Source organism: Cyclopterus lumpus, chromosome 3 (assembly GCF_009769545.1).
Source record: "Cyclopterus lumpus isolate fCycLum1 chromosome 3, fCycLum1.pri, whole genome shotgun sequence".
NCBI lineage: Eukaryota > Metazoa > Chordata > Actinopteri > Perciformes > Cyclopteridae > Cyclopterus > Cyclopterus lumpus.
Window position 1 is genome coordinate 29,491,335 of NC_046968.1, and position 144,179 is coordinate 29,635,513.

Genomic DNA, 144,179 nt, shown 5'->3' on the forward strand with positions numbered 1-144,179 from the left:
ATTGAGAGGCGGTACGATATCACCACGATACTTAAGTCGCGGTACGATATCATCACGATAATTGAGAGGCGGTACGATATCACCACGATACTTAAGTCGCGGTACAATATCACCACGATACTTAAGTGGCGGTACGATATCATCACGATACTTAAGTCACGGTACGATATCACCACGATACTTAAGTGGCGGTACGATATCATCACGATACTTAAGTCGCGGTACGATATGACGATACGTTCATCTCATCAGTCCATTTCTAATAGCCCTGCAGCTAATGAACTAAAACATTTTTCATTATTAACCAATTTCTTTTTCCTTTGTTTCATTCTAATTAATTTAAAAACACAATTAAAATAATTAGGACATAACATAATTGTTTTGATGCATTATAAGCTGCTTAGAGTTAGTGTGAGGGAGTTAAACAGGTCATAATCTAACAACTTTATAAGAGTTTCTCGCGGAACATTTTACAAGATTAGATTGGAGCACATTGTGATAATGTTCTAATTTACTTTGGTCCAATCGTCATTTTTACTAATTGGAGCTTGAACGCGTCACAATGTAACCTCCGTACTTTACAACAGCATCTGTTGATGTCAGCGTTACTACGGTTACTAGCTCTCCTCCTGACGACTCGAACGCATGTTGTTCACAGAGGATCAAAATCAGACTGCAAAGCAGCAACGCAGATTTTTAGGTCCTTTTCTATGAAACCATGACTTATATAACCGCAATATATATATAAATAAATAAATAATCTATATATAATAAAAGATACAATATCGCCACGCCCGTATCGACCCCCCCCACCCTCATATTCTGCAGTGAAGCAACAGCAATACTGTGTGTGCTTTGAGTGAGCTTCTATAGTTGGTGCTTACCGTTGTGTTAACAAGAGTAGGTCCTGACTGTGGCCGTGTCCAGCCTCTGTATAGACTGACTTCCTGTGTCCATGTTGGCAGAATCACATGCAAAGACATGCCGTTAGTCACAGCACCGAGAACACAAACACAGCAGCATCAAGCCAGTCAGGAGGAATCAAGAAGTTCTACTAGTAAAACACACACAGCTTACCTTCCATCGGGCTCCTCTTTGGCTGAGGGGAGGGAGACCCCGCGCCGCTGCCGGTCACCCGGAAGTTGGCGGGCAGGGTGTCGGACATCTCCCTCATGTCTTTGGGCCTGAACTTCTTTCTCCATGAGGGAGCTCGACGGAAGTTCTTATCGTCATCCTTGGAGGGGGAGAGAGAGAGGGAGAGAGAGAGAGAGAGAGAGAGAGGGAGAGAGTTTAAAACCAGACGTGACTCATCGCTCCGTTTGTGTTGGCGTGTTTATTCGTGTTCTTCACCTCCTCCGTTCTCCGGTCGGTGCCGATAGCCAGAAGGCCGTTGTATTCACGCTCCAGAGCCGCTCTGGCCTACAAGAGAAAGACGAGTTACTGAGTCCACCCATTGAACTCTCATTCATCTTTTACAGTAGTATAGCAGGTATGCTACCGTATTAGCGTTAGCTCCACATGTTTCTAAGTAGAAACCTACATCTCCTCCCACCCTCTCCGGGTACCGAGCGTCACCGTTACACAACGTTCACACCAGTGATGAGTCACATGATCAGAGCGCTGTGCGTACCTGGGTGTTCTGCGTGGGGATCTGCAGCAGCAGAGCCAACGCGTTGTGATCGAAGGTCTCGTCCAAGGCCAGCAGCGCCCCGTGGACGCCGCTCTCAGAGAGGTTGCCGCTGTACTCCTTCAGCCCGATGGCCTGAATCCAGCTGATGACGCGCTCGTTACTCCACACCAGAACCTCTGAAGGGACAAACGCAGTGAGAGGAAGTCCCAGAAGAAGAACAACGTCCTGTCTTATCGTCGTCTAAAGGGAAAGACCTTCAGTCCAACGTTAACCTTCACAGTAGATAGTGTTCTCCTCCAGTATCCAGTAGATCATGTGACCATTAGATCAGTAGAACATGTGATCAGTAGATCACGTGACCATTAGATCACGTGATCAGTAGAACATGTGATCAGTAGATCACGTGACCAGTAGATCACGTGACCAGTAGATCATGTGACCATTAGATCAGTAGAACATGTGATCAGTAGATCACGTGACCAGTAGATCATGTGACCATTAGATCAGTAGAACATGTGATCAGTAGAACATGTGATCAGTAGAACATGTGATCAGTAGATCACGTGACCAGTAGATCATGTGACCATTAGATCAGTAGATCACGTGATCAGTAGAACATGTGATCAGTAGATCACGTGATCAGTAGAACATGTGATCAGTAGATCATGGCATCATGATGTTTCTCTGGTCTCTGATCATGTGACTTTGTAAACAACCAATCAGTGTTTAGACCGACAGGGAGGAGAGCTAGTAACGTTAGCTAGTAACGTTAGCAGCACCGCTAACGGAGAACCAGGAGGTTCACTTCAGGTACATGATGATGCGTTCAGGCTCCGCTCAGTGAACATGAGTACTGGCTGAAGGTAACTGATGCGTTCACATGAAATAGTAACATGTAGTGTTGGTGATTAACCAGAATAAATCCAGGCGTTTTCACATGAATATAAAATAGATATTAGAGATGAATTACGAGCCGTTGGACTTCCTGTGGACCTGAAGTGAGTCTTATGATCCGTTGTAAAGAAGTCACCTTGAAGGTCCAGCAGAGACGCCTCCCTTCTCCTCTCCAGCTCCTTCCTGTCGTAGTTGAGTCGTCTCAGAGACATCACTGCGCACTGGAAACTGTTCCTGTTGCACAAACAAACACAGTTGTTGTTTATTTACATCCTAGTTGCTCTGGTTTCATCATAAATGTTTGCAAATGTAAAGAAATATGCAAATGAGACATTAAATGTTTGCCATATCCCCAGAAGATAAATGTGATATTTATTGTATTACAAGTGTTATGAAATGTTATGTTTGAATATGCAAATTAGGTATTATCTAATGGTGACTTCAGGAGAAATCTTCAGAGAAAATAGTAAAATACAGAAAACGGAATGGAAGCAGTCTACTGTGGGGGTCTACCTGTGGAAGCTGTCCACCATCTTGAGCTGCCCCCGGAGGTCCTTCTTGGTGAGGTGGTCCAGCATGCGGGCGTCCACCAGGGACTCCATGAAGTAGGAGCGGTACTGAGGTAGACCCAGGCTGGGCAGCCACTCGTTGCCGATCCACTCGTGGTTCATGTCTCCGTACGCCAGCGTCTACGGCCAGAGAACACGGGGGTTAACCAACAGTCTACGGCCAGAGAACACGGGGGTTAACCAACAGTCTACGGCCAGAGAACACGGGGGTTAACCAACAGTCTACGGCCAGAGAACACGGGGGTTAACCAACGGTCTACGGCCAGAGAACACAGGGGTTAACCAACAGTCTACGGCCAGAGAACACGGGGGTTAACCAACGGTCTACGGCCAGAGAACACGGGGGTTAACCAACGGTCTACGGCCAGAGAACACGGGGGTTAACCAACGGTCTACGGCCAGAGAACACGGGGGTTAACCAACGGTCTACGGCCAGAGAACACAGGGGTTAACCAACAGTCTACGGCCAGAGAACACAGGGGTTAACCTACGGCAAGAGAACACGGGGGTTAACCAACAGTCTACGGCCAGAGAACACGGGGGTTAACCAACGGTCTACGGCCAGAGAACACGGGGGTTAACCAACAGTCTACGGCCAGAGAACACGGGGGTTAACCAACAGTCTACGGCCAGAGAACACGGGGGTTAACCAACAGTCTACGGCCAGAGAACACGGGGGTTAACCTACGGCAAGAGAACACGGGGGTTAACCAACAGTCTACGGCCAGAGAATACGGGGGTTAACCAACAGTCTACGGCCAGAGAACACGGGGGTTAACCAACAGTCTACGGCCAGAGAACACGGGGGTTAACCAACGGTCTACGGCCAGAGAACACAGGGGTTAACCAACGGTCTACGGCCAGAGAACACGGGGGTTAACCAACGGTCTACGGCCAGAGAACACGGGGGTTAACCAACGGTCTACGGCCAGAGAACACGGGGGTTAACCAACGGTCTACGGCCAGAGAACACGGGGGCTAACCAACGGTCTACGGCCAGAGAACACGGGGGTTAACCAACGGTCTACGGCCAGAGAACACAGGGGTTAACCAACAGTCTACGGCCAGAGAACACAGGGGTTAACCTACGGCAAGAGAACACGGGGGTTAACCAACAGTCTACGGCCAGAGAACACGGGGGTTAACCAACAGTCTACGGCCAGAGAACACGGGGGTTAACCAACAGTCTACGGCCAGAGAACACGGGGGTTAACCAACAGTCTACGGCCAGAGAACATGGGGGTTAACCTACGGCCAGAGAACACGGGGGTTAACCTACGGCAAGAGAACACGGGGGTTAACCAACAGTCTACGGCCAGAGAACACGGGGGTTAACCTACGGCCAGAGAACACGGGGGTTAACCTACGGCAAGAGAACACGGGGGTTAACCAACAGTCTACGGCCAGAGAACACGGGGGTTAACCAACAGCCTACGGCCAGAGAACACGGGGGTTAACCAACGGTCTACGGCCAGAGAACACGGGGGTTAACCAACGGTCTACGGCCAGAGAACACAGGGGTTAACCAACAGTCTACGGCCAGAGAACACGGGGGTTAACCAACGGTCTACGGCCAGAGAACACGGGGGTTAACCAACGGTCTACGGCCAGAGAACACGGGGGTTAACCAACGGTCTACGGCCAGAGAACACAGGGGTTAACCAACAGTCTACGGCCAGAGAACACAGGGGTTAACCTACGGCAAGAGAACACGGGGGTTAACCAACAGTCTACGGCCAGAGAACACAGGGGTTAACCAACGGTCTACGACCAGAGAACACGGGGGTTAACCAACAGTCTACGGCCAGAGAACACGGGGGTTAACCAACAGTCTACGGCCAGAGAACACGGGGGTTAACCTACGGCAAGAGAACACGGGGGTTAACCAACAGTCTACGGCCAGAGAATACGGGGGTTAACCAACAGTCTACGGCCAGAGAACACGGGGGTTAACCAACAGTCTACGGCCAGAGAACACGGGGGTTAACCAACGGTCTACGGCCAGAGAACACAGGGGTTAACCAACGGTCTACGGCCAGAGAACACGGGGGTTAACCAACGGTCTACGGCCAGAGAACACGGGGGTTAACCAACGGTCTACGGCCAGAGAACACAGGGGTTAACCAACGGTCTACGGCCAGAGAACACGGGGGTTAACCAACGGTCTACGGCCAGAGAACACGGGGGCTAACCAACGGTCTACGGCCAGAGAACACGGGGGTTAACCAACGGTCTACGGCCAGAGAACACGGGGGTTAACCAACGGTCTACGGCCAGAGAACACAGGGGTTAACCAACAGTCTACGGCCAGAGAACACAGGGGTTAACCTACGGCAAGAGAACACGGGGGTTAACCAACAGTCTACGGCCAGAGAACACGGGGGTTAACCAACAGTCTACGGCCAGAGAACACGGGGGTTAACCAACAGTCTACGGCCAGAGAACACGGGGGTTAACCAACAGTCTACGGCCAGAGAACACGGGGGTTAACCTACGGCCAGAGAACACGGGGGTTAACCTACGGCAAGAGAACACGGGGGTTAACCAACAGTCTACGGCCAGAGAACACGGGGGTTAACCAACAGTCTACGGCCAGAGAACACGGGGGTTAACCAACAGTCTACGGCCAGAGAACACGGGGGTTAACCAACAGTCTACGGCCAGAGAACACGGGGGTTAACCAACGGTCTACGGCCAGAGAACACGGGGGTTAACCAACAGTCTACGGCCAGAGAACACGGGGGTTAACCAACAGTCTACGGCCAGAGAACACGGGGGTTAACCTACGGCAAGAGAACACGGGGGTTAACCAACGGTCTACGGCCAGAGAACACGGGGGTTAACCAACGGTCTACGGCCAGAGAACACGGGGGTTAACCAACGGTCTACGGCCAGAGAACACGGGGGTTAACCAACAGTCTACGGCCAGAGAACACGGGGGTTAACCAACAGTCTACGGCCAGAGAACACGGGGGTTAACCAACAGTCTACGGCCAGAGGACACGGGGGTTAACCAACAGTCTACGGCCAGAGAACACGGGGGTTAACCAACAGTCTACGGCCAGAGAACATGGGGGTTAACCAACGGCAAGAGAACATGGGGGTTAACCAACAGTCTACGGCCAGAGAACACGCTGGAGAACACGTTGATTATTTTATGAAGTATAGCGGTAGACCGTTCTAGTAATGTGTTAGAACGATACAGTTCCAATTGTATCCTTTATTATCTTTAATATATAAATGTCACACACATTTCAAGCCATTCCTCATTTGTGTTTTGTGAATCTGTTGGCGCATCATGTTTATGAAGGTGGAGCCTACAACCTTCATTTTGAATGAGAGAATCTTTTTAAAGTATCCGTGTTTGTTTACTCTTCCAAAGCTTTGAGATTGTTGTCTTTACATTAGATTTGACACAGAAAACCCGACTTGTTGAAATACATTATGTTGAATAAAGATCAAGGAGAACAGAATGATTTACAAATAACAAAAGCTTAAAAACTTTAAGACGTTTCAGGAGTTAAGCTTCTTGTCATTTGTTGTTTTGTTGTTTTGTTGTTTTCTTGGTTAGTTTGTTAGTAACTTCTTTTTTAGATCTGGGTCAACTCTTTAAAATAAAATCAGGTACTTTTGCATAATGAGGATTATTAATTGTAACAACGATAGAGAGGCTCAACGTCTTCTGAAGGTCCCTGAAGGCATCATATGTTCTGCAGGTGAGTGGGAAGTTCAATCATAACAAGTGAAAAGTGAAATAAGGGTGTGGGGGAGGGGGGGGGGGGGGGGGGGGGGGGGGGGGGGGGTGCAAACCTGGGCCCAGCTGCCCTCGTCATCCTCCTGGTGTTAGCGTGGTTAGAGTGAGCGTGGTGAGAAGAACAGAGAGGTGAGGGGTTAGTGAGGCAGCGCTGGAGCAGCTTCATCAGAGGACAACAACAACAACAACAACAAGCAGCCGGAACAGCATCAAAACACATTATAGGAGTCATGGATAAAACACTCTATTGTGGCTAAATACCATTATATTAATCTATCTACATTTCCTGTAAATCGATTCAGAAACTATAAAACAAACTATTTAATTGATGTTTCATCACAGCGACTGAAGCAACATATTCAGTTGTTGTTCACAGATTCACTTTATTTATTTAAAGCCGTTTGCATGGCTGATGAAAATTAAATATTCCACTAATATTCACGTTTTCATGCAATAATGTTCCTATAAATCATTAATAATCATTAATAATCCCTCGGCATCGAGATGCGAGAGGAAACCGTTTCCATAACTTCAGAATAACGGTGGAAAATTAAAAGTGCACGTGAACATGGTCAGTGGTTCAGAAACAGAATGGAAGTAGAGCCGACCGGCAACACGGGTACTAATGATGATAATAAATAAAGCCACCTTGTTATAATAATAATAATAATAAATAAATAAAGCCACTTCGTTCTAATAATAATTAATAAATAAAATAAATAAAGCCACTTCGTTATAATAATAATAATAAATAAAGCCACTTCGTTCTAATAATAAAAATAAAGCCACTTCGTTATAATAATAATAAATAAAGCCACTTCGTTATAATAATAATAAATAAAGCCACTTCGTTATAATAATGAATAAAGCCACTTCGTTATAATAATAATAAATAAAGCCACCTTGTTATAATAATGAATAAATAAAGCCACTTCGTTATAATAATAATAATAAATAAAGCCACCTTGTTATAATAATGAATAAATAAAGCCACTTCGTTATAATAATAAATAAAGCCACTTCGTTATAATAATAATAAATAAAGCCACTTCGTTATAATAATGAATAAAGCCACTTCGTTATAATAATAATAAATAAAGCCACCTTGTTATAATAATGAATAAATAAAGCCACTTCGTTATAATAATAATAAATAAAGCCACCTTGTTATAATAATAATAAATAAAGCCACTTCGTTATAATAATAATAAATAAAGCCACTTCGTTACAATAATAAATAAATAAATAACCTCCATGACACCTCGTTCCCTCCGGTTCAAACATTTATTCACACGGAGAAATCGCAGTAAACCTGCAGCACACACACACACACATTAAATAACTACCTGAAACACACACACACACACACACACACACACACACACACACACACACACACACGAGGAAACTACCAACACCAACGAGGAGGAAAGATAATCACAAACGGACAAAAGGCTTCTAAAGGGTCTCGTTTCAAGTTGCCCAATGAGACTCCAGGAGGCCGGATCAATAAGTGTTGAACGTTAAGGTCTGAGAGAGGAGGTTCTGCTGCAGAGACGAGGTTCTGCTGCAGAGACGAGGTTCTGCTGCAGAGACGAGGTTCTGATCATCTTGAAGGAAACTTGAAACGAGACCCGCCGGCCGCCGCAGAAGCAAAACGCCACCGAGCGTCACAGCCAATCAGAGGAGACTAACCGTGGGAGGCGTGGCCGCCAAACTCTCCATCTCTTCATGAGTGAGCCAAACGTTTCCTGTGGTCTGATCATTAGACAACATGCCCCGCCCCCCCCACCCGCCCCCCAACCAATCACAAGTGAGAGTCGTGTGTGAAGAGAGTGATGAAGGAGGAGAAGAGAGCGGGAGAGAAGAGAAGAACAAAGGTTGGTTTGTTTCATCAGTTAGAGTTAAAGATCAGAAGCAGTTTGATTCCATGGTTAGTGTGTGTGTGTGTGTGTGTGTGTGTGTGTACCGTTCTGGAGGTGGGCGGGGCCGAGGGGCTGGTGAGTGACATGATCTCCTGGATGGCGAGGCGGAGCTTGAGGCGGTGCAGCGGGTTGCTGATCCCGATCTCACGCTGGATCTCCGTGTCCGACAGCGCCGACATGATGGCGCCGCTCTTCACGTTGGCGCGGCACGCCGCCACGTACCAGGCCGGCATGCCCACCCACAGCTGGGGGGGGGGGGGGGGGGGGGATTATTGATCAATGATCATCCATATTGACAGACATAGAGCCCTTTGTGGTTTTATAGCTGCTGGTCTACAAGGATCCAGGATCTGAAGTCAGTAAACCATCAAAGAGACTCAATGTTGTTCTTTTACTTTGTTCTAGTAGTTTATCAGCCAGTACTCGTGTTCACTGAGCGGAGCCTGAACGCATCATGAGAACGTTATCATTTACCTTCAGCCAGTACTCGTGTTCACTGAGCGGAGCCTGAACGCATCATGAGAACGTTATCATTTACTTTCAGCCAGTACTCATGTTCACTGAGCAGAGCCTGAACGCATCATGAGAACGTTATCATTTACCTTCAGCCAGTACTCGTGTTCACTGAGCGGAGCCTGAACGCATCATGAGAACGTTATCATTTACCTTCAGCCAGTACTCATGTTCACTGAGCAGAGCCTGAACGCATCATGAGAACGTTATCATGTACCTTCAGCCAGTACTCGTGTTCACTGAGCGGAGCCTGAACGCATCATGAGAACGTTATCATCTACCTTCAGCCAGTACTCGTGTTCACTGAGCGGAGCCTGAACGCATCACAATGTAAACTAGTCAACACATTGGTTGTTTAGTTGCAACTCTTTGTCTCTACGGTCGTACCTCCAGCCAGACCACCACAGTCGGGCCGTCCCACTGGGCGAATGGAAGGCCCTGCATGCGAGCTTCCTCCAGTAGTTCATGCCTGAGACGAAAAACAAACATTAAACACAAAATATGCAGAAAATACACACAAAGTCATCAAAAGCCCAATATGCACTGCATCACAAAGCACCTCTGGAACAGAGACACAAGCCCAGAGACAACCGACATGCATCCTCACGACAGAGCGGAGAGGTTGAGAGGAAACGAAGCAGTTGAACTCAGAAAGACTAAAACACACATCTGGAAAACCTCTGGACACAAAGGCACGACCACAGAAACCTCTCGGGGCCTCTACCCTCCAGGTTTCAGCAGATGTTCTTCTGGTGGGCCTCTGGCAGCGTCAAAGGTCTACGTGGAGGAGCAGGACCGTACGGCTGTAGGGGGCGTGGCATGCAGAGAGGGCGGGGCCACTTCTAAAGGCTGTACATCCACTTCATGCACAATAAGGAATATTTAGTAGAGGATCCTCAGATTCAGGGTCTGAGGAGTTTTGTGTAATTCAGGGTCAAAGAGCCGACGCTCTGAAGTGAAGCGTGTTGGACCACTAGAGGGCGCTGTGGGCCACGTAAACATCTGTTGGGCAGGTTGAGGCAATGTGTCTTCTCTTGGATTACGGTGAGTGTTGAACACCAGCTGAGGCTCTGGAGAGCATCACTGGTAATGATGACGGATGTTTTAATGAGCTTGGAAAAGACCGTTGTTCCTCTTTGTGGACCTGAAGCCACATGCAGAACAATGCTTTCCAGGTTTCTATTGTCCAGGACAATTAAATTCCCCATTTCACCTCCTTGTGGGTCTGGCTTTAGTTGATTCATTTGTCATTGCCTTAGGTGTGTGTGTAATTAATAAATAAATAAATAAAATAAATAATAGTATTGCCATATATTTAAGTTTGGCACCTGGGATTCTTTTTGTCTTGGTATTTCTACCCTATATATGAAATAAATATGTAAATAAGGTCTCTCAATGTGTAGTCAAGTTAAAATAAGTTTGAATAAATAAAAGGATTAAAAGATTTGTCCAAAAGCAACAAACGGAACCAGTCGAGTTGATTTCTTGTCCAGAAGTTTTAAAAGATAAATAATAATAATAATAATAATAATAATAAACTGGTTAGTTATCTTTCCCATAGTTGCAACTTCATGCTCAATAGGAAAACTGTGCCACACACACACACACACACACACACACACACTCTTGTTAGTTAAGCTCCTCTGTGGAGCGCAGGGTAAAGAGCAGCGTGGAAAAGCCTTCAGGCAGTCGGAGGGACGAGCGGTTTGGGGTCCTCTGAGTTACCGGAGAGAAGAAAAGGTAAAGCAGAAGCAATATGAACCAACTTACCCCGTCTTGGGACTATGGAATGAGAGGGGGATGATACAAAAAGAAGAAGAGGGGGTTCACAAAACAATAAAGAGAGAAAGAATTAACTAATCTACGAGCTGCGTGGAAGCAAAACATATTAATAAATACGTTTATCAAACAGAATAGGGGGAAAAATAAATAACCTCTGGAGTAAACTGCAGTGGGAAGAAGAGCTGATGGAGTGAGAGTGAGGAGAGTGAGAGTGAGGAGTGTGAGAGGGTGGAGAGTGAGGAGAGTGAGAGTGAGGAGTGTGAGAGGGTGGAGAGTGAGGAGAGTGAGAGTGAGGAGTGTGAGAGGGTGGAGAGTGAGGAGAGTGAGAGTGAGGAGTGTGAGAGGGTGGAGTGTGAGAGGGTGGAGAGTGAGAGGGTGGAGAGTGGAGTGTGAGAGTGAGGAGTGTGAGAGGGTGGAGAGTGAGGAGTGTGAGAGGGTGGAGAGTGGAGTGTGAGAGTGAGGAGTGTGAGAGGGTGGAGAGTGAGGAGTGTGAGAGGGTGGAGAGTGAGGAGTGTGAGAGGGTGGAGAGTGAGTGTTGGTCAACATGTTGCATCATCATGGATCAACGGACGTAAACAACAACGCTGAACTCCTGATCGCGTGTTTTATTTTTACCGCTAACGATCGGCAGGGAAACTTTATTTCACCTTTTGACGGTTAAACTGTGTGTGTGTGTGTGTGTGTGTGTGTGTGTGTGTGTGTGGCTGATAGGATGACACGTACTTCTTCTGCAGCTTCCTGTTCTTCTCCGCGGGGCCCCCCAGGGTGCCCATCCCTAAGCCGTCCTTAGGAGAGCTCTCTGCCTCAGGAGTGCCTGCTGGGAACACACACACACACACACACACACACACTTCGGTTCAGAGGCGTGGCGCTGTGGCGGCGGCGTTCACCTGAGCCGGTGCTCTGCGGCGCCTCACCTTGGCCGGGGGAGTCCTTGCCGGGCAGGCTGGGCCGGCCCTTCTCCTTCTTCCCAAAGAGGCGCCCGATGGAGGACTTGATGCTCTTCTTCTTGGCCGCCTTGTTGAGGGAGTCCTGGCTGCTGTTGCTGCTGCTCGGGTCGCTGCCCTGGCCGTCCTGCAGGCCCCCCAGGCTACGGGACCAGAACCGTGACACCAGAACCGTCACACCAGAACCGTGACACCAGAACCGTCACACCAGAACCGTGACACCAGAACCGTCACACCAGAACCGTCACACCAGAACCGTCACCGAACGGGACTCGTTTTCTTACCCTCGGATGTCCTCGTGGCTGGCGGCGTGCCCCGCCTCCCGGCTCAGGCGCATGGAGCGCGGCGTGGTGGGCGGCGACGTCTCGCATCGGATGGTGGCCTTGTCGTCCTGAGAGGACTGCGTTACAGAGACACACGTTAGGGGAGGGGCTTCATTCTGACCCGTTTCACCGCGGAGACAACAAATAACCACGACATCGTCATTCAACACACTGTGAGGGACTATATATATATATATATATATATATATCACAATGTCTAAGAACCGCATGTGATGATATGGAATGAATAAACACGTCGTTCTACACACACACACACACACAGCAGAAAAGGAAGTGAAGCTTGATGGGGTCAAGTTGGGACGCTCTAGTTTACCTTCCTGCGGTGCTTGCGCAGGTCGCTAGGCTGAAGCGGGCAAGGAAAGAGGAGAGAGGAGACAAAACAAGCCGTTAGTGAGACTCACAACAGACCGGTGGATCCGAGGCAACACACACACACACACACACACACACACACACAGGAAACCAGAGCCAGATAGAGAGTTCACACACAGTCTAAATTGTGCAGTTCTTTGAAAGTCTGCAGGAGACACGTCAAAACAACCACGCTGGAGGTCGGGTGCAGCCTGCATCTGAAGCTGAGGAAGAGGAAACTGACTTCAGCTCCACGTGTGAACAAAGAGGAGTTCACGCTCAACGTGCCGGTCGCTGCAGTATTCTCCTTCTCGCCACCAGAGGGCGCACAAACAGAATGAACGGAGGAATGACCACAAAGAGTAAGACCATAATACGTCCACGATGCAGAGGAGGGATTGTAATCATGGGGAATCCATTAACTACTTCATACACACACACTGTAGAGGAAGAAGTGGAGTATTAAAGGCTTATTAAAGGATTTGGCTGCTAAACAGGCAGAAAGTTCAGACTTCCAGTTCCTAAAACGCCTCAAAGCTCATCGTGCTCCTATAAATAGTGTTTGTATAAGTTTAACTGGTGATAATAAAACACAAATGAAGTGTGGCAGAGTTTATGAAGCAGATCGTCATATTTTCCACTGCATTCCTCACCGGCCTGGCATCATAAACCATCATGGGGCCACAGTTCTCTGGTAGAGTATTCTTCCCCATAGGAGATCCCTAATCGGTCGTTTCCTTTCCTCCTTTCCTCGTCGGACACAGAGGAAGAGATTAGGGAGCGAGGAACCACCCCAATGTTCCTCTCCTCCTTTCAGGAGGCTTTGAAGGCGGAGCTTCTTTTCTTTATCCACAACGTCAACAAATATGACACGCAGATGGAAAAAGGGGCGGGGCTCCTTCTGGGGACCGAGCAGACGCTCCGCTTGGACTCCAGATCACACGTTCCCCAAAAGGAACCGACGAGGAACGCCAGCTCAGAGTCTAACGGGGAGAACCAACGAGAACTAAACCTTCCACCTCAAAGCGAGGATCAGCTGTTCCACTAGGAACTCAAATAACTCAGGTACCTGAGTTCCTAGTGGAACAGCTGATCCTCGGGTGTCTGTGTGTGTGTGTGTGTGTCGGTGTGTGTCTCTGTGTGTGTGTGTGTGTGTGTGTGTGTCTCTGTGTGTGTGTGTGTCTCTGTGTGTGTGTGTGTGTGTCTCTGTGTGTGTGTGTGTGTGTCTGTGTCTGTGTGTGTGTGTGTCTGTGTGTGTGTCTGTGTGTGTGTGTCTGTGTGTGTCTCTGTGTCTGTGTGTGTCTCTGTGTCTGTGTGTGTGTGTGTCTCTGTGTGTGTGTCTGTGTGTGTCTGTGTCTGTGTGTGTCTCTGTGTGTGTGTCTGTGTGTGTCTCTGTGTGTGTGTCTGTGTGTGTCTGTGTCTGTGTGTGTCTGTGTCTGTGTGTGTCTCTGTGTCTGTGTGTGTGTGTGTGTGTCTGTGTCTGTGTGTGTGTCTCTGTGTGTGTCTGTGTGTGTGTGTGCTCGCTACAGTTTCTAAGCCAAATCAATGTTTTCTGTTCGTCATAAAAAGAAAAAGGAGCGTCACTTTGACTCAACATCCTGTGAAGAACTGAAGCTGAGCCGCCATCTTTAAAAAGATCCTTTCATGAACCCACTGGAGGAAAGAACCTCCGCGTGTTCATTGGAGGTTCTTACAGAAGAAGCCGGCTCTGATTGGTTGTTCCTCGTCACGTGACAGAAAAGCTGTGCACCGCTCGAGCTTTAAAACGATGGATTTGAGCCTCGTGATCGGCCATTAATTCTTCTCATAAGGAACAAAGAGGAGGAAGAGGAGGAAGAGGAGGCAGACTGCACCCACCGGGGGGGGGGGGGGGGGGGGGGGGTACCTGAAAGTAGGGAGCAAAGCTACAGGCGTGCGCTGCACCGTGCGGCAGGTAAGTGACTGTCTGCTGGGAGCTCTGGATGACGACGGGGTCATAGCAATACTGCTACAGGCGAGGGCAGTGACACACATGGTTACACACTCACGTCGACGACAACAACAACAACGTGGAGATAAACAAGCTTTTACCAAGGTCATGACCCCCATGCGGTCCAGTTCTCTGTTGGGGCTGCGGGGGACCCGTCTGGGGGTGGAGTGTCCGGAGCCCGGCGGGGAGCCGGCGCACAGTGACGGCGGGATGGAGCTCATGGAGCGGAAGTGGCCCCCCAGGCTTTCGCCGCTGCCCACCCGGTACTCGATCTCCTCGGCCCGGATGGCGGTGTTCTCCTTCTCCTCCTGGATCATTCTGCAACGACGAAGGAGTTCGGTTAACACCCTCCCGACCCAAAACCCCCCCTCAGCGGGGCTGGAAAGCACGTCTTCTTCAGACATTACACCAAAAACGACATTATTCATCAGCCGGGAGTCAGATGAGCATTGTTAGCAGACGCTCATCTGTCCGATGGTCCTTAAACGCGTCATGTGTGACGAGCGCTTCCTTCAGAAAAAAGCAATGGAAACAAAGCTTTAAATTGTGATAAATAAATAATTTTTTTAAGCATTTATTCTTTAGGTCTCATTTAAAATGTCGCCTAAAATAAACTGTGAATTGTAGATTCTGTAAACATCTGTAGCTCCTCAGTGAAACTTCTTTTCTCTACATTGGAAACACACCTTTGATATTTATGGTTGTACAACTTGCGTTCTTTTAAATGATTTATGTCACTAACCGTGTTCTTCTGCACTAAAGACGTTCTAGTTCTCCGTTTCCAGAGAGGGAGCAGGACTTTTATTTTGAAGGGGGAAAGACCACAGAGCTTGGGGGGGGGGGCACCTGATCTCGTTGTTGATGGCGTCCAGCTGCTCCTGCAGCATCAGGGCCAGCGTCTGGGCGTCCGCTTGGCCCCCGGGTGACAGCAGGTCCACGGAGCTGAACATGGTCTCCCGGTCGTCCTCCAGGTCCGAGGCGTCCATGTCGCTCTCGAAGGCCTGGGCCACGTTGGCCAGCACGTTGGCCTGCTGCATGCGCTCCCACTCCTGCTCGTTCAGGGTCTGCACCTGGAGTCGACCAATCAGGGGGGGGGGGCGGTACCGCAGAGGAGGAAGGACGTTGGACAGGAGAGAAGTGGGCGTTAGCCGAGTTGTGGACGTTAGCCGGTACACGAGAGTGATTCACCCAAAACATCAAAGACTTACATGTCGCTGCAGTCCAGAGGAAGCAGAGAAACAGAAGAAACAGTCATCACACAGAACCAGTCATCACACAGAACCAAACAGAACCAGTCATCACACAGAACCAGTCATCACACAGAACCAAACAGAACCAGTCATCACACAGAACCAGTCATCACACAGAACCAAACACACAGAACCAAACACCACACAGAATCAGTCATCACACAGAACCAAACACACAGAACCAAACACACAGAAACAGTCATCACACAGAACCAAACACACAGAAACAGTCATCACACAGAACCAAACACACAGAACCAAACACACAGAAACAGTCATCACACAGAACCAAACACACAGAAACAGTCATCACACAGAACCAAACACACAGAAACAGTCATCACACAGAACCAAACATCACACAGAAACAGTCATCACACAGAACCAAACATCACACAGAAACAGTCATCACACAGAACCAAACACACAGAAACAGTCATCACACAGAACCAAAACACAGAAACAGTCATCACACAGAACCAAACATCACACAGAAACAGGAGGAAGAAGTCAATAAAAGTATTAAAAAAGAAAAAACAACATTTTAAAGTGATAAAAACAAGCCGTAGTCTGTCTGGTTTATGCTCCTTACGTAGAAACAAGTAAACCAGAAGTAAATCTCAAGGTTAAATGAGTGATCTGGTGAATTCGGTGCAGCGTTAGATCGGCTAACTGCCTGCAGCGTTCTTTAAACTCGGAGGTAAACAAACAAACAGGACAACAGCTCACCTTGGACGGCTCGTCCCTCAGCGCCGCCATCCGGCCCTTCTGAGGCCGCCTCAGCACCAGAGCGCTGCCGTAGTGGTCCGAGTTGCTGTCCATCATCGAGGAAGCCGACACCGGGTACCGGAAGTCTGGAGTGCTGCCCAGCTGAGAGCGTCTGGGGGCGAAATAAACAACGAGTCACAACAGCCAATCAGAAGAGGCTGAAGGCCTGAACTCCAGGTGACAGCCGGCTCACCCGTGGAGCAGGGAGTTGCTCCTGCTCCTCCCCTGCTGCTCCTGCTCCGCCCTCATGGTCTCAATCTGGATCAGGAGCTGCTCCTGCAGGAGGGGGGCATCCACAGACACGGGGTCACAAAGTCTCCCAGTACCAAGCCGTAAGGTTCTCAATGATAACAACAATAAGGTTGTAAAGGTTCTGCCGTCGGTTCTCTATGGGTTCTAGAGCGAGACGTTCATGTGACGAGATGATGAAAACTCAAACGCAATAAAAGATTTAATTTAGTGTTCAAAGAGTTTACAACTTCTAACGAGTGTGTTTGTTTGTCTCCACCACAGAGAAGAGGAACCTCCCTCACCTTCTCATGGTGAGACTCCTCAATCAGCTTCTTGGTGTGCTCCAGTTCTCTGATCAGGGCGTTCTGAGGAGACACAGAAACCAGCTGAATCCTCCTCCTCCTCCTCCTCCTCCTCCCGTCGTCACCACCACCACCACCACCCTCCTCCCGTCACCACCCTCCTCCCCCTCCCGTCACCACCACCCTCCTCCTCCTCCCGTCACCACCCTCCTCATCCTCATCCTCCTCCTCCTCCTCCCCCTCCCCCTCCCCCTCCCCACCACCATCACCCTCCTCCTCCCGTCACCACCACCCTCCTCCTCCTCCTGTCACCACCCTCCTCATCCTCCCCCTCCCCACCACCACCACCCTCCTCCTCCCGTCACCACCACCACCACCACCCTCCTCCTCCTCCTGTCACCACCCTCCTCCTCCTCTTCCTCCTCCCGTCGTCGTCACCACCACCACCACCACCACCCTCCTCCTCCCGTCACCACCACCACCACCACCACCACCCTCCTCCTCCTCTTCTTCCTCCTCCCGTCACCACCCTCCTCCCGTCACCACCCTCCTCCTCCTCCCCCTCCCGTCACCACCCTCCTCCTCCTCCTCCCGTCACCACCCTCCTCCTCCCCCTCCCGTCACCACCCTCCTCCTCCCCCTCCTCCTCCCCTCACCACCCTCCTCCTCCTCCTCCTCCTCACCTTGTCCTCCAGAGCAGACATCCGTTCTTTGAGGTGAAGCTGCAGCCTCTCGTTGGACTCTGAGAGGAGCTTGTCGACCGTCTCCGAGAGGCGCTTGTTGTGCTCCTCGTTCATCTTCTCTCGCTGCCGCGCCTGAACACAAACACGCCGGTTCTTTAAAGTTACATTAAAAGGGTTCTCCTTATTCAGAGCGTCTGGAGGCTCCTCCTCTTCCTCACCCTGAGCAGCTCCTGGTTCTTCTCCTCCAGCTGGGCCTCCAGCTGCCTCAGTCTCTCCTCCACGTTGCCGTGGCGTTCCTCTGCCTGAGATATTAAGATAATACACATTATACATACAAATATCTTTGTGTCTTTATGTAATCCTCTCAGTGACTACGGCAACATGCACTCTAATATCACTTGTTATTCGGCACGTGGTGATTTTGTGAATATAAAATGTTTTGTTTGGATAGTGCGATTAGCTTTTATTTATTTTGTAGCACAACATTTTTTTTAAATATTATGAAAAAAACTGGAAACCAGCAAGTTTTTGGTTCACATGTAAATATCTACATCTGAGAGGTGGAGCCAAGAAAAACCTCAACACAACCGACGGATGCGTGTGCTTTGTGATTACTGCAAAATAAAACTAACAAGTTAAATGACGCATGTTGAGAACTAGAACTGGTAAACATGTATTTCTCTTTCTGAGACACAGCCGGCTCCGGCAGCTACTTCCTGTTTGTGTTCGACACCAAACAAGAAACAAGAAGAGTGTTCTGCGTTTCAGGGAAGAGGACCGTGAAGCTAACGGAGGAACGTGAAGCTAACGGAGGACCGTGAAGCTAACGGAGGAACGTGAACTTGAAGCTAACGGAGGAACGTGGCGCTAACGGAGGAACGTGAAGCTAACGGAGGACCGTGAAGCTAACGGAGGAACGTGACGCTAACGGAGGAACGTGAACTTGAAGCTAACGGAGGAACGTGGCGCTAACGGAGGAACGTGAAGCTAACGGAGGACCGTGAAGCTAACGGAGGACCGTGAAGCTAACGGAGGACCGTGAAGCTAACGGAGGAACTTGAACGTGAAGCTAACGGAGGGCCGTGAAGCTAGAATGAGTCATGACAGATGTCTGCTGGTCCACGACGTCATGGAGCTCACCGACCGACCCGAAGCCGTGACCCAACTCCTCCTCCTGGCTCAGCGAGCCGTCCGACAAGCGCTGTGGGAGATAACGGGCGTGCACACACACATAGGACTGAAGCTAACGGAGGAACGTGAAGCTAACGGAGGACCGTGATGCTAACGGAGGAACGTGAAGCTAACGGAGGAACGTGACGCTAACGGAGGAACGTGACGCTAACGGAGGAACGTGACGCTAACGGAGGAACGTGACGGGGAAGCTAACGGAGGAACATTTCTCAGCTTGACGACAAAGCAGGAGACAAACCTATGAGCAGCAATAAAACAACCAGGGGAGTTATGACACACCAGATGATGTTATGATGGATCAACGAGGAGAAAAGACGGTGAGTCATGACGGTGAGTTTAACTATAAAACAACTATGTGTCCTTATTGTGCGACTTTGGAGGATCTGAACCAAGGCTTTCAAACTCTAAAGTCACACTCCTGTCTCTTGAATAAGAGGATCATTAAGAATAATTCACTCTCATGGATGTCAGGGGAGAGTCCAACCAAAGGTTTGGGGAGTGTTGCTATGAATGAGGACAGGTGCTGGTACCTTTGTGAGGGCCGCCACCCTCTGAGCAAGCTCCGCCTCCACCTCCGGCAGAGTCTCCGCCTTGCGGATGGTCTGCTGCAGCTTCTGCTCTGCCAGCTCCAGCTTCTCCTGGAGCTGCCGGCTTCTGTCCTCCGTCTACAACAAACAAACAAACACAGCGAGTTAGCGAGCGCGTCAAAGACCGTGTGAGACCTCGAGGGAGGGAGGGAGGGAGGGAAGGAGACAGGAAGGGAGGAAGAGAGCATTCATAACGACACAAAGACGGATAAAAACCCAGAAGAAGAGAGACGTCTCCATCTCAGCCAGAACATGTAAAGAAACAAGCCAGTGTGTGTGTGTGTGTGTGTGAATGAATACAGCAGGAATTCATTAGCCGGGGTAGAAGAAGCTGCAGCCTCAATAAATAAATATATATAAATAAATATAGTGTGGTATACAGACAGACAGATTTAGATATATTGCTGTATTACAGGTTTTCCTCATTGAATAAAACAAAAATGTGAATATTCACACTATTGTGAAATACAGCATGTTAGCATGTTAGCATGTGTTCATCTTGAGGACCTTTCCTTCCTCCTCCGGTCCCAACAGACCCTCCGGATCTCTCTTAAAGGGCCCACCTGTCTGTAGAGGGAGTCCTTGTTGGCCACCTCGTTCTCCAGCTTGTCGTTGAGGTCGTGGACGGAGGTGGCCTCCCGCTGAGCGGCCAGGTAGCGCTTCTCCAGGGTGGTGATGCGCTCCTCCATGTCTTCCTTCTGAGCCATCGACTGAAACAAACGTGCATGTTCATGTTCATACCACTTCCTGCTGCGCTACGTTTCAGGGGGATATTCTACATGCAATACAATGTTTACAGTAAATTAAACCACCAAACGGTATACAAATATAGCTATATTATCATCTAAAATACATCTCACATGTTACTGTGTCAATAATAATAATAATAATAATAATAATAATAATAATATGATCATTTATAATGCAACAACTAAAGAGCCCATCTGGATGAAAGTACATCTTCCTGATCTCAGTAGTTCTTCCACCACTGGAATTAATCAATAACACAAACAATAAATGTGTGTAAAACTGTATAAATATCTTACAATCTGCTGCACGGTTACTTGTTTCGTCTGGATACAGATGTCCTTTGATCTCCTTACCTCCCTCAGGTCCCTCTGGAGCCGCGTGTTCACGTCTTCGGACTTGATGAGGTCCTTGCGGGCCGTGTCCAGGTCCTCCTCCAGCTCGTTGATGCGTGAAACCATAGCGGCCAAGCGCTCCTTCATCTGGCCCAGATCGGACGTCTGCCGGTCCACGACGTCCTGGAGCTCACCGACCGACCCGAAGCCGTGACCCAACTCCTCCTCCTGGCTCAGCGAGCCGTCCGACGAGCGCTGTGGGAGATAACGGGCGCTTTTCAGGACGTGCACACACACACACACACAGACGTAGGACTTCTTAGTAATCCAGTATGATAAAACAATCAATTCATCTCGTGTTCACAGCTTGTTCTGCAGTCTGTCTTCGCTCTGTGGACTAAAGTGGTAGTGTTGGTTCTGGTGCCCCCTGTGGACTAAAGTGGTGGTGTTGGTTCTGGTGCCCCCTGTGGACTAAAGTGGTAGTGTTGGTTCTGGTGCCCCCTGTGGACTAAAGTGGTAGTGTTGGTTCTGGTGCCCCCTGTGGACTAAAGTGGTAGTGTTGGTTCTGGTGCCCCCTGTGGACTAAAGTGGTAGTGTTGGTTCTGGTGCCCCTGTGGACTAAAGTGGTAGTGTTGGTTCGTAGTGTGGTTCTGGTGCCCCCCTGTGGACTAAAGTGGTAGTTTTGGTTCTGGTGCCCCCCTGTGGACTAAAGTGGTAGTGTTGGTTCTGGTGCCCCCTGTGGACTAAAGTGGTAGTGTTGGTTCTGGTGCCCCCTGTGGACTAAAGTGGTAGTGTTGGTTCTGGTGCCCCCTGTGGACTAAAGTGGTAGTGTTGGTTCTGGTGCCCCCTGTGGACTAAAGTGGTAGTGTTGGTTCTGGTGCCCCCTGTGGACTAAAGTGGTAGTGTTGGTTCTGGTGCCCCCTGTGGACTAAAGTGGTAGTGTCTCTGAGCACCAGGGTCTCTTTAGAAAACTTCATTTTACTGCAGCAGGGTCTGACAGTCTGCCCCTCTCAGTCCTGGTTCTGGTTCTCCCGGGCCCCCCTTCCCTCCAGCGGGTCCAGCAACAGGTCCGGGGAGACAGACTGCAGAACTGACTGTTTTACAGCCTCCTCCTCCAGTCTGTGCACGTGGAGCCGACGGAGCAGAGCTCATCACTGCCAGACAGGAACACTTCAACCTGTAGAGCTCAGAGTGTGTGTGTGTGTGTGTGTGTGTGTGTGTGTGTGATAAAGGTATGTTTATGTTTCCTTCTGAGACTAAAAAGACCTCACAACTGCACTTCATGAAAGTTCACACTGCTGCTTTATATTTAACGACACATTGAACTATTTTCATCCCGAGTTAGGATTTAATGTCATGAACAGACGTTAAACAGACACAAGGAACAGTGAGCTTGTCTAACACACACACACACACACTGAAGTCACCTCACCTTGCCATTAGTGCTGGGCGTGTTTTCAGAGGTGTGGTTGACCTCGCTGGTTCCATCCGCCAGGCCTCTCTTCTGGCTGCTCTGCTCCCTGAGGTAAGACAACTGGAGGAAACACCACCTCGTTAACCATCAACAATCATCTGGTTCAGCACTGAAGGACTCCTTTTATCACATTTCACTAGAGCAAGTAGAGTGTGTGTGTGTGTGTGTGTGTGTGTGTGTGTGTGTGTGTGTGTGAGAGTGTGTGTGGGGTCCTCGGCTGATTCCCAGGAACAAAAGATGACTGCAGCATGAAGCAGAGAGGAAATCTAGGACACTTCCAGAAGATCCTCCGGCCCTTTTGTCAATCTTAATCCCATTCAATACACAGTGGCCCGGAGACCTCTTAGCATTCGTGTGTGTGTGTGTGTGTGTGTGTGTGTGCATCTCTTCTCTGTAGAGTCAGAACAGGAGAGACCTCTTTAAAAAAGACGTCTTGTTTCTCTCCGTGTGCGTAAAAGTTTCTCGATCTTTGACGTTCAGGTTGATGGATGAGAGTCGGAACATAAACAATAAATAAAAAAGGACCTCCATCACGGTGCCTCTGCTCTTCAGGTCCATGAAGAAACCTTCATGGAAGTAGCACCAGTAGGACCAGTAGCACCAGTAGGACCAGTAGGACCAGTAGCACCAGTAGCACCAGTAGCACCAGTAGGACCAGTAGGACCAGTAGCACCAGTAGCACCAGTAGGACCAGTAGGACCAGCAGCACCAGTAGCACCAGTAGCACCAGTAGCACCAGTAGGACCAGTAGGACCAGCAGCACCAGTAGCACCAGTAGCACCAGTAGCACCAGTAGGACCAGTAGCACCAGTAGCACCAGTAGCACCAGTAGGACCAGTAGCACCAGTAGGACCAGTAGGACCAGTAGCACCAGTAGGACCAGTAGCACCAGTAGCACCAGTAGGACCAGTAGGACCAGTAGCACCAGTAGCACCAGTAGCACCAGTAGGACCAGTAGGACCAGTAGCACCAGTAGGACCAGTAGCACCAGTAGCACCAGTAGGACCAGTAGCACCAGTAGGACCAGTAGGACCAGTAGCACCAGTAGGACCAGTAGCACCAGTAGCACCAGTAGCACCAGTAGGACCAGTAGGACCAGTAGCACCAGTAGCACCAGTAGGACCAGTAGCACCAGTAGGACCAGTAGCACCAGTAGCACCAGTAGCACCAGTAGGACCAGTAGCACCAGTAGCACCAGTAGCACCAGTAGCACCAGTAGGACCAGTAGCACCAGTAGGACCAGTAGGACCAGTAGGACCAGTAGCACCAGTAGGACCAGTAGGACCAGTAGGACCAGTAGCACCAGTAGCACCAGTAGGACCAGTAGGACCAGTAGGACCAGTAGCACCAGTAGGACCAGTAGGACCAGTAGGACCAGTAGGACCAGTAGGACCAGTAGCACCAGTAGCACCAGTAGCACCAGTAGGACCAGTAGGACCAGTAGGACCAGTAGCACCAGTAGCACCAGTAGCACCAGTAGGACCAGTAGGACCAGTAGGACCAGTAGCACCAGTAGGACCAGTAGGACCAGTAGCACCAGTAGGACCAGTAGGACCAGTAGGACCAGTAGGACCAGTAGGACCAGTAGGACCAGTAGGACCAGGAGGATGAAGACGACCTTTACATTCCTGGTCAATGCACGGCATTATGGATGTTTATGTACCTAAAGGTTATTATTGGATGGAGTAAAGAGGTTCTCTCACTTCTTTGTGTGAGATGGTGAGCTGCTCCTCCAACGCGCTGCATCTTTCCAAGGCGACGCGTAGTCGCTCCCTCACCTGCAGAAACCAGGAGACACACACACACACACACGTCACACACACACCTGAGTCACACCCACACACACCTGAGTCACACACACACACCTGAGTCACACACACACCTGAGTCACACACACACACACCTGAGTCTCACACACACACACACACACACCTGAGTCACACACACCTGAGTCACACACACACACACACACACCTGAGTCACACACACACACACACCTGAGTCACACACACCTGAGTCATACACACACACACACACCTGAGTCACACACACCTGAGTCACACACACACACACCTGAGTCACACACACACACCTGAGTCACACACACACCTGAGTCACACACACACACACCTGAGTCTCACACACACACACACACACACCTGAGTCACACACACACCTGAGTCACACACACACACACACACACCTGAGTCACACACACACACACACCTGAGTCACACACACCTGAGTCACACACACACACACACCTGAGTCACACACACCTGAGTCATACACACACACACACACACACCTTCTCGTCGAGGGCCTTGTGGTGCTCGAAGAGGGACTTGAGGGCTTTGAGGACCTCCACTTCACTGGAGACCCCGGCCGGGGACTGGGCCTGCCTCTTCACCACAGTCATCCTCAGGCTGCGCTCGTGGCGAGACACCAGGCACTCCAGGTGCTCCAACAGGAGCTGCACGGGCGAGAAGGTCCGCAGGTTAGAAACCCCTCAGCGCCCACGTGCACACTCCCATGACGGAGCTCCTCTGTGTGTGAACCCTGATTAACACCCCTGAAGCTGAAGATGGTGTATTATGGGCACGTGTCAGAATGTATTCCAGGGATTGAGCCACGTGCACCGCCCACAACGTGTGACGAGGGTTACAGGATAGCGTCGTTATGACAACCAGCCAAAACAGACTGGAGGGCCTCAATGTGTGACCCTTGTTTGATGCAGTGTGTGTGTGTGTGCAGACTAACCCGTGTGTTGTTCCTCTCCGCCTTCAGCTCTGCGATCTCCTCCTCCTTCTCCAGGAGATGCTCCCGGCACACGTTCACCTCCTTCGTCAGCGCAGCAAACTCCTAGAATAGAAGCGTCCAGGAGGAGGAGCAGGTGTTCACAACTGTGAAGCTTTTACTGCACGAGACGCCAGGTGAGGAGAAACCTTACTGGTCGTTCCTTCACCTCCACAAACAAACCTTTGAGCTTTCTGCAAGCTATAAAGTTACAACATGAATACAGATTCATAAAAATGCATTCAATAAGCATTACAATATACATTTCATCGATATATATCAGTCGACCAGCCCGTCAATATATCACCAGCTCTAATCTCATCCTCTCGTAGAGGAGGTCTCGGCAATATATATCTATCAATAACGCCGTACTTACGTCTACGTATTTTGTGTGTTGATGGAGCTACTATGTTAGCGTAGCACCGTTCGAGCTGCTAACTACGTTAGCGTAGCGCCGATCGAGCCCCGACTCTCTTGAGAAGAGAACCGACAAAACATGAATTCAGACTTTAAGTTAAATTACAGATACATCATTTGTGTTGTGTTCATACAGCTGTAGGCAACCGATAACAACGAATACGACCTGATGCAACAATAAACGATCAGACCCCGTGAGTAACGAGCGGCTGGCGTACGACATCAACACCTCAAGACAGAGGAAACAGAGATGTGACGTGAAGGAGGAAGACGTGAGGAACGTGAGGACATCATCAACACCTCAAGACAGAGGAAACAGAGATGTGACGTGAAGAGAGGAAGACGTGAGGAACGTGAGGACATCATCAACACCTCAAGACAGAGGAAACAGAGATGTGACGTGAAGGAGGAAGACGTGAGGAACGTGAGGACATCATCAACACCTCAAGACAGAGGAAACAGAGATGTGACGTGAAGAGAGGAAGACGTGAGGAACGTGAGGACATCATCAACACCTCAAGACAGAGGAAACAGAGATGTGACGTGAAGGAGGAAGACGTGAGGAACGTGAGGACATCATCAACACCTCAAGACAGAGGAAACAGAGATGTGACGTGAAGAGAGGAAGACGTGAGGAACGTGAGGACATCATCAACACCTCAAGACAGAGGAAACAGAGATGTGACGTGAAGGAGGAGAAGACGTGAGGAACGTGAGGACATCATCAACACCTCAAGACAGAGGAAACAGAGATGTGACGTGAAGAGAGGAAGACGTGAGGAACGTGAGGACATCATCAACACCTCAAGACAGAGGAAACAGAGATGTGACGTGAAGAGAGGAAGACGTGAGGAACGTGAGGACATCATCAACACCTCAAGACAGAGGAAACAGAGATGTGACGTGAAGAGAGGAAGACGTGAGGAACGTGAGGACATCATCAACACCTCAAGACAGAGGAAACAGAGATGTGACGTGAAGGAGGAGAAGACGTGAGGAACGTGAGGACATCATCAACACCTCAAGACAGAGGAAACAGAGATGTGACGTGAAGAGAGGAAGACGTGAGGAACGTGAGGACATCATCAACACCTCAAGACAGAGGAAACAGAGATGTGACGTGAAGGAGAGGAAGACGTGAGGAACGTGAGGACATCATCAACACCTCAAGACAGAGGAAACAGAGATGTGACGTGAAGGAGGAGAAGACGTGAGGAACGTGAGGACATCATCAACACCTCAAGACAGAGATGTGACGTGAAGGAGAGGAAGACATGAGGAACGTGAGGACATCATCAACACCTCAAGACAGAGGAAACAGATGTGACGTGAAGAGAGGAAGACGTGAGGAACGTGAGGACATCATCAACACCTCAAGACAGAGATGTGACGTGAAGGAGGAGACGTGAGGAACGTGAGGACATCATCAACACCTCAAGACAGAGGAAACAGAGATGTGACGTGAAGGAGAGGAAGACGTGAGGAACGTGAGGACATCATCAACACCTCAAGACAGAGATGTGACGTGAAGGAGAGGAAGACATGAGGAACGTGAGGACATCATCAACACCTCAAGACAGAGGAAACAGAGATGTGACGTGAAGGAGGAGAAGACGTGAGGAACGTGAGGACATCATCAACACCTCAAGACAGAGGAAACAGAGATGTGACGGGAAGGAGGAGAAGACGGGAGGAACGTGAGGACATCATCAACACCTCAAGACAGAGGAAACAGAGATGTGACGTGAAGGAGGAGAAGACGTGAGGAACGTGAGGACATCATCAACACCTCAAGACAGAGGAAACAGAGATGTGACGTGAAGGAGGAGAAGACGTGAGGAACGTGAGGACATCATCAACACCTCAAGACAGAGGAAACAGAGATGTGACGTGAAGAGAGAAAGACGTGAGGAACGTGAGGACATCATCAACACCTCAAGACAGAGGAAACAGAGATGTGACGTGAAGGAGAGGAAGACGTGAGGAACGTGAGGACATCATCAACACCTCAAGACAGAGATGTGACGTGAAGGAGAGGAAGACATGAGGAACGTGAGGACATCATCAACACCTCAAGACAGAGATGTGACGTGAAGGAGGAGAAGACATGAGGAACGTGAGGACATCATCAACACCTCAAGACAGAGGAAACAGAGATGTGACGTGAAGGAGAGGAAGACGTGAGGAACGTGAGGACATCATCAACACCTCAAGACAGAGGAAACAGAGATGTGACGTGAAGAGAGGAAGACGTGAGGAACGTGAGGACATCATCAACACCTCAAGACAGAGATGTGACGTGAAGGAGGAGACGTGAGGAACGTGAGGACATCATCAACACCTCAAGACAGAGGAAACAGAGATGTGACGTGAAGAGAGGAAGACGTGAGGAACGTGAGGACATCATCAACACCTCAAGACAGAGGAAACAGAGATGTGACGTGAAGAGAGGAAGACGTGAGGAACGTGAGGACATCATCAACACCTCAAGACAGAGGAAACAGAGATGTGACGTGAAGAGAGGAAGACGTGAGGAACGTGAGGACATCATCAACACCTCAAGACAGAGGAAACAGAGATGTGACGTGAAGAGAGGAAGACGTGAGGAACGTGAGGACATCATCAACACCTCAAGACAGAGGAAACAGAGATGTGACGTGAAGAGAGGAAGACGTGAGGAACGTGAGGACATCATCAACACCTCAAGACAGAGGAAACAGAGATGTGACGTGAAGGAGGAGAAGACGTGAGGAACGTGAGGACATCATCAACACCTCAAGACAGAGGAAACAGAGATGTGACGTGAAGGAGGTGAAGACGTGAGGAACGTGAGGACATCATCAACACCTCAAGACAGAGGAAACAGAGATGTGACGTGAAGAGAGAAAGACGTGAGGAACGTGAGGACATCATCAACACCTCAAGACAGAGGAAACAGAGATGTGACGTGAAGGAGGAGAAGACGTGAGGAACGTGAGGACATCATCAACACCTCAAGACAGAGGAAACAGAGATGTGACGTGAAGGAGGAGAAGACGTGAGGAACGTGAGGACATCATCAACACCTCAAGACAGAGGAAACAGAGATGTGACGTGAAGAGAGAAAGACGTGAGGAACGTGAGGACATCATCAACACCTCAAGACAGAGGAAACAGAGATGTGACGTGAAGGAGGAGAAGACGTGAGGAACGTGAGGACATCATCAACACCTCAAGACAGAGGAAACAGAGATGTGACGTGAAGGAGAGGAAGACGTGAGGAACGTGAGGACATCATCAACACCTCAAGACAGAGATGTGACGTGAAGGAGAGGAAGACATGAGGAACGTGAGGACATCATCAACACCTCAAGACAGAGATGTGACGTGAAGGAGGAGAAGACATGAGGAACGTGAGGACATCATCAACACCTCAAGACAGAGGAAACAGAGATGTGACGTGAAGGAGAGGAAGACGCGAGGAACGTGAGGACATCATCAACACCTCAAGACAGAGGAAACAGAGATGTGACGTGAAGGAGAGGAAGACGTGAGGAACGTGAGGACATCATCAACACCTCAAGACAGAGATGTGACGTGAAGGAGGAGACGTGAGGAACGTGAGGACATCATCAACACCTCAAGACAGAGGAAACAGAGATGTGACGTGAAGAGAGGAAGACGTGAGGAACGTGAGGACATCATCAACACCTCAAGACAGAGGAAACAGAGATGTGACGTGAAGAGAGGAAGACGTGAGGAACGTGAGGACATCATCAACACCTCAAGACAGAGGAAACAGAGATGTGACGTGAAGAGAGGAAGACGTGAGGAACGTGAGGACATCATCAACACCTCAAGACAGAGGAAACAGAGATGTGACGTGAAGAGAGGAAGACGTGAGGAACGTGAGGACATCATCAACACCTCAAGACAGAGGAAACAGAGATGTGACGTGAAGGAGGAGAAGACGTGAGGAACGTGAGGACATCATCAACACCTCAAGACAGAGGAAACAGAGATGTGACGTGAAGGAGGAGAAGACGTGAGGAACGTGAGGACATCATCAACACCTCAAGACAGAGGAAACAGAGATGTGACGTGAAGAGAGAAAGACGTGAGGAACGTGAGGACATCATCAACACCTCAAGACAGAGGAAACAGAGATGTGACGTGAAGGAGAGGAAGACGTGAGGAACGTGAGGACATCATCAACACCTCAAGACAGAGGAAACAGAGATGTGACGTGAAGGAGAGGAAGACGTGAGGAACGTGAGGACATCATCAACACCTCAAGACAGAGATGTGACGTGAAGGAGGAGACGTGAGGAACGTGAGGACATCATCAACACCTCAAGACAGAGATGTGACGTGAAGGAGGAGACGTGAGGAACGTGAGGACATCATCAACACCTCAAGACAGATGTGACGTGAAGGAGAGGACATGAGGAACGTGAGGAAGCAACACTGACGAGAACCTGAGGAAGATCTCTCTCATTACATGCATGGTTGGACCTAAAGATTGTTTTGCTCTGCAAGAACTAGCGTAGGCACCCTGTGAGTGGCGAGGCCTTCTTGCTGCGTTTGAGTGTGTGTGTGTGTGTGTGTGTGTGTGTGTGTGTGTGGACGGGGGAGGGGGTTGCTGGAACCGATCGTTCTTTTCAGTCACTACCACAAGCATTCTCTCGCCTCGAAGCTTTTTCAGCGACTGGCACAGATTCCTGTTCACAAAAAAAAAAAAAAAAAAAGGGGGGGGGTGGGGGTAAGAGGGAGCTTGCCATTGGCTACGACCAAGGCCTCTACTCCGTTGCTAGCCAATGAGTGGCCAGGAGAGGCGGGCCCAGGGGGTAATTACAGAGTGGCTTACTTCCTACATTCCAGAGCAGACGCTGAGGTCGAGTTGTACAGCAAGCAGAAGATTTCTGCCTCTAAATCCATTTATGGATCTTTCCCCTGAACTCATCATCATATTGATTGATGAATCCAGCCTCAAGATTATACCTCTGCTTTTATTTGTTACGCTAGATAATCTTATTTATTATTAATATATATATATATATATATATATATATATATATATATATATATATATATATATATATATATATATATATATATATTTGTAATAACTTCACAGATTTGTTTTTACAAATCTGCTACTTTTGTAATTTATTTAAGTATTATATTATAAATAAGTAGAAAAAGAGAACACCTGGACCTTTGAGATAGATGGATAAAGATAGAGAGGAGAGGCTGGACAACACGTGGAGCCTCCATCTTTTTCCAACTTCTTTTTTATGATTGACGTCATCATAACTGAGTTCTCTACATCCAGAAAGGAGCAGAACTTTTATCTTACAGATCAAGTCAAATAAGACGGGAACATCAAGACGTCTGAAGTGTTAATTAGTTGTATGATAAATGTGTAGCAGGTAAATGTGCAGATGGACCAGTCATAAGCTTGTTGACATGTGAAGGACGAGCTGGTCCGGACTGAGCTGAGCTCAGACCAGGAGAGGGATTAGAGGTGTGGTGGTGGTGGTGGGGGGGGGGTTACACACCAATGTGTGCCAACCTATTAAAGGAACAGCGTACCAAAGCTTTCCAGGGATGTGACGGCGCTCTGCCCGCGGGTGAAGAATCAGAGTTGTTCATGTGTAATAATGAAAATAAGAGCGTTGGCGTAACGCTTCCTGAATGCAGCGTGCACACGTTATAACATGTTGAGAAGCAACGTTCATATGCCTTTAGATCTGCAGTGTGTGGTGAACCACGTGGCTGGTGAGCTGCTCAGGACCCAAAGGACGCCCGGTGTTCAAGAGGAGCCCGTTCAGGATTTGGGGTTCTTGGAGGATGTGCCATCGACCCGACACGGCCCCTCCTCCATAACCACTTAAGAGCTTATGGCGCGTGCTGCAATGTGACACCGGGCAGAGGCATCTGTTCTCCTGGAGGAGGGCTCAACAGCCAATTAGACTACAATGGCTGCTGTTCCCCCTTTAGTTAACGACATCACCACGGGGCTCCTGGAGAGTCTGGAGGGCCGTCTGGTTATAGGATCACCGTGAACCTCCACCGGTTGACCACTCACGTCACCACAGGTTCTCAAATGTTATGTTGAAATATGCAAATGAGGCGTCATCTCATCCACTATGAGCACATCTTTATACATGGACAGATATGTGAGAGTTGGACAAAGCCAGGTTCAAATGCTTGTTAAATTGATGAGTGCACGTTTGTGTATTTAACAGAAATAACTTCCTTCATGTACAGTCCAACACATTCATCAGCTCCCATGAATCTCTTGTTACGGGGAGGCAGGTTTCTCCTTGTTGCAGACCACCTGCAGAGCCCATCTCTACAGGCTGGACGCTCTCCTCTTGGGGAACAACAGACGCCTGATGTTCACGGGTCCCGATGAGAGCTCCGAAGACGGCGACCACGTCTTTCAAGTGTTCCCTCAAATGCAACCCAAAGAACCCAGTGCAGGTTCAAGGACGGCTCGTGGAGGATCCCGGCCTTCCCGTGAGTTTCCTTTGAGCTGCTCATTCAGATCACTTTGGCAACAGGCAGCACTCTGTCACTCTCACGTCACCGAGAACAAGTGGCTCTTTGTCTCAAGTCAAGCCGCTGTGCCAAGGACCAGGATGTAGACTTTGCTCAGCAATGCACGTTAACTGATGACATCACAGCAGGATTTCATTTGGGGGGCGGGGCACCAAACATAAACCTATTCTAGTCCTCAGTTTATGGTTCCAGACCCCCAACAAGCTGCTGGTCCAACGCCACACAGACAGACCACAGCAACAGGACACCCAGCAGGGTGACACGCAGACAGAAGGGGTCTATAAGGTGTGTTTGAAGGATATAAAGATTAGCTTCTCCCTTTTTTAAAAGTATAAAGTGTAAAAGGTGAACCACCTCATCGCCTGGAAAGACAGAAGACTTATATTAAAGAACACCGTTTAATAGAACAGGTTTATTACGTAGAAACGTGCATCTCCTTTTAAACTCCCACCGACGAGCTCCAAATCCACTAAACCACTAAACCAGCCTGAAGATGAAGAACGTCCGAGACTCCCGGGAGCAAAGACGGACAGCTGTCACCATGGCCAGAGCGGATCGGTGATTGGTGGCCGGCCTTAAATTGGGGGCGGGACTTTGCGAAGGTTCAATAGCACCCAAAGGCTTTAGCCCTCCTGAGACGCATGAGGAAAGGTCCTCAACAGGACGTCAATGAACCTCCTGCTCAGACGATTCTTCATCTCAATCACACCGAATTGATTATCCAACAAATAATGGACCTTTGGTTTGAGGTCACCTGCTTGCGGCCTCGAGCGTCTCCAAACGGAAGAAAAAGACAGAAGAACGTGTGAAACCACACAAACGAGGCAACGAGCATTTAGCCGCCGACTACGACTTCTCTCTTTTTACTGCCTCGGTCTTCACAGCAGTGGTTGAAAACAGCTGGAAAAACACACACATGCTTCAAAGCAAAACTATTAAAAGACAGAATTGGCCTAAAACATGTGGGTCCTAAAAACTTCTACCAGTGCACATTCAAACTGGTCCACGCTGTGGGAGCGTCCCACCAGTCTGAGCCCCACCAGTGGAAAACAAACCAGCACCACTGAAGGAGCCGTTGACGTGTGAGCAAGCGGTCCTGGAATGTTTGTGCATTCCAGGGAAGGGTTCTCTCCCCAGGAGGGAGGGAACCGGGAGAACATTGCACCTCATCTCTCACCTCCTCCCCTTCAGGTTAGGAAGCATCTCAACGCCGTCGTCAGGCTTCCTTTTGCTTTATACTTACGTGAGCGATTGATAAATAAATACCGCCACCATTCGGTCTACGACGCAAACAGACAGTTTAAAATGTGGACGCGTTCAATGACCAAAAACATGCAACACTTTACGGTTTTTAACGCAGCTTTTTGGTCCTGAATCGCTGCGTTTTGTTTTAAATAAATCAGACATGTGAAGTCACCATGTAATTAATCAATTAGGAGGAATTAAGTGATTGTAAGTTTACGAGCACGGCTGCAGTGAAAACCAACCACGTTGGCGTGTTGACGCCCGTCTTCTTTATTTCTTCTTTTTTTTTTTTTAACAGCTGGATTTTCGTGCCTTCCGGATACGGATCCCTGAGCAACGTGCACGAGCACGAAGATACAGACCAGAGTCGATTCATGGGAACTCATTACACTTTAATGCTGGCTGAAGGAGTGACATCTACAATCCTGATAAACAACAACAAAGAAAACTGGAATAACTTTAGGCATGTGGTCCAAAAACATTTTCAAACTGGTTCAAACTTTATCCAAAAGGTTAAATATTCAAAGGAGTACAGCCTTTATGTATTTAGCCTGAATACATCATTTATCAACTGTATATACAGTTATTGATTTGACAGGTCGGAGATCTGCTAACAAATACGTTTGTCGTTTTTTAAATGTCGATCCGTGAAATATTAAACAATAAGTGTTCTGCAGGAATGAGTCTTAAAACCTTAAAATGATCAGAGTCAATGTTTTAAATAAAGTCTGTTTAACAGCAGCTGAAGAGAGTTTTATGATGTATAAAACAGGTCAGTGAACGCCCCACAGGTGAATCTAAAAGAGCCGAGTAGACTAGAACTCAAAGGCAACACGAGCTTTACTTTGACGCGCCGAGCGTCTGGATGAACTTTTCCTGGCTGCACAGCTAAACACTGAAGATACCCAGCATGTCACCTTTACGCCCCGGACGCATGCACATACAGCACTTAACCCATCACCGGCCTCTTATGCATCATTAAAAACGGGAAACCTAATCCTTTTGTTTTACATATAAGACCTCGCAGGGTGGAAACACGAGTCCTGCAAGCAGACGGACAGCCGGGATCCGATCCACATTATGTGATGGTAGAAGCACGGCTATGACAATCTCATTACTGGAAGGGGCTTATTGCATATGAATTATATACAGAGAGGGGCATTAAGCTATCTGATAAGACACACACACACACACGTTCCACTTCAATAGGATTACAATGCACTCTTTACTTTGTGTCAAACGCATTATGAACGTTCACGACACAAACTTGAAAAGTATTTTTAGACATTGTTTTCGTTTATAAGCGTCTTTTGCAACGTTCACGCCGAGTGTCCGAGCTACCGCGCCGCTTCAGAGTCCCCTTAATGTCCCCGGTTAGCGAGCGACTACCGGTGGTTAAGTCGACGTGCGAACCGAATCTCCATCATCTCACTGTAAATGACACATAACCACGTCCCCTCACCTGTGGTAAAGCGGTGTTGAGTTGTCGCTGCAGCGAGTCCCTCTCGTGGCTGACTTCGTGCAGTTTGCCCTGAGTGGAGCCCAGGTTCTCCTGCGACTCCCTCAGAGTCTCCAGCAGACGATCCCTCTCCTCCAGCATGGACACCATCAGAGACTCGAAGTGACCCTCGGAGTCCGACTGCAGCGGGGAGCCAGAGCCCCGCCGCCCCGCCCCCTCGGCCTCACTGATGGTGGGCATCACCTCGCACATCATCTACAGGCGGAGACGTTGTGATCATTGAGCAACATGTCAGTGTGAAGGCAACACACATCTTCTTTGTGAACAACGTATGTTACGGAAATGTAGTTTCAGTGCATTGAGAACCACAAGCAACATGTTACAGCAACACGTTACACGTCACAGAGACACGTCACAGCAACACGTTACACGTCACAGAGACACGTCACAGAGACACGTCACAGCAACACGTTACAGAGACACGTCACAGAGACATGTTACACGTCACAGACACGTCACAGAGACACGTCACAGAGACACGTCACAGCAACACGTTACACGTCACTGAGACACGTTACACGTCACCGAGACACGTCACAGAGACATGTTACACGTCACAGAGACATGTTACACGTCACAGACACGTCACACGTCACTGAGACACGTTACACGTCACAGAGACATGTTACACGTCACAGAGACATGTCACTGAGACACGTTACACGTCACAGAGACACGTTACACGTCACGGAGACACGTCACAGAGACACGTTACAGGTCACAGAGACACGTCACAGAGACACGTCACACGTCACAGAGACACGTTACACGTCACTGAGACACGTCACGTTACACGTCACAGAGACACGTCACAGAGACACGTTACACGTCACAGAGACACGTCACAGAGACATGTTACACGTCACAGACACGTCACTGAGACACGTTACACGTCACAGAGACACGTTACGGAGACATGTCACAGAGACACGTTACGGAGACACGTCACACGTCACAGAGACACGTTACACGTCACAGAGACACGTCACAGAGACACGTCACAGAGACACGTCACTGAGACACGTCACATTACACGTTACAGCGACACATCACAGAGACACGTCACAGAGACACGTCACAGAGACACGTCACACGTCACAGAGACACGTCACTGAGACACGTTACACGTCACAGAGACACGTTACACGTCACAGAGACACGTCACAGAGACACGTTACACGTCACTGAGACACGTCACACGTCACAGAGACACGTTACACGTCACTGAGACACGTCACAGAGACACGTCACAGAGACACGTCACAGAGACACGTCAGAGACACGTTACAGCGACATGTTACACGTAACAGAGACACGTCACTGAGACATGTTACACGTAACAGAGACACGTCACTGAGACACGTTACACGTCACAGAGACACGTCACAGAGACATGTTACACGTCACAGACACGTCACAGAGACACGTCACTGAGACACGTCACAGAGACACGTTACACGTCACAGAGACACGTCACAGAGACACGTCACACGTCACAGAGACACGTTACACGTCACTGAGACACGTCACGTTACACGTCACAGAGACACGTCACAGAGACACGTCACAGAGACACGTTACACGTCACAGAGACACGTCACAGAGACATGTTACACGTCACAGACACGTCACAGAGACATGTCACAGAGACATGTCACAGAGACACGTTACGGAGACACGTCACACGTCACAGAGACACGTCACCGAGACACGTCACAGAGACACGTCACGTTACAGCGACACGTCACAGAGACACGTCACAGAGACACGTCACTGAGACACGTTACACGTCACAGAGACACGTTACACGTCACAGAGACACGTCACAGAGACACGTTACACGTCACTGAGACACGTCACAGAGACACGTTACACGTCACTGAGACACGTCACAGAGACACGTCACAGAGACATGTTACAGCGACACGTCACAGAGACACGTTACACGTCACAGAGACACGTTACACGTCACAGAGACACGTTACACGTCACAGAGACACGTCACAGAGACACGTCACAGAGACACGTTACACGTCACAGAGACACGTTACACGTCACAGAGACACGTCACAGAGACACGTCACAGAGACACGTTACAGAGACACGTTACACGTCACTGAGACACGTCACAGAGACACGTCACAGAGACACGTCACAGAGACACGTTACACGTCACTGAGACACGTCACAGAGACACGTCACACATCACAGAGACACGTTACACGTCACTGAGACACGTCACGTTACACGTCACAGAGACATGTTACAGCGACACGTCACAGAGACACGTCACAGAGACATGTTACACGTAACAGAGACACGTCACTGAGACACGTTACACGTCACGGAGACACGTCACAGAGACACGTTACACGTCACGGAGACACGTCACTGAGACACGTTACACGTCACAGAGACATGTTACACGTAACAGAGACACGTCACTGAGACACGTCACACGTCACAGACACGTCACAGAGACACGTCACAGCAACACGTTACACGTCACAGAGACACGTCACAGAGACACGTTACACGTCACAGCAACATGTTACAGCGACATGTCACAGCAACACATTACATGTTACAGCAACATGTCACAGCAACACGTCACAGCAACTCGGTCTAAAAAGACCGTGTGCCAGGTCATCTCCTAATTTATGCTCAGTATTCCATCACAGTGCACGTCTATTGGACTCACTACCCCCCTTATTACCCCCAACGGCTCCCATTGATTCTACGCCTCAAAAGAAAAAACATTGAACACAAGCAAGTGTTAAAAGACGGGACTAAATGATCTTGTGGGAAACAAAGTTAAACCGTTACTCAAAATGATAAATATATTTGAATATATGAAGCTCAACAGGCAGTCAGAAACACTGGAGCCCAACTGTAGGTGGTTTTAAATGTTACGGTCTAAAGTAGACCCCCCCCTCGTGACAGATTTGAGATAACTCAGAAGACAGAGGACACATTTTAAAAGCCCCGTGGTGAATCAATCAGCATCGACCACAATGACAGTTTGTGGATGAAGCAGAATCAGCTGATTGTTACTAACTGGTGGGGGGGTTGGTCACACAGCATCCATGGGAGTGACAGATTGTGGTGAACTAGAAATAATAATGATGGTAAAGATGACAGAAGCAGAAGGTTTTGACTTCACATGGCAAAGATAATTAATTAATGCACGTTACTAACTCTTTGTACTTTCTCTTCTCACAGGTTTACATGGATCTTAGTTTGATCTTAGCCCACACTGCCTGCTACCATCATCATAATTATTAGTATTGCCAATGCAATTACTGCTTTTATTATCGTTCTACTGTATCCATTTATCATCATCCTACTACTTGTACTGATTTCACTTTATATACACACATAAACCCCCCCCCCCATTGTCTTTATTATTTAATTTTAATTGTTACCATGCTTGCTGCTGCTAAACACTACTACTCTCAATATATTAAACATGTCAGTCCAATGCATTGAATGTGTTGTAACTTTGTTATGTGTCCATTCTGGTCACGTGACATCTAGATCACTTCTGTCCATCCTGATAGAGGGATCCTCCTCTGTTGCTCTCCTGGAGTTTTTTTTTTGGGGGGGGGGGTTCCTGTTCAGGGTCAGAGGTCAGAGGATGTGCATGTGTACAGATTGTAAAGCCCACTGAGGAGAGTTTGTGATTTGTGACTATGGGCCACACAAAATAAATTAAATTGAGCGGCATGTGAAATTATAATGAGCATTTTGCAAAAAGAAAAGTCGTCAAATCGACTTGTGCATAGTTTGGCCAATCGACACACAGCACAACAAGTAACTCTTAATGCATGAACTCACCTTTCAACCGTCCTCGTTGTAATCCACCTTGTTTTATGACGACATAAAACGTCCACAGGACGCCCTCGAAAACGTCAAAATACTCAGAATATGAACTCAATGAGATAGAAATGTATAAAATAATATAAAGTGTAGTTTCCTAAAGGCCTCAGAGAGGAGGGGGGTAAGGAGGTGGGGGGGGGGGGGTCGCGTTAAATAAGCTGCTGCTCTAGATTTTGGAAGAAAAGCGTCAAAAACAAACGTCCATCCTCTCCGATGGCAGCACGTGACGGCAGGTGAGCGTGGTGACGTAGCATCGCGTTCTTTGAGGTTTACGTGAGCGAGCTAGTTAGCTAACGGCAGCTACTAGCCAGCTAAGCTAGCGAGCTAGCAGCTAGCTTCGGACTAACTTAGTGTTCTATTCCGTTTAAACGTAGACATTTCTCATCAATATCTGGGTTAATCACGTTATCGAACCAACACTGACGCTATTAAATGTGACCTGTGGGTTGTTATAGAGTGATTGATCTGTTAATAAAAGTATTAAGTTAATAAAACTAACGTTAGCTTCTCTCCTCTCGGTAAACTTCAAGCTAGCGTCGAACGTTAGCGACGTTTACATCTTTCTTTTTTTTGAATAAAAAATAAAAAAACGTTATATTCCGTTTCGTTTCCGTCTCTCGGGGTTTCCTCCGGTTTTAAACAAACAAACAAAAAATGAAAAAAAAAAAAAAAAAAAAGAGGCTCCTGTTCGGTTCCGGTTCTTCCTCCGTCGCCTCTGAGATCCAGCTCGGCAGTCAGGAGTCCTGTGGAGCGGACCTTAGCCTGGTAGTCCGGGGGGAGGCGAGGGAAGAGCTAACGTTAGCCTGGTAGTCCGGGGGGAGGCGAGGGAACAGCGAGCGTGCAGTTCCTGTAGAGGCCCTCCCTTAAATATAAACGGATACCAATTATTAACTGAAAGCACAATTTTTCTAAAATATAAATCACTATTTTTTTTTGGAGTGACTTACATTCATTCAGCTGTTGCAGATGAAATTGCTGATAAAACAATCCGATCTGATGTTAGGCACACAATAAATATAATAGTTGCGCCACCTTGTGGTGTATCAACGGAATGAGACTTTATTGACTTTTCAGAATATACAGTATCGTAATGCTTTACCAGATTAATACAATTGCACTTATACTCAGTTAAGGTGTGACAACATTGTAATTATTTATTTTAATTTAATTATTATTTTTTTAATATCACTCAATTCCTTTTGCTAGTTTTTGTTCCAGAGATGTGAAGTAATGTAGTCCAAAGGTCATTTATTAGGGCTGGTTTCAGGTGAAAAATAATTAATTGATGTTCTTTATATTTAGTAATGAAAAAATGCATACAAAAATTAATTTAATTTATTGACAATGTGGAGAAGACTTTAAAACATGTATAACCCTGGATTGGAAAATAAAATCTATGAAGAATTATGTTTTTAAAAGTTTTTGGTTCAACTTTATTTTTTCAGTAAGCACGACACAAAGCCAGTTAATACTCGACACTAGAAAAGTTTACGACTTTATAGTGTCACATTTTTTAGGGCTATTCAAATACCCAAATCTATAATTAAATAAATATCTTTTTTATGATTCTTAAAATTACCACAGGTTGAACAGAACATTAATTAATCAACTATGTCGATGAGTGAAGTTTACAAAAAGCACGCAAAATGCTTCACTTCCAGTTTCTCAAATGTGGCATTTTTCTGTTTTTTTCTGTTTTGAATCAAAGTCAAGTAAACATCTTTGGATCTCGGGCCGCTGATCAGACGAAACATTGGATGTTAGATTCCTTTTTGAAAGCACTGACTTGATACATAACTATTGAAAAGTTGTATTTAGTAGTAAAACAGAAGTGTATTTGTTTTTAAGAGAGAGACATGTATTAAAGTGGACAAAAGCAAGATAATATATGTTTTTATTGATACATTAAGTGTCTCAAAAATGACAAGGTCTAGCCCTGCTATTGGCATAGCAATGATTATGTTTGGATAGCACAGCACGTATTAATTAAGATACTTTTACATTACATTACATGTCATTTAGCTGACGCTTTTATCCAAAGCGACTTACAATAAGTGCATTAACCATGAGTCCAAACAAGAATCAAGAAAGTAACGTTTCTTCAAGAAAGTCAAATACCATCAGTAATACCATAAGTAAGTGCCATTCAAGTGCCACTGAAGTGCTAATCTGTCTTTATTCAAGGTATAGTAGGAAAGGATGTGTTTTTAGTTTCCGGCGGAAGATGTAGAGACTTTCAGCTGTTTTGATGTCAGTGAGGAGCTCGTTCCACCACTGAGGTGCTCGTTCCACCACTGAGGTGCTCGTTCCACCACTGAGGTGCTTGTTCCACCATTGAGGTGCTTGTTCCACCATTGAGGTGCTCATTCCACCACTGAGGTGCTTGTTCCACCATTGAGGTGCTTGTTCCACCATTGGGGCCCTCGTTCCACCATTGAGGTGCTCGTTCCACCACTGAGGTGCTTGTTCCACCATTGGGGCCCTCGTTCCACCATTGAGGTGCTCGTTCCACCACTGAGGTGCTTGTTCCACCATTGGGGTGCTTGTTCCATCACTGAGGAGCCAGGACAGCAAACAGTCTTGATTTTGTAGAGTGAGTAGCTCGCAGTGACGCAGTGAGTCACAAGTCGATTGGGAGATGCAGAGCGGAGTGTACGTGTTGGGGTGTGAGGTTAGACCACGTCCTGGATGTATGGTTTGACCATGTCCTGGATGTAGACAGGACCCGATCTGTTCTCAGCACGGTACGCAAGCACTAATGTTTTGAAGCGGATGTGGACAGCCACCGGTAACCAGTGAAGGGAGCGGAGGAGCGGAGTAGTGTGGGTGAATTTAGGGAGGTTGAAGACTGTGGTGGCTGGGGCGTGGTTAGGCTCAGCTGCGGGGGGTTTTGGGGGGGGAGTGGCTCAGGGAACAGGTGCCGGGAAGAGGCTTAATTGGCCTCAGCTGTAGGGGATGCTGTAGGGGATGCTGTAGGGGATCAGCGGTATTGTGTCTCGCCTATATTAGGTGCGATGGAGATGGAGCATGGGACCGGCAGAGCAGAGATGCAAATAAAGTATCTTGCCAAACATTACACTAAGTTTGCTCATTCCTTGGTGCTGGGGGGGGAAACCCGTGGATTGTGACCGTAGTTGTTACACTGGAGCCCAACGTGGGGCCCCCCTGAAGTAAACAGAGCACATGGAGGGAGAGGAGTTTACGACTTTATAGTGTCACAGATTTATTTATATCACATTTTTTAGGGCTTTTCAAATACCCAAATGTATAATTAAATAAATATATTTTATGATTCTTAAAATTACCACAAGTTGAACAGAACATTAATTAATCAACAAAATTTCGATGAGCGAAGATCAGCAACTTTCCCCGGGATAATAACGGAACGTTAGAATGGTACAGAAGTACCTCGAATTCAGAGTCCATTTCCTTACACAGCTCTTTGAAGATGTGGTGCTTCATAGCGCTATTTCGCACGTAGTTCACACATTCAACTACCATTTTTAATACTTCTGCCAGTTTTGGAGGCAAGATTTGTGTTGCCAACGCATGCCTGTGCAGAACACAGTGTGTAACAACGATTTGTGGTGTATCGGTGCTCCAAAACCAGAGTGTCATCCCAGCATTGCTGGAGCTCCATCCGAACAAACTGCAGAAACCATATTCCACGAAAGATCGTTGTCTCTGAAGAAGTCATCCACAAGTTTCTTCACATCGACTGCCTTGGTTGTTGTTGTAAGAGGCTTACAAAATAAAAATTCTTCTTTTATCTCGTTGTCTTTCATATAGCGCACGAATACAACAAGCTGGCTTAGATTGGAAACATCGGTGGTCCCCTGGGGTTCGATCGAACCCAGCTTGAGAACCACTGGTATAAAGTGAGCCGTGATGCTCAGACAGGGCAGGAAAACACCCAGTTGCTGGTGCCGAAGAGCCGCAGAGGAGAATTAGCGGCCATGCTGGAGATGGGGGTAATAGAAGACTTCCACAGTGCCTGGTGTAGCCCCATTGTTCTTGTTGTCAAGAAGGATGGGTCTATACGGTTCTGCGTGGACTATCGCAGGGTGAATGATGTGTCACGGTTCGATGCTTACCCAATGCCCCGGTTCGACGATCTCCTGGACCGACTGGGCACTGCACGTTCCATTACGACCCTGAATTTAACCAAGGGCTACTGGCAGATTCCTCTGTCGCCAGAGTCCAAGGAAAAGACGGCGGCCTTCTCCACTCCATTTGGTTTATACCATTTTACCATACTTCCCTATGGGTTGTTCGGGGCCCCAGATACTTTTCAGCACCTCATGGACCAGGTGCTGCGTCCGCACGCTGCATATTCTGCTGCCTACTTGGGTGATGTGATCACCCGCTGCACATGCACCACCTTGGCGGAGCATGTGCAGCGGGTGGGCGCGGTGCTGGAGTCCCTGAGGCAGGCGGGGCTCACCGCCAACCCAGGGAAGTCTGCAGCTGGACGGAGGGAGGTACAGTATCTGGGGTACCACTTTGGCGGTGGGCAGGTGGCCCTCAGGTGGACAAGACTGTCGCTATTGCCTCCGGCCCGCGGCCCAAGACTAAAAAAGGGGTGAGGCAGTTTCTAGGGCTGGCAGGTTATTACAGACGATTCATCCCGAACTTTGCAGAGCTGACCAGCCCCTTGACTGACCTGACCCGGAAAGGTGCCTCAGATCCGGTCCAGTGGACGGAGCAGTGGCAGTAAGCTCTCTGTGGGTAACCAGTCCTACATACACCTAACTTTTATCTCCCTTTTACTCTGCAGACTGACGCATCGAACAGAGGGCCATTTTGTCCCAGCAGGTAGAGGGGTTTGACCGCACTGTGCTGGAAGCTGTCAGAGAGGGAGGCCAGGTACAGCACGGTGGAGAAGGAGTGCCTGGCCATCCAGTGGGCGGTTGACTCCCTGCGCTACTACCTCCTGGGACACTCATTCACCCGCTCCAATGGCTCCACCGCATGAAAGATACCAACGCCCGGATTACTCGGTGGTATCTGGCTTTGCAGCCTTTTAATTTCAAGGTGATCCATAGGCCGGGTATGCAGATGGTTGTGGCCGACTTCCTCTCCCGCTCGCGGGAAGGGGGTGGCTCAGGGAACAGGTGCCGGAAAGAGGCTTAATTGGCCTCAGCTGTAGGGGATCAGTGGTATTGTGTCTCACCTATATATTAGGTGCAATGGAGATGGAGCATGGGACCAGCACAGCAGAGATCCAAATAAAGTATCGTGCCAAACATTACACTAACTGTGCTCATTCCTTGGTGCTGGGGGAGGGAGGGTTCAAAGACCAGTCAAGCTGCTGCATTCTGGATGAACTGCAGAGGTCGGATGGCCTTAGCAGGTAGACCTGCCAGGAGGGAGTTACATTAATCTAGGCGGGAAATGACCGGAGCCTGGACCAGAACCTGTGCCGCCTTCTGAGTAAGAAGAGGACGTATTCTCCTGATGTTATGCAGCATGTACCTACAGGAGGGTGTTGTCGTAGTAATGTTGGAGCTGATTATCGAGTGTCACATCGAGGTTCCTCAGGGGCGGGGCTAACACAGAGTTGTTGAAGGTGATAGACAGGTCGTGGGTGGGAGAGCCTTTTCCTGGAAGGAGGAGAAGTTCAGTCTTGTCCGGGTTAATTTTCAGGTGGTGAGCGGACATCCACTGAGAGATGTCAGTCAGACATCCACTGAGAGATGTTAGTCAGACATCCACTGAGAGATGTCAGTCAGACATCCACTGAGAGATGTCGGTCAGACATCCACTAAGAGATGTCAGTCAGACATCCACTGAGAGATGTCAGTCAGACAGGCAGAGATTCGTGCTGCTACCCGTGTTTCAGATTGGGGAAACGAGAGGATCAGTTGGGTGTCGTCAGCATAGCTGTGGTAGGTGAAGCCATGAGAGAGAATGACAGAGCCGAGAGAGTTGGTGTACAGAGAGAAGAGAAGAGGACCAAGGACTGAACCCTGAGGGACCCCAGTAGTCAGAGGACAAGGCTCAGACACAGATCCTCTCCAGGTTACCCGGTATGTGCGGTCGTGAGGTAGGATGAGAAGAGTGAGAGCAGAGCCTGAGATACCAGGTCCTGGAGGGAGGACATGAGGATCTGGTGGTTCACTGTGTCAAATGCCGCAAAAAGGTATATTTTAACATGGACCATTAAAGCAGCACTATATGGCAGTCTTTCTCAATCAAGCTGCCATCTAATTAACTTATGTGTTATTGTCACTCTTTCTATGCAAACTGTGTTTTGTAATATACATTGTCACAGACTAATTGATAATTGTACATGCTTTCCTGTTTCCAGTGGTGGAATGTTTCTGAGTACATTTACTCACTACTGTATTTTACTTGATTCTTTTCTTCTATTTTCTGCTACTTTACACTTCTACTTCACTACAGAGAGAACAATAGTACTACATTTGTCTGACTTTACAGATCCCAAACTCCAAAATGATGAAATAATTCCAAGTTGGGCACCTTTTCTTTTCTTTTTGTGCTTATTAGGGGGCAGAAGGGCCAGCAAACACAACAATAGAGATAGTTTGTTTACAAAGTGACCAGATGTAACTTTGCCAATAGCTAATTCCACTAGTTAACAATTTGGTTTAAATTGAGGTAAAGCCTTTTAAATTCTGAATCACGTTATCTCTCTCTATTATTAAATATGAATAATTGTATTTCATTTCTTGATTATTTTACAGTGTGTATATGAGAAAGATTTAGACAAATAAAGAAGACAAAAATATTTGCAAATTTTTATTGATCGATGAGTTGAGACATATCGCGCTCATTTCCAGGTTCATACTAGTTTGTACTAGTTAATCTTTACATGCTTTAAAATAATAAAACATATGTTTTTATCATTTATTTGAACTCTACTGCATTCTGTCTGAATTAAACCTGCATTCACCCTCTGAAACATGCGTTGTAAATTGGGTCACACGCCAAAAGCTTGGTTCCATGTTCACTTCCTGTCAGCTGATGTTATTCACCTGGGCGTAAACTGGGGCACATTTAGAATATTAAAGTTTAAAAATGTGAAGTAGCCGCTAATTATTGTTCAGTTGTGATCCTGACGGCTCGTTTAAAGGCACAGTAACTGAAGTTATTGAGCATTTCAATACTTTTACACTATTTAAAAAAGAAATATGAAGATCTCCCTTTTTATAATATGGGACTTTGAAGCAAGAGTATCATAATTGAATTAAGTCTAGCCGTAAAAACCTTTTGACATCCGTTGATGCACCCTTTCAGTGTTGATTATGATAAAACTGCTTGCTGGTTAACTCTTTGCACCGGAACAGATTTGTCCTCATAAAGCTGCAGACATGTATAAAGATGAAAGTTCATAAGACACACAAACACTCAATATCAAATGGCAAACCCAATCAAAAAACGTGATTAACTCAGAATTGGTATTCTGTGTGCCGTCTTAGTTTTCAAATGTGGGCAAAGGTTGGTATTTGACCTTTGACACTTTGGCCTTGTACATGGCCACTGCACTGATCATGCCAACAGCTGCAAGAAGACATCCAGCGATGAAAACCAGGTTCAGATTCAGATGGAGCGCTGGAGGAAAGAGAAGCACAATTATACATTTGCTGTGGTCCAAAGTGGGGCTCAAACATTTGAAGTGTGCTGGTCGTAAATGAACCCTCTCTGTTTTCACACCTGAGCTTTCGTTGCTCTCCGCCGATCTCTTCAAGCGCAAAGGACCCTGGGAAACGAAGTGCCTTGAACTCTGAGCGACTACCTCCCTCCTTCTGCGGTGATGATTGGGCGTCCAAACGTTCGTCATTGTGGAGTTGATGCACCCCTGGGAGAACCTGGTGTTGGGGCTGCCTGCTTCACACATCAGGACCGTGCAGCTGATGTACACCTGAATGCAACAGAGCACGCTGGAGTTACATCAGCAGACGGACTCTTACAGAGCAGAGCTGTGGTCAGATCCAATGTGACACCCACAGTCAGGGGGGGTCTAGCGAGTCCTCAAGTCCATCCGTGTCAAGTGGTACAAGCTCTTTTTTTAAACTGGTCACCACTGAGTTTATTCTTTAGACATCTGATTCACAATGTGAAGCCACAGGTTGAAACAACCAATCAAATTCATAATAACCACATTCCTATTTGAAATTGAAGAATTACATTTGAAAACAAAAAAAGGAAATACAATTTATTTCTATAAAAGGTGAGATGGGAAACATAGAAAAGAAATGTGAAAGATTACATGTTTCTGTTGACAAATTAATAATCTTGAATTGCTCAACAAATCTTTCACTGAAAAAAGTACATTTTATTTGTTATTCTATTATTTCTGACATTATTTCGTTTAAGTATATTTAGTTTTGTATCAATAATTGATGGGACAAGTGTCTTCTGATTGGTTGTTACGCCCTGTGGTTTCAGTATGAAATGAGTTGCTTCACATTGTGTATTTGATGATTGATGAATATCCATCACCGAAACGTTGCAGAAATTCAACCTCTTTTCCACACGACTTTATATTCCTTTGCACCTGTCCACTACATCAAGTGCGCATTAATTATCACTTAGTAAAACCAGCCAGATAATAAAAGCACATTATGAAATGGACCTATTCATTGAAGCGTTTAGAGATTTAATTCAGAGTCTCCTGCTCAAGTCTTTACCTGATCATGCAAGCCGATGAACTTGAAGGCCTCCATGCTGAACCTGAACTGTCTCTGGTGGGCGGAGTCATGGGTCTGAACGGTCGAATCCACATTACACCTGGTCGGAGCAAAGCAAAACTAAAAGATGAGACACATTGCCTTTGTTTCTCTATGCCTTACAATGGATGCTGTTGAAGGGGCAGAGGTATTGTTCTATTGTAGTTATTTACATGAGGAGGAAATGTACTGTAGAGGTTATGCATAAGATGAAGGGAGTGAGGCATTGACTTCTCCATCCTGACATGGTCATATTACACTAAAGACCCTCTAGACTAAGAGGACATAATCACCTGCACAGTTAAACACAAGATAGAGAGACATTTCATTTACATCCATGAATCCACTGTCTACGAATCAATCAACTGTCATTCACACCGTTAGTTACAAACCTCTCACATAAAGACAATCACAACTCTTTACACATACTTTGTTATGTCCTCTAGCTCCACCAGGTGGTGTCGTCATGCCTACCCGTTCTCAATGATGGAGTAGGTTTGCTTGTAGTTTTTGTTGTCATATGGTGTAGCTCTGCAGGACTCCACAAACAGCACAGTGTTGTCGATGGAGGAGGTGGCCTCTATCTGCATGTAGATCCTGTTCCCTAATGTATACACCAGTGGGTATGAATTTGGATCCACCATGGTTTGGTACTGGTTGTTGGGATAGAACTCGAACTGGTAGGTGAACGTGCCGAAGCCCCGGTCCCACACTGTGACGTTCCTTCTGTGTGCTGTGAAGCCCAGCGTCACGTTTCCACGTTTGGGGTACTGGCAGTAGAACTGCACCTCCAGCAGGTGCTTCCTGGTGATCGTGTCGGCTACGTTGTCAAACGTGGTGATTTCATTTTTGAACCTGAGGTTATCATCGTCTTCCTGCAAAGGAAAAGGTTACGTCGTCAGTCCTCATACTGCTGGATAAAGGCAACACCAATAACCGAGAGAAGAGCACGGCCGGTACCAAAACCCTGCGTTACCTCGATCTCAGTGCCACAACCGCTGAGGGGGATGACAGCGAAGACGTGAGTCCTGTTGGACTGCAGCCTGCAGGCGATGTTGGTGGCGTCGTTGAGCCGCAAATGGTCCTCATGGAGTCCAGAGAATGAAGCTTTCTCAACCTCTACTGTCATTGTGGACTCGGTGCAGATCACATTGGAAATAACTAGAGGAAGAGGTGGTTGAAAATACACATTATACCAATGGTATTCCACTTATTTACAAGGGGCAGTAAGGCCAACCAGAAATTCAGCAAACACAGGGAAGAAGAAGACTTGGAGCTAGTAAACCATAATGTAAACAATTCAGGATATTAAATATTGATATCTATTATATATACACCACTACAGCTGTAGTTATACAAGAAAACATTAAAGTACACTCACTTTGCTTCTTCCGAACTTCTACAATAACACATCTCATCTCGGACTGATAGATGCCAGACCTGAGGAGCATTGATGAACACTGATTAAATTCAGTTTCAGGTAGGATGATATGATAGTTACAATTATTACTGGTGCTTTTGTCTCCTAGCTACAATTAAACTGATAAAGGTGAGTTTGTTAGGTAGGTCACTTTAACCAGTGTAAACAACGCTAACAGTGCTATAGAGATAACAGTGCAAACAATGCTAATAGTGCCAGCAGAGATAACAGCGCAAACAACGCTAACAGTGCTAGCAGAGATAAAAGCGCAAACAACCCTAACAGTGCTTGCAGAGATAACAGCGCCAAAAACGCTAACAGTGCTAGCAGAGATAACAGCGCAAACAACCCTAACAGTACTAGCAGAGATAACAGCGCAAACAACGCTAACAGTGCTAGCAGATATAACAGCGCAAACAATTCTAACAGTGCTAGCAGGGATAACAGCACAAACAACGCTAACAGTGCTAGCAGAGATTACAGCGCAAACAACCCTAACAGTACTAGCAGAGATAACAGCGCAAACAACTCTAACAGTGCTAGCAGAGATAACAGCGCAATCAACGCTAACAGTGCTAGCAGAGATAACAACGCAAACAACGCTAACAGTGCTAGCAGAGATAACAGCGCAAACAACTCTTACAGTGCTAGCAGAGATAACAACGCAAACAACGCTAACAGTGCTAGCAGGGATAAAAGCGCAAACAACTCTAACAGTGCTAGCAGAGATAATAGCGCAAACAACCCTAACAGTGCTAGCAGAGATAACAGCGCAAACAACCCTAATAGTGCTACCAGAGATAACAGCGCAAACAATTCTAACAGTGCTAGCAGAGATAACAGCGCAAACAACCCTAACAGTACTAGCAGAGATAACAGCGCAAACAACCCTAACAGTGCTAGCAGAGATAACAGCGCAAACAATTCTAACAGTGCTAGCAGAGATAATAGTGCAAACAACCCTAACAGTGCTAGCAGAGATAACAGCGCAAACAACCCTAACAGTGCTAGCAGAGATAACAGCGCAAACAACCCTAACAGTGCTAGCAGAGATAACAGCGCAAACAACCCTAACAGTGCTAGCAGAGATAACAGGGCAAACAACTCTAACAGTACTAGCAGAGATAACAGCGCAAACTGAGTGAAATCTATTTAAGAACACATGTTAAGTCATTTTAAGAACTAAGATTAAGTTTGAAAATGTCAATGCTATCAGGTATTGGGTTTTCTACCTTTTGATAGACATTCTTTCAGAAATATTGTGAATTATTAAAAAAATCTTTTTTATTGGTTTACAGCATTCTTATTTTTTCTTAATCTCTACCTTGTTGCAAAAGAGGAAAACACTAAACAGATAAATGTAACTTACTGTGAAGACGGGGTGCCGTGGTGATTATGATGTTGTGTGGTAGCGGCTGCAGCAGACCTGAAACAATGTGTTACAAAGTCAAATCATGACCCACACATACAAATGCTCTCATTAGGAACCCAAAGCTTACCCGGTCACCGATTCAACAGCAAAGCAAATCGGGAAGAAATCTCCCAGGTCATCTTCGAAAGGCGTCCACCTGATGACGAACTCACCATGTGTGTTCCTTTGCTTGGTGATATTCAGTGGGCCACTGATGATAATATCATGTATTCTGTGTGAAAACAAAACAAAGAAACCGGAGATTTATTGACTCCTTATTGCTGATATTATCTTATGCGCCTCAGGCCAACACTGATCATGTTGTTTCTCACTCACGTTGCGTATGACGCTTGTGCGTTGATTATGATCTCCACTTCTTTGTTGACCTCTGCTTGGATGCGGTCTCCATTTAAAGGTGTTGGGGACACAAACTTTGGCAAGTAGTGTCCTTCCTGACATGAGGGTGCAGGTGGGTCCACTGGAGTTAAAAATAGAAGATTCATTTACATTCAAAACAGCAGTAAGTAACTCATACTTAAAACTGTAACTTTGCTGCTGTTGGTGGATCAAAAAAGTGGCGCTAATTTTCATCAACGGCTAATTTTGACAGGCAATGGTTTCAGCAGCAACAGTGTTTAGTTTTTATGGATTGGCTCATTGAAAATGTTGTCACAGAATAAAAAGAACTCACCAAGAAAGGAGAATTGCAACGGTAGTTTACTGAGGGGAGGAGTGTTGGCATGTCGGTAGGAGCTGGTTGTTGTTGGGTATGGTGTGGTTGTTGGGTATGGTGTGGTTGTTGGGGCTGCTGTGGTTGTTGGGTATGGTGTGGTTGTTGGGTATGGTGTGGTTGTTGGGGCTGCTGTGGTTGTTGGGTATGGTGTGGTTGGTGGGTATGGTGTGGTTGTTGGAGCTGCTGTGGTTGTTGGAGCTGCTGTGGTTGTTGGGGCTGCTGTGGTTGTTGGAGCTGCTGTGGTTGTTGGGGCTGCTGTGGTTGTTGGGTATGGTGTGGTTGTTGGAGCTGCTGTGGTTGTTGGGGCTGCTGTGGTTGTTGGAGCTGCTGTGGTTGTTGGAGCTGCTGTGGTTGTTGGGGCTGCTGTGGTTGTTGGGTATGGTGTGGTTGTTGGGTATGGTGTGGTTGTTGGAGCTGCTGTGGTTGTTGGGGCTGCTGTGGTTGTTGGGTAAGGTGTGGTTGTTGGGTATGGTGTGGTTGTTGGAGCTGCTGTGGTTGTTGGGGCTGCTGTGGTTGTTGGGTAAGGTGTGGTTGTTGGGTATGGTGTGGTTGTTGGAGCTGCTGTGGTTGTTGGGGCTGCTGTGGTTGTTGGGTATGGTGTGGTTGTTGGGTATGGTGTGGTTGTTGGAGCTGCTGTGGTTGTTGGGGCTGCTGTGGTTGTTGGGTATGGTGTGGTTGTTGGGTATGGTGTGGTTGTTGGAGCTGCTGTGGTTGTTGGGGCTGCTGTGGTTGTTGGGTAAGGTGTGGTTGTTGGGTATGGTGTGGTTGTTGGAGCTGCTGTGGTTGTTGGGGCTGCTGTGGTTGTTGGAGCTGCTGTGGTTGTAGTATAATACCACCACCATGGGTATGGTGCGGTGGTTGTTTTTGCGGTGGTTGTTGTTGGGTATGGTGTGGTTTTAGTATAAGACCACCACCATGGGTATGGTGTGGTGGTTGTGTGTGGAGGTGTGGTTGTTGGGATGATGGTGCCCCAACTTGAGATACTTCTGGATTGTCTTTTATGCCTCACAACAAGTGGACTCTTTGTGGAATGGGATCCATCAGCGTAGGCCAGAGTGATGGGCCTTTGCGGGAAGTCTTCCACCATCAACTCAAATCCATAAACTCTGGGGTCGGCTGTAGAGCGTTGGTAGTGTAATGTGCAAGAGCCCTGACAATGTGAACATTTTAAGGTTAGGTGAGGCAAAGCATCAGTGAGGTATTACAATGTATTAGGAAATATATTTTTCAACTAACCTGATCCAAGGCAAAGCCTAAAGGTTGGTTACACGACTGACACTCTAGATTTGGGATATTTCCATATCTGCATCGAACTTTGTCGCCGTCAGGATCAAAGGACATCAGCTTGTATGTCCTTGGGCAGTTCTGGGGAACTCTTGAGTAGACACATAAACAGGAGTTAGTAATCTAATATGCAAAGAATCCTTTACACAAAAGAATCAAATCAGCAGACACAAACATGCACAATGCAAGAAGTAATATAAAACCAGGGACATGCTGGTAGAGGTGTAGTAACATACGGAAAACAAATGTAAGAATCATAATCATAATTTAAATACCTCAATACAATGTAAAATCAAAATGTGATGCTCACTGCAGGGAACTTACCTTAGCAAAGGTAGAATGGCAATTTCTGGCGATCTGTTTGGTTTTCCAGTGTCAGATCTTGATCCCAAATCCAGTGAAGAATGTAGTCTCCAATTAGCGTTCCCGTTACGCTTTGGGATCCAACAGCAGCTTGCAGCCCTGGTATGAGCATCAATCAAAAGATACTCTTGAAATACTGCAGCGAACACTGGCTACTTTTTATGACAAGCACAGCAAATCCAACATTTGACTCATACACATGGAGTGCAGCAGCATTGGTTTGATTTCAGAGAAGAAGAAAAGCTCACCTCATTTGAACAGGTTTGTCACTCGCGAGGTATCTTGTGCTGACGGTTTCGGTTTCACACCATTGCCGGTTGTATCGTGGTGCATTGGTGCTGTTGTCAATCACACCTTTCTGACTTCTGCGGACATATCCACAGTTGCTTTGGTAACAATTCCAATTGAGGGAGTATTGACACCCATCAAAGGTGTCCCTGTTGCGAATGTCCACCTGTGGAAAAAGATTATACAGTTAGAGACGGTTACTCTACTGAAGGATATTCTTATGAATTACATGTATGTGTATTTATCAGTTATTTTACTCTTTCATGAGCTATTTTAATAAGGCTGTTTATCTGTAATGATAATTTGATCAACAACCACAATAAATGGTCAAACCACTATTTTAGATTAAAACAAACAAAAGTGCATACGTTTTTATTAAAAATAATAAAAAACAATAATATTGAAATATGTCCTTGGATCTTAAATTGAGTAAAGAAAACGTGAACGGAAACCATAATGACAACAATAAGAAGGGTTTGTTCATGTTTATATTAAGTAAATGATGGTTCTCATCAAGCTTTTATGCTTTTTAGTTCTGTTTAATGAAATAATAATTAGTCAAAGCAAGGCTAAAGGGCATCTGTTTCAGCTCCCGGGTAATTACACAACATTCTTCTTTTTACCTGAACAAGTTATAGATCAAATATTAATCAATGAACAGTACTCGGTTTTACAATGTTAAATAATTTTGGGTGTTTACATAAACCTAGTGGGCCTTAATTATGAGTGAAAATGTAAAACACAAGAGCTTAAATATATTTAGTTTAAATATAAACTAAATGTAAATATTATTTTCCATCCAACATCAGAGGGAATTTTACTGTTTCAGAAAGGTTATTGATAAAGTAATAATAAGTAATAATGCTACATTGTAAATATTTTTGACATATAATATTTTCAAACCCATGGTGTATATCATATATCTCTCACCCGGAATGTTCCGTCTTGGTTCTTTCCTTTGTAGGTGTAGGTCGTGGATCCCCCAAAGTAATGAGATGCAGCCGCCAGTGAGACCAGGAGCAGCTGAAGCAGGAGCACTGATGTGGAAGCCATGACGCCCTCAAGTCACCTGTCTGGAGGTTCTCTGCCACTCACATCCACCTGCAGCATCAATATATATACCCTCCGATAGGCCGGCCAGGTGATGCCAGTCCTTTCATGGGATGCACATTATGTGCCGGAATAGGCTGCGAGACTGGTTTCACAACATCTTCTATTGTCAGCACCTGTGACAGTGCCAAGGATTTACACTTCAAGACGATCTAATGGTATTCAGCAACAACAATTCAATAAGACAACTTCCTCTTCCCGTAACCACCTGAATTTCTACATCTCGTCACAGTGGAATGATGTTGTGCATTAAAAGTGTTTGGCTTCTGTCCAACTCTCAGCATCATCACGTACATCAAAGCAGCAGCTGGTACTGAAGGCCTCTGTGTTAAAGAGACAATGAATTAAACACATATTGTCCTCTTACCTGTGTGCTATTGACTAATCTACATTGTTTTGGGGTGAGTTGCCCAGTGTTGTAGAAATTGTCCGTAGAGATGTCTGCCTCCGCTCCAATATCACGAAACAACATGGTAGTCGGCTCGTGGTGCTCAAAAAAAGAACATACTTGAAAAGCTTCTTCTATAAAACTGCTCACAATAACTATGTTGGGTTATCTTGAGTAACCGGGTCATGATTCTAAAAAGATGCTGTTGAGTTTTCCAAATGTGAAGTTCATATGTGTCATCTATTCCCATTATTTTGAAAAGAAGGTCGACATCTCTACGGCCGATACCAAAGAAAGGTTTCGTGTAACACATCAGTGTTAAACACACACTGCCAGTAAGATGTTTATCAAGTTAAATCTATAAGGAAGTACACATTCCAATGATTCTGGGCTTATCGGTAATCAAGTGTTTTTTAGCGTGCATTGAAAGCTGAAAAAAGAAACATGTGATTGTCTGGATATCAGTCAGGTGAGGTCGATCATCCAGTTCCCAGAACAAGACTGCTTTCACTTTCTGGTCCACGGACTTTATTACTCTATGGGTATTGGTATAGTTATTAATATAATATGTTGTAATTATTATGTAATAATACTGATAATAATGGAAAGATAAAAAGATTCTTACTTTCTCTGAAGCATAACTCGGCCTACAGTTATCAATCATTTTAGTGTGTACGTTTTGATGCCACACATGATAACAGTTGAGGTCACATGGTCAGGACTCAGCATTTACTGGCAGTACTTCTATGTGTTGCTGACTGTCCCCTCTGACAGATGTGATCGTATTGCTGCTCTTTCAGTTAATCTCCTATCTCATCGACACACTTGGTTTCTGCTTCTGTGGAACCCCGTTTTGGCTTTGCTGTGCTCCCTGAAGACGTTCTCACCTTCGAGATTGCACAGAGCAAATGTTTTATTTGTTCCATTAAACAACTGTGTGATCAGCATCAATGTGCGTTTACAAAATGAGTCCAGATATGTGTGAGCCATCAAGTTTCATCAGTATTAGTGGCTGCAATGAGCCTGATTTCCACTACAAATCTTTTTAAAACGGAGTTGCTTGATACGGCGACTCTCAATTCATGCTCAATGTTGAGCTTAGATCTGTATTTTGTTTTGAAGGGCAACAGCAAAAAGCCGATCTTACAGCGGAATGACGACTCGCCAAGAATCTTGCCCGTTGCGAATGTGCAAGCGTAACCTGTTAATGGTGTAACGTACAAATTTACATGACAGTACAGGCATTTCACCATGAATTTATTAATGACATCCATTCAACTAAGCGACTGAGCTCTCGGCAAGCAAGGTGGGCTCTTTTTTTTTAATCGTTTTGAGTTTTTGCTCTCCTACAGACCAGGCTCCAAGAACATCAAAGCTGACGCCTCGTCCCGTCAGTTCCAGCAAGAGAGCTCTCCTCCCCATCCTGAAGGTGTCCTCCCTCCTAAGTGCGTTGTTGGTGCTGTAACCTGGGAGGTGGAGGACAGGGTAAAGCGCTCCCAATGCCGAACATCCTGCTCCCAGTGCTTGTCCTGTTGACCGGTTGTTTGTTCCTGCCTATCTCCGTCCGCAGGTTCTCCAGTGGGGTCACTAGTCCCACCTGGGATGCCCGACGCACTGCTCAGGCAATGTTTTTGCTGGTCCTCCATGGAGGAGGACACCAAAGGAGTTCATCAGTGCTTCTCTGGTCTGCTTCCAGCAGAAGAGCACTCGCCAACCTCCCCCAGACTACTTCGTCGTCTGCCCATTCCTAGTCCCTGGTCCCACATCGCCTTGGATTTTGTAATCGGCCTACCTCCTTCTCATGGTGATTGATCGGTTTTCTGCTCTGCTCATCCCACTACCCAAATGACCTACCGCCAAAGAGACTGCTAAAGTGTTGTTGAAAAATGTTTTTCCGCTGCCTGAGTTGCCCATTGACGTGGTCTCTGACTGGGGACCACAATTCACCTCTCGCTTCTGGTCCGAGTTTTACTTCTGGTCCGAGTTTTGTCCATCGGATGAATCAGGAGATGGCTCCTGATTCATCCGATGTCTCTCCTCTCGCAACCCCTCCTCCTTGTCGGAGCAGCTCTTGTGGGTCGAGTACGCCCACAATACCCTTCCCAGCTCAGCCTCCGGGTTCTCTCTGTTCCAGTGTGCCCGGGGATATCAGCCACCAGGCAGGATGCATGAGAGGAGCCTTCCAGGAAGGGTTTTAACGGCCGTATTTTTTGCTTACATTAGATATTTACCTGGCTAACAGCCATAATATTTTTTACCAAAGGTCTCAAACAAAGTAAAAAAAAGGATGTACATAAAATGGAGTCAATAGAGTCAATAGAGTCAGGATCATGTCCTGACTCTATTGACTCCATCACTTGTTTTATGTACAGTTACAGTAACAGGTTACAAACATGTGTTATTCTGTACTACAAATCAGGTGGAGAGGGTTGTGGCGGACCTCAAACCTTCAATGACAATGTAAACAGTCTCTGACAACGCCCAGAAACAATGGTTCCATTGTTTCTTTTTCAGTCACTCCATTATTTGTCTGCACGCCAAAACCAAAATAGCTTTACAATAAAACCGGTGATGTCGTTTTGTTAATTGGTCGAGGTCCCAGATACTGTCACTGGAATTCCAGACTCTCCCTTCTGGTGGCACAAACCGATATGCAATGCGATACCAGAATCAAAAATTACAAATTTGCCTCAGGGCTTTAAGAGATATGACATCCCTGTCCCAGGACCTATTAATACATGGTTATGGTTATACGCTGCGTTGCATGTCGCAGATGAAAGTATTGGATAATTACAAAGGTTTTGATCGCTCAGGAATAGGATAAGTTTTAAATATTAAAAGGCTTAGTTTAAATGTTAAAAGTAAATTTAAGTGTTCATGAAAGTTTTGCATTAAATGTGGATATTAATTTAAGCATTATAGGCAAAATATAAGTTAAAAGTACTCTATGTTATTTTGTATTGAGGTGTGTTGCAGATCATTTGGACTCTTTGGATGGTTTCATTTGACCGTGTCACAACGTCACATTTTGTTTATTGCCAGTTAAATAGTGGGTGACTGTGGGTCAGTGGAGAGCAGGGTCGTCCTTCAATTAGAGGATCGGCGGTTCGATCCCCGGCTCTGCCAGTCCATGTTGGAACGTTGCTCTTCCCATCAGTGTATGAACGTGTTTATGAACGTGTCTCAAAAGTCACATTCTCTTGTCAGGAGTGGAACTTTTAGCGAGCTCAGCTGAACGGAATGTCGTCTAAATGATACAAAGGGTTTTATGAAAGTGCCAATTAGGGCCTTTCCTATTACTTCCTTGTACTTTTCCCATCAGGCCACACACACAGAGACGTTTTGTTCTTTGAGTGATTGTTTGTTTCTTAACATATATTTTAAGTGGCACACCCAATGAGCCACTGAGACTAGGCTAGAAAAATGTGCCAATATGTACATGCAAGCTGCTTCCTGTAAACGTCTGCTGAAGATGAACTGCAGCCACGGCTGAGAGGAACTCACTGCACCTTTAATACATTTACTGTGCTGAAGCACATCTTCAACTACTGAAGCTTTATTTGAAGCAGTTCAGTTGTATGCCACTATATACATCTACTCCACTACATGTTAAAGGTGAATAGTGTTCTTTTTATTTGCTGTGCTACAAATGTAACTATCCAGAAGTATGTTTAAAATGTGCTATGAGACATAACTATAACTCTGAAACACTTTCAGATTCGTCTTCCCGTAAGTGTCAGTGGCCTTCAGACATTCTTGCTTGACACATTCTTGCCACATGATACTTGCTCAAGTATAAACAATAAGAGAGAAGAGATTAGCACAAAAGCGACAACTGTATCAAGATTGCGATAAAGAAAATACATATGAAAGATTTCTATCAGCTGCACCAGTGGGTGAGGTCCATAATCCCACTGCGGTAAAGTTATGATATCAGCCGCCATCAGCAGGCTGAAATAACTTAATAACCGGCTCACCAAACGGTCATTCAGAGCGCTTTAACAACGCCATCACACATACGTTCATATGCTTCCTGTTGAACTATTTTGAAGTTACAGGGATCAACTGTGGCCTTTGAACTGTATCGACCCCGAGTCACATGCCACTCAGAATGTCGCTTCACTAGCGAGGGTCACGCAGAGGACCAGGGACACAATGGGAGCATATATAGGGGGAAGCACAGGTGTAGGGCGTAACTACTCAAGGAGACAGAGGAGTGGCAGGTGGAGGGAATGAGTGATTAGCAGAGACACTAAACTAACAGGGTCTTACAGAAAGATGATTTATCTCCAAGGCTTGAACCTGCTTGCACCGGGGCAACGACGATCCCCCGAAATAGTGCAGAGGAAGAGAGACGAAGAGAGAATGAAGGAAGAAAATAAGGTGGATGGAGGGAGGGGGGAGGGGTTGAGGAGTGGTCCTACTCCTGAAACCCTGCAAGGTAGCTTCAAAACAATATCCAATGGTTCCATTGTTTCTTTTTCAGTCACTCCGTCATTTGTCTGCACAACCAAAACAAAACAGCTTTCCAATAAAACCGGTCAGACCTCTGGTCCCACAAACCGAAGATGTTACATGGAAATATGATACACAATAACACAACAAGATGTTACATGGAAACATGATACACAATAACACAACAAGATGTTATATTGAAACATGATACACAATAACACAACATAACAAGATGTTACATGTAAACATGACACACAATAACACAACATAACAAGATGTTACATGGAAACATGATACACAATAACACAACATAACAAGATGTTACATGGAAACATGATACACAATAACACAACATAACAAGATGTTACATGGAAACATGATACACAATAACACAACATAACAAGATGTTATATGGAAACATGATACACAATAACACAACATAACAAGATGTTACATGGAAACATGATACACAATAACACAACATAACAAGATGTTATATGGAAACATGATACACAATAACACAACATAACAAGATGTTACATGGAAACATGATACACAATAACACAACATAACATGATACACAATAACACAACATAACATGATACACAATAACACAACATAACATTATACACAATAACACAACATAACATAATGTTATATGGAAACATGATACACAATAACACAACATAACATGATACACAATAACACAACATAACAATATGTTATATGGAAACATGATACACAATAACACAACATAACAAGATACACAATAACACAACATAACATAATACACAATAACACAACATAACATAATGTTATATGGAAACATGATACACAATAACACAACATAACATTATACACAATAACACAACATAACTTGATACACAATAACACAACATAACATTATACACAATAACACAACATAACATGATACACAATAACACAACATAACAATATGTTATATGGAAACATGATACACAATAACACAACATAACAAGATACACAATAACACAACATAACATAATACACAATAACACAACATAACAAGATACACAATAACACAACATAACATAATACACAATAACACAACATAACAAGATACACAATAACACAACATAACATAATACACAATAACACAACATAACATAATACACAATAACACAACATAACATAATACACAATAACACAACATAACATAATACACAATAACACAACATAACATAATACACAATAACACAACATAACATGATACACAATAACACAACATAACAAGATACACAATAACACAACATAACATAATACACAATAACACAACATAACATAATACACAATAACACAACATAACATAATACACAATAACACAACATAACATGATACACAATAACACAACATAACAAGATACACAATAACACAACATAACATAATACACAATAACACAACATAACATAATACACAATAACACAACATAACATAATACACAATAACACAACATAACAATATGTTATATGGAAACATGATACACAATAACACAACATAACATTATACACAATAACACAACATAACTTGATACACAATAACACAACATAACATAATGTTATATGGAAACATGATACACAATAACACAACATAACAAGATGTTATATGGAAACATGATACACAATAACACAACAAGATGTTATATGGAAACATGATACACAATAACACAACATAACAAGATGATACATGGAAACATGACACACAATAACACAACATAACATAATGTTACATGGAAACATGACACACAATAACACAACATAACAAGATGTTACATGGAAACATGATACACAATAACACAACATAACAAGATGTTATATGGAAACATGATACACAATAACACAACAAGATGTTATATGGAAACATGATACACAATAACACAACATAACAAGATGTTACATGGAAACATGACACACAATAACACAACATAACATAATGTTACATGGAAACATGACACACAATAACACAACATAACAAGATGTTACATGGAAACATGATACACAATAACACAACATAACAAGATGTTATATGGAAACATGATACACAATAACACAACAAGATGTTATATGGAAACATGATACACAATAACACAACATAACAAGATGTTACATGGAAACATGACACACAATAACACAACATAACATAATGTTACATGGAAACATGACACACAATAACACAACATAACAAGATGTTACATGGAAACATGATACACAATAACACAACATAACAAGATGTTACATGGAAACATGACACACAATAACACAACATAACATAATGTTACATGGAAACATGACACACAATAACACAACAAAACAAGATGTTATATGGAAACATGATACACAATAACACAACATAACAAGATGTTACATGGAAACATGACACACAATAACACAACATAACAAGATGTTACATGGAAACATGACACACAATAACACAACATAACAAGATGTTACATGGAAACATGATACACAATAACACAACATAACATGATACACAATAACACAACATAACATGATACACAATAACACAACATAACATTATACACAATAACACAACATAACATAATGTTATATGGAAACATGATACACAATAACACAACATAACATGATACACAATAACACAACATAACAATATGTTATATGGAAACATGATACACAATAACACAACATAACAAGATACACAATAACACAACATAACATAATACACAATAACACAACATAACATAATGTTATATGGAAACATGATACACAATAACACAACATAACATTATACACAATAACACAACATAACTTGATACACAATAACACAACATAACATAATGTTATATGGAAACATGATACACAATAACACAACATAACAAGATACACAATAACACAACATAACTTGATACACAATAACACAACATAACATAATACACAATAACACAACATAACATAATACACAATAACACAACATAACATAATACACAATAACACAACATAACATAATACACAATAACACAACATAACATAATACACAATAACACAACATAACATGATACACAATAACACAACATAACATAATACACAATAACACAACATAACATAATACACAATAACACAACATAATATGTTATATGGAAACATGATACACAATAACACAACATAACATAATACACAATAACACAACATAACATGATGTTATATGGAAACATAATACACAATAACACAACATAACAAGATGTTATATGGAAACATAATACACAATAACACAACATAACATGATGTTATATGGAAACATAATACACAATAACACAACATAACATGATGTTATATGGAAACATAATACACAATAACACAACATAACAAGATGTTATATTGAAACATAATACACAATAACACAACATAACAAGATGTTATATTGAAACATGATACACAATAACACAACATAACATGATACACAATAACACTACATTACATGTCATTTAGCTGACGCTTTTATCCAAAGCGACTTACAATAAGTGCATTAAACATGATACATAATAACACAACATAGTAAGTTGTTATGTTATTACAGAGAGGAATCACAGGTCAGGACGAGCGTCTAGATCGCTCGGAGAAGCTTCTCAGCCAAATGGAAGATCTACTGAGACTCAGTTATATAGCCACTTCGTCGTGCCCAGATCCTGAGATCCATAACGTCACTCAGGAACCCCCAATCTAAACACTTACTTTTCAGACACAGGAATGTGTACCATATATCAAGATTATGAAGTAACAGACGAGGTCACACAAAGGCCTCTTAACAGGGACAGACCCCTCTCCAACAGGTCAAAAGGGCAACTATGTGGAACGGTATCTTATAAGCTGATCTTCTAAGGAAGCGGAGAATACACCACATATTTTCCCCCTTCGAGACTAAACAAAGTCTCGACCAAAAAGCAAAAGAAGAAAACATATCTGTGTATAATTATGACAAAAATAGCAACCCGTCCTACCGCATAATTTTAACAATAAAGCAATTGTATGAAGTATAAAAAGTGAGAGTGAAAAACCTGTTAGGCAGCTATCTTTCTTGAAATGTAATATTACTATTGAGTAATGTCCATTAAACAATGTATACAGGAAAATTCTCTCACGGCTCCTCTGCCAAGGCAACCTTTCATAGTACTCCATACTCCTGAAATGCGGAATTTTAGCAAATTGTGTAAGGAAATTACTTAAGCAAATACATATGGAACTCTCAGCAAATCAAAACAAAATAATGTCCAGGCTGGTCAACCCATCGAACCTCCAAGTGGACCTTTTCCTGCCTACGCCCACTTTCCCTGAACATCGAGCAAAGAAAACATCCGAGGTCCCATCTATATTTACCCAACAAAAACATCATTTCCCAAACAATTGGCACATAAAGAAGAAAATTCATTTTTAATACTACTAATGTAACGTATAGGATAAGACATAAGAATGTATAACACTGCAGTTTCTCAGCAGCCTTGACTCTCAGTTGTAGCATCGACGACGTCTTGAATCTGGATGTTGTGTCATCAGTCCTTGTTCAGAGTCCTTCAGATCATTCTTATTGTTCATGTTTGATGTGTCTTGAATCCATTCAACGCATCGGAGTCCCATAATAATTCACCACCCGCACAGTGGTCTGGCCCCAATATGTTCTAGAATGAAAGAAAAGAAAACCAGTATCTTTTGCATACAGAACAGATACAAATTAAAACATCAAATACAGATTAACACTTCTATAAGTACATGTGAAATTATAAATCACATTGTCCATTTCTCCCCCCCCCCCCATTCGAGACCACACAGTGTCTCGAAAGAGTGAAACAAAATCAAAACTACAGACTAACCAAGTAATAACAGAGGTATGTGTTAGGATTAAAATACCATCACACATTCAAAATGGATATTCCTCCACCAGTTCGATCCTAATCCTTTCGTCTTCATCAACGTCGGCATCATCCCCATGTAATAATGGCATCTGAGTTTGATCGCCTGGCATCACAACTCCAACCCATCTCATTATCATAGCCTGTGCAAAGGTCAACAATAGCGTACAAAAACAAAACATCACACACAATGACAGAACGAGTACTGCCACAACCTGTACTAATACTGCTCCTAATGGCCCTAATTTATCCTGCAACCAAGCATTTGCAGAGCATCCAGCGTTTTCCGACGGGCAAAATGCATCTCTTATAAGCTTCAATGCATCTACGACACTAGTCATATTATCAGAATTATCAGGAATCAAAGTGTAGCAAGCCTCCCCAGTTAAGTTCAAAGTCACACAAAGGCCACCTTGTTTGGCCAAAATATAGTCAAGAGCCATGTCATGTTTTAGCAACGTCAGCCTGTGGCTTCTCTGAGTGTTTGACAAATATTCAAACCCTCTTATGGTTTCGTTCGCAAAACCCTGTAAAGTGTAGGTAATGTTATCGATGTGATCTGCCAAGAATGTCCCCCCATACCATGGAAATAATCCTAATCCCCACTTCTCTGCTATACTCACTCTCCAATGGTATGATTCCAAATTGTTAAACTGTGCCATCTCCCGTTTCTTCCTACTTCTTGGAGCGTCATTAGATTGGACCCCATCTGGCCTTTTTCCCTTTTGGATAGTAAGGACCTCATATGGAAGTTTCAATGTTGCCATATAACAGCATCCTGTCCACCCATATGGTAGAAATATGTATGCCTTATCATCACAAACCCACCAAATATCCTTGAAATTCCCTATAGTCACATTCCCAGGCATCTTTGATCCTTCACCCTTAAAGTTTTACCCTTTTTGTTGTGTGGTACATCAAAAGTTACTTCATATGAATCATTACTAGACCAATGTTCATGTTTACCCAAGTCCATCATATATTTATCACAATCCGATATCCCCATAAACATTCCCGGCCCATCATAAGTGGTATTCGAACAAAAACAGCTATCAGCTCGAACTGATGTCACTTCCATTATTTCCGGGACCGCCGTTCTGATATTTTCATGCTGATCGAGTACATTTACATATGATAATCCTTCCAACCAAGAACAAGTAAATCTAAACAGATGTATTGACCAAGCCATTATTACATCTTTTGCTGACTGCTGCTGATACAACAGCCATGATAGTGCATAACTTTGACAAATAGCGGTTAGTGGTTCTGGTGTAGTCTCTAAAATTGAAGGCCATGAGTTTGGCGTTAGGACTTTTACTAGACATGGACCATTCAAATTCACAACCGATCTTACGGAATGAGTTAATTGCTGGAACCATAAGTTCCTACTTGCCCAAGGGTCTGCAATCTGTAACACTGACGGATCAAACCCGAACGCCCTCCATTTAGTTTCTCTCTTTTGTAATGCATGGTATTGACCAGTCATGTATTCTGGTGTCTAATCAGAGTCAGAAAAGTTATTATCTACGTCTGAAACTACAATAAGTTCTACATAGTTCTCTTCTATCATCTGTTCTCTAACTTCAACAATCTCATTATTACTGTTCACACTAGGCTCTATTTTGAACATTAGCTTCTGGGTTACATTAATCACATCCTTAACTGTCGAAGACGTCACGTTGGATGTCTGTGTTACATTTACAAATGTCGTAGAAGCCAAAGATGTCGTCACTGTTGTAGCCTTCATTCCCTTCAAAGTCATAGCTAGAGTAGTAGTCTGAGTTGTTGTATGAACATTCTCAGTTCTTTCTGGCACTAAAGTACCAGACTTCATATGTGTACTGTTCACCCTTGACGTGGTTACTGTGGTATATTGTTCCTGAACCCCTTTAGTAACTGTGAAAACTCCAATAGGACTCAAATCTTTTATCATGAGTGTCACTCTACGAGTTATATGACCTTCGATCCAATAATTTTGATATGGAACAAATTTAAACTCCGGTTCTAAATAAGTACCCGTGTATTCCCCTTGGTCTTCCCATGTCACGTTACGTAGGACAAGTGAACAATCCCCTCTAGTTTTCAACCACTTCACATCATTATACAAAATATACTTCCTTTGTTTACGAGACACAATGCCATCTCCAGGTTTTGTCAACAACAAATCTTCACCACGACTATTTTCCCACTTAGGAGGACTGTTACTACCAACATGTGGATTGTAAAATGAACAACTCTAAAACCCACTCTCGACCCATCTGAAGTCAACAGCTACAAACCTGACACTCTCTTCACCTTCCTTTCCAAAACTCTAGAGCGAGCTATCTTTAACCAAGTCTCCTCCTATCTCCACAGTACCAACTTTCTTGACCTTCATCAGTCTATATTCAAGACTATCCTCCTTGCTGTCTCTGAGCAGCTTCACACTGCTAGAGCAGCCTCTCTCTCATCTGTCCTTATCCTTCTAGACCTTTCTGCTGCCTTTGACATAATCAATCTGTTCCAGCAAACATGGTGCCCAAAATCATACTCCTTTGTAATCTTTCTCTTAACTTCCTCTCTTGCAACGTGAGCTAACCCATGCTCCTCCTGAATCATTAGAACATTCGTCTGGACGCTGTTGAAAATTTAGATTAAACCTTCCCACTCAACTCTAAGTTTCCCTGCGTTATTATTTGACCCAAATAAGCTACCTTCTCCTGACCATACTGCAGCATTTTCAGAGAGGCCTTGTGCCCCTTTTCTGCCAGTATTTGTAACCATTTAATTGAGTCCTTCTGACATGTCTCCTCATCTGGTGAACAAATGACAATGTCATCCACATCTTGAATTACAGTACTTTTTAATATCTGATCACAGGGTTTCACAGGGTTCATGTGTGAGTAAAATGAATTGGTGTCTGCCAACAGTTTTTCTGTTTGTTCTGCATTCCGTCCCATTTCTTCTACGTCTTTAACTCTCTTGTCGTTTGTAGCTTTGATCAGTTTCTGTCCCTCATTTTCAAACAACTGGAGAATGCCAAGCTCCACTTGCCTCTTTTCTTTGCATTTTCCCCATTCTTTCCCTTCTTTTGCTCTGCCTTGTATGTGGATACAAGTACCTGCATTATTTTTCTTACATCTGGGTTAAGAGTCCCCTCCACTGGCCATGGTCGGTCAATTTCAGGCCAACGTTTATGCCATTTTTCCGATATCTTTGCAATGTTTGCGATGCCTCCAATTAAAGGATTATTCTTCTGTACTACATCAACAGGAGTAATTACTTTTGGGTTTTTAGTGTCCTTTTTCCCCATTATAACGGCTTCCTTATGTTCCGTTATTTGTATATTAAGAAGTACGATTAAAACTACTTGAAGCTACTCTGATTATTTCTCCCTCGTTTTTATTATTCTTTATTTTATTTATTTATTTAATTAAACAATTAACCCATCAACCAATTAGTCAATCAATCAAATTAATCAATTCATTCAGTCATTCATGTATTTAAAGCCACAAATTCACCCTAGTCAAAAATGGAATTGATTTGTCAACGCCGAACGGATCAAGAGCTCGTTTACAATATTTGACAAAAAGATCACGTGCTCCCACAAGTGCCTGACTGTCACCAAATGTTGTCTTAATCACTGTAAGACAATCGCCTAATTTATCACCCAATATCCAGCTCAAATCGTCAAACCGTCCCGATATTGAATCTCCAACACAGCACAGATCAGACCAAAACACGCACAAACAACAAAACTGACATCCGCAATTGTCAGCAGAGTTTAGACCAAACAATCATATGCCATTAATGAATTAAATGCATTAACTGGTCATTCAGTTGCCAAGCCCTGTATTCATTTATCCACTTTTTCTTTTAACTAACTACAGCATGTAGTTTTTCATATGTATGTAACCCGATCAATATTTGTATAAGCTTACAAATGAAAGCAGATTCAAATGTGTCCCATCAATAAGGGAAAAGAAACAGGCAATTATTCAGTCTCTTATGAACCCATTAGGTTCCCAAACAGCATCATAAACTTATTCCCAAATGAAATCCCTACCTAAACTTTGTAGAATTTAATGAAAACCAAAAAAAACAAATAGTTTAAGCGACAAAAGAATTTTGTGTCTCACGTCCCACTGAAAATCTCCCCCCCCTTTGAGGAAGCATTTCCACACACACAGCTTCACATGAACAGAGACAGTTGGGGGAGGGGTCTTACTTCTCCAATTGGAGACTCATAGTTTCATCATTACGTCCCTTTATAAAAGAAAGAAAATAGGGCTCATATTATATTAGTCTTCTTTAGAAGCTCATTGTGTATTTAGTAACTTATTTTATGTTACGTCCTCTCTCTAAGGAAGCTCATTTGCATATTGAATAACTCATTTATTATCTTAAGTCTTCTCACCAGAAGCTCATTATATATATTTAATACATTAAACAAAATATATGTCCTTACAAGTTACCAAAACCTCCGTTCTCACATACGACCCCCACTCAATAGCATTTCCTTCTCCTGCAGTTTCTCACACACAGCTGATCGCGCTTCACACACACAGCGCACACACACACAGCGCACACACAGACAGACAGCTCTACTTTTGCTCCCAAAACAAAGACAACTCATTTATGCCACTCATCCATATAGCATGCTTTTTGCCGCTCCCTTTAATTCCTTTCTTATTCTCATAAAATGTATGCTACCTCTGAGATGTGATTAGTCGATGAGAGGCTGCATCAGACACTGTTCGTCAACAAATGTCAGAGTGGGAACAGTCAATCAACCTTTTATTCTACAATCTCCAGTTATTAAACTGACCATACGGTGTTGTTCCAGGTTTTCCGGCCCATGTTTATTTATCCAGATTCTGCGGCTCAGTCATATGATCCTTTCCTTTAATCTTATCTCTCTCTCTTTTTCCTCTGTCCCTTATTACTGTTTTACATTTATTTATTCAAATTACCTGGATCCAGGTTTACCCCAATTTTGTCTTTCTAACTTAATTCCTGACTATGCCAAGCCAACCATTACGCAACCATGTCTTACCGTTAAGGAGTTGAAGGCCCAATCTCCATTAATCTTGCACGATACTATTTAGCACACCTTATCGTTACAATAAAGCTATTCTAAACTATTCCTTGTATTTCTCATACTTCCTTTCTTTACTTTTTATCTCTATAATACTCCCCCTTTTTGCGTATTTTTACGCAAATAAAATCAAATTTAGCACGGAGCTTCAATTCAAACACATCACTTCAACAAGACATTTCCATTTAACAAGAAAATAGGTTCTTTTCTACGGTGTGACCATACAATCAACACATACAGCTCGATAAATGAACCAGCATTCAATCGAGTGAGAAATGCTCACCGTGTGTCGTCGTAGTAGGTCACAGCACGTCCGAGTTCGTGACGCCAAGTTTGTCGTATCTTTCAAGCGGCAGTGATGTTGAAGAATGATGATGAAGGAATCTCCGCGGACACTGTTCTTTCTGGTATAATGGAGTTTATTACAGAGAGGAATCACAGGTCCTAACGAGCGACTAGTCAGCCCGGAGACTTCGCAGTCAAATGAAGAGTCTACTGAGACTGCACCGGAGATCCATAACGTCATTCAGGAACCCCCAATCTAAACACTTATCTTCCAGACACAGGAAGAAGTATCCTATCAGGATTTGGACATAACAGATGTGGTCGCACAAAGGCCTCTAACACATAACCTCCGGGCACAGGAACAGACCCCCACTCCAACAGGTCAAAAGGGCATTGTTTTGAGGGGCCACTGACCAAAAGCACATGTGAATCGGTATGTTGGAAATCGATCTTTTAAAGGAAGCGGAGAATATACCACAGTGGCTCATAAGTGTACCTGGTACCAGAACACCTTAGGCCGGAGATCAATGATCGACTTTGTAATCGTATCATCTGATCTGCGGCCGTATGTCTTGGACACTCGGGTGAAGAGAGGAGCAGAGCTCTCAACTGATCACCACCTGGTGGTGAGTTGGATCAGATGGCGGGGGACTCGCCTAGAAAGACCTGGCAAGCCCAAACGTGTAGTGAGGGTGAACTGGGAACGTCTGGCAAAGGATCCTGTCCGGGAGGTCTTCAACTCCCACCTCCGGAAGAACTTCTCACAAATCCCGAGGGAGGCTGGGGACATGGAATCCGTGTGGACCTTGTTCAAAGCCTCTATTGTGGACGCGGCTGCTCGGGGCTGTGGCCGGAAGGTCATCGGTGCCTATCGTGGCGGCAACCCGAGAACCCGGTGGTGGACACCGGGGGTGAGGGAAGCTGTCAAACTGAAGAAGGAGACCTTTCGGGCCTGCCTGGCCCAGGGGTCTCCTGAAGCAGCTGACGGGTACCGGCGGGCCAGAAGGGCTGCAGCGACGATGGTCGCGGAGGCTAAAACTCGGGCATGGGAGGAGTTCGGGGAGGCCATGGAGAAGGACTTTCGGTTGGCCTCAAGGAAGTTCTGGCAAACCATCCGACGGCTCAGGAAAGGGAAAGCAGGGTCTACCCCAGGCTGTTCTCAGCGGGGGGGGGGGGGGGGGGGGGGGGGACGGACTGCTGACCCGGACTGGGGACATCGTCGGGCGGTGGAAAGAGCACTTTGAGGAACTCCTAAACCCGGCCAACATGTCCCCCGGAGAGGGTGCAGCGCTGGAAGACTTTGGGGTGGATTCACCCATATCCCTTGCAGAGGTCGCTAAGGTAGTCAAAAAGCTCCTTGGTGGCAAGGCGCCAGTGGTGGATGAGATCCGCCCTGATATGCTGAAAGCGCTGGACATTGTTGGGCTGTCTTGGTTGACACGCCTTTTCAATGTCCCATGGGGGTCGGGAACAGTGCCCATGGACTGGCAGACCGGGGTGGTGGTTCCCATCTTCAAGAAGGGGGACCGGAGAGTGTGCTCGAACTATCGTGGTATCACACTGCTCAGCCTCCCGGGAAAAGCTTATGCCAGGGTGCTGGAGAGGAGGCTCCGACCGCTTGTCGAACCTCGGATTCAAGACGAACAGTGCGGATTCCGTCCCGGTCGTGGAACAGTGGACCAGCTCTTTACCCTCGCAAGATTACTGGAGGGGTCCTGGGAGTTTGCCCAACCAGTTTACATGTGCTTTGTAGACCTGGAGAAGGCTTTCGACCGGGTCCCTCTGGGTTTTTTGTGGGGGGTGCTGCGGGAGTATGGGGTGCCGGACCCGTTGGCATGGGCCATCCGGTCTCTGTACGCCTGCAGTAGGAGCTTGTTCATCTCCTTGGTAGTAAGTCAGACACGTTCCCGGTGGGTGTTGGCCTCCGCCAGGGCTGCCCTTTATCACCGGTCCTGTTCGTGACCTTCACGGACAGGATATCTAGGCGCAGCCAGGGGGCGGAGAGGATCCGGTTCGGGAGTCTCGGGATCGCCTCTCTGCTGTTTGCGGATGATGTGGTCCTGTTTGCCTCCTCGGACCGTGACCTCCAGCATTCACTGGGGCGTTTTGCAGCCGAGTGCGAAGCGGCAGGGATGAGAGTTAGCACCTCCAAATCTGAGGCCATGGTGCTTTGCCGGAAACCGGCGGATTGCTCCCTCCAGGTGGGGGCAAACTGCCTACCCCAAGCGAAGGAGTTCAAGTATCTCGGGGTCTTGTTCACGAGTGAGGGTAAGGTGGAGCGGGAGATCGATAGGCAGATCGGTGCGGCTGCAGCAGTAAAACAGGCGCTGTACCGGTCCGTCTTGGTGAAGAGGGAGCTGAGCCGGAAGGCAAAGCTCTCCATTTACTGGTCGGTCTACGTTCCAACCCTCACCTATGGTCACGAACTCTGGGTTGTGACCGAAAGAACGAGATCTCGGATACAAGCGGCCGAAATGAGCTTCCTCCGTAAGGTGGCCGGGCTCAGCCTTAGAGATAGGGTAAGGAGCTCGGACATCAGGGGGGAGCTTGGAGTCGAGTCGCTGCTCCTTCGTGTCGAAAGGAGTCAGCTGAGGTGGTTCGGGCATCTAGTCAGGATGCCTCCTGGACGCCTCCCATTAGAGGTTTTCCGGGCACGTCCAACTGGTAGGAGGCCCCGGGGAAGACCGAGGACACGCTGGAGGGATTATATCTCCCGGCTGGCCTTGGAACGCCTCGGGATCCCCCAGAATGAGCTGGAAAGTGTTGCGGGTGAGAGGGAAGCCTGGGTCGGCCTGCTGAACCTGCTGCCACCGCGACCCGACCCCGGATAAGAGCTGATAATGGATGGATGGATGGATGTTTCAATATAACATCTTGTTATGTTGTGTTATTGTGTATTATGTTTCAATATAACATCTTTTTATGTTGTGTTATTGTGTATCATGTTATGTTGTGTTATTGTGTATCATATTTCCATATAACATCTTGTTATGTTGCGTTATTGTGTATCATGTTTCCATATAACATCTTGTTATGTTGTGTTATTGTGTATCATGTTTCCATATAACATCTTGTTATGTTGTGTTATTGTGTATCATGTTTCCATATAACATCTTGTTATGTACACAATAACACAACATAACAAGATGTTATATTGAAACATGATACACGATAACACAACATAACATGTCATTTAGCTGACGCTTTTATCCAAAGCGACTTACAATAAGTGCATTAAACATGATACATAATAACACAACATAGTAAGTTGTTATGTGTGTGTGTGTGTGTGTGTGTGTGCCCCAATAAAGAGCAGTAGCAACTGTTTTTTGGTTCTTCAGCCCGGCCAAAGTGACCGAAATCCGGGTGCCACACTTAACCTCTGCATGCCGAATTTTAGAGCCAGGACGGAGCAGCTCCATTCGGCTGAAAAAAGTGTTTAAATCCGGGTAAGGAAACCACTAGCAGTGTCTAGAGCCAGGGACGGAGCTCCATCCACAAAAAGAAACCACTTTTATCGACAGCCAAGAAATCGGCCAAAGTGACCGAATTCCGGTTGCCACTCCAACACCGAGCATGCCGAACTTTAGAGCCTGGGACTGAGCTCCATTCGGCCTTTAATGTATAATACCAGGATCTGGTGGTTCACTTTAATTAAAACCTTTAATGTATTTGTGTCTTATTTGCTAAATAACGATTAAAATATTTCAGAGTATCAAAGTTGACATGTTGAGGACGTTACTGAAGTCGTATTCTGATGGTTAGATAGACCACATTTCTAAAATTGTTTTCAAAAAAAATGTCAAATATCTGAAATGTTATATATGTCACATTGGGCTTTAATGGTCAACTTTTTATATTAATAATGTACCTAATATAATATGATTTTCTTTGCCCAAAAGAAAAAACATTAGCTAAATATCATCAGCCAACTTAAAAACAACTATTAGTGTTGAACAGTGTTGAAACCGGGAGGACATTTTTTAAAAAGAAAATGAATTAAAAAATTATATTTTGTTTTCTTCAAAAATTGGATCTATAATATAATCAGCCACATGTAAACACAACTCCAACAATGAATAAAAGATTACAAAAGTATTATATGAATTAATTCGCCATAAATGTCAGCATTCAGCTCAAAAGAGATGAAGCAGAAAGCATGCCGTAGGCTCACTCCAAAACCGCAGACTTTCTGTGTCACAAAAATAATTCCTGATCAAACAAAGGCTGAGACGGACAGTTCCGATGGAAGAGAGATCCTGCCTGAGTTTTCTGTACTAAATACTCCATTATTTCTATTCTGCTTCACTTTATTACAGTCGACCTTGATTGATTTAGGCAGAGGTTTTAACTGTCAGCTGCATCATTCCAAGATATTTATTTCCTAAAAAGTGTATTCATCTAATTTGTTTTTTATTCATACAGGATTTTTATATATATACACGATAAATATATGTCTACCTCTATAGAATATAACTTGTGGCTGCGTTAGGCACATCAGGTAAAGTCGAATGAACTCCTTCAAGGAGAATTATTGGGACATAAGACAAATTAAATAGAACACATTTCTGACATTGTTTTCAAAATAGTGTCAAATATCTGAAATGTTACATATATGTCACATTGGGCTTTAATGGTAAACTTTTTTAAATTAATCATGCAATTAATATAACATGATTTTCTTTGTTTACATATGTTTTTAATATGCTTTGAATTGAACAATATAGAATATATTAGCTAAATATCATTGTGTCTTTTTTGTATACATTAGAGCTTTCATGATATTTTAGGTTAAAGTCCCGATGTGACGTTTGTGTCACAACGTTATTTATCTGATACTTTATGTCGATCCCGATTGTCCCAGGAAGAGTGTTTTGTTTGTTTGTTTGTTTGTTTTATTCTTTGTTATTTCCCCTGGTATATTAGGAGAATAAAGTCCTCACTTTGATTTTGAAAACTGCTGCGTGAGCATGCGTTTGGGCCCTCCACACCACACACTTTAACAATTTCCTTACTTGTAGTGAAAGTACTTTGCTTCATGTTGTAGCCCACTCGATCTCAAGCCCTTGTTTGCCATTTTTTGGGGTGGAATGGGAGAAGTAAAGTGAAGCCAGAGAGAGGGTTTTTTGAAGCAGGGGGAAAGGTACATGGACCTTATGAAGTCAAACGACAGACTGGTAAGGTCACCTATGAACTCTATATGCTAGAAAGACAAAAGAAATATCAGAAATTTCATGTAAACTTGTTAAAGGAGTTCCAGGTTTGCCAGGAGCCAACGCAACATCAGCTGTTTGTTTGTGCGGTCCATGATGAGGTGACCAAAAAGTTATTTCCTGCCATATATATATATATATATATATATATATATATATATATATATATAGTTACAATGTTATGCTTTTGTCAGGTTACTCAAGTTCAGAATAACACATAACAGGTGAAATTTGTGCCTGGGAATGTCTTCTCAAGAATAGATACGCACCTCGTAAAACAACACTCACGCATGTTATTGGACTAGTCTCATCAAAAAGTGGCCTGGCCTTGCAGGGTTCAGTCCTGTGAGAACAGAGGATGAGTTTGAACTAACCCCCTCCTTGATAGTTCAGCGCCAATTAGAAGTTAGGATGATGCATACAAACCTGTGACGAAATCTTTGTACGTAAGGGCCGAACTTCCGGTTCTAGAGAGAGAGTTGTTGGGACTCCCCTGTGATTGCAATCTCAGAACTTGTACTTTGCTTGTGATCTGTGAATAAATCCACCAGAACGAGAGAAGTTGTTAGCTGAATTCTTCCAAAGGCTCTACCAGGCAGACCATTTTGACTCACGCTTACAACTGGTGACCCCAACGTGATTCACCAACCTTGTCCAGCACAAGATTCGGCTAAATAAAGATGCTCCAGGTCGCTAGAGGAGCTACAGAATTCTGGAGTGGTTGGTGCTTCAAATCAATTTGATGTTGCAGCTGGGTATCATTGAAGTGTCCAGCAGTGAATGGTTCAGCCCTATTGTGTTGGTGCCACAAAAAGATGGCACACTGAGATTTTGCATTGACTTCCGGTACCTGAATTCAGTGTCTCACTTTGATCCATATCCCATGCCCAGAATTTATGACCTGTTGGAGAGAGTTGGGAGAGCAAAGTACATCACTACCCTGGACCTGAGTAAAGATTATTGGCAGGTTGCACTTGCACCGGAAGCTCGTGAATTGACCGCCTTAAGGACTCCATTTGGTATGCATCACTTTAAAATAATGCCATTTGGCCTTCATGGGGCACCAGCTATGTTTCCAAAACCAATCAACCATGTTTTGAGAGACGTGTCTAACTTTTCAACTGCCTACTTGGACGATGTGGTAATTTTCAGCCAATCTTGGGTGGAACACATGTCACATCTGCAACCAGTCTTGCAAGGGATTAAAGCGGCAGGGTTAACAATCAATCCGAAGAAAAGTGCAATAGCCTAGGAAGAGGTTGAGTATTTGGGTAATGTCATTGGCTTGGGCAAGATCAAACCTGAAGTGGGGAAGGTTGATGCCATTCAGGCCTTGTCTGTTCCGACCACCAAGAAAAAGGTCAAACGTTTCATTGGCCTGGTTGGGTACCAAAAGTTCATTCCCCGCTTTGCAGAGAGTCTGGAGAATGATCATCATGCCCTCCAGTGGTTGTATCGGATGAAGAACCGTCAACATGCACATTGCTGGACGGCATCTGTCTCTGCAGCCATATAACTTTACAGTCCACTAGATCAGGAAAGACAAATACTGTGGCTGACTGTTTGTCTCGAGTACATGAAGATTAAGGTGCCATGTCCAGACAGAGATCGGGGAGGAAATGTAATGAAGAACCTCCATTACAAACATTGGAACACAGCTTTAAGGAACCAGACACTCAAAAGGGTTAATGATTTATTTTAATGTCTTGATAATTGGTTCTGGAAGATGTGGAGTCAAGTATGTCTAAAGGCAAACCTGTGAAGACAAATGCAAGATTAGTTTGGCTAATCTTTACTCAATTGATTGAGAGTATGAACTGTTTCTTGGTGCAGTCAAATACGACGCAATGTGTACTGTGTTTAAGTCACTTCCCTCTGTTGTGTTCCATCTAAAAGAGTCCCCCGGGTGCCTGAGCACCAATTTATGGTTCCAGGAGATACCAAGTGATTGGGTTATAGGTAAATGTCTTGTCAGGAGAGGGGATGAGTACAATGCTGGTGTTGAGGTCCTCATCAGTAGCAGGCTATAGAAAGCTGCCTCATACAATAGAGCGGGGTTTGTCGCTGCTGGGAGCACATGCAACCCTTACACAATGACTTGTTTGTTGTAAGTGTTGGTAAAATAAACACCCGGTTTTGTGTCTTTTTGTGGTTGTTTTGTTTCTTTTTGTAGTAATTTTGAGTCTCTTTGTGGATATTTTGTTTCTCTTTGTAGTAACTTTGTGTGTATTTGTGGTTGTTTTGCTCCTTTAATAGTTGTTCTGAGTTGATGGTTGATACATGTCGCTTTGAACCCCCCCCTGGCCTTGTATAACAGTATGATTTACAACAAGTATCTTTAACCAAGTCTCCTCCTTTCTCCACAGTAACAACATTCTTGACCCTCACCAGTTTGGATTCAAGGCTGCCAACTCAACAGAAACCTCTCTCCTCTGTCCTTATCCTTCACACTGCTAGAGCATCCTCTATCCTTATCCTTCTAGACCTTTCCGTTGCCTTTGACACAGTGAACCACCAGATCCTTATTTCCTCCCTCCAGGACCTGGTATTTCAGGCACCGCGCTCTCCCTCTTCTCATCCTACCTCAACGACCACACTTACCGGGTAACCTGGAGAGGATCTGTGTCTGAGCCTTGTCCTCAGACTACTGGGGTCCCTCAGGGCTCTGTCCTTGGTCCTCTTCTCTTCTCTCTGAACACCAACTCTCTCTGCTCTGTCATTCTCTCGTATGGCTTCACCTACCACAGCTACGCTGATGACACCCAACTGATCCTCTTGTTTGCCCAATCTGAAACACAGGTAGCAGCACAAATCTCTGCTTGTCTGACCGACATCTCTCAGTGGATGTCTGACTGACATCTCTCAGTGGATGTCCGCACACCACCTGAAAATTAACCTGGACAAGACTGAACTTCTCTTCCTTCCAGGAAAAGGCTCTCCCACCCACCACCTGACTATTACCTTCAACAACTCTGTGTTGGCCCCGACTCCGACTGCCAGGAACCTCGGTGTGACACTCGACAGTCAGATCCCCATTGACATCAGGACAGCAGAAAGTCTCTACATCTTCCGTCGCAATCTAAAAACACATCTCTTCTGACTATACCTTGATTAAAAACAGATTAGCACTTCAGTGGCACTTGAATGGCACTTACCTATGGTATTACTTGTGGTGTTACTTGTGGTATTACTTGTGGTATTACTTGTGGTATTACTTGTGGTATTACTTATAGCATTGTTGTAGTTTGGCTGTCTTAAAGAAACATTACTTTCTTAATTCTTGTTGTTCTGAGTTTGGACTCGTGGTTGAATGCACTTATTGTAAGTCGATTTGGATAAAAGCGTCAGCTAAATTACATGTAATGTAATGAAATAAAAGCAAAGCTATTTGTAACCACTGCAAACTGGAATGATCATATCACCGGAGTACCACGAGCATGAAGTACCACTTAAAGGTGTTACACAGCATCGATGCCAGACAACTAGCTACCCAAATAAATGCCTTGTCCAAGTGGATAGCAATGGACTGCAGGACGATTATTGTCGTGGAAGATGTCGGTCTGAGAAGCGTTGTTAGAAACATAACGACGGCGCATATGAGCCTCCCTCAAGACGCACCGTCATAATGAGAATACACAGCTTGTATGAAACGGAGCGGACTACACAAGTGACGGTGACATCGTGCACCAACTGTTGCTCTCACTGGAGACTTCTTTTCTTTTTGTGCTTATTGTTATCACAGAAATCCTCTAGACAATAAGATGTCCTCGAATGGTCTGAACGTCTCCAGAGTTGAAACACAACTATTAGGGGGCAGAAGGGCCAGAAAACACAACAATAGAGATAGTTTGTTTACAAAGTGACCAGATGTAACTTTGCCAATAGCTAATTCCACTAGTTAACAATTTGGTTTAAATTGAGGTAAACCCTTTTAAATTCTGAATCACTTTATCTCTCTCTATTATTAAATATGAATAATTGTATTTAATTTCTTGATTATTTTACAGTGTGTATATGATAAAGATGTAGACAAATAAAGAATCCAAAAATATTTGCAAATGTTTATTGATCCATGAGTTGAGACATATCGCGCTCTTTTCCAGGTTCATACTAGTTTGTACTAGTTAATCTTTACATGCTTTAAAATAATAAAACATATGTTTTTATCATTTATTTGAACTCTACTGCATTCTGTCTGAATTAAACCTGCATTCACCCTCTGAAACATGCGTTGTAAATTGGGTCACACGCCAAAAGCTTGGTTCCATGTTCACTTCCTGTCAGCTGATGTTATTCACCTGGGCGTAAACTGGGGCACATTTAGAATATTAAGTTTAAAAATGTGAAGTAGCCGCTAATTATTGTTCAGTTGTGATCCTGACGGCTCGTTTAAAGGCACAGTTACTGAAGTTATTGAGCATTTCAATACTTTTACACTATTTAAAAAAGAAATATGAAGATCTCCCTTTTTATAATATGGGACTTTGAAGCAAGAGTATCATAATTGAATTAAGTCTAGCCGTAAAAACCTTTTGACATCCGTTGATGCACCCTTTCAGTGTTGATTATGATAAAACTGCTTGCTGGTTAACTCTTTGCACCGGAACAGATTTGTCCTCATAAAGCTGCAGACATGTATGAAGATGAAAGTTCATAAGACACACAAACACTCAATATCAAATGGCAAACCCAATCAAAAAATGTGATTAACTCAGAATTGGTATTCTGTGTGCCGTCTTAGTTTTCAAATGTGGGCAAAGGTTGGTATTTGACCTTTGACACTTTGGCCTTGTACATGGCCACTGCACTGATCATGCCAACAGCTGCAAGAAGACATCCAGCGATGAAAACCAGGTTCAGATTCAGATGGAGCGCTGGAGGAAAGAGAAGCACAATTATACATTTGCTGTGGTCCAAAGTGGGGCTCAAACATTTGAAGTGTGCTGGTCGTAAATGAACCCTCTCTGTTTTCACACCTGAGCTTTCGTTGCTCTCCGCCGATCTCTTCAAGCGCAAAGGACCCTGGGAAACGAAGTGCCTTGAACTCTGAGCGACTACCTCCCTCCTTCTGCGGTGATGATTGGGCGTCCAAACGTTCGTCATTGTGGAGTTGATGCACCCCTGGGAGAACCTGGTGTTGGGGCTGCCTGCTTCACACATCAGGACCGTGCAGCTGATGTACACCTGAATGCAACAGAGCACGCTGGAGTTACATCAGCAGACGGACTCTTACAGAGCAGAGCTGTGGTCAGATCCAGTATGACACCCACAGTCAGGGGGGGTCTAGCGAGTCCTCAAGTCCATCCGTGTCAAGTGGTACAAGCTCTTTTTTTAAACTGGTCACCACTGAGTTTATTCTTTAGACATCTGATTCACAATGTGAAGCCACAGGTTGAAACAACCAATCAAATTCATAATAACCACATTCCTATTTGAAATTGAAGAATTACATTTGAAAACAAAAAAAGGAAATACAATTTATTTCTATAAAAGGTGAGATGGGAAACATAGAAAAGAAATGTGAAAGATTACATTTTTCTGTTGACAAATTAATAATCTTGAATTGCTCAACAAATCTTTCACTATTATTTCTGACATTATTTCGTTTTAGTATATTTAGTTTTGTAGACCGGGCGGCGGGCCAGGCGGGAGACCTGGGCGGGCCGATCGCTGGCGGCATAGACTAGCTCTAGGGACGTGGAACGTCACCTCACTAGCGGGGAAAGAGCCGGAGCTGGTGCAGGAGGTGGAGCGGTACGAGCTAGATATAGGTGGGCTCACCTCCACGCACAGCATCGGCTCTGGAACCAAGCTCCTGGAGAAGGGTTGGACTTTGTCCTTTTCTGGAGTTGCCCAGGGTGAGAGGCGCCGGGCGGGAGTGGGGATACTCACGAGACCCCGGCTGAGCGCCGCTGTGTTGGAGTTTTCCCCGGGGAACGAGAGGGTCGCCTCCCTGCGCCTACGGGTTGCGGGGGGTAAGGCTCTGACTGTTGTTTGTGCTTATGCACCGAACAGCATTTCGGAGTATCCGGCCTTCTTGGAGTCGGTGGGAGGGGTCCTGGAAAGGGCGCCGCCTGCCGACTCCATAGTTCTCCTGGGAGACTTCAACGCTCACGTGGGCAATGACAGAGAAACCTGGCGGGGCGTGATTGGGAGGAACGGCTTGCCGATCTGAACCCGAATGGTGTTTTGTTGTTGGACTTCTGTGCTAGCCACAGTTTGTCCATAACAAACACCATGTTCGAACATAAGGTGGCTCATAAGTATACCTGGTACCAGAATACCTTAGGCCGGAGGTCAATGATCGACTTTGTAATCGTATCATCTGATCTGCGGCCGTATGTCTTGGACACTCGGGTGAAGAGAGGAGCAGAGCTGTCAACTGATCACCACCTGGTGGTGAGTTGGATCAGATGGCGGGGGACTCGCCTAGAAAGACCTGGCAAGCCCAAAACGTGTAGTGAGGGTGAACTGGGAACGTCTGGCAGAGGATCCTGTCCGGGAGGTCTTCAACTCCCACCTCCGGAAGAACTTCTCACAAATCCCGAGGGAGGCTGGGGACATGGAATCTGTGTGGACCTTGTTCAAAGCCTCTATTGTGGACGCGGCTGCTCGGGGCTGTGGCCGGAAGGTCATCGGTGCCTATCGTGGCGGCAACCCGAGAACCCGGTGGTGGACACCGGGGGTGAGGGAAGCTGTCAAACTGAAGAAGGAGACCTTTCGGGCCTGCCTGGCCCAGGGGTCTCCTGAAGCAGCTGACGGGTACCGGCGGGCCAGAAGGGCTGCAGCGGCGATGGTCGCGGAGGCTAAAACTCGGGCATGGGAGGAGTTCGGGGAGGCCATGGAGAAGGACTTTCGGTTGGCCTCAAGGAAGTTCTGGCAAACCATCCGACGGCTCAGGAAGGGAAAGCAGGGTCTACCCCCAGGCTGTTCTCAGCGGGGGGGGGGGGGGGGGGGGGGGGGGACTGCTGACCCGGACTGGGGACATCGTCGGGCGGTGGAAAGAGCACTTTGAGGAACTCCTAAACCCGGCCAACATGTCCCCCGGAGACTGGCAGAGGTCGCTAAGGTAGTCAAAAAGCTCCTTGGTGGCAAGGCGCCAGGGGTGGATGAGATCCGCCCTGAGATGCTGAAAGCGCTGGACATTGTTGGGCTGTCTTGGTTGACACGCCTTTTCAGTGTCGCATGGGGGTCGGGAACAGTGCCCATGGACTGGCAGACCGGGATGGTGGTTCCCATCTTCAAGAAGGGGGACCGGAGAGTGTGCTCGAACTATCGTGGTATCACACTGCTCAGCGTCCCGGGAAAAGCTTATGCCAGGGTGCTGGAGAGGAGGCTCCGACCGCTTGTCGAACCTCAGATTCAAGACGAACAGTGCGGATTCCGTCCCGGTCGTGGAACAGTGGACCAGCTCTTTACCCTCGCAAGATTACTGGAGGGGTCCTAGGAGTTTGCCCAACCAGTTTACATGTGCTTTGTAGACCTGGAGAAGGCTTTCGACCGGGTCCCTCTGGGTTTTTTGTGGGGGGTGCTGCGGGAGTATGGGGTGCCGGACCCGTTGGCACGGGCCATCCGGTCTCTGTACGCCTGCAGTAGGAGCTGTGTTCGTCTCCTCGGTAGTAAGTCAGACACGTTTCCGGTGGGTGTTGGCCTCCGCCAGGGCTGCCCTTTATCACCGGTCCTGTTTGTGACCTTCATGGACAGGATATCTAGGCGCAGCCAGGGGGTGGAGAGGATCCGGTTCGGGAGTCTCGGGATCGCCTCTCTGCTGTTTGCGGATGATGTGGTCCTGTTTGCCTCCTCAGACCGTGACCTCCAGCATTCACTGGGGCGTTTTGCAGCCGAGTGCGAAGCGGTAGGGATGAGAGTTAGCACCTCCAAATCTGAGGCCATGGTGCTCTGCCGGAAACCGGCGGATTGCTCCCTCCAGGTGGGGGCAAACTGCCTACCCCAAGCGAAGGAGTTCAAGTATCTCGGTGTCTTGTTCACGAGTGAGGGTAAGGTGGAGTGGGAGATCGACAGGCGGATCGGTGCGGCTGCAGCAGTAAAACAGGCGCTGTACCGGTCCGTCTTGGTGAAGAGGGAGCTGAGCCGGAAGGCAAAGCTCTCCATTTACCGGTCGGTCTACGTTCCAACCCTCACCTACGGTCACGAACTCTGGGTCTTCCTCCGTAGGGTGGCCGGGCTCAGCCTTAGAGATAGGGTAAGGAGCTCGGACCTCAGGGGGGAGCTTAGAGTCGAGTCGCTGCTCCTTCGTGTCCAAAGGAGTCAGCTGAGGTGGTTCGGGCATCTAGTCAGGATGCCTCCTGGACGCCTCCCATTAGAGGTTTTCCGGGCATGTCCAACTGGTAGGAGGCCCCGGGGAAGACCGAGGACATGCTGGAGGGATTATATACCCCGGCTGGCCTTGGAACGCCTCGGGATCCCCCAGAATGAGCTGGAAAGTATTGCGGGTGAGAGGGAGGCCTGGGTCGGCCTGCTGAACCTGCTGCCACCGCGAACCGACCCCGGATAAGCGGGTGATAATGGATGGATGGATAGTTTTGTATCAATAATTGATGGGACAAGTGTCTTCTGATTGGTTGTTACGCCCTGTGGTTTCAGTATGAAATGAGTTGCTTCACATTGTGTATTTGATGATTGATGAATATCCATCACCGAAACGTTGCAGAAATTCAACCTCTTTTCCACACGACTTTATATTCCTTTGCACCTGTCCACTACATCAAGTGCGCATTAATTATCACTTAGTAAAACCAGCCAGATAATAAAAGCACATTATGAAATGGACCTATTCATTGAAGCGTTTAGAGATTTAAGTCAGAGTCTCCTGCTCAAGTCTTTACCTGATCGTGCAAGCCGATGAACTTGAAGGCCTCCATGCTGAACCTGAACTGTCTCTTGTGGGCGGAGGAATGGGTCTTAACGGTCGAATCCACATTACACCTGGTCGGAGCAAAGCAAAACTAAAAGATGAGACACATTGCCTTTGTTTCTCTATGCCTTACAATGGATGCTGTTGAAGGGGCAGAGGTATTGTTCTATTGTAGTTATTTACATGAGGAGGAAATGTACTGTAGAGGTTATGCATAAGATGAAGGGAGTGAGGCATTGACTTCTCCATCCTGACATGGTCATATTACACTAAAGACCCTCTAGACTAAGAGGACATAATCACCTGCACAGTTAAACACAAGATAGAGAGACATTTCATTTACATCCATGAATCCACTGTCTACGAATCAATCAACTGTCATTCACACCGTTAGTTACAAACCTCTCACATAAAGACAATCACAACTCTTTACACATACTTTGTTATGTCCTCTACCGCCACCAGGTGGTGTCGTCATGCCTACCCGTTCTCAATGATGGAGTAGGTTTGCTTGTAGTTTTTGTTGTCATATGGTGTAGCTCTGCAGGACTCCACAAACAGCACAGTGTTGTCGATGGAGGAGGTGGCCTCTATCTGCATGTAGATCCTGTTCCCTAATGTATACACCAGTGGGTATGAATTTGGATCCACCATGGTTTGGTACTGGTTGTTGGGATAGAACTCGAACTGGTAGGTGAACGTGCCGAAGCCCCGGTCCCACACTGTGACGTTCCTTCTGTGTGCTGTGAAGCCCAGCGTCACGTTTCCACGTTTGGGGTACTGGCAGTAGAACTGCACCTCCAGCAGGTGCTTCCTGGTGATCGTGTCGGCTACGTTGTCAAACGTGGTGATTTCATTTTTGAACCTGAGGTTATCATCGTCTTCCTGCAAAGGAAAAGGTTACGTCGTCAGTCCTCATACTGCTAGATAAAGGCAACACCAATAACCGAGAGAAGAGCACGGCCGGTACCAAAACCCTGCGTTACCTCGATCTCAGTGCCACAACCGCTGAGGGGGATGACAGCGAAGACGTGAGTCCTGTTGGACTGCAGCCTGCAGGCGATGTTGGTGGCGTCGTTGAGCCGCAAATGGTCCTCATGGAGTCCAGAGAATGAAGCTTTCTCAACCTCTACTGTCATTGTGGACTCGGTGCAGATCACATTGGAAATAACTAGAGGAAGAGGTGGTTGAAAATACACATTATACCAATGGTATTCCACTTATTTACAAGGGGCAGTAAGGCCAACCAGAAATTCAGCAAACACAGGGAAGAAGAAGACTTGGAGCTAGTAAACCATAATGTAAACAATTCAGGATATTAAATATTTATATCTATTATATATACACCACTACAGCTGTAGTTATACAAGAAAACATTAAAGTACACTCACTTTGCTTCTTCCGAACTTCTACAATAACACATCTCATCTCGGACTGATAGATGCCAGACCTGAGGAGCATTGATGAACACTGATTAAATTCAGTTTCAGGTAGGATGATATGATAGTTACAATTATTACTGGTGCTTTTGTCTCCTAGCTACAATTAAACTGATAAAGGTGAGTTTGTTAGGTAGGTCACTTTAACCAGTGTAAACAACGCTAACAGTGCTATAGAGATAACAGTGCAAACAATGCTAACAGTGCCAGCAGAGATAACAGCGCAAACAACGCTAACAGTGCTTGCAGAGATAACAGCGCCAACAACGCTAACAGTGCTAGCAGAGATAACAGCGCAAACAACCCTAACAGTACTAGCAGAGATAACAGCGCAAACAACGCTAACAGTGCTAGCAGATATAACAGCGCAAACAATTCTAACAGTGCTAGCAGGGATAACAGCACAAACAACGCTAACAGTGCTTGCAGAGATAACAGCGCCAACAACACTAACAGTGCTAGCAGATATAACAGTGCAAACAATTCTAACAGTGCTAGCAAAGATAACAGCACAAACAACGCTAACAGTGCTAGCAGAGATTACAGCGCAAACAACCCTAACAGTGCTAGCAGAGATAACAGCGCAATCAACGCTAACAGTGCTAGCAGAGATAACAACGCAAACAACACTAACAGTGCTAGCAGAGTTACAGCGCAAACAACTCTAACAGTGCTAGCAGAGATAACAGCGCAATCAACGCTAACAGTGCTAGCAGAGATAACAACGCAAACAACGCTAACAGTGCTAGCAGAGATAACAGCGCAAACAACTCTAACAGTGCTAGCAGAGATAATAGCGCAAACAACCCTAACAGTGCTAGCAGAGATAACAGCGCAAACAACCCTAACACTTCTAGCAGAGATAACAGCGCAAACAATTCTAACAGTGCTAGCAGAGATAACAGCGCAAACAACCCTAACAGTGCTAACAGAGATAACAGCGCAAACAATTCTAACAGTGCTAGCAGAGATAATAGTGCAAACAACCCTAACAGTGCTAGCAGAGATAATAGTGCAAACAACCCTAACAGTGCTAGCAGAGATAACAGCGCAAACAACCCTAACAGTGCTAGCAGAGATAATAGCGCAAACAACCCTAACAGTGCTAGCAGAGATAATAGCGCAAACAACCCTAACAGTACTAGCAGAGATAACAGCGCAAACTGAGTGAAATCTATTTAAGAACACATGTTAAGTCATTTTAAGAACTGAGATTAAGTTTGAAAATGTTAATGCTATCAGGTGTGGGGTTTTCTACCTTTTGATAGACATTCTTTCAGAAATATTGTGAATTATTAAAAAAATCTTTTTTAATGGTTTACAGCATTCTTATTTTTTCTTAATCTCTACCTTGTTGCTAAAGAGGAAAACACTAAACAGATAAATGTAACTTACTGTGAAGACGGGGTGCCGTGGTGATTATGATGTTGTGTGGTAGCGGCTGCAGCAGACCTGAAACGATGTGTTACAAAGTCAAATCATGACCCACACATACAAATGCTCTCATTAGGAACCCAAAGCTTACCCGGTCACCGATTCAACAGCAAAGCAAATCGGGAAGAAATCTCCCAGGTCATCTTCGAAAGGCGTCCACCTGATGACGAACTCACCATGTGTGTTCCTTTGCTTGGTGATATTCAGTGGGCCACTGATGATAATATCATGTATTCTGTGTGAAAACAAAACAAAGAAACCCAAGATTTATTGACTCCTTATTGCTGATATTATCTTATGCGCCTCAGGCCAACACTGATCATGTTGTTTCTCACTCACGTTGCGTATGACGCTTGTGCGTTGATTATGATCTCCACTTCTTTGTTGACCTCTGCTTGGATGCGGTCTCCATTTAAAGGTGTTGGGGACACAAACTTTGGCAAGTAGTGTCCTTCCTGACATGAGGGTGCAGGTGGGTCCACTGGAGTTAAAAATAGAAGATTCATTTACATTCAAAACAGCAGTAAGTAACTCATACTTAAAACTGTAACTTTGCTGCTGTTGGTGGATCAAAAAAGTGGCGCTAATTTTCATCAACGGCTAATTTTGACAGGCAATGGTTTCAGCAGCAACAGTGTTTAGTTTTTATGGATTGGCTCATTGAAAATGTTGTCACAGAATAAAAAGAACTCACCAAGAAAGGAGAATTGCAACGGTAGTTTACTGAGGGGAGGAGTGTTGGCATGTCGGTAGGAGCTGGTTGTTGTTGGGTATGGTGTGGTTGTTGGGTAAGGTGTGGTTGTTGGGTATGGTGTGGTTGTTGGGTATGGTGTGGTTGTTGGGGCTGCTGTGGTTGTTGTTGGGTATGGTGTGGTTGTTGGGTATGGTGCGGTGGTTGTTGGAGGTGCTGTGGTTTTAGTATAAGACCACCACCATGGGTATGGTGTGGTGGTTGTGTGTGGAGGTGTGGTTGTTGGGATGATGGTGCCCCAACTTGAGATACTTCTGGATTGTCTTTTATGCCTCACAACAAGTGGACTCTTTGTGGAATGGGATCCATCAGCGTAGGCCAGAGTGATGGGCCTTTGCGGGAAGTCTTCCACCATCAACTCAAATCCATAAACTCTGGGGTCGGCTGTAGAGCGTTGGTAGTGTAATGTGCAAGAGCCCTGACAATGTGAACATTTTAAGGTTAGGTGAGGCAAAGCATCAGTGAGGTATTACAATGTATTAGGAAATATATTTTTCAACTAACCTGATCCAAGGCAAAGCCTAAAGGTTGGTTACACGACTGACACTCTAGATTTGGGATATTTCCATATCTGCATCGAACTTTGTCGCCGTCAGGATCAAAGGACATCAGCTTGTATGTCCTTGGGCAGTTCTGGGGAACTCTTGAGTAGACACATAAACAGGAGTTAGTAATCTAATATGCAAAGAATCCTTTACACAAAAGAATCAAATCAGCAGACACAAACATGCACAATGCAAGAAGTAATATAAAACCAGGGACATGCTGGTAGAGGTGTAGTAACATACGGAAAACAAATGTAAGAATCATAATCATAATTTAAATACCTCAATACAATGTAAAATCAAAATGTGATGCTCACTGCAGGGAACTTACCTTAGCAAAGGTAGAATGGCAATTTCTGGCGATCTGTTTGGTTTTCCAGTGTCAGATCTTGATCCCAAATCCAGTGAAGAATGTAGTCTCCAATTAGCGTTCCCGTTACGCTTTGGGATCCAACAGCAGCTTGCAGCCCTGGTATGAGCATCAATCAAAAGATACTCTTGAAATACTGCAGCGAACACTGGCTACTTTTTATGACAAGCACAGCAAATCCAACATTTGACTCATACACATGGAGTGCAGCAGCATTGGTTTGATTTCAGAGAAGAAGAAAAGCTCACCTCATTTGAACAGGTTTGTCACTCGCGAGGTATCTTGTGCTGACGGTTTCGGTTTCACACCATTGCCGGTTGTATCGTGGTGCATTGGTGCTGTTGTCAATCACACCTTTCTGACTTCTGCGGACATATCCACAGTTGCTTTGGTAACAATTCCAATTGAGGGAGTATTGACACCCATCAAAGGTGTCCCTGTTGCGAATGTCCACCTGTGGAAAAAGATTATACAGTTAGAGACGGTTACTCTACTGAAGGATATTCTTATGAATTACATGTATGTGTATTTATCAGTTATTTTACTCTTTCATGAGCTATTTTAATAAGGCTGTTTATCTGTAATGATAATTTGATCAACAACCACAATAAATGGTCAAACCACTATTTTAGATTAAAACAAACAAAAGTGCATACATTTTTATTAAAAATAATAAAAAACAATAATATTGAAATATGTCCTTGGATCTTAAATTGAGTAAAGAAAACGTGAACGGAAACCATAATGACAACAATAAGAAGGGTTTGTTCATGTTTATATTAAGTAAATGATGGTTCTCATCAAGCTTTTATGCTTTTTAGTTCTGTTTAATGAAATAATAATTAGTCAAAGCAAGGCTAAAGGGGCATCTGTTTCAGCTCCCGGGTAATTACACAACATTCTTCTTTTTACCTGAACAAGTTATAGATCAAATATTAATCAATGAACAGTACTCGGTTTTACAATGTTAAATAATTTTGGGTGTTTACATAAACCTAGTGGGCCTTAATTATGAGTGAAAATGTAAAACACAAGAGCTTAAATATATTTAGTTTAAATATAAACTAAATGTAAATATTATTTTCCATCCAACATCAGAGGGAATTTTACTGTTTCAGAAAGGTTATTGATAAAGTAATAATAAGTAATAATGCTACATTGTAAATATTTTTGACATATAATATTTTCAAACCCATGTTGTATATCATATATCTCTCACCCGGAATGTTCCGTCTTGGTTCTTTCCTTTGTAGGTGTAGGTCGTGGATCCCCCAAAGTAATGAGATGCAGCCGCCAGTGAGACCAGGAGCAGCTGAAGCAGGAGCACTGATGTGGAAGCCATGACGCCCTCAAGTCACCTGTCTGGAGGTTCTCTGCCACTCACATCCACCTGCAGCATCAATATATATACCCTCCGATAGGCCGGCCAGGTGATGCCAGTCCTTTCATGGGCTGCGAGACTGGTTTCACAACATCTTCTACTGTCAGCACCTGTTGGACTCAAATGACCGATACATAATGCCATTATGCTGGCACACTGTTCTCTGAGTCCGGTAAGATAGTTTTAAACTGATGTGGTTGCATTGACAGGCGAGTAACTATATTAATTTGTTGAGTTCGTTAAATCTGGTTTTAAGAACTGAATGCAGGGGGAAAAGCGCCATAGAAATACTCAAATTAGTTTTTATTTTGGTCCCTTTATCCGTTGGCAGGATTGATCGCCAGGTAATGTCTACATCAAGACAATCCAATGGTATCAATCATCCAGTTCCCAGAACAAGACTGCTTTCACGTTCTCATCCACGGACTTTATTATTCTATGGGTATTGGTATAGTTATTAATATAATATGTTGTAATTATTATGCAATAATACTGATAATAATGGAAAGATAAAAAGATTCTTACTTTCTCTGAAGCATAACTCGGCCTACAGTTATCAATCATTTTAGTGTGTAAGTTTTGAAGCCACACATGATAACAGTTGAGGTCACATGGTCAGGACTCAGCATCTACTGGCAGTACTTCTATGTGTTGCTGACTGTCCCCTCTGACAGATGTGATCGTATTTTGTTTTGAAGGGCAACAGCAAAAAGCCGATCTCACAGCGGTATGAACTGGCGAGTCTCCAAGAATCTTGGCCCGACATGCCTGTCGAATTCCATCCTCGTCGCCAATTGTGTTGGAAATCTTTCACCACACGCCCGTGACGGACGGCCATCACCTGCACTGCCTGCAGGTGAGCTGCTCCTCGTGGTAATGTTGGCCGGAGTCAGAGGTTCCATCTCGGCATGTGCAGAGTCGTCTGGGTTCATGTAATGTGTTTATGTAACTCTGTTCATCTGGTCACATGACATCTATTCTTCTGTCCATCCGGGGAGAGGGATCCTCCTCTGTTGCTCTCCTGAAGGGTTCTTCCCTTTTTTCCCTGTCAAAGGTTATTTTTGGGGAGTTTTTCCTGATCCGATGTGAGGTCAAAGGTCAGGGATGTCGTATGTTTACAGACTGTAAAGCCCTCTGAGGCAAATTCGTAATTTGTGATATTGGGCTATACAAAATAAACTGAATTGAATTGAATGTTGGCCAGATTGTACTGTAAGGATTAGGTTTAGACTTAGTTTTATGTCTGTGTACTTTGTGCTTTTGTAATATGTAAAGTTCTCAATAAAGTTCTTGAGATAAAATAATTCAACATTTCCCACCTGTAATACCACACGTTTCACAATTATTATTTGTACTTTATATTTTATATTGTATTTTATTCCTATAATTAAACTGCACTAGTTTATCTCAGATTCCAATTTTCCATTTGTGTTATTTTTCTTTATACATATTTATTTTATGAGTTAGTCGACAAAAGTAGAGATTTGAAACCATCTTTAAGACCATCTGTTGAGTGCATGACAATGAAAGAACGTGAACTTGAGCACCTTCATTGATTGCCTTCTTTAAATGGAATAATTACATGGATTAACACTCCATTGTCAAAGAAAGGTTTCGTGTAACACATCAGTGTTAAACACACACTGCCAGTAAGATGTTTATCAAGTTAAATCTATAAGGAAGTACACATTCCAATGATTCTGGGCTTATCGGTAATCAAGTGTTTTTTAGCGTGCATTGAAAGCTGAAAAAAGAAACATGTGATTGTCTGGATATCAGTCAGGTGAGGTCGATCATCCAGTTCCCAGAACAAATATCCACACACTTGTGATCTTAAAGAAAATACACAGAAATACACAGAGAAAATAACAGGTTTCTCCTGTGTTTTGTAAAATACAATAACTGACACCTGATTCGTGCAAATCGGTCATGTTTACGGGATCTCGTTGAGGTGATATATGATACATGTTATGTTATAGGTTCACAGTGAGTGTCCTATAACTCAAATATTGACACAAATTCCCCTTCATATTAGTTGTTTTCACCCTGCCTGCCTGGTTAATTAACTCTCATGTTCTTTTAGATCCTTCCCGACACACCTGACTCACCTGGTCCTCACACCCGTTTCACCTGTTGCCCGTTTTCCTCATTAGTCCCTCACTACTTAGGTCCCCTCACTTGCACTTGTCCTCTGCCAGATTGTCTTGTATGTTAGTGCCAAACTCTCCAGCATACCTTTGTCTCATGCCTGATCTACCTGTTCTGACCATGTTTTGCCTGCCCCTTCTCGGATTTGTATGCCTGTTTCGACTAACCTCCCGGTTTTGACCCTGCCTGAAATTGCAGTAAAAGTATTTTGCTTGTCTATCTGCCTCTGAGTCGTGCTTGTGAGTTCCAGTACCTGTAACCCACATTTAATTCAGTTTATTTTGTATAGCCCAATATCACAAATTACGAATTATCCTGAGAGGGCTTTACAATCTGTACACATACGACATCCCTGACCTTTGACCTCACATTGGATCAGGAAAAACTCTGAAGAAATAGAAAAAATCCTTTCACGGGGAAAAAAGGGAAGAACCCTTCAGGAGAGCAACAGAGGAGGATCCCTCTCCCCAGATGGACAGATGAATAAAGGTCATGTGACCAGAATGAACAGAGTTACAGAGTTACATAAACACATTACATGAACCCAGACGACTCTGCACATGCCGAGATGGAACCTCTGACTCCGGCCAACATTACCACGAGGAGCAGCTTACCTGCGTTTCATGCTTCCACCTTTCCCTCCGAGAGATCCAGAGTGGCATACGCCGCCTCTCTCCTTACGGGCAGAGCCCAGGACTGGGGAACCGCTGAGCGGCAGCAGCAGTCGCCAATCTGCTCTTCATTCCTTCTGTTTTTCAGGGAGCTGCGGAAGGTTTTTGGATCACGCCACACTGGGAAGAGAGGCCCCTCGAGGCTTGTTGGATCAGAAGCAGGGAGGGAGATCTGTGTCTGATTATTCCATCAACTTCCACAACAAAGCAGCGAATGGACGCATTCTACCACAGTCTGTCGGACCGACGCGTCAAGGACGAATTGGCGACCCAAGATCTTCCTGCTGGGTTGGATGAGTTGGTCGCTCTCTCCATCCGTATTGTCACAGACTCCGGTGCAGATGCTAATCTCATGGACATGTCTCTGGTCTCACAGCTGGGGATCGAGCAGGTGGTCCTGGAGGAACCCATCCACACCACCGCCTTAGAAGGTCGCCTCCTCTGCCGGGTTACTCATCGATCTACTCCTCTGCCGATAACAATGTCAGGTAATCACAATGAGACACTCACTTTCCACCTCATCCATTCACCACAGCAACCGGTTATTTTGGGCTATCCGTGGCTTAGGAGCCATATCCCGCACATTGACTGACTTCTGGAACTGTATTACAGTGGAGTGTTCATTGCCATGCTGTATGCCTAAGATCTGTCTCCTCTGACTTTCCAGATATCTCCCGTGTTCCCAAGGTATATCTTTTTAACAAGACCGGGCAACATCGTTGCTGCCTCATTGCCCGTAGGACTGTGCCATTGACCTTTTTCCAGGAACCGCTCCTCCCAGAGGTAGAATTTTCTCACTGTCTGCTCCGGAGACAAAGACTATGGAGAGATAACAACTCTCTGGCTGTGGGCCTCATTAGACCATCCTTGTCTCCTGTGGGGACTGGGTTCTTCTTCGTCAGCAAGAGGGACAAGACCCTGTGCGCTTGCATTGACTACAGAGGACTCAATAGCATAACTGTAAAGAACAGGTACCCTCTTCCCCTTATCTCCTCTGCATTTCAGCTGCTACAAGGGGATACCATTTTTTTCCAAGCTTGATCTTCGCAACGCTTACCATTTGGTAAGAATCCGATAAGGGGATGAGTGGACGGCCGCCTTCAATACTCCTAGTGGACATTATGAGTATCTAGTTATGCCAAATGGTCTCACCAATACTCCTGCTGTCTTCAATGATGATCTCAGGGATCTGCTCAATGTTTGTTTTCTGTATCTCGATGACATTCTGGTCTTCTCAAAATCTCCACAGGAACATGTGCGCCAAGTCCTCCAAAGGCTTTTGAGGAACCACCTCTTCGTAAAGACAGAAGTGCGAATTCCACACCACGGAGGTATCGTTTCTGGGTTTTATATCAAAGCTCGTAATATCCAGATGGACCCTGCCAAGACAAAAGCAGTCGCTGACTGGCCCTCTCCTTCCACACGGAAGGAACTTCAAAGCTTTCTTGGCTACCCAAATCACCTATCGCCAAAGAGACTGCTAAATAGTATAATAGTAATAAATAGTTTTTCGGCTGCATGGGTTGCCCATTGACGTGGTCTCTGACCGCTCAGCCACCGGGCTCTCTCCGTTCCAGTGTGCCCTGGGGTATCAGCCACCACTGTTCACAGGAGGCTAATGTCCCCTCTGCCCAGGCATTCGTCCAGAGGTGCCGACACGGCTGGAAGCAGGCCCACTCCACACTCTTGCGCTCCTCCGACCGCTATCAAAGGTCTGCCAACAGACGTCGTGTTCCTGCACGCCGCTACGCCCCAATGTAAGCACAACAGTCTCTGACAACGCCCAGAAACAATGGTTCCATTGGTTTTTTTTAGTCACTCCATTATTTGTCTGCACGCCAAAACCAAAATAGCTTTACAATAAAACCGGTGATGTCGTTTTGTTAATTGGTCGAGGTCCCAGATACTGTCACTGGAATTCCAGACTCTCCCTTCTGGTGGCACAAACCGATATGCAATGCGATACCAGAATCAAAAATTACAAATTTGCCTCAGGGCTTTAAGAGATATGACATCCCTGTCCCAGGACCTATTAATACATGGTTATGGTTATACGCTGCGTTGCATGTCGCAGATGAAAGTATTGGATAATTACAAAGGTTTTGATCGCTCAGGAATAGGATAAGTTTTAAATATTAAAAGGCTTAGTTTAAATGTTAAAAGTAAATTTAAGTGTTCATGAAAGTTTTGCATTAAATGTGGATATTAATTTAAGCATTATAGGCAAAATATAAGTTAAAAGTACTCTATGTTATTTTGTATTGAGGTGTGTTGCAGATCATTTGGACTCTTTGGATGGTTTCATTTGACCGTGTCACAACGTCACATTTTGTTTATTGCCAGTTAAATAGTGGGTGACTGTGGGTCAGTGGAGAGCAGGGTCGTCCTTCAATTAGAGGATCGGCGGTTCGATCCCCGGCTCTGCCAGTCCATGTTGGAACGTTGCTCTTCCCATCAGTGTATGAACGTGTTTATGAACGTGTCTCAAAAGTCACATTCTCTTGTCAGGAGTGGAACTTTTAGCGAGCTCAGCTGAACGGAATGTCGTCTAAATGATACAAAGGGTTTTATGAAAGTGCCAATTAGGGCCTTTCCTATTACTTCCTTGTACTTTTCCCATCAGGCCACACACACAGAGACATTTTGTTCTTTGAGTGATTGTTTGTTTCTTAGCATATTTCTTAAGTGGCACACCCAATGAGCCACTGAGACTAGGCTAGAAAAATAACTATAACTCTGAAACACTTTCAGATTCGTCTTCCCGTAAGTGTCAGTGGCCTTCAGACATTCTTGCTTGACACATTCTTGCCATATGATACTTGCTCATAACTACTCAAGGAGACAGAGGAGTGGCAGGTGAAGGGAATGAGTGATTAGCAGAGACACTAAACTAACAGGGTCTTACAGAAAGATGATTTATCTCCAAGGCTTGAACCTGCTTGCACCGGGGCAACGACGATCCCCCGAAATAGTGCAGAGGAAGAGAGACGAAGAGAGAATGAAGGAAGAAAATAAGGTGGATGGAGGGAGGGGGGAGGGGTTGAGGAGTGGTCCTACTCCTGAAACCCTGCAAGGTAGCTTCAAAACAATATCCAATGGTTCCATTGTTTCTTTTTCAGTCACTCCGTCATTTGTCTGCACGACCAAAACAAAACAGCTTTCCAATAAAACCGGTCAGACCTCTGGTCCCACAAACCGAAGATGTTACATGGAAATATGATACACAATAACACAACATAACAAGATGTTACATGGAAACATGATACACAATAACACAACATAACAAGATGTTACATGGAAACATGATACACAATAACACAACATAACAAGATGTTATATGGAAACATGATACACAATAACACAACATAACAAGATGTTATATGGAAACATGATACACAATAACACAACAAGATGTTATATGGAAACATGATACACAATAACACAACATAACAAGATGTTACATGGAAACATGACACACAATAACACAACATAACATAATGTTACATGGAAACATGACACACAATAACACAACATAACAAGATGTTATATGGAAACATGATACACAATAACACAACATAACAAGATGTTATATGGAAACATGATACACAATAACACAACAAGATGTTATATGGAAATATGATACACAATAACACAACAAGATGTTACATGGAAATATGATACACAATAACACAACATAACAAGATGTTACATGTAAACATGATAATATACAGTTTTGTTTAGTATTGTGCATTACCACAAATCAAAGTAAATGCAGCATGTAGTTGTCAAGAGCGCCGACCACAATGTGTGCGTCCTTAATTAGTTGTCGTATAAACGTCCAGCATGTGTATCACTGTTACACAAAGAAACATTATTCTGGCTATGACTGGAAGTTATTGGCTTGTAATATAATCATAATACTCTCACCGCAGATACAACTGAAATGTGTCCAAAGGAATGTGTTAATCTGGGTCATTAACATAAAAAGATGCTTTGTTCCGTGCAGGAACATGAAAGTCACTGTAACAATAGGTCATTTAAACGACCTTAAAGACCACCACAGAGCAGTTGTCAAAGCTAAATGAATTGATATGCAGCCATGATGATGTGATGGGTGCATGAAGAGCTTCATGTGTTGCTGCTTCCATATATTCCGCTTTGCACAACTACTGTTAGAATTGGGCAAGATGTCAAGTGACTCACTCCTGACTTGTTGTTGGTATTTCAATGTTTCATGTTGCCGTGGTGCCATCTACAGGTCCAAGGCCACGACGTGTTGTGTTCAGACGTTTAAACCAAACTACAACAACACGCAAATGACAGCAAAACTCTATTGAATGTTGAGAATGAACATCTGAGCCAATCCAAAAATGAACACTAACCGGTGGCTCCAGTCTCACAGTGTGCGGTCGTTACACTTTACACATTTCTTTTAAATCACAGCTGAAAGTAATCAATATACATCTCTAGCCTCCCTGTGGTATTACCCAAAATGTAATAACAAATATTGACAATCTCTAAAAACTTTAACTGTATTAGAAAGATTTAGAGGTCCAATGGGAAGCCTCTTGTGACGTTCACATTATCTAAGGTACAAAGTTATCCAGGTAAAAATATTATAACTCCAAATGTATTTGAATATCAATATTAATGTGAATATCTGGCCTTGGTTATGATGAAACAAGTGGCCATGACTCTCCAACAGCTGGACAGTGGACTCAAAGGTCAACACCACTTCCTGGTTTCTATTCCAGGATACAAACAGGACCCCAGTGTGATGGATGTGTTTATATTTCTGTTTTCATGCCATCAAAGGTCCATATCAAAGGAACTGCTGGAGGAAATGTGTTTAAATGTGGCACAAACCACGAAGAAAAAACAAAACACATTTTTGGCCATAACTCAACAACTCATGATAATTATGATCATTTCACACCAATGACATACAGTATACCATTAGAAAGTGACAGGACAAAGTCCAAATTCTTGGCCTTTCCAGACTGCTTCGTAACCTGAAGGATGCCGAAGCCTTCATGAAGGAGATGGAGAGACGTCGCTCTCAACATTAACTTCAACCCCTATGCTGACCACGTATGGATAAGTAGACTATTACACCTCCTCATTATACACACCCCTTTCTATTTCCTTTTTCCTTCACATGAATTTTCTCTGTGTGCGTATGTACGTGCATGCGTGCACGTGCCTATGTGTGTACGTGTAGGTGTGTATGTATGTATGTGTATATGTGTATATGTGTATATATATATGTGTATGTGTATATGTATGTATGTATGTATATGTGTGTATATGTATATGTGTATGTGTATATGTATGTATGTAATAACTGAAATTACATTAAAAAAATAGCTTTTACATTTTATTTTATTTATTTATTTTATTTTTTTTAGCTAGGATGAATTGAAAAAAAAATGGTGGTAAGAATGATATAAATACAATTGTTATAGTAGGTTCAATATGGAAGATGATGATTTATGATGATTCATGTTCGATTTATGTCTGTGTTTTTCTGTCCTTGTCTGATTGTTCGTATAGTTGGTTGTTATGTAATTTTTATTTATTTGTTGTCTAGTAATGTGAGGTAATATGTAACTTGTAAAAACTTAAAAATAAAATGATTGAAAGAAAGTGATGACATACATACACCCAGGTTAAAATATGTGAAATCTTAGCTGACACAACACGGTAATGATGTTTGTGTTGACATTTAACTGAATTGATATTTATGTGTGAATTAATACAAGTTGAACTGGGGTATTTTCGTGATGCTGCCTCTTGAACCTGCTCAGGGTCTCGTGCCCCTTCTCAATATTTCAGAATGTAAATATCCACATTCTGATCTGTACAAAGAAAAACAGTTTCCAGCCAACTGCACTGAAATGTGTGAAGGATTGTAAAGATATCATTGCTACACACAAGCCTGAAGCTAACCGTCACAAAATAGTCACCAAATGTAAGCTATTGGTTTTATGTACACGGACACAAATTGTTTGTATTTTATTTTGCGCCGGACGAAAAAGATTCCAACGGAGAGTCAATTATGTAATGTATTTTGTAATGGACGCGCTAATTAAATGTATGTTACCTAGCAACAGTCAGAACAAGTAGCAAAACTAATGACATACCCATCGCAAAATATCTATATACTGTAGGTATAAGTGCTTATTAGCAAATGTTGGCATGCACGAAACGAAAATGATGAACAAAGTCGACATTATACCTGCAAGACATCTTAGCAATGAGCAAGTTGGTGCAAGAGTGGAATTGTGTGATATAAACATAATTATGTAAACGTGATTTTTCATGTGCAAGCATAGGTTTAGTATGATATTGAATAGCTGTGTATTGTCTTGTGTACACATGTTTAGTATTTTAGTTGATGAGCTGATAGCAGATAGCAGATATCCCCACTAGTTGGCGCTGTTCAGGTGGCTGGAGGTGATGGGTTAAGAGCACGGAGAGGTTGGTCTTGACTGGTCTGGTTCGGTGTTAGGACTTAAAGTTATAAAGAAAACCCAGAACGTGTTGCACTAATTTATTCCTTGTTACACACCCACACCACTTACATTAGCATGCTAACGTTAGCCCCAAACAATTACATTGTTATATTGTTTATACGGTAATTAAGACATCAAATGGCAGGTTAATATAATGCACATTTCACCTCCTATTGTAAATTCAATCCCATTTAAAAGACACAAATGCATTACGTCATCATGATTACAGATTGTGAAGGATCCAGCTGAGGGGATCTGGGCCCTTGAGGGGGTTTTCAGGTCGACCCAGAACAGGCAGAAGATAATGATAATAAAGGTTTTAAAGTATGGAACGTTTTATAGTTACACAAAGTGAAGTGCATTTCTAACTGCACATATTGTCAAGCTACAGATGTAACAAATGTAGATACATGTTTTGTTTTAATGCCACATTTTGTATCTAAATGTAGACCAAAGGGTCTCCCCACCAGTAAGATGTAGAGCAGCTGTCAGGTCTTCTGATAAATGGACTGACTATAACATTCTGGTCACAATAACTGTTTGTTTACATCAGTAATCCTAAATGCAGTGGTTAGACAGGCCTACGCTGCATTTAAAACGATGAACATTTGTTACACAACTGTAACACTTGAACTTGAACTCGAACATGTTTTGGAGGAAGTTGACGACAGAACATTGGCATCGAAAACATCCTGCAAAACCAGACGGAGTGACAATTTGTTTTCACAGCGGTAGAAATGTACGCCTGTTTTTAACATCTACCGCCTATAACTGGTTCAGTTAACACCGAGCTGCAGGTGGGGGTGTGGCTGGTTTGCTAACTGTGGGGAAAACAACCATAAAGATCAATCAAAACCAATTCCAAGAGATAAGTCATTAGCTTTGTTCTGTACGATGCAATGCACTAACAATATATGTAGTCATTATGCATCGCAGACCAATCCACCACCAGGACGCCCCATCATAGAATTGTTCTAGCCTGTCTTAAGACAATAGTGATGTGTTACATGAACATAGAAACAGGTCTTGCTTGCTGTAATAATCCCTCCTGTTCATTCTGGCCGTCACATGTTCTAAGGCCCAAAAAACGCAAAACAAGAATTTCCACTGTCCATTGCCAATTATATTATATGTAAATAGAGACTGTAATAGAAAAGCTCTGATCTGAAGGCCGATGTGAGTCTGATTTGGTACCTTTCAAAGTTACTGTTGTTGTAGTACAACATGTGTTGCTATCCCACCACTCCAGCAAAGCAACTTTCTGGGAAAACACAGAGTGACTTCTGAGCTAAAAAGACTTTAGAAGATACTGAATTTATTTGTCTTATTCAGACTTTAATTTACAGAGGAGGGGGGTTGTGTGGATTTAGTCAGGGGGGGTGACTATGGAGAGAGGCCTGACGGGTTAGGGTCAGTGTTGTGGGATTGACCACCTTGTAGCTAGTTTAAGGGGCTTTTGGAGCAAGTGCTACCAGCTCCTTTCATTGAAAAAGAGTTGGCAACACTGGGCTGGGTTGGATAATTGTTTTATTTGTTGCGTTCTTTTGCTAGTTTTCCAATATTACAAACCTACGTTTAAGAAGAGATGTTTAATGGCCATTATGATCCGGAGGGATGATAAATAAATCCACATCTGAGTATTGTTTTAGTAAGACAGACCTCGAAAGAAGGTGAACCAATCATTTAACAAAATAAAACAAATAGCAACTGATATGAGTTGGGTTTAGTTCTCCCAACCTGAAACTAAAAGAGATCTGCGGTCTTCATCTTTTCTCTTCTTAATGAAGTAGCCAACAACCACAGCCATCAACACCAGCAACACAAAGAAGGCAATGGCTAAGACCACGGTGCTGATGTTGGCGTTGAGGGTCTCCTTGATTCCCAGACCTCCTTCGCTGACTTTAATGTGTGGATACACTGGTGGAGGATTCACTGAAAGACAACAGTGCATAGGTAGTAGGTAGGTAAGTAGGTAGGTGAGTAGATTTGTAGGTATATATGTAGTTAGATAGCTAGGTAGGTAGGTAGGTAGAAAGATAGTTGGTAAATTGGTAGATAGAAAGGTACATAGGTAGGTAAGTAGATAGGGAAGTAGGTAGGTATGTAGAAATGAAGGTACATAGGTAGATGGGTAAGTAGGTAGGTAGGTAAGTCGTTGGTAAGGTGGATAGGTAGGCAGGTAGACAGGTAGATAGTTAGGTAGCTAGGTAGGGAGATGAGCTAGGTCGTCACTGCGTCTGTCAATAGATCAATAAATGTATTGATAGATCAAATATTCACCTGCAGCAGGCTGATCAATCTTTTTCATCAAAGGGATGTTATCTTCCACAGCAGCATTGGAATCAGCCTGCATGACAAACCGCAAAGGACCCTGGGTAATGGAGTGTCCGACTGTCTCCTTGGTCACCCAACGCTTGCGTCTGCGCCGGGATGGATCCGCCAGACAACCCTGGGCACATCTGGAAAAGGAACTCCCAGACTCGCACAGGATGACGGAGCAGGTGATGTACACCTGTAGGATGGAAGTTAAGAGGTTTTAGATCAAAAAGAAGACAAGTGATCTTTCATAACAGGAAACTGTAGCTCATGCCGTGCTTCAATTTGCATTTCACATGTTGTTTCACAAAAATCTAATTTCATCTTTGAGCCAAAGCTTCATGTTTTAAAGCTGACGGTGTCCACTTCCTGAATGCAGTCCATGATTGTATCTGCCTGTGTGAATATGTTGGCATAAGTTTGGTGTCATTTGTTGTATTCGTTATGATTACCTGGTCATAGTTTCCAGTAAATTTGAAGGCTTGAACCTCAAATTTGAATGAAGTCTGATTGGATGGGTGGATTTTAAATGTCTCGTCCTGTTGACACCTGTCAGAGGAAGGAAGTGTAACACGTCACTGTTTATGAAAGAGGATGTTTATGATATGCCCAGATCAGCATCAGCACTCACCCGTTCTTGATGAGGTCATAGGAGAGGATGTTGTTTGGGTTGTCATCAGGGGTGCCTTTGCATGATTCGACAAACAGACTGACATTTGACAGATCCGCCTCCGCCTGAATGCTCATGTAAACCTTGTCCAGCAGCTTGACCTCCACTGGATAGGCGCTGGGGGCCACCTTGCTCGTAAAGTTGCCGTCGGTGAATATTTCAAAAGTGTAGCCGAAGCTGCCGAATCTGGACTCGGTGAAAACGTAGTCAGAATTGTGGAGGTTGAAGTAGCTGGAGATGCTGATGGTTTTCGGAAACTGGCACGAGATGTCGATCTTAAGTTTCTTTCTCCGGACTATAATCTCGCTGGGCAGCACGAAGGAGGTTATCTGGTTCTTGAAAACGAGAAAGTCGCCTTGATCCTGTATTTGAGACCACAAAGAAAGTGCTATGTGAAGGGAAATGAACAGGAAGTTCTTTATTTTATCCCCTTTTCATTGTGTTTTACAGCGAGATCATTCTTCTCACTGCCACGTAATTAATACTTTCCTTTGTGGCGCAGAGTGCTGCAGGAATCGTCCGACAGCCTACATGTTGAGTCAGTTTTTTTTTACACTAAATATGAGAACTAGTCCAAAAATCATAAAAGTAGTGTTTGTTTGGAAAAATGATCATCAACTTCTGTTTTATTTTGTGCAATAATCCAAAATGCAACGAGGAAACCAGTGACGCTTACTTCCTGTCGAAAATAAACCATCGCTGGAGCAGCAACTTCCTGATTTGAAAAATTAATAAATATGGAAATGTTTTTGCATACCTCAAGTTTGGTGCCGCAGGTGCTGAATGACATGACGCCCACGATGTGAGTGTCGTTGGAGGAGAGAGAGCACGACGAGTCTCTCAGCTGCAGGAAGTTCTCGTCGATGCCGGGCATGTAGGCTTTCTCCAGGACCACCACCATCTTGTTGGGGGAGCACGTCACACTGGCCTTGCCTGTGAATCATCAAAGATAACACAGTTCCAGAGCCAGAACGTTTGTGTATCTTTGTGGTCATTTTGAGTCTCTTTGTGGTCATATTGTGTCTCTTTGTGGTCATTTTGAGTCTCTTTGTGGACAGTCATTTTGTGTATCTTTGTGGTCATATTGTGTATCTTTGTGGTCATATTGTGTCTCTTTGTGGTCAGTTTGAGTCTCTTTGTGGTCATTTTGTATACCTTTGTGGTCATATTGTGTCTCTTTGTGGTCAGTTTGTGTGTCTTTGTGGTCATATTGTGTATCTTTGTGGTCATTTTGTGTCTCTTTGTGGTCATTTTGTGTATCTTTGTGGTCATATTGTGTCTCTTTGTGGTCAGTTTGAGTCTCTTTGTGGTCATTTTGTATACCTTTGTGGTCATATTGTGTCTCTTTGTGGTCAGTTTGTGTGTCTTTGTGGTCATATTGTGTATCTTTGTGGTCATTTTGTGTCTCTTTGTGGTCATTTTGTGTATCTTTGTGGTCATATTGTGTCTCTTTGTGGTCAGTTTGAGTCTCTTTGTGGTCATTTTGTGTCTCTTTGTGGTCATATTGTGTCTCTTTGTGGTCAGTGTGTGTGTCTTTGTGGTCATATTGTTTCTCTTTGTAGTCATTCGTGTCTCTTTCTGGTCATATTGTGTCTCTTTGTGGTCAGTTTGTGTCTCTTTGTGGTCATATTGTGTCTCTTTGTGGTCAGTTTGTGTCTCTTTGTGGTCATATTGTGTCTCTTTGTGGTCATATTGTGTCTCTTTGTGGTCATATTGTGTCTCTTTGTGGTCAGTTTGTGTCTCTTTGTGGTAATATTGTGTCTCTTTGTGGTCAGTTTGTGTCTCTTTGTGGTCAGTTTGTGTCTCTTTGTGGTCAGTTTGTGTCTCTTTGTGGTCATATTGTGTCTCTTTGTGGTCATATTGTGTCTCTTTGTGGTCAGTTTGTGTCTCTTTGTGGTCATATTGTGTCTCTTTGTGGTCAGTTTGCGTCTCTTTGTAGTCATTCGTGTATCTTTGTGGTCAGTTTGTGTCTCTTTGTGGTCATTTTGTGGTAAATGTTAAACTTTGAGAAGTAACCGGGCAGCTCATGGAGAGGAACATGATGTGTCTCTCGGGTCCCAAAACAAAAAAGAACGAATGATGCAACATTCAGACAATACCAGAGACGACTATACATAAATATAAACGTATAAATACAGAGACACAGATCGCATATTAATGCCAGTCCAACTCACGATGTTTCCAGTGATCAATATCATTGAATGATAATTATGACGCAACTGACGATCAACAAACCTTGAAGGAGAGACGCTTGGGTCACCATGACAACGACACACCTCATATCTGATTGTCTATATGCCAAAACAGAGAAAATATGTGTTATTTATTATTGAGAGAGGCACTACTTACAATGAGGTTACTGAGTATGTAACAAGAAATTCAATAAATAAAGAACAAAGTTAGTTACAGAAACCAGAACCAAATAATCTGCTCAATCAATAGTGGCTGGTGTCTTTGTTAGTCCTCTTCTTTATTTAAAGAAACAAAAGATGTCCGCTCTGCTAACGAGACACAAAGCGGTGCATGCAGCTCAGAGGACTCACGTTTCTTTGGTCTCTGCCGTGAAGCAGACCGGCACGGATCTGTACAGGTCTCTGGGCTGGGGGGTCCAGCTCAGGGTCAGTTCAGCCTTTCCCTCCAGCTGGTCTGTGAAGGCTTTGCTCATGTTCTGGGGGCCGCTCACCTGGAACTCCCGGATGCTTCAGGAAGAGGGAGACAGGTGTGACACGGATCATAGGGCCCAAAGCATCAGGGCTTCACCGACAGATGTCAATCAAAGAAACTCAGAATGAACACAAAGAAACAAAACGATTACAAAAAGGTGGAAGGACCCCGACAACAAGAACTACAAAAGCCCCAAGCAGCTACAAAGAGATGCTACAGAACTACAAAGAGACACAAACCACCAAAAGAAGATACAAAACCACAACAATGAGACTTAACACAACAAAACGTGTTCTGAAACAGCTCCAGATAATGAATAACACAAACCACGTCAAGAAGAGACACAAACACAACTACAAAGAGACAAAACACAACTACAAAGAGACACAAACACAAAGAGAAAGAGACACAAACACAACTACAAAGAGACAAAACACAACTACAAAGAGACAAAACACAACTACAAAGAGACACAAACACAACTACAAAGAGACAAAACACAAAGAGACAAAACACAACTACAAAGAGACACAAACACAACTACAAAGAGACAAAACACAAAGAGACAAAACACAAAGAGACAAAACACAACTACAAAGAGACACAAACACAACTACAAAGAGACAAAACACAAAGAGACAAAACACAACTACAAAGAGACACAAACACAACTACAAATAGACACAAAACGACCACAAAGACACACAAGATGACCACAAGGGACGGTAAATAGGACTAAACCTTGGACAGAGATGACCCCAAAGCGGCTCAACAACCACAGAGTGTGAGTCTCTTACAGCAGCGTCCCTTCGCCCTTCGCCCAGCGTTAAGAGGAACATACCTGGCGTGGCTGGCTTGTGCTCGGGCAGAAAGCTGGAAGTTCTGACCCACAGTGGCAAAAAGAAGGTCCCCATTGGACGGCGTCTGGGACAAGAACCTGGGCCGCACATGACCAGGTTCACAGTTTGGGACGGAAGGAACGACTGAAACAGACAGGACGGACGGCTTGTTTTTGCCTTCACTGGTTTGCAGTGGTTTCCAGTACTTTATGTGGTTTTTTATGTTTTATGTGGTACTTTATGTGTTTTTTATGTTTTATGTGGTACTTTATGTGTTTTTTATGTTTTATGCAGTACTTTTTGTGTTTTTTTTATGTTTTATGTGGTACTTTATGTGGTTTTTATGTTTTATGTGGTACTTTAGTTTTATGTGGTACTTTATGTGGTTTTTATGTTTTATGCAGTACTTTTTGTATTTTTTTTTTATTTTTTATGTGGTACTTTATGTGTTCTTTTTACGTTCTATGTGGTACTTTATGTGTTTTTTATGTTTTATGTGGTACTTTATGTGTTCTTTTTACGTTCTATGTGGTACTTTATGTGTTTTTTTATGTTTTATGTGTTACTTTATGTGGTTTTTATGTTTTATGTGGTACTTTATGTGGTTTTTATGTTTTATGTGGTACTTTAGTTTTATGTGGTACTTTATGTGGTTTTTATGTTTTATGCAGTACTTTAGTTTTATGTGGTACTTTATGTGGTTTTTATGTTTTATGCAGTACTTTTTGTGTTTTTTTTATGTTTTATGTGGTACTTTATGTGTTCTTTTTTTATTTTTTATGTGGTACTTTATGTGTTCTTTTTACGTTCTATGTGGTACTTTATGTGTTTTTTATGTTTTATGTGGTACTTTATGTGTTCTTTTTACGTTCTATGTGGTACTTTATGTGTTTTTTTATGTTTTATGTGTTACTTTATGTGGTTTTTATGTTTTATGTGGTACTTTATGTGGTTTTTATGTTTTATGTGGTACTTTAGTTTTATGTGGTACTTTATGTGGTTTTTATGTTTTATGCAGTACTTTAGTTTTATGTGGTACTTTATGTGATTTTTATGTTTTATGCAGTACTTTTTGTGTTTTTTTATGTTTTATGTGTTACTTTATGTGGTTTTTATGTTTTATGTGGTACTTTATGTGTTCTTTTTACGTTCTATGTGGTACTTTATGTGTTTTTTTATGTTTTATGTGTTACTTTATGTGGTTTTTATGTTTTATGTGGTACTTTATGTGGTTTTTATGTTTTATGTGTTACTTTATGTGGTTTTTATGTTTTATGTGGTACTTTATGTGGTTTTTATGTTTTATGTGGTACTTTATGTGTTTTTTTATGTTTTATGTGGTGCTTTATGTGGTTTCTTTAAGTTTTATGTGGTACTTTGTGTGGTTTTTACTTTATGTGTTTTTTTACGTTTTATGTGGTTTCTTGCAATGCCTTCCCATCATAACTTGTGGGCCTCGTACTCACTCTCGATGGAGAACTGCAGCTTCACTTTGCAGAGAGGCGGCGCGGTGGCGTCCGCGGCCTCGCGCAACACCGCCGTCCCGTCCCCGTAGGTCAGCGTGATGCTTCTGCGTGGAAAGTCCTCCAGCAGCAGCTCAAACACGTGGTTGCCGACGGCGACTTGACCGTCGGCCGTCAGCGCGCACGCAGTCTGGGAGGAGAAGGGAGCGAACACGGTTAAAGCCTATCGATCCGCGCGGAAGGGGAGGAGCGACCTTCGGGAGCTTTGTTCGGGAAGTGTCGCCACGGTTACCTCGTCCAGAGCGAAGTTGGCGGGAGGCGCGGCGTCGGAGGCGAAGCGGCACTTCACGAGGTCTCCGTCGGGATCGTGGGCCAGAAGGGGGACCTTGGAGAAGCAGTTCTGAGGCACGCTGCAAGAAAACCAACGTGCACACGCTCAGAGGTTGGATATGTGTTCTGATCTCCGGGTCAAAGGTCAAAGGGTCGAGGAAGTCAAAGACAAGAATGTTGTCTCTCTACTGAGCGCTTCGTACCGTAGCGACGACACGGTGGCCGTGACGGGACAGCCATTCAGGGCGTTGGAGTCGGACCGGCTGCCCAAGTCCAGCTCTGCAGAAGAAGTCCAGTTCGTCTTTCCTTCAACATTAGAAGTCCAGCAGCAGCCCGAGTCCCTGAGGAGGAGACGGAGGTCAGAGGGGTTCACACACACACACACACGCATAAACACACACACACACACACACACACATACACACACACACACACACGTACACACACGCATAAACACACACACACACACACACACACACACACACACGCACACGCATAAACACACACACACACACACACACACACACATACACACACACACACACACACACATACACACACATACACACACGCATAAACACACACACATACACACACACACACACGCACATAAACACACACACACACACACACACACACACATAAACACACACATACACACAAACACACACACACACACACATACACACACATAAACACACACACACACACATACACACACACACACACGCACACGCACACGCACACACACACATACATAAACACACACACACACACATACACACACACACATATACATAAACACACACACATACACACACACACACATACATAAACACACACACACACACATACATAAACACACACACACACACATACATAAACACACACACATACATAAACACACACACACACACACACATACATAAACACACACACACACACATACATAAACACACACACACACACACACATATACATAAACACACACACACACAAACATAAAAGGCATTTTACTCAAATCACATTTTTTTGTTAAAAACGAACAATGTTAAAGAATAAATAAATATCAACATTGAGAGACAGACGCTCATAACAGAGTTCAACAAACTACAACATTTAAACAGATAAAATCTTTTACTTTTTAACAATTTTCAATAATGTTCAGTACTGACAAATATCACATCATGTTAATATGATATTTACACCTGGCTGCATTAAACATGTCGATTTAAATCAGATGTTTTGTATTCATGTTTTTATTGTAATTTACTGCTAAACTATACATTTTTTCATCATTCCTAACTTTCATTTTTAATTAAATTGTGAACAAAATCAAACTCCAAAGCAAATTCTTTATATGTGAAAAAAAGTGAAGTGTTGTGATTCTGACCCTCAAACTGATATTTTAGAAGAACTGAGCTCCTCAACCAAAACTCCAAAGTTACATAATACAACATATTTATTTATATTATTTATTTTAATTAATAATAATAATAATTCATAAAGTGTATTTTCTGTCTCGACGAGTTTAAAATTCTTTCCAGACATGTTTCGTGTTATAACCAAAGTTTATAACATATTAAAGAGGAGGAGAAGAACAACAAGAAAAACAACAAGAAAAAGAACAACAACAACAAGAGCAAGAATAAGAACAACAACAACAAAAACAGGAAGAAGAATAAGAACAAGAACAAGAAGAAGATGAACAAGAATAAGAACAAGAAGAACAACAACAAGAAGATGAACAAGAATAAGAACAACAAGAACAACAAGAACAACAACAACAAGAACAACAACTAGAACAAGAAGAAGAACAAGAACACGAAGAAGAAGAACAACAAGAAGATGAACAAGAAGAAGAAGAAGAACAACAACAACAACAACAAGAACAAGAAGAAGAACACGAAGAAGATGAACAAGAAGAACAACAACAAGAACAACAACAAGAAGATGAACAAGAAGAAGAAGAACAACAACAACAACAACAAGAAGAACACCGAGAAGATGAACAACAAGAACAACAACAAGAAGATGAACAAGAAGAAGAAGAACAACAACAACAACAAGAAGAACACGAAGAAGATGAACAAGAAGAAGAACAAGAAGAACAACGACAAGAACAAGAAGAAGAACAAGAACACGAAGAAGAAGAACAAGAAGAACAAGAAGAACAAGAAGAACAAGAAGAAGAACAAGAATAGGAAGATGAACAAGAAGAACAAGAAGAACAAGAAGAGGAGGGCCCACCTCAGGGAGAGGGAGGTGTTGCTGCTTGAGGTGGTGGCTGTGACGCGCCTCTCGGACTGGCACCACTCCTCCCTCCCGGTGCCGGTCCGGTCCGTCTGCATGACGATGGACTCGTTGAAGCTCGTGCACGTCCCGTTCTCACAGGTGTAGGACGACTGATTCTGACAGCTGATTCGTCCATTAAGTCTGCGATGGAAGGTCACCTTCAGAGTCGGGAGAAAAAAACAGAATTCATACCACAAAAGGTTTAAACAGCACTTAAAGTTTCCTTTGAAGAAAAGAGAGAGAGAGAGAGAGAGAGAGAGAGAGAGAGATGGCATGAGGAATGACACGCAGGTGTTTCACAAGCCGAGCAGCACTTCCTCAACATGTTAAGCTGCAAAAAGCTCTAAAATATGCTTTTTTTAAATATATGTTCTTCAGGCGTGAAGTTTTTCAAACAGCGTGACTGTGAAAAGAAAACATTATAAATCTTTTATTGTTCTGATTCATTCGCTCAGTCGTGATGAAGATACCTGGACCGTCCCGTCCGTCTGCTTCTGAGGAGCCGTGAAGCTGACGCTGTCTCCGTGGAAGCTGAGCGAGGAGGAGAACCCCCACAGGGCGAGCAGCAGCAGCAGCCGTAGAGCCTTCATGGTCGTCCGGAGGCGTCTGAGGAGCCACGCAGCTCGTTCAGCCTCTTAGCTCCGGGGGGAGGAATCCACACCCAACTGGACGGACCAGATCTGCGCTCCGCTGGAGGAATTTGTGATGCTCTGCCTTTCTTTATTAAAGGGCTCACCGCAGATAATTTAAGAACAGTAACCATGGAGATGGGATTCTGCCTTGGAGGACTTTTGTTTGCCGTGAACTTAAGATATGATGGTGCATCACCAATCAAGGCTTTGTAGGTGAGGAGAAGAATTTTAAATGTGATTCTTGATTTTACAGGGAGCCAGTGCAGCGCAGCTAATACAGGAGTCATGTGATCTCTTTTCTTAGTTTTTGTGAGTACACGAGCTGCAGCATTCTGGATCAACTGGAGGGATTTAAGAGACTTATTAGAGCAGCCTGATAATAAGGAGTTGCAGTAATCGTGGAGTTAAAGGACAAGTCTCGGTCAAAGATAACTAGAGATTCTTTACAGTGGTGTTGGATGCCAGGGCAATGCCATCTACAGAAACCACATCACCAGATAATTGATGTCTGAGGTGTTCAGGGCCCAGTAAAATAACTTCAGTTTTGTCTGAGTTTAACATCAGGAAGTTGCAGGTCATCCATGTTTTTATGTCTTTAAGACATTCTTGAATTTTAGCGAGCTGGTTGGTCTCCTCTGGTTTGATCGATAGATATAATTGAGTATCGTCTGCATAGCAATGAAAGTTTATGCAGTGTTTCCTGATAATATTGCCCAAAGGAAGCATATATAAGGTAAATAAAATTGGTCCAAGCACAGAACCTTGTGGAACTCCGTGATTAACGTTGGTGGTCATTGAGGCTTCATCGTTTACAAATACAAATTGAGATCGATCTGATAAATAGGATTTAAACCAACTTAGTGCGGTACCTGAAATGCCAATCGACTGATCCAGTCTCTGTAATAGGATGTCATGATCAATGGTGTCGAACGCAGCACTAAGGTCTAACAAGACCAGTACAGAGATGAGTCCTTTATCAGCACTAAGGTCTAATAAGACCAGTACAGAGATGAGTCCTTTATCAGCACTAAGGTCTAACAAGACCAGTACGGAGATGAGTCCTTTATCAGCACTAAGGTCTAATAATACCAGTACAGAGATGAGTCCTTTATCAGCACTAAGGTCTAATAATACCAGTACAGAGATGAGTCCTTTATCAGCACTAAGGTCTAATAATACCAGTACAGAGATGAGTCCTTTATCAGCACTAAGGTCTAACAAGACCAGTACGGAGATGAGTCCTTTATCAGCAATAAGGTCTAATAAGACCAGTACAGAGATGAGTCCTCTATCAGCACTAAGGTCTAACAAGACCAGTACAAAGATGAGTCCTTTATCAGCACCAAGGTCTAACAAGACCAGTACAGAGATGAGTGCTTTATCAGCAGTAAGGTCTAACAAGACCAGTACAGAGATTAGTCCTTTATCAGCACTAAGGTCTAACAAGACCAGTACAGAGATGAGTCCTTTATCAACACTAAGGTTTAACAAGACCAGTACAGAGATTAGTCCTTTATCAGCACTAATGTCTAACAAAACCAGTACGGAGATGAGTCCTTTATCAGCACTACGGTCTAACAAGACCAGTACAGAGATGAGTCCTTTATCAGCACTAAGGTCTAACAAGACCAGTACAGAGATGAGTCCTTTATCAGCATTAAGGTCTAACAAGACCAGTACAGAGATGAGTCCTTTATCAGCACCAAGGTCTAACAAGACCAGTACAGAGATGAGTGCTTTATCAGCACTAAGGTCTAACAAGACCAGTACAGAGATTAGTCCTTTATCAGCACTAAGGTCTAACAAGACCAGTACAGAGACGAGTCCTTTATCAACACTAAGGTTTAACAAGACCAGTACAGAGATGAGTCCTTTATCAGCACTAAGGTCTAACAAGACCAGTACAGAGATGAGTCCTTTATCAGCATTAAGGTCTAACAAGACCAGTACAGAGATGAGTCTGATGTATAAAGTCACTCAACTGATCTGCGACTACTTTCTCAAGGATCTTAGAGAGGAAGGGAAGGTTAGAGATCGGTCTGTATCATCTATTGTACTTCTGGTCACATGACATCTGTTGTACTTCTGGTCCCATGACATCTATTGTACTTCTGGTCACATGACATCTATTGTACTTCTGGTCACATGACATCTATTGTACTTCTGGTCACATGACATCTGTTGTACTTCTGGTCCCATGACATCTATTGTACTTCTGGTCACATGACATCTATTGTACTCCTGGTCACATGACATCTGTTGTACTTCTGGTCCCATGACATCTATTGTACTTCTGGTCACATGACATCTATTGTACTCCTGGTCACATGACATCTGTTGTACTTCTGGTCCCATGACATCTATTGTTCTTCTGGTCACATGACATCTATTGTACTACTGGTCACATGACATCTGTTTTACATATGTTCACATGACATCTATTGTACTCCTGGTCACATGACATCTGTTGTACTTCTGGTCACATGACATCTATTGTTCTTCTGGTCACATGACATCTATTGTACTCCTGGTCACATGACATCTATTGTACTCCTGGTCACATGACATCTATTGTTCTTCTGGTCACATGACATCTATTGTACTTATGGTCCCATGACATCTATTGTACTTATGGTCCCATGACATCTATTGTTCTTCTGGTCCCATGACATCTGTTGTACTTATGGTCCCATGACATCTATTGTACTTCTGGTCCCATGACATCTATTGTACTTCTGGTCCCATGACATCTATTGTACTTATGGTCCCATGACATCTATTGTACTTATGGTCCCATGACATCTATTGTACTTCTGGTCCCATGACATCTATTGTTCTTCTGGTCACATGACATCTATTGTACTCCTGGTCACATGACATCTGTTGTACTTCTGGTCCCATGACATCTTTTGTGCTTCTGGTCCCATGACATCTATTGTACTTCTGGTCACATGACATCTATTGTACTTCTGGTCACATGACATCTGTTGTACTTCTGGTCCCATGACATCTATTGTACTTCTGGTCACATGACATCTATTGTTCTTCTGGTCCCATGACATCTATTGTTCTTCTGGTCCCATGACATCTATTGTACTTCTAGTCACGTGACATCTATTGTACTTCTGGTCACATGACATCTGTTGTACTTCTAGTCACATGACATCTGTTGTACTTCTGGTCCCATGACATCTGTTGTACTTCTGGTCCCATGACATCTGTTGTTCTTCTGGTCCCATGACATCTGTTGTTCTTCTGGTCCCATGACATTTATTGTTCTTCTGGTCACATGACATCTATTGTTTTCTGGTCACATGCCATCTATTGTTCTTCTGGTCCCATGACATCTGTTGTTCTTCTGGTCCCATGACATCTGTTGTACTTATGGTCCCATGACATCTGTTGTACTCCTGGTCCCATGACATCTATTGTTCTTCTGGTCCCATGACATCTGTTGTACTTATGGTCCCATGACATCTATTGTACTTCTGGTCACATGACATCTGTTTTACATATGTTCACATGACATCTATTGTACTTCTGGTCACATGACATCTGTTGTACTTCTGGTCCCATGACATCTGTTGTACTTCTGGTCCCATGACATCTGTTGTTCTTCTGGTCCCATGACATTTATTGTACTTCTGGTCACATGACATCTGTTTTACATATGTTCACATGACATCTATTGTACTTCTGGTCACATGACATCTGTTGTACTTCTAGTCACATGACATCTGTTGTACTTCTGGTCCCATGACATCTGTTGTACTTCTGGTCCCATGACATCTGTTGTTCTTCTGGTCCCATGACATTTATTGTTCTTCTGGTCACATGACATCTATTGTTTTCTGGTCACATGCCATCTATTGTTCTTCTGGTCCCATGACATCTGTTGTACTTCTGGTCACATGACATCTGTTGTTCTTCTGGTCCCATGACATTTATTGTTCTTCTGGTCACATGACATCTATTGTTTTCTGGTCACATGCCATCTATTGTTCTTCTGGTCCCATGACATCTGTTGTACTTCTGGTCACATGACATCTGTTGTACTTCTGTCCATCCTGATAGAGGGATCTTTCTCTGTTGCTGTTCTTGTTCTGAGGTCAAAGTTCAGAGGATGAGATATGTGTACAGATTGTAAAGCCCTCTGAGGAGAGTTTGTGATTTTTAATTTTGGGCTATACAAAATAAACTGAATTGAATAGAAATTGAACTGACTCTGTCATCCAGGACCTTTTTGATGGTTATACAGTGTGTGAGTTTAAGTGCAGCAGTCTACTTTCGTCAACCATTATTTGATTAATATTATTAATAGTTTTTAGTACCATTATTTTGAGCATTATTAGTTAATATTATTATTAGTGTTATTAGTGTTAATTAGTATTATAATTAGTATTATTATCACATAGTAATTCACATTGGCTGATGACCAAACCAATCTTGCTCTTTGATCAGTTCAACGAAATTAGCCAATAATAAATTATTTTATTTTATGTGATTTTAGAGTAATTGTATAATTACGCTGATTTTATAAATTAATGTGTATTTAATTGTGCGTGCGCGTACGTAAACGGCTTTTGCGTTTTTTTGTGACCAACGGCGACCCGTAGTGACGTCACCTCATAGAAATCGTCAAGAGTGGCAAGATGGCTACGGAACCAAATAAGACCGAGATCCTGAGCATTTTTAAACGGTTAAGATCCGTCGCTACGAACAAGGTAACCGGGCGATGCTCCGCCGCCGCGCGCGTGCGTCGTTATGTTTGCGTGTCGCGTGTTTTCTGTCGGTTGGCTTCTTCCGGTCCCGAGCAGAGGCCCCCGGCTAGGTGGGGGCTAACTAGCTAGCAGTCAAACGTAAAGGCCACGTAGACCTAACGGTGTCTCTCTACGTTAAGGACACGGGTTCAACGGGTAGTCTGGGCTCTGCATGTGTAGCACAATAAGACACGGGTTCGCCGGGTCACGGGTTCACGGGTTAGTCTGGACAATAAGACACGGTTCAGTGAAGATGTTTACGTCTGGCAGGTGTTGAACCATAGTGCCATCAGTGACGTCATAACGGCCGGTCAGCACACTGAATGGGTTTATTGTGTCTAGTTCTTATGGTTCTATTAAAGTCCAGTAGTGAACTTTACTCTGAGTCACACTGAGGAACTTTATATACATTTACCTTTTATACTTCTACATCTCACAGGTACATACTGTACTACATCTCAGAGGTACACACTACTCTTTACTACATCTCACAGGTACATACTATACTCTTTACTACATCTCAGAGGTACATAATGTACTCTTTACTACATCTCAGAGGTACATAATGTACTCTTTACTACATCTCACAGGTACATACTATACTCTTTACTACATCTCAGAGGTACATAATGTACTCTTTACTACATCTCAGAGGTACATAATGTACTCTTTACTACATCTCACAGACGTGCTACATTCAGTCAGTAGCTTTAGAGCGTTTTTGGTATCAGATACACGAGGCTCACCATGACACAAGGTACTGGACCTTTAACGTACCAGAACCTCACGAGACTCACCTTGACACAAGGTACTGAACCTTTAACGTACCAGAACCTCCCGAGACTCACCGTGACACAAGGTACTGAACCTCACGAGGCTCACCATGACACAAGGTACTGAACCTTTAACGTACCAGAACCTCACGAGACTCACCTTGACACAAGGTACTGAACCTTTAACGTACCAGAACCTCACGAGACTCACCGTGACACAAGGTACTGAACCTCACGAGGCTCACCATGACACAAGGTACTGAACCTTTAACGTACCAGAACCTCACGAGGCTCACCGTGACACAAGGTACTGAACCTTTAACGTACCAGAACCTCACGAGACTCACCGTGACACAAGGTACTGAACCTTTAACGTACCAGAACCTCACAAGGCTCACCGTGACACAAGGTACTGAACCTCACGAGGCTCACCGTGACACAAGGTACTGAACCTTTAACGTACCAGAACCTCACGAGGCTCACCTTGACACAAGGTACTGAACCTTTAACGTACCAGAACCTCACGAGGCTCACCGTGACACAAGGTACTGAACCTTTAACGTACCAGAACCTCACGAGGCTCACCGTGACACAAGGTACTGAACCTTACGAGGCTCACCGTGACACAAGGTACTGAACCTCACGAGGCTCACCGTGACACAAGGTACTGAACCTTTAACGTACCAGAACCTCACGAGGCTCACCGTGACACAAGGTACTGAACCTTTAACGTACCAGAACCTCACGAGGCTCACCGTGACACAAGGTACTGAACCTTACGAGGCTCACCGTGACACAAGGTACTGAACCTTTAACGTACCAGAACCTCACGAGGCTCACCGTGACACAAGGTACTGAACCTTTAACGTACCAGAACCTCACGAGGCTCACCGTGACACAAGGTACTGAACCTTTAACGTACCAGAACCTCACGAGACTCACCGTGACACAAGGTACTGAACCTTTAACGTACCAGAACCTCACGAGGCTCACCGTGACACAAGGTACTGAACCTTTAACGTACCAGAACCTCACAAGGCTCACCGTGACACAAGGTACTGAACCTTTAACGTACCAGAACCTCACGAGGCTCACCGTGACACAAGGTACTGAACCTCACGAGGCTCACCGTGACACAAGGTACTGAACCTTTAACGTACCAGAACCTCACGAGACTCACCGTGACACAAGGTACTGAACCTTTAACGTACCAGAACCTCACGAGGCTCACCGTGACACAAGGTACTGAACCTTACGAGGCTCACCGTGACACAAGGTACTGAACCTTTAACGTACCAGAACCTCACAAGGCTCACCGTGACACAAGGTACTGAACCTTTAACGTACCAGAACCTCACGAGGCTCACCGTGACACAAGGTACTGAACCTCACGAGGCTCACCGTGACACAAGGTACTGAACCTTACGAGGCTCACCGTGACACAAGGTACTGAACCTTTAACGTACCAGAACCTCACGAGGCTCACCGTGACACAAGGTACTGAACCTTTAACGTACCAGAACCTCACGAGACTCACCGTGACACAAGGTACTGAACCTTTAACGTACCAGAACCTCACGAGGCTCACCGTGACACAAGGTACTGAACCTTTAACGTACCAGAACCTCACGAGGCTCACCGTGACACAAGGTACTGAACCTTACGAGGCTCACCGTGACACAAGGTACTGAACCTTTAACGTACCAGAACCTCACAAGGCTCACCGTGACACAAGGTACTGAACCTTTAACGTACCAGAACCTCACGAGGCTCACCGTGACACAAGGTACTGAACCTTTAACGTACCAGAACCTCACGAGGCTCACCGTGACACAAGGTACTGAACCTCACGAGGCTCACCGTGACACAAGGTACTGAACCTTTAACGTACCAGAACCTCACGTGTGGTTCTTGTGTCTCACTCGGGTTCTCCCGGTAATGACGGTTCATGACGTGCGCGTGTTGTTTTTCCTGCACAGGTATGCTTCGACTGCGCGGCCAAGAGCCCGAGCTGGGCGAGCATCTCGCACGGCGTGTTCTTGTGCATCGACTGCTCCGGCATCCACCGCTCGCTGGGCGTGCACCTCAGCTTCATCAGGTGAGCGGCGCTGCCAACACTCGGTGGCGGCTCAGTGTGACACCAAGGCCACTTTAATGACACACTCACTGTGTATGTCATAATAATATATAAGATAATGTAAAGCTGGGTCGGTCTTTATCGTCACGATCATATCGGCACCTTCAGTATCTGAACGTAGAAGAGGAGATTCCTGCTGTTCAACAAACAGACTTGAGTCTGCGGTCTCAGTTTGTGATACCGGGGTGCTGATCTCTTTGCCTCTTTGCCTCTGTGCCTCAGGTCCACTGAGCTAGACTCCAACTGGAACTGGTTCCAGCTCAGATGCATGCAGGTCGGAGGCAACGCCAATGCGGTGAGTCTGAGATGCGTGTGAGTTTAACCATGTGGCGTAATTATCTAGTGCGGTTGGGACATACTGCGGTTGATTAATGAGTCGATGACTCCTCCTTCTGCCTTTGAAGACGGTGTTCTTCCGCCAGCACGGCTGCTCCACCAACGACACCAACTCCAAGTACAACAGCCGTGCGGCGCAGCTGTACCGGGAGAAGATTCGTCAGCAGGCCAACGCCGCGCTGTCCAAATACGGCTCTGAGGTGAGTCACAAGCTGCTGCATATCTGAGCTAACGGCGTCACACCGCTGCACGCAAAGGACAACATTAATACACACACACAGACGCACTATAGTTGACCAGAAAAAAAACTTTTTAAGTCTCATGTTGAACGCAGCACTACGTGAAAGTAAAAGAAGAACTTCTTTTTCTAAAAAGAGTTTCATTTATTGATTATTTTCTACGCCGAGGCAGTTGGCTGTCTGTCCTCGTTCATAAAGCTAAACGTTTGTTTGTTTGTTTATTATATGAATCAAAACACGATAAAACTATCCTTCAGTGATTTCTGCCATAAAGTTGGACAAACGTCATCTGACTTTATTTATCTGAACTCACGCTCAACGAATCTTCACTGCAGTCACACACACACACACACACACACACACACACACACACACACACACACACACACACACACACACACACACACACACACACACACACACCACCACTCATACTATGTGTGCCTGTCAAAACACACATAATCTTATCTACACACTATCTGAGCCTTTCTGCTCCACGGTGTTTGGTCTGTGATGCGTTCCATACAGACCAGATCTGGTTTGATCTGGTCAGACCAGATCTGGTTTGATCTGGTCTGACCTGATCTGGTTTGATCTGGTCTGACCTGATCTGGTTCCCCGGTAGTCTGATAAGCTAGCGGCTGCACAGAGATGAACCGGCGTCCCGTCTCGATCAGAGTCCACGGGGCGTGCGCTGGTTTCTAAGGAATGTTCTGGTTGCAGCTCTGGATCGAGTCCTCTGCAGGAAGCGCGCCTTCAGCTCCCGAGAAGAAAGAGACCGACTTCTTTGAGGAACTTACACAGGTGTGTGTGTGTGTGTGTGTGTGTGTGTGTGTGTGTGTGTGTGTGTGTGTGTGTGTGTGTGTGTTTATTAGTCAACGAAACACTGGCAGCCATCTTCAATAAATACGTTTGTGATCAATAAATGTTCGCCACATATCAGGGAATATCTTTGAGAAAGTCAATTCGTTATTTTTATATAAAAATAAAAATGTGACCAGTTAAGTTATATACAACAGTACATCTGAAACTACATTTATTGGTAGTATAAAAAAATAACAGCATTAATACAACAAAATCATATTAAAAGTGGCCCAGAAAATAGATGATGGAGGAATAAAATCACCATTAAATGAAGTTAATAGCACATTGTTGACATTATCAGCTGTACGTTACATCCTCATAATATATTCTAAATGTTATTTCTTTCTTTTTGACCGTCAGACTGCGGATGACTGGAGCGCGGCGCCGCCCGCCGGGCCGGAGCAGAACGGAGCCGCCGTCACCTCGCAGCTGCCGGACGGCCCGGCCAGAGGCCACGATGACACCCGTGAGTAGAACAACACGTTGAAGAGGCCGCTGCGTTTTATAGCCAGAAGGGATTTAAAACGTAACGCCGGGCGGTATGTGGTGCTGTTTGCAGGACTGCAGGAAGGACCGAGCATCGACTGTCTGAGCACGTCGCCCACAGCCGCCCTCGGTGAGTGTGTGAGCTCTTTCATAACCGTGTGTGTGTGTGTGTGTGTGTTTTACTGTTTTTAATTGCAAGAAAAGAAATACGAAGGTTAAAAGATCTCAATAGTTGGCGTCTACTCCGTCGGTCTGGAGGTTACTTCACGGTCTAAATGTTGATTTAACATTCTAACTGAACCGGAAGTAGAATAAAAGGCTTTTCTAACACAAGACATGAATGTTTTATTGGAGTTAAAGAAAGCTTCTTTTTGTTCTTTGGGAAAGTGAAGCGCTCGGTTCTCATTTAATCATTTAAATGACATGGGAACATTTACATCTTCACCTCATGTATTGTTACTGTATTTAATGCTTTTTGATCACTACGATTTTATGTGTAAATATGTATTTAGTATCATGTTTTATCAAGTCTGTACTCAGTTGATTGGCGTGAGGTGAACGGGGTGTTTACTTCACTTTAAACCAGTGAAGGAACCGTCAAAAAGAGCCCGACCAGCCGTGTGTTCAGCGGTCCAACTGGGGCTCGGCCCTGTTGGTGAAAAGCTTGATTTTGATGTTAAATGGGCTCCTTCTGTGTTTTTGGACTGACGGGTTTGTCCGTAGACGACTCCATGCGTCTGTCATCGCAGGACGGACGGACACCTCAAGGTGACTAGCTGCTGATGGGAAGAATCACAAATAACCCGTTTGGGGATGAAGCCGTGACGGTGCATTGTGTGAGACGAGAAGCGTCTTTGTGTTGCTTGAATACCTGCCGCCGGTGATGAGCGTTGTCGTAACACAGACAGGTTCAAAGGACTCTAAGAATAGTCTGAACAAACAACTGTTGCAACACTCTTCACCACCGTTTGCTTCAGCTGGGAATGAACGACTAGTTATTAGTATTAAGTGGTGGTTTCTAGATGAGTGTTTACATAAGTTACAACTCACCTGTAACATGAGTAAATATTAGTGGCTGCTGGCTGGGAACTGGTTTATTGTGATCCGTTTGTCATCATTTCTCAGCACGTTGGAGAAGTCAAGATGAAACTTGGTTTAATCAGATCTCCTCTTGTTGCAGATGTGAAGGCCTCCATCATTGGCAAAAAGAAGCCCATGACGGCCAAGAAAGGGGTGAGTCCTGGTTCCACCAAACCACGAGCCGTGTGTCTGTGAGCAGCTGCCCCGTTGACCTTGAACATGTGACTTTGACCTTGCAGCTGGGGGCCAAGAAAGGTCTCGGTGCCCAGAAGGTGAGCAGCAAGAACTTCTCTGAGGTGGAGAAACAGGCGCAGGTGGCCGAGAAGATGCGAGAGGATCAGGTCGCCGAGGCCAAGAAACAAGCCGAGGAGTCCATGTGAGGACCAGTTCCCTCTTCTCTCGTGCACGTCGTTAGAAAATTGTGACTCGTGACTTGTTGTGACTTGTTGTGACTTGTTGTGACTCGTGACTTGTTGTGATTCGTGACTTGTTGTGACTTGTTGTGACTCGTGACTTGTTGTGACTCGTGACTTGTTGTGATTCGTGACTTGTTGTGACTTGTTGTGACTCGTGACTTGTTGTGATTCGTGACTTGTTGTGACTCGTGACTTGTTGTGATTCGTGACTTGTTGTGACTCGTGACTTGTTGTGATTCGTGACTTGTTGTGACTCGTGACTTGTTGTGATTCGTGACTTGTTGTGACTTGTTGTGACTCGTGACTTGTTGTGATTCGTGACTTGTTGTGATTCGTGACTTGTTGTGACTCGTGACTTGTTGTGACTCGTGACTTGTTGTGACTCGTTGTGACTTGTTGTGATTCGTGACTTGTTGTGACTTGTTGTGACTCGTGACTTGTTGTGATTCGTGACTTGTTGTGACTCGTGACTTGTTGTGACTCGTGACTTGTTGTGACTCGTGACTTGTTGTGATTCGTGACTTGTTGTGACTCGTGACTTGTTGTGATTCGTGACTTGTTGTGACTCGTGACTTGTTGTGATTCGTGACTTGTTGTGACTTGTTGTGACTCGTGACTTGTTGTGATTCGTGACTTGTTGTGACTCGTGACTTGTTGTGACTCGTGACTTGTTGTGACTTGTTGTGATTCGTGACTTGTTGTGACTTGTTGTGACTCGTGACTTGTTGTGATTCGTGACTTGTTGTGACTTGTTGTGACTCGTGACTTGTTGTGACTCGTGACTTGTTGTGATTCGTGACTTGTTGTGACTTGTTGTGACTCGTGACTTGTTGTGATTCGTGACTTGTTGTGACTTGTTGTGATTCGTGACTTGTTGTGACTCGTGACTTGTTGTGACTCGTGACTTGTTGTGACTCGTTGTGACTTGTTGTGATTCGTGACTTGTTGTGACTTGTTGTGACTCGTGACTTGTTGTGATTCGTGACTTGTGACTCGTGACTTGTTGTGACTCATGACTTGTTGTGACTCGTGACTTGTTGTGACTCGTGACTTGTTGTGACTCGTTTGTGACTTGTTGTGACTCGTGACTTGTTGTGACTCGTTGTGACTCATGACTTGTTGTGCCTCGTTGTGACTCGTGACTTGTTGTGCCTCGTGACTCGTGACTCGTGACTTGTTGTGACTCGTTGTGACTTGTTGTGACTTGTTGTGACTCGTGACTTGTTGTGACTCGTTGTGACTCATGACTTGTTGTGCCTCGTGACTCGTTGTGACTCGTGACTTGTTGTGACTCGTTGTGACTTGTTGTGACTCGTGACTTGTTGTGACTTGTGACTCGTGACTTGTTGTGACTCATTTTGACTTGTTGTGATTTGTGACTTGTTGTGTATCTTTGTGACTCGTATCTCGTTGTGACTCGTGACTCGTTGTGACTCGTTGTGACTCGTTGTGACTCGTTGTGCCTCGTGACTTGTGGTGACTTGTTGTGACTCGTGGTGACTTGTGGTGACTTGTTGTGACTCGTGGTGACTTGTTGTGACTCGTGGTGACTTGTTGTGACTTGTTGTGACTTGTTGTGTCTCTTTGTGACTCGTGACTCGTTGTGACTTGTGTGACTTGTTGTGACTCGTGGTGACTTGTGGTGACTTGTTGTGACTCGTGGTGACTTGTTGTGACTTGTTGTGTCTCTTTGTGACTCGTGACTTGTTGTGACTCGTTGTGCAGCGTGGCCTCCATGCGTCTGGCCTACAAGGAGCTGGAGATCGACAGGAAGATGGAGGAGAAGAAGATCCAGAGCCTGGAGGGCAAGAAGAGGGAGCAGGCGGAGAGACTGGGGATGGGCTTCGGCAACAGGAGGTAACTCCCCCCCCCCCCCCCCCCCCCACACTCTGTTGTGCTTTGACTCCTCCCCCTCTTTGTCTCTGACGTGCTTTGACTCCTCCCCCTCTTTGTCTCTGACTCCTCCCCCTATGAATGCGTCCCGTTTCAGCGCCGTGTCTCACTCCGTGATGTCGGAGATGCAGGTGATCGAACAGGAGACCCCCGTGGGAGCCAAGTCCTCCTCCTCTCGCTCCAAGCTGGACATGTTCGAGGAGCCGGGTTTCACCTCCGGACCCCCGAAGTACGTAAGGCGCCCCTGAGGACCGCGACTACAATAAATATTGTGTTTCTTTGAGAGAAATGTAATCTCAGTCGAGGTGCGTTTCATTCGATCGCCTGTCGGTGGCTGAAGACCGTTTATCCAGTTTTAAGCCACATTTTTAAGATGCACTTTTTAGATCTTAATGTTTTCACCGTTAGAAGTTATCAGAAACGAGCTGAGCTAACGTTAGCGTTAGCTCAGCTCGTTGAAGGAATTACTGACACAAAGGACAACAACTCCCACAATGCCTTGCTCTTTTGTTATTTTTGCTCTTTTGTTATTGTCTCGACGGAGAGAAAATTACACATTGTGCGTGTTAAATCTTTAATCCGCTGCCTTGGCGTTCCAGGTACAAGGACAACCCGTTCACAGTGGGGGACAGCTTTGGATCCCGGTGGGACACCGAGGGAGGAACCGCCTCCTTCACCACCTCCTGGGCTCTGGAGAAGGAGGACCCCAAAGAGGAGGTCACCATCTCCAGCATTCAGCCCATTGGAGAGAGGTATCTACGCGCTGTGTTTAGAGACGGGAACAGGAAGTGGCTGTGTTAAGAGACGGGAACAGGAAGTGGCTGTGTTTAGAGACGGGAACAGGAAGTGGCTGTGTTTAGAGACGGGAACAGGAAGTGGCTGTGTTTAGAGACGGGAACAGGAAGTGGCTGTGTTAAGAGACGGGAACAGGAAGTGGCTGTGTTTAGAGACGGGACCAGGAAGTGGCTGTGTTTAGAGACCAGGAAGTGGCTGTGTTTAGAGACCAGGAAGTGGCTGTGTTTAGAGACCAGGAAGTGGCTGTGTTTAGAGACGGGAACAGGAAGTGGCTGTGTTTAGAGACGGGGACAGGAAGTGGCTGTGTTAAGAGACGGGAACAGGAAGTGGCTGTGTTTAGAGACGGGAACAGGAAGTGGCTGTGTTTAGAGACGGGAACAGGAAGTGGCTGTGTTAAGAGACGGGAACAGGAAGTGGCTGTGTTTAGAGACCAGGAAGTGGCTGTGTTTAGAGACGGGAACAGGAAGTGGCTGTGTTAAGAGACGGGAACAGGAAGTGGCTGTGTTTAGAGACCAGGAAGTGGCTGTGTTTAGAGACGGGAACAGGAAGTGGCTGTGTTAAGAGACGGGAACAGGAAGTGGCTGTGTTAAGAGACCAGAAAGTGGCTGTGTTTAGAGAACAGGAAGTGGCTGTGTTAAGAGACCAGAAAGTGGCTGTGTTTAGAGACGGGAACAGGAAGTGGCTGTGTTAAGAGAACAGGAAGTGGCTGTGTTTAGAGAACAGGAAGTGGCTGTGTTTAGAGACCAGGAAGTGGCTGTGTTAAGAGACGGGAACAGGAAGTGGCTGTGTTTAGAGACCAGGAAGTGGCTGTGTTTAGAGACGGGAACAGGAAGTGGCTGTGTTTAGAGACGGGAACAGGAAGTGGCTGTGTTAAGAGACGGGAACAGGAAGTGGCTGTGTTTAGAGACGGGAACAGGAAGTGGCTGTGTTTAGAGACCAGGAAGTGGCTGTGTTTAGAGACGGGAACAGGAAGTGGCTGTGTTTAGAGACGGGAACAGGAAGTGGCTGTGTTTAGAGACCAGGAAGTGGCTGTGTTTAGAGACGGGAACAGGAAGTGGCTGTGTTTAGAGAACAGGAAGTGGCTGTGTTTAGAGACCAGGAAGTGGCTGTGTTTAGAGACCAGGAAGTGGCTGTGTTTAGAGACCAGGAACAGGAAGTGGGGGCCGCTCTGACCCTTCTCGTGTTGTTGACCCCAGACTTCCCAGCAGGAGGAAAGCCGACGTGTCGCCCCCGGTGTCCGAGTCCAGCGAGGCGCGGCAGAAGTTCGCCAACGCCAAGGCGATCTCCTCCGACATGTTCTTCGGCCGGGAGAGCAGCGCCGAGGTGGGTTGGGAGGTTCTGGAGATGCTGTTGTTGTGAATGTATTGTTGTTGTTGTTGTTATATCATATATCGTCATATCTTATGTATATTAATTCTGTGTTCTCTTCCTGATATTATTTATCTCTGGTGTTTGTGTATTTATTCAACTGCATATAAGTTTATAATAATAACTACTAGAGTAAACATTAACGTGTTTAATAACTTTCTTCTGCTCCTCTCAGTATGATGCAAAGACCCGACTGGAGACCATGTCGGGGAGCACCTCCATCAGCTCAGCCGACCTGTTTGGGGAGGGGAGCGACAACAAAGGTAACACCGGTCTGTTTGTTTGTTTGTTTGTTTGTTTGACACCCCAGACAATCAATCATTTTCTAAAACGGAGGAAATAGTGTATTTGTTGGGGACTATTTTCAGTGGCGGATGAATCCACATGTGCTGCTCTCGTGGAATCTAAAAAAACTAGCGTTAATAATAATAATGCATATTTACACCCTTATCGGACATTTTATTCCTCATTCTCCCCAAATTATTTATCAAATGTCTTCTCATTGATTCCCTTCACACACACACACACACACACACACACACACACACACACACACACACACACACACACACACACACACACAGAGTGTTCTGCTCCATTACTACTACTTTCCTAATATCCCCCTCGTCTCCTGGTCTCCTTGTCCCCTGGTCTCCTTGTCCCCTGGTCCCCTGGTCTCCTTGTCTCCTCGTCCCCTGGTCTCCTCGTCTCCTCGTCCCCTTGTCTCCTCGTCTCCTCAGGCAGGGCTCCGGGCTTTGACAGCGTGCTCCCCTCCGGCCCCGACATTGCACAGTTCAAACAGGGAGTGAAGACTGTAGCGGGCAAGATGGCCGTCCTGGCCAATGGGGTCATGAATACCATCCAGGTGGGAGGAGCTATAATATAATATATTATATATATATATATATATATATATATATAGATATATATATATATATATATATATATATATATATATCTTCTTCTTTCGTCCTCGTCCAGAGACACTTTACAGGAGAGTATTTTCATAAAGGAAACATAGAACGATAGAACATGTTCTCCTTATGTTCTCACTAGTGATCAGTTAGATAACTATATATATAGAACATGTTCTCCTTATGTTCTCACTAGTGATCAGTTAGATAACTATATATATAGAACATGTTCTCCTTATGTTCTCACTAGTGATCAGTTAGAGAACTCTATATATAGAACATGTTCTCACTAGTGATCAGTTAGAGAACTCTATATATAGAACATGTTCTCCTTATGTTCTCACTAGTGATCAGTTAGAGAACTCTATATATAGAACATGTTCTCACTAGTGATCAGTTAGAGAACTCTATATATAGAACATGTTCTCCTTATGTTCTCACTAGTGATCAGTTAGAGAACTCTATATATAGAACATGTTCTCCTGTTCTCACTAGTGATCAGTTAGAGAACTCTATATATAGAACATGTTCTCACTAGTGATCAGTTAGAGAACTCTATATATAGAACATGTTCTCCTTATGTTCTCACTAGTGATCAGTTAGAGAACTCTATATATAGAACATGTTCTCCTGTTCTCACTAGTGATCAGTTAGAGAACTATATATAGAACATGTTCTCCTGTTCTCACTAGTGATCAGTTAGAGAACTCTATATATAGAACATGTTCTCCTCATGTTCTCACTAGTGATCAGTTAGAGAACTCTATATATAGAACATGTTCTCCTCATGTTCTCACTAGTGATCAGTTAGAGAACTCTATATATAGAACATGTTCTCACTAGTGATCAGTTAGAGAACTCTATATATAGAACATGTTCTCATGTTCTCACTAGTGATCAGTTAGAGAACTCTATATATAGAACATGTTCTCCTGTTCTCACTAGTGATCAGTTAGAGAACTCTATATATAGAACATGTTCTCACTAGTGATCAATTAGAGAACTCTATATATAGAACATGTTCTCCTGTTCTCACTAGTGATCAGTTAGAGAACTATATATATAGAACATGTTCTCCTGTTCTCACTAGTGATCAGTTAGAGAACTATATATATATAGAACATGTTCTCCTGTTCTCACTAGTGATCAGTTAGAGAACTCTATATATAGAACATGTTCTCACTAGTGATCAGTTAGAGAACTCTATATATAGAACATGTTATCCTGTTCTCACTAGTGATCAGTTAGAGAACTCTATATATAGAACATGTTCTCCTGTTCTCACTAGTGATCAGTTAGAGAACTATATATAGAACATGTTCTCACTAGTGATCAGTTAGAGAACTATATATAGAACATGTTCTCCTGTTCTCACTAGTGATCAGTTAGAGAACTATATATAGAACATGTTCTCCTGTTCTCACTAGTGATCAGTTAGAGAACTATATATAGAACATGTTCTCCTGTTCTCACTAGTGATCAGTTAGAGAACTATATATAGAACATGTTCTCCTGTTCTCACTAGTGATCAGTTAGAGAACTATATATAGAACATGTTCTCCTGTTCTCACTAGTGATCAGTTAGAGAACTCTATATAGAACATGTTCTCCTGTTCTCACTAGTGATGTTAGAGAACTATATATAGAACATGTTCTCCTGTTCTCACTAGTGATCAGTTAGAGAACTATATATAGAACATGTTCTCCTGTTCTCACTAGTGATCAGTTAGAGAACTCTATATAGAACATGTTCTCCTGTTCTCACTAGTGATCAGTTAGAGAACTATATATATAGAACATGTTCTCCTGTTCTCACTAGTGATCAGTTAGAGAACTATATATAGAACATGTTCTCCTGTTCTCACTAGTGATCAGTTAGAGAACTATATATAGAACATGTTCTCCTGTTCTCACTAGTGATCAGTTAGAGAACTATATATAGAACATGTTCTCCTGTTCTCACTAGTGATCAGTTAGAGAACTATATATAGAACATGTTCTCCTGTTCTCACTAGTGATCAGTTAGAGAACTATATATAGAACATGACTTCATTGTTGACGTTTCTCTCAGGATCGTTACGGCTCCTACTGATGGGCGTCGGCCTAAAGAAGACGAGCTGACGATGAAGAAGACGAGCTGACGATGAAGAAGACAAGCTGACGATGATGAAGAGCGACGGCCTCCTGACGGACTGCATTTGGGCGAGAGAGAGACGGGGAGAGAGAGAGAGAGAGAGAGGAAGCGTTGCATGAGGACTCGTCCTCTCTCGTCCTCGTCCAGAGACACTTTACAGGAGACAGTATTTTCATAAAGGAAACATCAAAGGGTGTAGTTTTGTTTTCCTTTAAGTTATGTTGGTCTTAGATTTCACAGTCAATTCTACATTTTATTCCTTATACATAAATCAAAATGTTTTTGATTCAAATGTCTTTGTTTTGTTTTTGTGATATATAAAAAAAAAAAAAGTGCAGGATATATTTTCAACGTTAAGTTCAACAAGAATACAGAAGTTTTGCATTTTAATGTTCCACATCTTTTTGTTTTCTATTCGTTGACACGTTCAGACAGCTGGAAATATGCCCGTCTGTCTGAGTGAGAGTATATATTATATTGTACAAACAGTGGAGCTGCTCGTTATTTATTATCTAGGTTTTTAAACGCCATTTAAATAAAGTCATTTAAAGCTTTGAAGCGTGAAGTCCCGGCTCACGTAACTAAATCTTCCCCCTGGTTGAACCTGAAGTCTGATTTGATGTCCCTCGGCCCCGCCTCCTGTCCCTCAGCTCCGCCTCCTCACTTCCACCTCCTCTCCCTCAGCCCTCCTCCAGCCCTGACTCCTCCCTCAGTTCCGCCTCCTCTCCCTTAACCCACTCCTCCTCTCTCTTCCACCTCCTCTCCCTCAGCCCTCCTCCCTCAGTTCCGCCTCCTCTCCCTCAGCCCTCCTCCAGCCCTGACTCCTCCCTCACTTCCACCTCCTCTCCCTCAGCCCCGCCTCCTCTCTCTTCCACCTCCTCTCCCTCAGCCCTCCTCCCTCAGTTCCGCCTCCTCTCCCTCAGCCCTCCTCCAGCCCTGACTCCTCCCTCAGTTCCACCTCCTCTCCCTCAGCCCTGACTCCTCCCTCAGTTCCGCCTCCTCTCCCTCAGCCCTCCTCCCTCAGTTCCGCCTCCTCTCCCTCAGCCCTCCTCCAGCCCTGACTCCTCCCTCAGTTCCACCTCCTCTCCCTCAGCCCTGACTCCTCCCTCAGTTCCACCTCCTCTCCCTCAGCCCTGACTCCTCCCTCAGTTCCACCTCCTCGGCAGTTCAACCTTTTATTTTGAAAGGCTGACGTCTTCAGTTTACATTCGTTCTCCGTTAAAAGGCGGTTTGAGAGCAGAAAACCTTCAAAGCCAACGCGTTCCCAACAGACTTCACATTCAACCAGTTCGTGTCCTTCAACAGACCATAATAACCACAATGTTCCCCCAGCGCGATGAAACAGAAGAGAAACACGAGCTGAAACATTCACAACTATTTATTAGTAGGCTACGAACAGGAAGCGTATTCAGTACGTTAATAAAGATTTAAAAACCTCCGGCTCGTGTTCTCGTCATTGACTCCAAGCGGGTTCCTTTTCTTCTGTTTCCACGGAGAACCCCCCCCCCCCCCCCCTGATGCTCTGATGAAGGCTTCCTGTCTGGGGGGGGGGGGGTTCCCGCAGCCTCCGACAAAAACGCAGCGATGACAGCCTCAAATCAAAGCAAGTAGGTCACAGAACCCAAATTAATTGAGGTTCTCCGTGTCTCGAGTCAGTCACACGGTAGAAAAACAGGTTTTGCTCCTATTTGGTTTTTTTAATTATTACTCTATCTAGAAAAAGGCGCTCGCTGCCGGTCAGCAGTGGGAATCGGTTCCACGGCGTTCTTTGATTTCAGGGTTCTGTAAGGAACGTTCTCCTGCAGGTGCTTTTATCCCCAGTTGTAGAAGTAGATCTTCTGCCAGGTGGGCAGGTAGTCCATCAGAGGGCCTGCAGGACATTTATTAAAGGTATTAAAACACGTTAACCTTTACGGTGATGGTGAATGCCTCCAGATAATAAATACAAGTCACATTTTATATTCAAAGCTCAATCAAATTAATAAAAGATTAAAGTCTTTGCCCCGTAAACAACAATATTGACGTCATGATGCGTTCGGGTGTCGCGGTACTTACGAGCCACGAGGCCGATTCCTGGAACGTGATCGGCCAGAAGTCTGAGCAGGAAGAGGATCTTTTCCCTGCAGATCAACAACAACAACAACACCTTAAAGCGGCATTAATAGAACGGTAACAGCTGCTTCTGAAATGTGCAGATCTTCCATATCGGTGTGAATTGAACATCGTGGTGAAGACTCCACTCACTCTGAGTATTTGTCGTAGAAGGGCGAGCGGAGGAGGTAGTACAGCAGGAGGAAGCTCCGCCTCCTCATCTCGGCCCTCTCCCATTGGTTCAGGAACCTCCCGTCACTGAGGACCGCGAAGCTGAAGAGAGGAAGACGAAGATAACAAGTTTTTTAATCTCCAACTTAACCTGATTTATTTATTTTTATCTGGGAAACGGAGGGGAAAAACTCCTGAAAGGTGACTATTTAATGCGTTTCAATTGGTGTAGTACTTATTTCTGGCCACACGAGGCTGAAGTGCACCAAGACGTTCTTTATTTAGGCTACAAATGTATTTTAATCTGTCGTTATAAATAAACATTAATGCTAAAGGTAGTGACGCACTTCAGCCTCTGGTGGACGATATGAGTATTACAACAACAAACACTTATACTATTTAAATATATACATATATAAACAAAGACAATTAGTATTCTCCTGATCACCAGATAAAGATCTGATGATGAATAACTCCATGAAAGAGGATTAATGCTGCAGACCTGGAGAGTTCGAGGGCTCCGGAGACGAGCCACGGCGTCCAGGACTGTTTTCCACAGAGACCGAGGCAGAACACTGCAGGAGCTTCAGGTTCAGGAAAAAACGCCTGAAACTTGAACTGTTATGCTTTTAAATATGTCAACGGTCACATGAGGAGGCTTGTATTCTTTCTTGGTTAAATAAGTGTGTGTTTTGGGGGTAAATATGGACATAAAGAGCTTTTACGTCTATGTGCTCACACAGGTGACCTTACAGTTAAAAACAAGTCTGCCATCTACAACACGAGCGATGATCACCTCACAATCCTAAAAACGTATAAATAAGTGAAACGCGTCTGTTTGAGGGATACGGTGGACGAGTGGCCGGCTGATGAACACCGACTCGGCCAGAGTCTCCCGGAGCCCCATCGGTGTCGGTTTGCTGAGCAGCTTCTCGCCACTCCGGCTGCTCCTCCTCTTCTTCTGACTCGGTGCTCCCCACAGCCGGGCCTGCAGGGAGGAGGCTGAGGCAGGAGGGGGACAGGGTTACCACCGGGACATGAGGTCCTATACCGTTAACTATTATTTGTATCTATTTCTTTAATAAATGTATTTAATTATATTTTTTTATTTATTCAATTGTATATTTTTTTGTGATTTAATTGTATATTCTTTAATTGATTTAATTGGATATTTATTTAATTGGATATTTTTTCTTACTTTTCTTTATTGTATATTCTTTAATATATTTAATTGTATTTTTTTAAATATATTTAATTTTTGTTCTTCTTTTATTTATTTTATTTGTATTTTTTAAATTTATTTAATTGTATATTTTTAATTAAATTTAAAAGATTTCGGGTTCTGTGGGTTAACGTTTTTCTGGCCAAACCTCAAGCCGTGACGTCACATGTTAGATTAGAGAGATTAGAGATCAGCAGGTCTGTGACCTCTGTGACCTCTGTGACCTCTGTGACCTTGTGTGGATTTGACCTTGGGTAAAGGTGGATGTTTATTAATAAGTTACTTGTTGAGTAAAAGGTGAAAGAAGCAGACTGGATTAGTGAGGTGTTGTTTGAGGATGACAGAACCTCCTGAACCAGTCTCACCGCTGCCCAGAGGCCTGATGACCCGGCCCGACCTCTGACCCACAAAGCAGGCGTCCTCCGGCTGCTCCACGTGACCCTCGTCTGTGGAGCAGAGGAACCACTAGAAGCTCCTTCTCTTCACGCACACATATATATATGAATAAAAGAAGCTCTTCTCATTAAATATGAAGCTCTTCAAGAACAGGAAGAGGAGGACCGACCTTCAGCTCCTCGGTCCAGGGGGAGGATGGGAGGAGACGTCTGGAGGCCGGATTTGTACCACAGAAGAAGAACAAGGCGGAAAATCGTCCTGAGATGAATGTGAGAAGAAGATCTGGTCAGACCATAATATTTCATAATGTTTAAATATGTACACCATCATATGAGGTCTGACTCACGGTCCTCATGCTAAAGGGGTCGGATGAGGTCTGACTCACGGTCCTCATGCTAAAGGGGTCGGATGAGGTCTGGCTCACGGTCCTCATGCTAAAGGGGTCGGATGAGGTCTGGCTCACGGTCCTCATGCTAAAGGGGTCGGATGAGGTCTGGCTCACGGTCCTCATGCTAAAGGGGTCGGATGAGGTCTGGCTCACGGTCCTCATGCTAAAGGGGTCGGATGAGGTCTGGCTCACGGTCCTCATGCTAAAGGGGTCGGATGAGGTCTGACTCACGGTCCTCATGCTAAAGGGGTCGGATGAGGTCTGGCTCACGGTCCTCATGCTAAAGGGGTCGGATGAGGTCTGGCTCACGGTCCTCATGCTAAAGGGGTCGGATGAGGTCTGGCTCACGGTCCTCATGCTAAAGGGGTCGGATGAGGTCTGGCTCACGGTCCTCATGCTAAAGGGGTCGGATGAGGTCTGGCTCACAGTCCTCATGCTAAAGGGGTCGGATGAGGTCTGGCTCACAGACCTCATGCTAAAGGGGTCGGATGAGGTCTGGCTCACGGTCCTCATGCTAAAGGGGTCGGATGAGGTCTGACTCACGGTCCTCATGCAAAAGGGGGGTCGGATGAGGTCTGGCTCACGGTCCTCATGCTAAAGGGGTCGGATGAGGTCTGGCTCACGGTCCTCATGCTAAAGGGGAGTTGGATGAGGTCTGGCTCACAGTCCTCATGCTAAAGGGGTCGGATGAGGTCTGGCTCACGGTCCTCATGCTAAAGGGGTCGGATGAGGTCTGGCTCACGGTCCTCATGCTAAAGGGGTCGGATGAGGTCTGGCTCACGGTCCTCATGCTAAAGGGGTCGGATGAGGTCTGGCTCACGGTCCTCATGCTAAAGGGGTCGGATGAGGTCTGGCTCACGGTCCTCATGCTAAAGGGGTCGGATGAGGTCTGGCTCACGGTCCTCATGCTAAAGGGGGGTCGGATGAGGTCTGGCTCACGGTCCTCATGCTAAAGGGGGGTCGGATGAGGTCTGGCTCACGGTCCTCATGCTAAAGGGGGGTCGGATGAGGTCTGGCTCACGGTCCTCATGCTAAAGGGGGGTCGGATGAGGTCTGACTCACGGTCCTCATGCTAAAGGGGGGTCGGATGAGGTCTGGCTCACAGTCCTCATGCTAAAGGGGTCGGATGAGGTCTGGCTTACTTAAAGACCTGGACCAAAGCGATCACCAGCCAGCGGCCCAGGTCCCCCCACAGCTTGCAGGCCCCCATCTCCAGGAAGACCTCCACGTGCTCCAGCACGGACAGCCAGGTGAGGAGCCGCTGCTGAGAGACCGACTGGGGACACACCAGCAACCAGTATTATTAGGGTTATTATGGTCTGCATGAGGTTATTATGGTCTGCATGAGGTTATTATGGTCTGCATGTGGGGTTATTATGGTCTGCATGAGGTTATTATGGTCTGCATGTGAAGGTTATTATGGTCTGCATGAGGTTATTATGGTCTGCATGTGGGGTTATTATGGTCTGCATGAGGTTATTATGGTCTGCATGTGAAGGTTATTATGGTCTGCATGAGGTTATTATGGTCTGCATGTGAAGGTTATTATGGTCTGCATGAGGTTATTATGGTCTGCATGAGGTTATTATGGTCTGCATGAGGTTATTATGGTCTGCATGTGAAAGTTATTATGGTCTGCATGAGGTTATTATGGTCTGCATGAGGTTATTATGGTCTGCATGTGAAGGTTATTATGCTCTGCATGAGGTTATTATGGTCTGCATGAGGGGTTATTATGGTCTGCATGAGGTTATTATGGTCTGCATGTGAAGGTTATTATGGTCTGCATGAGGTTATTATGGTCTGCATGAGGGGTTATTATGGTCTGCATGAGGTTATTATGATCTGCATGTGAAGGTTATTATGGTCTGCATGAGGGGTTATTATGGTCTGCATGAGGTTATTATGGTCTGCATGAGGTTATTATGATCTGCATGTGAAGGTTATTATGGTCTGCATGAGGGGTTATTATGGTCTGCATGAGGTTATTATGATCTGCATGTGAAGGTTATTATGGTCTGCATGAGGGGTTATTATGGTCTGCATGAGGTTATTATGGTCTGCATGAGGTTATTATGGTCTGCATGTGAAGGTTATTATGGTCTGCATGAGGTTATTATGGTCTGCATGTGAAGGTTATTATGGTCTGCATGTGAAGGTTATTATGGTCTGCATGTGAAGGGTATTATGGTCTGCATGTGAAGGGCCGCTCACCACGGGGACGGCACATCTCAGCCCTCTGCGCAGGATGCTGTCGTTGAAGAGCACCAGCAGGTTGGAGGCCGAGTACACTGGAGAGGGTTAGTTCATTCATATATATATATATATATATATATATATACACATACACATACATATAAATAAATATAAATAAAGTTGTAGCTCATCTTGGAAGCTATCGACCTTTGACCTTTACTCACCTAGTTCAGATATTTCGTGTGAATCTGCAAATCTTCCTGCAAAATCAGATCCAGAATCAGCTTTAAGTGTGTTTATGTGTGTAATGTTTGCATTGTTTTCTATGCACGAACACGGAAAACAATAACTATTATGTACACAACACCACATGGAATGCATGTATTTATCATTCACTATTAAAACTATGAAAACATTAAAACAAGTGTCACTCTGCAGTTAATGTCCTGTTTTTAAAGTTAAACAATCATTTGTGGGCCAAAGTTCAGTTAAATGTGAGTTTCCACACAGTGTCATCCTGCAGCATATACTACATATATATTCATAATATTCATAATATATATCTATCTATGGAGCCCTGACCTGCGATCAGGTAGGACAGGGTCCGCACGGTGCTCTCCAGCTGCGCCGTGGCCGCCGGGTTCCTCCTCACGTACTCGGTGTAGCGCTCGTACACACGCGTCGCTTTGTGCACGCGCTCTTTAAAGTTTGACATTTCACGCGTTAAATGTCTGTAAATGAGCCAAAGGAACTCTTCACGTGGCCGCGCGTCCACGAACACACGCGCTGCGCGGAGCAGTTAGTTGGTTTTCAGGAGTGCGTCCGACACTTCCTTGTTGACGGTCCGTCGGTCATCGACGTCCGGCCGCGCTCGGAAGTCGCAGCCCTTTGGTTCCGCTTCCCTCCGCCGTGCACTGAGCGCTCGGGTTCTCCTTCCGGACACGTTATTGTTGCATCAGCGGCATCGGAACCATCCAAACTGTGGCCATGTCGACGTCAGCGGAGCCAGGTACAGAACCTTATGTTGGTTTCCCCCCGCCTCGGTACCGAGACCCGGTACGACCCGTTAAGAGCCGCGGGCGGCGCGACGCGATGCGTGTTCGGTAGCGGTGTTAGCTCGAGGTAACACCGGCCAGCGGGGACGAGCCCCGTTGAACAGCGTCGCTCTTTAACGGGCAGGTAGACGGACTCAGTGGGGACAGGTAGACGGACTCAGTGGGGACAGGTAGACGGACTCAGTGGGGACAGGTAGATGGACTCAGTGGGGACAGGTAGATGGACTCAGTGGGACAGGTAGACGGACTCAGTGGGGGCAGGTAGACGGACTCAGTGGGGACAGGTAGACGGACTCAGTGGGACAGGTAGACGGACTCAGTGGGACAGGTAGACGGACTCAGTGGGACAGGTAGATGGACTCAGTGGGGACAGGTAGACGGACTCAGTGGGACAGGTAGACGGACTCAGTGGGACAGGTAGATGGACTCAGTGGGGACAGGTAGACGGACTCAGTGGGGACAGGTAGACGGACTCAGTGGGACAGGTAGACGGACTCAGTGGGGACAGGTAGACGGACTCAGTGGGGACAGGTAGACGGACTCAGTGGGACAGGTAGATGGACTCAGTGGGGACAGGTAGACGGACTCAGTGGGACAGGTAGACGGACTCAGTGGGACAGGTAGACGGACTCAGTGGGACAGGTAGACGGACTCAGTGGGGACAGGTGTCCCGGTCCGGTTCATTTAACATCATCTTTCTATTATCGTTGGTTCATCGTTTTGAATGAGGCTTGATTTGTTCTGCTGTCATCACCCACATGGATATAATACACAGAAACATGGATATAATACACAGAAACATGGATATAATACACAGAAACATGGATATAATACACAGAAACATGGATATAATACACAGAAACACGGATATAATACACAGAAACATGGATATAATACACAGAAACATGGATATAATACACAGAAACATGGATATAATACACAGAAACACGGATATAATACACAGAAACATGGATATAATACACAGAAACATGGATATAATACACAGAAACATGGATATAATACACAGAAACATGGATATAATACACAGAAACACGGATATAATACACAGAAACATGGATATAATACACAGAAACATGGATATAATACACAGAAACATGGATATAATACACAGAAACATGGATATAATACACATAAACATGGATATAATACACAGAAACATGGATATAATACACATAAACATGGATATAATACACAGAAACATGGATATAATACACAGAAACATGGATATAATACACATAAACATGGATATAATACACAGAAACATGGATATAATACACAGAAACACGGATATAATACACAGAAACACGGATATAATACACAGAAACATGGATATAATACACAGAAACATGGATATAATACACAGAAACACGGATATAATACACAGAAACATGGATATAATACACAGAAACACGGATATAATACACAGAAACATGGATATAATACACAGAAACATGGATATAATACACAGAAACATGGATATAATACACAGAAACATGGATATAATACGGATATAATACACAGAAACACGGATATAATACGGATATAATACACAGAAACACGGATATAATACGGATATAATACACAGAAACACGGATATAATACGGATATAATACACAGAAACACGGATATAATACACAGAAACATGGATATAATACACAGAAACATGGATATAATACGGATATAATACACAGAAACACGGATATAATACGGATATAATACACAGAAACACGGATATAATACACAGAAACATGGATATAATACACAGAAACATGGATATAATACACAGAAACATGGATATAATACGGATATAATACACAGAAACACGGATATAATACACAGAAACACGGATATAATACACAGAAACACGGATATAATACACAGAAACATGGATATAATACACAGAAACATGGATATAATACACAGAAACATGGATATAATACACAGAAACACGGATATAATACACAGAAACATGGATATAATACACAGAAACATGGATATAATACACAGAAACACGGATATAATACACAGAAACACGGATATAATACACAGAAACACGGATATAATACACAGAAACACGGATATAATACACATAAACATTGATATAATACACAGAAACATGGATATAATACACAGAAACATGGATATAATACACAGAAACACGGATATAATACACAGAAACACGGATATAATACACAGAAACATGGATATAATACACATAAACATGGATATAATACACAGAAACATGGATATAATACACAGAAACATGGATATAATACACAGAAACACGGATATAATACACAGAAACACGGATATAATACACATAAACATGGATATAATACACAGAAACATGGATATAATACACAGAAACATTGATATAATACACAGAAACATGGATATAATACACATAAACATGGATATAATACACAGAAACATGGATATAATACACAGAAACATGGATATAATACACAGAAACACGGATATAATACACAGAAACACGGATATAATACACAGAAACATGGATATAATACACATAAACATGGATATAATACACAGAAACATGGATATAATACACAGAAACATGGATATAATACACATAAACATGGATATAATACACAGAAACATGGATATAATACACAGAAACATGGATATAATACACAGAAACACGGATATAATACACAGAAACATGGATATAATACACAGAAACATGGATATAATACACAGATAAAACACAGAAACATGACACTATACACAACACATGTAATAGGCAGTATTATTATTATTATTATTATTATTATTATTATTAACAAGCAGTACTTGTATTTGTATTAAAATTCTTGTTTGTAAATTGTTGTTTAAGAGTTTTTTTCTTTTCTTTCTTTCAGTGAAAGGAAAACGGGTTCAACCGCCCTGGACTCCTCCAGGAGGAACCGAGGTTCCACAACTTCACCTCTACAACAGCCTGACCAGAGCCAAGGTGAGGAGGAGGAGAGGAGAGGAGGAGAGGAGGAGGAGGAGGAGAGGAGGAGGAGGAGGAGGAGGAGAGGGGAGAGGAGAGGAGGAGAGGAGGAGGAGGAGGAGAGGAGGAGGAGGAGGAGGAGGAGAGGAGGAGGAGGAGGAGAGGGGAGAGGAGAGGAGAGGAGAGGAGAGGAGAGGAGAGGAGAGGAGGAGGAGGAAGGGATGAGAGATCCACGTGTCCAGAGATGACATAATAATAATAACAATAACAATAATAATAACATAGGGTTCATCCTTTGTGTTTGTGTTGTTGTCCTTCTGTACTTGTTGTCCTTATTGACTTGTTGTCCTTGTTGACTTGTTGTCCTTCTGTACTTGTTGTCCTTATTGACTTGTTGTCCTTCTGTACTTGTTGTCCTTATTGACTTGTTGTCATTCTGTACTTGTTGTCCTTATTGACTTGTTGTCCTTCTGTACTTGTTGTCCTTATTGACTTGTTGTCATTCTGTACTTGTTGTCCTTATTGACTTGTTGTCCTTCTGTACTTGTTGTCCTTGTTGACTTGTTGTCCTTCTGTACTTGTTGTCCTTATTGACTTGTTGTCCTTCTGTACTTGTTGTCCTTATTGACTTGTTGTCATTCTGTACTTGTTGTCCTTATTGACTTGTTGTCCTTCTGTACTTGTTGTCCTTGTTGACTTGTTGTCCTTCTGTACTTGTTGTCCTTATTGACTTGTTGTCCTTCTGTACTTGTTGTCCTTATTGACTTGTTGTCCTTGTTGTCTTCAGGAGCGGTTCGTGCCCCAGAAGGGGAACCGGGTCTCGTGGTACTGCTGCGGGCCGACGGTCTACGACGCCTCCCACATGGGACACGCCAGGTACCACACGAGGAACGTGACTCGGGAAACATAGAATATAAATATAGTCAAAACAATAAACATAAATATAGTAAAAACAATAAACATAAATATAGTAAAAACAATAAACATAAATATAGTAAAAACAATAAACATAAATATAGTCAAAACAATAAACATAAATATAATAAAAACAATAAACATAGAATATAAATATAATAAAAACAATAAACATAGAATATAAATATAGTCAAAACAATAAATATATAATATAAATAGTCAAAACAATAAATATAGAATATAAATATAGTAAAAACAATAAACATAAATATAGTAAAAACAATAAATATATAATATAAATATAGTAAAAACAATAAACATAGAATATAAATATAGTAAAAACAATAAACATAGAATATAAATATAGTAAAAACAATAAATATAGAATATAAATATAGTAAAAACAATAAACATAAATATAGTAAAAACAATAAATATAGTAAAAACAATAAACATAGAATATAAATATAGTAAAAACAATAAACATAGAATATAAATATAGTAAAAACAATAAACATAAATATAGTAAAAACAATAAATATAGAATATAAATATAGTAAAAACAATAAACATAGAATATAAATATAGTAAAAACAATAAACATAGAATATAAATATAGTAAAAACAATAAACATAGAATATAAATATAGTAAAAACAATAAACATAGAATATAAATATAGTAAAAACAATAAACATAAATATAGTAAAAACAATAAACATAAATTTAGTAAAAACAATAAATATATAATAGAAATATAGTAAAAACAATAAACATAGAATATAAATATAGTAAAAACAATAAACATAGAATATAAATATAGTAAAAACAATAAACATAGAATATAAATATAGTAAAAACAATAAACATAAATATAGTAAAAACAATAAACATAGAATATAAATATAGTAAAATCAATAAACATAGAATATAAATATAGTAAAAACAATAAACATAAATATAGTAAAAACAATAAACATAGAATATAAATATAGTAAAATCAATAAACATAGAATATAAATATAGTAAAATCAATAAACATAGAATATAAATATAGTAAAAACAATAAACATAATATAAATTTAGTAAAATCAATAAACATAAATATAGTAAAAACAATAAATATATAATATAAATATAGTAAAAACAATAAACATAGAATATAAATATAGTAAAAACAATAAACATAAATATAGTAAAAACAATAAACATAGACTATAAATATAGTAAAAACAATAAACATAAATATAGTAAAAACAATAAACATAGAATATAAATATAGTAAAAACAATAAACATAAATATAGTAAAAACAATAAACATAGACTATAAATATAGTAAAAACAATAAACATAAATATAGTAAAAACAATAAATATATAATATAAATATAGTAAAAACAATAAACATAGAATATAAATATAGTAAAATCAATAAACATAGAATATAAATATAGTAAAAACAATAAACATAATATAAATATAGTAAAATCAATAAACATAAATATAGTAAAAACAATAAATATATAATATAAATATAGTAAAAACAATAAACATAGAATATAAATATAGTAAAAACAATAAACATAAATATAGTAAAAACAATAAATATATAATATAAATATAGTAAAAACAATAAACATAGAATATAAATATAGTAAAAACAATAAACATAGACTATAAATATAGTAAAAACAATAAACATAAATATAGTAAAAACAATAAACATAGACTATAAATATATTAAAAACAATAAATATAGAATATAAATATAGTAAAAACAATAAACTGCATTAGTAGATAACCATCTTTTGTCAAAGATGTTAAATTCAGGTAAGAGTAAAGAAACCAGAACAAAATCATATTTAAGAAGCTGAAAACTGAGAATATGTATATATATATATATATATATTTTAATGTAATAAATTATATTTTTTGGTAAATTAACGTGTGACTGTTGCTCTAAACGAGACGTTCTCCCCGTCTCTCCCAACAGATCCTACATATCCTTCGATATCCTGCGGCGGGTTCTGAAGGACTACTTCAAGTACGACGTGTTCTACTGCATGAACATCACGGACATCGACGACAAAGTGAGTACGAGTGACTTTACGACTTTATTATCTTTAATCCACCCCAAAACAGCTTCTTCTTCTTCTTCTTCTTCTTTTAAACAAATGCCGAAACACAACTATTTATCACAGAAGGAAGCTCTAAAAAATAACGTTATCGTCGTCGTCATCTTTCAGACGGTCCTTGAACGCATCACGTGTGGCGAACGGTTCTGTTAGAAAACGCAACCGAGACGAAGCTTGAAATACTTTTTATTCAATTGGTTTAAATCCGTTTGCTTCAAACATATTCTGTTAAAAACATTAAATTCTGAGCTCCTGGTTGAAACTGTGAAGTCTTGATTGATTCATCTGAGACCGACAGTCACGTGACAACAAATCAGAGAAGACGATAGTTATGACACGTCAACAATGGAAACACTCGGAAACACCTGAAACATGTCGGATATATAGAGTCCATTGTTTTCTTCTTTTTTATGGTTTATGTCATAATAACTGAGTGTATATATATATTATTATAATATATATATACATATATATATATTATAAGACATCACCAAAGGAAGTATGTAGTTTAATAAAACAGCTTTTATTTATTTATTGGTGTGTCTTCCTCTCAGATCATCAGGCGGGCCCGGCAGAACCACCTCCTGGACCAGTACAAGGAGAAGCAGCCACAAGCTGCTCAAATCCTGCAGGACGTCCTGAGCGCCCGAGAGGTGAGGCACAAACCTTCTGTTGGCCTTCGATACCAAGAGCTCCTCAAATGTTGATTGAAAGGCTAAATAAACAAATAACCTAACATGTCTCTTCTTCAGCCCTTCCAGGCCGCCTTGGCTCTGACCACGGACCCGGATAAGAAGCAGATGCTGGAGAGGCTGGACGCCGGCGTCATGGCCGCCCTGCTGCCCCTGCAGGCGGCGATGCAGGGCAAAGCGGCGCCCGCGGTTGTGCACCCTCTGGCCCAGGTGAGACGGGTCCTTATATTATACAAGTCCTTATTTTTATTTATTTGTTTATTTGATGTTGTTGAACATCAGCATAAAACAGCATATATATATATATATATATATATATATATATATATATATATATATATATATATATATATATACCTCTTTCTTTTTCCCTATATTGTTATTTTTGTGTATTTTCGGTTGTATTTTTCTAAATGATGATTAGTTTTCTTTCTCCTTTTATTCATTAATATATATTTAAATGTATCAGTCCTTATTATTATGAACTGGCTCCTTATTAACAGCTGCTGTTGGAGAGCTCAAAGGACGTGCTCTCTGATTGGCTGGACCAGCAGTTTGGAAGTCATGTGACGGAGAACTCCATCTTCTCCGTCCTGCCTAGTTTCTGGGAGGGCGAGTACCACAAAGACATGGAGGCCCTGAACGTGAGTTCAAGACCCGCCACGCATCACATGATGAGGATTCAAGGCTTTGGAGCTCTACTATACAATAATAATATAATAGAGTAATATATATATATATATATATATATATATATATATATATATATATTTATATAATTAAAAAAAGATATAGATATTTACTGTGTGTTTGGAGTACATTTTATTTAATTATATGGCTAACTAAATATATACTGTGTGTGTATATATATATATATATATATATATATATATATATTCCCTAGAAATTATATATATATATATATATATATATATATATATATATATAATATGAAAAAATGTATAGATATGTACTGTGTGTTTGGAGTACATTTTATTTAATTATATGGCCAACGAAATATATACTGTGTGTATGTATATATATATATATATATATATATATATATATAATCCCTAGAAATTTAAAGTCAAACTTTTGTTTTATCCACCTGAAAACAATAAATAAACAATTATAAAGTGACCATTAATTACTTTAATTAATTTACGTTCAAATACAAATATCCTCTAAGAATGTGAACATTATTTGTACTTAATCTGCGTTACAAAAGAAAGAATTTGAGGGTTTAAAACAAAAACATCCCTTTTTAATATAAATATATTCATTTATATCCTTCAGTTTGGGCCACGCCCCTCTGCTCCTCTTCAGGAAGAAAGCTTAACGAGGATATTTTAGATACGTTGTGATGCTTTTGTTATGTTGTTGTTGTTGTTGTTGTTGTTGTTGTTGTTGTGCATGAATGGTCTCCGTGAACTCCAGGTTCTTCCCCCTGACGTTCTGACCCGGGTCAGTGAATACGTGCCGGAGATCGTGGAGTTCGTGAGGCAGGTCGTGTCCAACGGTTTCGGGTGAGGAACAAACTCGGAGCGCCCGCTCGGTCACGTATTGATCCGGTTTCGTCCTGATCGGTCTTTGCTTCCCCCGACAGGTACGAGTCGAGCGGCTCCGTGTACTTCGACACCGTGAAGTTCGACAGCGGTCCGCAGCACTCGTACGGAAAACTGGTGCCGGAGGCGGTGGGAGACCAGAAGGCTCTTCAAGAGGGAGAAGGTACGAACGTGGGACCAGAGCAGTTTGTAGATCAGGAACCTTCTGATCCTCTTGCTGGAGATGGACGCCTCCCGGTTGTTTGATAAGTCCCGCCTCCTGGTTGTTTGATAAGTCCCGCCTCCTGGTTGTTTGATAAGTCCCGCCTCCTGGTTGTTTGATAAGTCCCGCCTCCTGGTTGTTTGATAAGTCCCGCCTCCTGGTTGTTTGATAAGTCCCGCCTCCTTGTTGTTTGATAAGTCCCCCCTCCTGGTTGTTTGATTAGTCCCCCCTCCTGGTTGTTTGATAAGTCCCGCCTCCTGGTTGTTTGATTAGTCCCGCCTCCTGGTTGTTTGATAAGTCCCGCCTCCTGGTTGTTTGATAAGTCCCGCCTCCTGGTTGTTTGATTAGTCCCGCCTCCT

The 144,179-nt window shown here is 44.0% G+C and overlaps 9 protein-coding genes across 19 annotated transcripts in view; 2 read left to right on the forward strand and 7 right to left on the reverse strand.

Moving 5' to 3' along the window:
* The window catches only part of ppfia1 (PTPRF interacting protein alpha 1), a 46,691-nt gene extending 7,010 nt beyond the window's left edge, over nt 1-39,681 (reverse strand). For 2 of the 10 annotated variants that reach the window (XM_034529698.1, XM_034529697.1), the window contains exons 1-28: nt 34,713-34,964; nt 25,007-25,108; nt 24,555-24,719; nt 23,950-24,024; nt 22,205-22,306; nt 20,794-21,027; nt 20,254-20,400; nt 19,634-19,768; nt 18,131-18,214; nt 17,913-18,044; nt 17,230-17,292; nt 16,890-16,972; nt 16,658-16,808; nt 15,525-15,748; nt 14,780-14,996; nt 12,299-12,414; nt 11,985-12,157; nt 11,791-11,884; nt 11,056-11,067; nt 9,673-9,754; nt 8,817-9,017; nt 8,543-8,605; nt 3,038-3,213; nt 2,661-2,758; nt 1,631-1,806; nt 1,351-1,419; nt 1,078-1,234; nt 885-947 (exon numbers count right to left, since the gene is read on the reverse strand). In XM_034529698.1, coding sequence (XP_034385589.1) covers nt 892-947; nt 1,078-1,234; nt 1,351-1,419; nt 1,631-1,806; nt 2,661-2,758; nt 3,038-3,213; nt 8,543-8,605; nt 8,817-9,017; nt 9,673-9,754; nt 11,056-11,067; nt 11,791-11,884; nt 11,985-12,157; nt 12,299-12,414; nt 14,780-14,996; nt 15,525-15,748; nt 16,658-16,808; nt 16,890-16,972; nt 17,230-17,292; nt 17,913-18,044; nt 18,131-18,214; nt 19,634-19,768; nt 20,254-20,400; nt 20,794-21,027; nt 22,205-22,306; nt 23,950-24,024; nt 24,555-24,719; nt 25,007-25,108; nt 34,713-34,964 — 3,639 coding nt within the window. In that variant the 3' untranslated portion in view covers nt 885-891. Of the gene's footprint in view, nt 1-884; nt 948-1,077; nt 1,235-1,350; nt 1,420-1,630; nt 1,807-2,660; nt 2,759-3,037; nt 3,214-8,542; nt 8,606-8,816; nt 9,018-9,672; nt 9,755-11,055; nt 11,068-11,790; nt 11,885-11,984; nt 12,158-12,298; nt 12,415-14,779; nt 14,997-15,524; nt 15,749-16,657; nt 16,809-16,889; nt 16,973-17,229; nt 17,293-17,912; nt 18,045-18,130; nt 18,215-19,633; nt 19,769-20,253; nt 20,401-20,793; nt 21,028-22,204; nt 22,307-23,949; nt 24,025-24,554; nt 24,720-25,006; nt 25,109-34,712; nt 34,965-38,606; nt 39,511-39,595 lie in introns of those variants that run through there. The other 8 variants (XM_034529704.1, XM_034529695.1, XM_034529696.1 and 5 more) reach the window with 8 other exon arrangements.
* Nucleotides 39,682-45,397: 5,716 nt separating this feature from the next.
* Nucleotides 45,398-50,954, reverse strand: LOC117728845 (ZP domain-containing protein-like). The gene is made up of 10 exons (XM_034529766.1): nt 50,864-50,954; nt 50,509-50,650; nt 50,261-50,404; nt 50,131-50,187; nt 48,723-48,781; nt 48,318-48,502; nt 47,816-48,216; nt 47,303-47,402; nt 46,326-46,533; nt 45,398-46,223 (listed from the first exon to the last, which is right to left on the reverse strand). The coding sequence occupies exons 5-10, from the start codon at nt 48,757-48,759 to the stop codon at nt 46,087-46,089; spliced, it is 1,068 nt and encodes a 355-aa protein (XP_034385657.1). The 5' UTR covers nt 48,760-48,781; nt 50,131-50,187; nt 50,261-50,404; nt 50,509-50,650; nt 50,864-50,954; the 3' UTR covers nt 45,398-46,086.
* Nucleotides 50,890-53,938, reverse strand: LOC117728893 (mucin-2-like). The gene is made up of 7 exons (XM_034529817.1): nt 53,771-53,938; nt 52,801-53,006; nt 52,514-52,651; nt 52,142-52,280; nt 51,630-52,055; nt 51,324-51,484; nt 50,890-51,103 (listed from the first exon to the last, which is right to left on the reverse strand). Exons 1-7 carry the CDS (start codon nt 53,891-53,893, stop codon nt 50,890-50,892), a joined length of 1,407 nt encoding a protein of 468 aa, XP_034385708.1. The 5' UTR covers nt 53,894-53,938.
* Nucleotides 53,939-78,763: 24,825 nt separating this feature from the next.
* LOC117728846 (ZP domain-containing protein-like) lies at nt 78,764-86,850 on the reverse strand. The gene is made up of 10 exons (XM_034529767.1): nt 86,726-86,850; nt 86,371-86,512; nt 86,123-86,266; nt 85,993-86,049; nt 84,550-84,608; nt 84,145-84,329; nt 83,643-84,043; nt 83,130-83,229; nt 79,260-79,467; nt 78,764-79,157 (listed from the first exon to the last, which is right to left on the reverse strand). The coding sequence occupies exons 5-10, from the start codon at nt 84,584-84,586 to the stop codon at nt 79,021-79,023; spliced, it is 1,068 nt and encodes a 355-aa protein (XP_034385658.1). The 5' UTR covers nt 84,587-84,608; nt 85,993-86,049; nt 86,123-86,266; nt 86,371-86,512; nt 86,726-86,850; the 3' UTR covers nt 78,764-79,020.
* On the reverse strand, nt 85,989-89,068 carry LOC117728894. The gene is made up of 7 exons (XM_034529818.1): nt 88,917-89,068; nt 87,946-88,151; nt 87,659-87,796; nt 87,287-87,425; nt 86,726-87,200; nt 86,371-86,512; nt 85,989-86,049 (listed from the first exon to the last, which is right to left on the reverse strand). The coding sequence occupies exons 1-7, from the start codon at nt 89,037-89,039 to the stop codon at nt 85,989-85,991; spliced, it is 1,284 nt and encodes a 427-aa protein (XP_034385709.1). The 5' UTR covers nt 89,040-89,068.
* A 10,108-nt stretch (nt 89,069-99,176) lies between these two features.
* Nucleotides 99,177-109,602, reverse strand: LOC117728818 (deleted in malignant brain tumors 1 protein-like). Its single transcript, XM_034529715.1, has 13 exons — nt 109,460-109,602; nt 108,945-109,147; nt 106,898-107,035; nt 106,657-106,774; nt 106,368-106,554; nt 104,904-105,045; nt 103,942-104,097; nt 103,634-103,689; nt 102,156-102,331; nt 101,360-101,760; nt 101,181-101,277; nt 100,693-100,924; nt 99,177-100,344 (listed from the first exon to the last, which is right to left on the reverse strand). Exons 1-13 carry the CDS (start codon nt 109,577-109,579, stop codon nt 100,136-100,138), a joined length of 2,235 nt encoding a protein of 744 aa, XP_034385606.1. The 5' UTR covers nt 109,580-109,602; the 3' UTR covers nt 99,177-100,135.
* A 4,597-nt stretch (nt 109,603-114,199) lies between these two features.
* Nucleotides 114,200-129,252, forward strand: arfgap2 (ADP-ribosylation factor GTPase activating protein 2). The gene is made up of 16 exons (XM_034529733.1): nt 114,200-114,345; nt 117,134-117,252; nt 117,514-117,586; nt 117,696-117,827; nt 118,590-118,670; nt 119,091-119,196; nt 119,290-119,346; nt 120,397-120,449; nt 120,536-120,672; nt 122,438-122,569; nt 122,703-122,834; nt 123,205-123,357; nt 124,597-124,723; nt 124,944-125,031; nt 125,509-125,633; nt 127,754-129,252. Exons 1-16 carry the CDS (start codon nt 114,274-114,276, stop codon nt 127,772-127,774), a joined length of 1,608 nt encoding a protein of 535 aa, XP_034385624.1. The 5' UTR covers nt 114,200-114,273; the 3' UTR covers nt 127,775-129,252.
* Nucleotides 129,180-135,150, reverse strand: pex16 (peroxisomal biogenesis factor 16). 2 transcript variants are annotated; one of them, XM_034529770.1, is made up of 11 exons: nt 134,863-135,150; nt 134,505-134,540; nt 134,299-134,375; nt 133,227-133,360; nt 131,866-131,954; nt 131,666-131,746; nt 130,928-131,080; nt 130,581-130,653; nt 130,061-130,180; nt 129,872-129,936; nt 129,180-129,686 (listed from the first exon to the last, which is right to left on the reverse strand). In XM_034529770.1, exons 1-11 carry the CDS (start codon nt 134,993-134,995, stop codon nt 129,628-129,630), a joined length of 1,020 nt encoding a protein of 339 aa, XP_034385661.1. In that variant the 5' UTR covers nt 134,996-135,150; the 3' UTR covers nt 129,180-129,627. The 2 variants fall into 2 exon arrangements, with proteins under 2 accessions (XP_034385661.1, XP_034385662.1); XM_034529771.1 differs by lacking the exon at nt 131,666-131,746.
* The window catches only part of cars1 (cysteinyl-tRNA synthetase 1), a 17,100-nt gene continuing 8,059 nt past the window's right edge, over nt 135,139-144,179 (forward strand). Inside the window, exons 1-9 of the mRNA XM_034529713.1 lie at nt 135,139-135,289; nt 138,239-138,330; nt 139,100-139,188; nt 141,220-141,316; nt 141,916-142,014; nt 142,114-142,263; nt 142,557-142,697; nt 143,491-143,579; nt 143,660-143,781. Of these exons, the coding sequence (XP_034385604.1) occupies nt 135,268-135,289; nt 138,239-138,330; nt 139,100-139,188; nt 141,220-141,316; nt 141,916-142,014; nt 142,114-142,263; nt 142,557-142,697; nt 143,491-143,579; nt 143,660-143,781 (901 nt within the window). The 5' untranslated portion in view covers nt 135,139-135,267. The remainder of the gene's footprint in view (nt 135,290-138,238; nt 138,331-139,099; nt 139,189-141,219; nt 141,317-141,915; nt 142,015-142,113; nt 142,264-142,556; nt 142,698-143,490; nt 143,580-143,659; nt 143,782-144,179) is intronic.

Excerpts from the sequence above, each read along its gene's own strand:
- LOC117728846 (XM_034529767.1), bottom strand. The coding sequence starts at position 84,586 with ATGAGATGTGTTATTGTAGAAGTTCGGAAGAAGCAAA. Across the intron at positions 84,330-84,549 it reads AGAAGTTCGGAAGAAGCAAA|TTATTTCCAATGTGATCTGC; the intron begins GTGAGTGTACTT and ends CTCTTCCTCTAG. Across the intron at positions 79,158-79,259 it reads GGAGAGCAACGAAAGCTCAG|CGCTCCATCTGAATCTGAAC; the intron begins GTGTGAAAACAG and ends TCTTTCCTCCAG.
- arfgap2 (XM_034529733.1), top strand. The coding sequence starts at position 114,274 with ATGGCTACGGAACCAAATAAGACCGAGATCCTGAGCATTTTTAAACGG. Across the intron at positions 120,450-120,535 it reads CCATGACGGCCAAGAAAGGG|CTGGGGGCCAAGAAAGGTCT; the intron begins GTGAGTCCTGGT and ends TTGACCTTGCAG. Across the intron at positions 124,724-124,943 it reads GCCGGGAGAGCAGCGCCGAG|TATGATGCAAAGACCCGACT; the intron begins GTGGGTTGGGAG and ends TGCTCCTCTCAG.
- LOC117728818 (XM_034529715.1), bottom strand. The coding sequence starts at position 109,579 with ATGAAGGCTCTACGGCTGCTGCTGCTGCTCGCCCTGTGGGGGTTCTCC. Across the intron at positions 107,036-108,944 it reads AACACCTCCCTCTCCCTGAG|GGACTCGGGCTGCTGCTGGA; the intron begins GTGGGCCCTCCT and ends TCTCCTCCTCAG. Across the intron at positions 106,555-106,656 it reads CCAACTTCGCTCTGGACGAG|ACTGCGTGCGCGCTGACGGC; the intron begins GTAACCGTGGCG and ends TTCTCCTCCCAG.
- pex16 (XM_034529770.1), bottom strand. The coding sequence starts at position 134,995 with ATGTCAAACTTTAAAGAGCGCGTGCACAAAGCGACGCGTGTGTACGAG. Across the intron at positions 131,081-131,665 it reads CATCAGGCCTCTGGGCAGCG|CCTCCTCCCTGCAGGCCCGG; the intron begins GTGAGACTGGTT and ends CTCCTGCCTCAG. Across the intron at positions 130,654-130,927 it reads CAGCCGGCCACTCGTCCACC|TGTTCTGCCTCGGTCTCTGT; the intron begins GTATCCCTCAAA and ends AAGCTCCTGCAG.
- LOC117728894 (XM_034529818.1), bottom strand. The coding sequence starts at position 89,039 with ATGGCTTCCACATCAGTGCTCCTGCTTCAGCTGCTCCTGGTCTCACTG. Across the intron at positions 86,513-86,725 it reads GTTGCAATTCTCCTTTCTTG|TGGACCCACCTGCACCCTCA; the intron begins GTGAGTTCTTTT and ends TTTTAACTCCAG. Across the intron at positions 86,050-86,370 it reads GCACAAGCGTCATACGCAAC|GTCTGCTGCAGCCGCTACCA; the intron begins GTGAGTGAGAAA and ends ACATCGTTTCAG.
- LOC117728845 (XM_034529766.1), bottom strand. The coding sequence starts at position 48,759 with ATGAGATGTGTTATTGTAGAAGTTCGGAAGAAGCAAA. Across the intron at positions 48,503-48,722 it reads AGAAGTTCGGAAGAAGCAAA|TTATTTCCAATGTGATCTGC; the intron begins GTGAGTGTACTT and ends CTCTTCCTCTAG. Across the intron at positions 47,403-47,815 it reads TACTCCATCATTGAGAACGG|GTGTAATGTGGATTCGACCG; the intron begins GTAGGCATGACG and ends TGCTCCGACCAG.
- LOC117728893 (XM_034529817.1), bottom strand. The coding sequence starts at position 53,893 with ATGGCTTCCACATCAGTGCTCCTGCTTCAGCTGCTCCTGGTCTCACTG. Across the intron at positions 52,652-52,800 it reads GACAAACCTGTTCAAATGAG|GGCTGCAAGCTGCTGTTGGA; the intron begins GTGAGCTTTTCT and ends TGCTCATACCAG. Across the intron at positions 52,281-52,513 it reads GCCATTCTACCTTTGCTAAG|AGTTCCCCAGAACTGCCCAA; the intron begins GTAAGTTCCCTG and ends TGTCTACTCAAG.